A 121,896-nucleotide genomic window follows, 5' to 3' on the forward strand; every position below is an offset into this window, starting at 1 on the left:
CTGGGAGAAGAGGAGAGACATGGTCTGTTGACTGACTTTGAGCAGGCAAAGATGTTTTTCCCCTTCAACTCTTTCTACCTGAGGTCCCCCTTTTATATGATAATTTTTGGTCTGTCCCAGTAGGACAGAACAATCACATGTTATTTGGTCATAGGTGTGTTACACAGCCCATGTTCTCTTTCACTTGCATCTCAAGAGCTTAATATGTTACTAGAGCTTAATGAGGGTCTCAGGTACTTTTGCTCAAAATTTATAGCTGACAAAAGAGGTAGAATAAACACTTTGATCCTCTTCCTCCATGTACTGAGGCAGCAGTAGGGCCATCTGACCTTTATCAGTGTGTCTTTGTGTGCATCTTTATCTCCTCAACAAACCAGATTTATGACAAGGCTAGTTTTCCCAACCACCCTCATCAATTCTTCACTATCTTAAAGCAACACTGCTGTTCTGGTAGTTTGCCACACAGAAGGACAGCACAAGTGCCCTGCTCTCATGGGGCAGAGAAACTCATACTGTTGCATAATTGGGGTTTCATCAAATTTGACCCAAGAACAAAAAAGGCAATGAAGGGAGTGGGAGAAAGAAGGGGAAGGGTAAGTGCATTGTCAAAAGCAGTTTGCTGTGAGTAGGATGGAGCACCTCAGTGAACAAGCATCTGAATGTGCAATCTTGATATGGCAGAGCTAAGAGGACTTCCAGAAACAGGCAATGTGACACAGAACAGGATCTCTGTATGATGTGCTCTATATAACATAAAGAAATAGGAGATGCTGCTCATAATGTTTCATGAGCATGTTGAAAAGCCAATGATGTAGAAAAGGGCTTGTAAATTATTTGAGAGATAAAAGGAAATGTCTGAGACTGAACAACTTCAAGAACTTCCTTTACATCCCTATAGGAAATCAAACAGCGATTTGATCAAAACATGTAATCCCTTCCTTATGGTGAGGAGGCATTGATGTTCTTCAGTTCTGTGGGAAAACCAGCAAGAATAAGTAGTTGGTAGTTTAAAAAGATGTATTTCTTTGATTTTGTTTTGCAGAGGTGATGACCTGCTGGAGAGAACTCCCAGTGGAAGTCATGGAAGATCTGGTCCAACTGTGAGCTGCCCAGGAAAGGAAAGGAGAGAGCTGCGGCAGCAGGGCAGGTAGGGGCAGTGACCACACTGACAAGGCATGAGGGTAACCAGCCCAGATCACTGTACAAGACTAAAATGATGAATCAAGTCTGAGGTCAAGCCTGGAAATCAAGACAGCAAGTCAGGGTCTGGGTCACTGGTAAACACTAGGCATGGTGGAGCTGCCATGTAGCTTAGGCAGAGACCAAGGATGAGAGTGTCACCTTGAAAGCATCTCTAGAGAAAAGAATGGTCCCACCAATGAGACTTCTTACAGTTCTGGTTCAAGGCTGGACAGCTGCACAGCCTGGGGCCCAAGCAGTCAAACCCCTGGGAAATGGAGGGGGCTATACTCAGCCCCTGATACATCTTTGGTTCTAGATGGCTTCATATCTAGACTGGGTACATATTTTATGCCAGTTGCTTTTGATCCTGAAAGCATAAAGTTTTACAATCAATGCTATGTTGAAAAAAATGAACTGGATGATGTAATAATTCTGAAATTAAGGTTTACAGTTGTATGCATGATACAGTCATAGAAATTAGACTAATTTAAGATGTGGAAAGTAAGTGTAACACTGTGGGAGTTGATCAGAAAATATTCAGTGAAGAGGAACCCTTGTATCTTGTCAGTTTTTTCTTGTTCACCTCTGTAAATGGGTAGTACAATAATTACAGCCACAGTCTCCTTCTGATCCTTAGTTGCCCTGAAGTGTTTTAATGATGTAGTTTTAGAATTTGCAACATTAGACTTTTCTGCTTAGAGCTTTTCTGGTTCTACAGTCTGTAGTTCATTGCCATTTCTTGTTTCATGTTATTCCTTCCCACTCTGTTTTCAGTAGCTTTGCTCTCATGAGCTGGAGCACCTGAGTCACTTGATCTCAGCTCCCAGTATTCTGGCCTGAAATGCTGGCAAGTCTCCCTTCTGCCTGTCCTGCAGTGAAGGTCACTGCCCCCCAAGCCTCTCCCCCTGTGTGAATGAGCACTCAGCCCCCCAGAGTGTGTCTCCCAGGCTGCTTTCAGGTGACATTTATTCAGCCTGCTGGCCATGCTCCAGGCCATTGGGTCCTTGCTCTGGACACATTCACGTGCGCCATGTGACACAGTCTCTGAGCCAGGGCTTGGGCTAGTCCAACCTCCCTTAAATTGTATAAACAGGCCTTGGACAGAGAGGCAAAAATGGCTATACTTGAACTCCAGGAAATTTATGCTGTGACCTTTTCTAATAAAAAACCACAAGGTGAGCACTTCAGCTGCTCTTTTTTCATGGAGAGGTGGAAGGTCTCTTGTAAAGGCAGACACTGAATTATTAACCACTTACATGGGGTTCTAGTCACCATACCTCTTACCTTCTTGATAATAAGGACTGTAATTCCTTGGTAATTATTTTATAATTATTAATAATTAATTAATAATTAATCTTCATTAATTATTAAAGAAGGCATTTCCTTGTTTCATTCAAAGTATTCTAGAAACTAACAGGTGTTTTGCAATGTATATTTATTCAGTGCAATTTTTTAAAAACTGATGCAGTGTAATTCCACCTCTAAATAGGAAGGTAGAGTACTGGCAATAAAAATTTGTTTATCTGTAAGGCATGCAGCCAGTGCTGTGGCTCCTAAAATGTTTCTTCTCTCCAGTAATGGTAGGGTGGGTAAAAACCACCCTCTCCTGTCCTTGATCTCTACAATGTCACCATTGTGAAGTGGATGAGTTCCAAAATACGCAGAACTGTTAAACCTAATTGTTGTACAGTTTCAAATGCAATGGCTGCATAAATATCTGGCTCTTCTCCCAGACATTGATTCTGAACTCAAATAAACCTGTTCTAGAACCAAAGAGCAAGGGATTTTCAAGTTCACTGAGATAATCTGAGGTTTTTCTTGCAATGTTTTTTACATACTGAGATTATAGGCTTTGCTTAAAATTTTGGCAGTCCAGAGGTGGTCTCAGCATCAACCATTTGGTTGCTGCCACTCAGAAATTTGTAGTTGTTTTCTTGCAAAGTACTCTGGAGGTCATTCACCTGCTTGTGCAGCATACTGTAAACCCTGGTGAATATTTTTAGCAAACGAAGTAATTTATGAGAAGTTCTAATCAAAAGATGCAACAATAAATTTTTTCCAGACTTATCCATGATGTAGCAGTACAGTAGGACAGAAAATGTTTGAATGATATGACTTTTGAGACTATAACATCTCATCCAAGTACTTTCTCTTCCTTACAATCTCTTCTGTACTTAGCCTTGTTGGTGCTCTCTGGTAATACACTGGCTTTTGCATATATTTCAAAATTGGAGAACTCTGGGAATAAAATATTAGTCCAGAATAGTGCCAAATACAAAAAAATCGAACAAAAATTGGTTGATATATTTTTATTGATGTCCATAACAAATTACTATACATTATAGTGATGAAAATAGAATTTGTGTAGTCTGTATGGCTTTCTAATAGTCTTGTGGAAAATCAGGACTACTCAAGGATTGCAGTCTTTAGTTAGAGGATTAATTTTTTTAATATAAAGATGGCTCTGCAAGATGCCTTCATTACAAAAGGTGCTGATCAGTGAACAAATGGATTGTTTGTTATTTTAGTTACCAGTTGGGTTGTTAATGAAGACTAACTGGACACCATTTTTCATTTCTTCTCATGTCCAGGATGGATGTGTCAAGAAAATACATGGGATGCTCCTGAGAGCTAAATTTGAATGTAATATTTGCATAACAGGCAAAAATGTCTTACAGTGCAAAGTTGTATTTACTCTGTATCACCAGCACAGTATTGAAACAAGACTCTGAAAAGTGAAGATGAATTAATACATACAAAGTAATTTTCATTTACAGGGTTATTTATTTTGCACTTTTCCCATTATTATAATTCTTTACTTTGCAGTAATATTTTTGATGTACTAGAATTAGTGACATGTTAATTACTGCTGTCCATTTTGATGGATATTAATGCTTTAAGGTTCAAACTCTAACTTAGTTTAGCCAGTAACAGCTCTTTCCAGCTAAACTAAGCTAACAAGACTGCCATGTAGATTTGATAGCAGATAGTATATACCAGTGAACTCAGGGAAAGCATCACTTAGAGTCAGTCTGTCAGTTGTCTGTCTATGTTGTGATTAATCTACAAAACATCCAATGTATCAAGAAGCTGTAAAAGCACTGGGACTGATTTAGTTTTTGAATTAGAGTAGTGAAATATTAAAGCTATATTGGAAGTCCTCATTGCTACTGCAAGGCCACTTGACCAGAGTCAGCAGCCAGCAAGCCTTTGTTACATGCAGAGGACTTAGTGCCATGTTAGCTACTGAAATGAGAGCTGTTTGCATAAATGCAAAACTTCTGTCCTTATGTAGTTCTGACCACTCAAAGCATCACCCACAAAGCCACTTATGACAGTTATGTAAAGTAGTTGAAGATCTGTTTGTTGCTCATCTTATAAAGAACCAAGGCAATGTCTACTTTTGCCCCTGCTGGACTCTGTTAGGGAAGATAATTTACAGCTAAGACTTTGTGAGACTCTTCCACAGAACAGCAAACGATGCTAAAATCAGATGCAACATATGTTTTCCAAAATGTTGAAGATAATTAAAACTCACACTGATTTCTTAGTATATGGAAAATCTTCCAGAATACATACAGCCATATATGTTTCAGCATCTCCTATATTACTCTACTTGTTGGCAGGGGATTGACATAGTAGTGAGGATGTTGCCTCAGCGTTGTCACTAATACTCTGGACAATTGGTAAAAAGTGAAAAATTAGGGCATAAGTGGGTTGATGTGCAGTAATATTTGTATGGGGAGGCCCTTTTAGCTCCTCCCTTTTGTTTCCATTTCACTCTATGATAGTGGAGTGCTCTCTCATCTACTCTGTGAAGTCTTCTTGTGATATATCTGCATTGAATGGTGGAGCAACTCCCTGAACTTCTTTTGGACTGTGTTCTGAATAACTCCTGTATCTGGTACCCAAAAGGAAGGATACAGGCAAATTACTATTAATTAACCAGTTAGTGAACAATGAAAATAGACAATACAGCCTAAATTACTATTCTGAAGTAATTTTTAAAACAGAGGTTTCTGGAGCTCTTCCTCAGGGCTGGAGCATTAGAGAAAAATCTCACTGTAGAAGAGTCTTCAATAAAAAGCATTTCCTAGTTAAACTCATGTTGGCTTGCAGGTCTCAGGAAAGAGATGACATTGGGGCAGCAGAGGGATGGGTGATGAACCTCTCTGGTGACCAGTGACAGCACACAAGGAAATGGAATGAAGTGTGGTCAGGGGAGGTTTAGGTTGGATAACAGGAAAGTGTTCTTCACTAGAGGCTCACCACAGGTGGTTGTCCACTGGAATGCACAGCTCCCCAGGGCAGCGGTGATGGCACCAAGCCTGTCAGGGTCCAAGAAGTCATATGGCTAAGTTTGAGCTAATCACTTCTCCCTGAGAAGCAGGGAGTTGGATTTCATTACCTTTATGCATCCCTTCCAGTTTTAGAATAGCATAAAATATCTTGATATTCTATGAGTCTATAGGCTTAAAGGATATGTTTTTGCCTTACCAAGTTCCCAAGTAGATTCAGTAACTGTTTTCTTAAATATATTGTCATCTTATATTTTGGAATTAAACTATTTTCCTAATTATTATGTACATGAGAAATACATCATCATAGCTTGTTAATATGACAAGAAGCATTGTGTTTGTAGTGATATTTTTGTTGAGGTGACTAAGATTAATAAATTTGATTTAAATCTGGGCATCATAATTCACTGCTAAAAAGTATTCTGATAGTGAAGAGAAGCTGTAATGACAATTTTGAACTAGCATTTTCTGAATAGAGAAATTGACAGTTAACACATGAAGTGCTAACCAAATCTAGTTTGTAATTTCCTGGGAGTAAACCAGCTGTAATGTAATGTAACAGGACTAACATAACTGGAGTGACTGCATTTAACTATTATCAGAATTGATTTTAGAAATGAGATGAGAGTCCTGTGACCTCTCTTCTTAATTAAAAAAAAGAAAAATATTGCAATTTTTTCTTAAATGTCACAGAACCATGACAAGAGTTTACTCTGAGCACCATCTGTATATGTTCATTCTTCCAGCCTTACAATCTTACTTCAGATTGCACTTCACTGTCTTTCTTTCCTGTGTAGTGAGCAGAAAGATGCCTGTACTTCTCAATTCCTCCATCTCACTTTGGGGTAGAATGAATTACATTTGAGGTGTCTATCCCTTGTCACTGACACTAGAAGTCATCCCAAGGACTGTCTCAGAATGGATAATGCTAGCTAAAATCAATCCTACCTGTACTTACAGCAGTGTATGTGGGAGGGGAATTGATGGTCACTGATTATAATAAAACAATATGCTTCTGGAGTATTATATCTGATATTTCTGTATTTTATATGCATAATCTTAGGGACATACCTCCAATTATATCTAGTTTAGACCCATGTAAATCAGTTCTAACTGGTTTACTCCAGGTCAAACTTTGTGTCTACAGTTGTATTTCTCAGACAAGAAGTAAATACAACTGCATATTTCAAATGGGATTTCAGCTGTTTGTCCTCAAAACAGGAAGGAAGATGGTCACAATTTGAGTAACTCATAAAAGTAAAGTGATCTTTTTACCTATGACATATTTTAAATTAGTAAGATATTAACAAACATCACTAATATCAGAATCAGAATTATTTCAATATAAATGTGACAGGCTGTAAAACAAGATTTACCTTTTGGCTTTGCTCTCAAAAGCAGTAGGTTACCTTCAAAGCCAGTTTTGATTTTTCTCAGGTTCTCTTGAGGCTATGGTAATAATTCACTTTTCTCTTTGTGATACTATTATTTATCAGGAAACTGAAAAGAATTTAAAATGCCATCAGTAATGGAAAGGGTTGATTGTATGAGTGATAAAGGATAAAAACTGAAAATCACTCCTGTCTTTCATGGATTACGGTGAAAGGTTGAGTCCCTCTGGAAAGAAGTAGGAGCAGGAATCAGACTCTTCAGGTGGTGGAAGATGAGTATTTGGTGTTTTGAAATGCATGTGTATACAGAGCCAGAAGTGCACACAATTACTAGGGGTCATTTGTGTGAGTGGCAGGGAAGCTGTAGAGGAAGGGCTCTGAGATTGGTGATAAAGCAGGAGTCCTCCCACAGCATGGCTATCACAGAGGAGCGTTCAGTCAACCTTAAAGTAAAGTTTTCATAAATGTTTGTTGAAATCTTCTATACTGTCTGCAAATACTGCAGTAATTTGAAATTGATATAGATGAGAAGATTCATAGCAGCAGTTTGCCAGGCTCTAATTTTCTTCAAAGGAATATGAATAAGGCAGAAAAGATAGCAGAGGTCTGATTTTTCAAAAATACTGATAACTGGCATGTTGAGTCTGATTTTTCAAAAAACTGGCATGTTGAAATGATGTGTCAGGGACAAATCTGTGATCTGGTTGAAAGGGCGTGCAAAACTATGGCTCTGAAGAAAGCATTAAATAATGGGCTCAGGTCCTGTGCAGTGTTCAGTGGTGTAAATACTTCTGTACTGAAAGCAGAAAAGACAACAGGTGCAAATGCTGTTGGTTGCAACAGTTTATTGTGCTTGTAGCCAACATAACCCAAATCCATAGAAGACCTAGTGCTGGAACAAGCTGAAGCACACATTGTCCCAGTAGATTGTTTTCCTTCCTGTTTGAGCTCATTTAATCTTAGATCACTAACATTGTTGGTGTCCCAACCCCAAACTTTATGGTGCAATTTACATTATTAACATATCTGAAATATCATGCCTTTCTCCCTTGAGGATAAAACAAGTTCCTGAAATAGTAATATGTGGGGTTGGCTAAACAGAAGAGTTGCTAGAAACTCTGTTCATGAAAGGGCATGCTAGAGAAGCCCAGCACAGATTCTCCACAACAGTTTTTACACCTCTCTCTAAACAGAGCTGTGGACACTTGCCTGATTCATTAAGATGAGTAGCCTGTTGTTATTTTGGGCTTGGATTTATCTAAAATATTAAAGGACAGACCTAACAATTTGTCTTTATTCTCTTCCCTCCTCCCCCACCCTGGCCATTATACCCAGGATTGTGTTTTGACCCACCTGCCCCTGACCTTTCTATTCCACTGCCTACGCCCCTCCCAACATCCTGTAGCCAGGACAATCCATGGCAAAAGATGAACTTGTCCTAACATTTTCTTGTTTTAAAGTAAATTTGTTCTTTTTTCCTTATGAAGCATTTTGGTATGAAAGGATACCATATGGCTCTAGGTTAACAAATCCTTTATAGAAATACCACTTCCTTTCCTGCTTAAATGAGTAAAGGTTCCCTATCAACATTCACAAAGGATTTCCCTATATCCTGAGCAATGTATAAAAGCTAAAGTAGTTTTGGCCACCTTCCAGGCATTACGAGAAATACAATACTCGGTAGCTTCTAAATAGAAAGAAGTAAAATTAGCATCCCACTTCCTTCTCATATATTGGGAGATTTTCCTTATGCACTGATTATTGGCTAAAGGTTACTGTTCTCCTCTCTATCTAGTAAAATTTCCTTCTGCTGCAGCCACCCACCCTAACTAAAGGGCATGAGACTTTTTTATTTTTGAGATCAAATAGATGTAATGCTTTTTCTTGTTTTGGCAAATCACTTTCATTTTGGTTCTAAGTTTTCTGCAATGACCTAGCTTTGCCTAATGAATTAGGAAAAAGTTGCAACATTTGTTTTTAAACTCAAAATTCAAAATGGTTTTGCTGCTGAAAGTGCCTACTGAACATCCCTCCATCATTTTAAATGATTGTGAAGCGCTTGTGTTGCATTGCCTGTTGAAAGGTTAATTTGCAAATTTGAATACTGATAATGTATTTCCATGGTATTAGGACAATTCTGCCCTCAAGAGATAGCTTAGTATAACAATGATAGATTTCAATTTCCAGTGTAATACCATGTTGATTTTTACTACCCTTAGCATTTCCTTGTTGTTTGGGGGGATTTTTAAATTACATCTTGACCAGTTTGCAAATCTAGTGTTTGTAGGTGAACAGTTTTATGAATATACTTTAACACTGTAATAAATCTTTAGACGGTATTATTACCTAACCTTATACAGAATGTTCTTGTAATTGAAAAGACCTTTTAAATGCAAGCATTTTCTTCTTGGCTCTCAGCTGAGAATTGTATTTAATTTGAAAATGATAGCCTATGGAAGTTGCTATTTTCAAGTATATGGAGGATGCTATTTTTTTAGTATATGGAATATATAATGTTTTTTTTCCATCTGAATTGCTGACATATCCATTACTGTATATCAAATGTTTTTAATTCCAACAGGTCTGTAATAGATATCTGAATATCTGTGTGATGTATGCTTCCAAAGCCTCATGAAGATCTGTCTAGTGGGCAAACTCAAGCTGGCATTTCCAAAGCTACTTTGCAAGTCAGAGAACAGCATGCATCTCGAATATTTTATGAAGTGATTATTTTGAATTGATAATTTAAAGAAATAACACGAAGAGCCACAGAGAACTCATTACTGCTGATATGTTTAGGGATGTAGGATTAAATCTGATCAGACTGGTTTGGGCTGTAAAGCAAGAGACTCCCTGATAGAAACACTGGGTCTGGCCTGGGGGAAGGAAAACAACTGTTCTTCTCTAATGGAAGACATAACCTGGAAAGCAAGCTTCTGGGCCTGTGTTTTTCTGGAAGACTAAAAACTAGCATGGTTAGCATTGTGTGAGTGAGGCTGTGTGGATGAGGAAGATTATACCAGGCTGAATTTCTGAGCTTAATGAAACTGATGAAAACGTTACTGCATGCTTTAACAAGGACAGGATTCACTAGAATATTAAAAATAATTAACTATGCAAAATGTAATTAACAACAAATTCTAATTAGCTACCTGTGGAAATTGTGCCTTTACTGTCACAGTTTTTCTTTCTTTTTTTTCCCACTTCTCTGTATTCTGAATTGCTTTTCCAACACCACCTCTGCAACTGTGCTGTGTCAGCTGTGCAATATACTGTGATTCAAACAACAGTGTTCTCACAAAGAAAAATTGTCACAGGAGAAGAACTTGTTAAAATTTTGATTGTAAGCAATATTTGTCATTTTGAACTGGAATAATAAAAGACAGGGAGGGGTTAACCTAATTCTGTTTAATAGAGAAACAACACAGTTTCCACACTAGAACTTACATGACTGTCTAGTAAAGGTAGGAGTGAAACCACCTTGGAAGTAATAATGCAAAGGATAAAGGTTGGAAGGGAGATCCATTAGCGAAATGGAAGAGATGTAGCAGGGCTGTTACTGCTGAAAATGAGAAAGGAACAGAAAGCCATGCACACAGATGGAAGATCTTGTTTCATTGTTCTGAGGAGTGTGAGGAAAGACAGGATACTGATTGCAAGAGGCTTGGGTTTCTGAACATGGAAGCTGCTTCTTTGTTTGGTTATTCTTCTCATTATGTAAATAATATTTATTCAGTAATGAAAATGGTTAGTAGAAAGTGCTGTTGTGATTGTTTAGAAGTATTGGCGAATATGGGAAAGGAGGAGAATCCTCTTGTGTCCTTACTGTTCTGTTTTCCCCCTGCAGAAAGCACTGGTGTGGCATAATAATATGTATTGACCAACTTGAACTGATGGCATTCTTTGCAAATAACACAGTAAAGAAATAATGGGCCTTACCATGAGCTTCTAATTGTATAAAACTGAAATTTTGGCCAACTGCTCAGTTCAGAGTGTACTGAAATAATAAAGGCTAATTTCTCACTTTCTTTGGGAAAGCCTCCATCCGTCAGAAGTAAGCCAGGGAATTCTTTGAGACTTGTTTTAAGCCTGAAGTGGACTGGATTTTGTGTTTTGTGTATAATAATACACAAAGGCTTCCAAACTCAGTGGGACAGCTCGACACAAATGGCTCTTGACAAAAAAAATTACAAACAAAACAGGAATTGTCTCGCAGTGAGCAGCTAGGCACTGCTCTTACAGAGATGGTTTTGTGTCCCATTCACATGCATAACACTTCTTGATATTCACTAATGAGAGACAAAAACGCCCCACATTCCATTGCTGTTATCACTAGAATGGAATCCCTAGAGCGTACACATTTTAAATAATTATTAATTAGTAAAGATCTCATGCTGACACTGAGAAGACCTGCAGGTAGGACTAGATGCTATTTTTATGTAAACATATATTTGCTTATTTTTGTCCCTCTTCATGAAAAAAAAGTAAAAATTGCTCTCACCATTTGTTCATTGGCTCTTATGGTTTTGCATTTAGTTATTTGAGAATGCAATTGCCTCAATTTTTGAGACCGATCTTATAAAATACTTATGAACTCATTTTCACAACTGAAATAGAAAGAAATATGGCACTGCTCAGATTTTCCAAAGATACTTCTCTTTCTTCTGCCTGTTCTGCTTCAGATTCTTGTGATAGATTTGCTTTATCCAATTAACATCCCTCCCCACCTCCTTAGGCTGGCCTGACAGTGTTACAAATTGGAGGTGAATGTATTAACTGCATGGAGGTGAGGGTTCCATTCATGCTACCAGCCCCACCTTCTTCAGCCTTCCGTGGTTTTCAGAGTTCCCATGTGCACCACCAGCCATTTTTCCTCTACATCCTGCACCTCTACAGCACCTTGCCTCCTGCAGAAGGCAGTGTGGTTCCTCTACCACATTTACAAAAAAAAGAGGTCTCCTGCCCACAGCCTAACATTTCTAAAGTACTCTGTATTGTTTGTAGGTGTTCTAAGAGGTAGACAAGAAAATGTGACCCCTTGGTTTTAGCGTGCCTTTCATTTGGATGTCTTTAATTTTTGCTTTAATCTATAATAGGAACAAATTGATCTAGAATGTGCCTAGAAGTGGATACAAGTAAATGAGTGACTGTATCTGAGCATGGAAACTAGATTTTTCCATGTCCAACAATTTCTCTGGAGGAAGTAATAAAGATGGGGACAGATTTTGACAGACTTGTAGTGAATGCAGAGAGCTGCACCTAGCTCACTAGCTCTCTGCCATGCAGCTCCTGAGGATGTTGGTGGCTCTAAGGCAATGCTGTTATAGAATCACAGAATGGTTTGGGCTGATTTTAAAGGTCATCTCATTCTAAACCCCTTGCCATGGGCAGGGACACCTTCCACTGGACCAGGTTGCTCAGAGCCCCATCCAACCTGGCCTTGAACACTTCCAGGGATGGGGCATCCACAGCTTCTCTGGGCAAGCTGTGCTAGTGCCTCAATACCCTCACAGGGAAGAATTTCTTCCTACTGTCTAACTGGGGTGTGCATTTGACAATCCATCAGATCCATTTAATTAATATCTCAGGTGTAAAGCAGGTTGCTTGAGCAAGCTGCAGCACTAAGAATGATGCCTGGAGAACTGATTTGCAGGATCATATAACCCTGCTTTAAGATGGAAATATGCATCAGGAGAGTGAAACACAAAGCTTAGAGTGCTAACATTTCAACAGTTTGTTTTGAACTTGCTTTCTGAAGTCTGTCAGACCTTCATTACGTTGGCCAGTCTAAAGTGATACAGCTCGCCTTTGTTATGTAAATAACATCAGAATAACAGCTATTGGTGGACTTAATACTGCAAATGCTCTGTATAAAGAGACTTCAAATTTTCTGATTATTTGAAGTCTCAGGTTCCTGAGACTTCAAATTTTCTGATTATTTGAAAAATAAAATTGTTTTTAATAATGTTATCAAATAAATTATTCATGTAGTTGTACCAGACATACTTACCCTCTGGAAAATGTGGCGGGTGCATATTTTTATAATTGAGAATGCCATTTGATATTGCCCCATGCTATTATAGTGCATTTCAAATGGAAAAAAAATGTTCATCAGAAGTGAAATCTAAATCTGGATATACAAAATAACACATAAATTCTTCATAAGTATCTCTGGCTTTGAATTTCCATGGTTACTGCACCCAAATATAATTTTTGTTGAAGTGAGTGTGTACCTGCTAATTGGACCAGTGATTCAAATCTAACAAGTTGGCTCATTGAGCACTTTTCAAATTCTTCACATCAGGAGTTCCAACAAAGGCTACTGCCATTTTTTATTTAATAAAAGAAAACTTCTGGACATCAATGTAGACTGTCTAAAGATGATAATCTTGAAAAGCCAAACCAGAACTAGCAGTGAATGTTGCATTTACAAATTATGTTATTTACATATCACTTGCAAATCGTTTAAACAAGCAGTAGGCACAACTGGTGGGCACTGTGGTTTCAAGCAAGTTTTCATAATTCCTTTTAGATTGGGCTCCATACATAAAATGTAGAACTATTAAATATCCTGACTTGGAAGGGACCCACATGCATCATTGAGTCCAACTCCTGGCCCTGCATAGGACACTCCCAAGAGTCACACCATGTGCCTGAGAATGTTGTCCAAATACTTCTTGAACTCTGTCAGGCTGGTGCTGTGACCACTTTCCTGGGAAGCCTGTTTGGTTGCCCAACCACCCTCTGGGTGAAAATCACTTTCTTAGTAGCCAACATAAACCTCCCCTGGCAACTTCATGCTGTTTCCTTGGGTCTTGTCACTAGCCAACACAACGAACTGTGTCTGCCCCTCCTCTTTCCTTCATGAGGAAGTCTCCCCTCAGTCTCCTCTTCTCCTGGCTAAAGAGACAAAGTGATCTCAGGTCCTACTCATACAACTTCCCTTCAAGGTCCTTCACCATCATTGTGTCTCTTAAAGAATAATTCAAAAATGTTGCCATCCTGGCTGGGTGACCTATATTAAACTCCCATGACGACATCCACTTTATTTGTCTGTCCCTTAATCCTTATGTTTCAAAGCAGTTTTTATCCCTATCTGGATTATGTTAATATGACTACTTTCCTACATTTTCAGTCTGCCAGGTAAGACAAGAGTAAAGTATTTCCCATCCTCGTGCACTAACATGTAGGCATTTGGGAAGGTTTTTCAAAGGAAACTACTTTTGGTTTTGAAAGCTTATATTTTAAAAGTTCAATCAGTAACATGAGGAAATGGAGTATTTCTATATTTTAATATAAATTTTGAGGCATTTCAGAAGTTTTGTAGAGTATTTTACTTCAAATGCCTACTCTATCTTGATTCAAGAGGTGTCTGTGATAAACGACAGACTAACCAGTTAGGTGATGGTTGCATTTTTTACTTTGAAAATAAAGCCCAGAGAATAAAATTCCCTGTTTTATTACAATGCTTCTTACATAATAACAACAACTAAATGTTGTGTACCTTTGCCTAAAAATGCCAGCAAATGGTCTCAGTTCTGTTAGCATTTCATTGACATTCAGTCAGTGGCTTCATGTTGGCCAAACCCAGTAACAGTCCCATCTGCCAAGTCTTGCTCTACATTCCTAATTCCTTAGCTGCCAGGGAACAGGAGTCTAAGTATTGTGAGAAACTTGACTTCTGGTTTATTTGAATTTCAAACTACTAATATACATCCCCAACAAACTTATGCTGAAGGATGATTATTTGCCTCAGAGCAGTTTCTCCCTTGAGCAATCAGTCATATTTGCCTCTAGACTCCTGTTATTGCCTGCCATTAGCAAGTTCACACTTTATTCCCCAGCATCCTTATTCCTTCATGTGTAGTGGCATCACTTTACTGTTCCCAGCCTTTGTTCCTTCCCTTACAGACGATGCAGAGGATGCAGAGTTACTGATATTTTCTTTGCAGTGGTCTTTACTTACACAACCAGCAATGGGCAGAAACTGATGTACAGGAAGGTCCAGCTGAATATGAGTTTCTTTACCGTGTGGATGACCTTGCACTGGAACAGATTGTGCAGAGGGGTTGTGGAGTCCATTTCATTGGAGATATTCAGGAAGCATCAGGACAATCAGTGTCACAGTATTATTAGGGTTGGCAAAGACTTTGGAGGTCATCCAGTCCAACACCTCTGCCAAGGCAGGGTCACCTAGAGCAGGTTACTCAGGAACACAGCAAGGTGGGCTCTGGATGTCTCCAGAGACAGACACACCGTGCTGCACCACCTGCTCCAGGATGACCCTGCCTCAGTAGGGAGGCTGGACCAGATGCCCCAGCGTGGTCTCTTCCAACCTTTCCCACTCTGAGATTCTGTTTGCCTCCGAGCTACTCCTTACTAACCTTTCTCGTCTGAAACACTTAAAAAGCTACTTTATTTAAGAAGTCAACAGTACAGTTTGCAGATGGCCCTTCAATGACTTAAACAACCCTTTTTGGTTTTTTTGTTTTTTTTTTTTGGTTTTTTTTTTTTTAATCTCTGCATCCCGGCTGTAAGGATGCTCTCATCCCGTTACTACCGGCGCGGCTCCGCCCGCCTGGCCGTGGCGCTGCCCGCCCCGCTGCGGGACAGGATGTCCCGCCTCCCGCCGCTCTCCCGATTGGCAGGGAGCTCCGCTGGCGTACGGGGGGCCGAACTCTCCCCGTCTCCAGTAGCGGCGGAGCGAGGGAGGGATCGGCCAGCGGCTCCGCCGGCGGAGGGGTGGGGGGTGGGCGGGCGAGGGAAGGAGGGGCGAGGATTACCCGGGGCCGAGCGGGCGGCGGTGCAGCGGGAGCCGGATCCGCCGCTGCCGCCGTCGCTGCCGCGGCTGCTCGGTGAGTGTGGGAGCCCCGGCAGCCCCGCCGGGCTCGGGGGCGGCGGGAGGCAGCGGCGGCGGCGGCGGCGGGGGAGCGCGGCCTCCGCTCCGCATCCCGGGAGCGCCGCGGGAGGGGCAGGCGGGGCAGGGCCGGCCCCCGCGGCGACCCCTGCCCGGGCGGGGCTCTGCCTCCGCTTCCCGAGCCCCCGGCCCGGCGCCGGGCTGCCCCGGCGGGTGGGAGCCGTCAGGGCGGTGACAGCGGGGCGGGAGCGCGGGGGTGGGATGCTCGGCAGAGGGGGAGCCCCCGGCCGCGGGGAGGAGGGGGTGCGGGTGACCCTGATAATCGCTTTATGTTGGCCTGCGGCTTGCGTAATCTGCGATCAATTATTTATTTCATGCACCACTTACGGGGCTGAGGGGCAGCGTTAAGGCCTTCGGTGTGGCTCAGCGCAGCAGAAGGGAGGCTTCCTTCCCACGGGTGTGACAGGGAGGGGATGTGCAGGCTTTTTTCTGGGTTCAGGTAGTATTCCTAATGCGCGTTCCTCTCCCCGTGCAAATTCAGGGGATGTGAACGAGCGAGGTCCTTCTTCATGATACATTTTTAAAGATCGAGTGGAAGCAGTCCTAGTCTGAACAAAAATAACCTTGTGTGGTTTACTTCATGTGCTAGATTGTCCTTTTTTTTATTTTTTTCTTTCTCTCCGCTCATTCTGTAGCAGGTTGGGCTGCTCAGCCAGCCTGGAGAGAAGGCTGAAGAAGGAAACATGTCTTCTGATTCTTTTTGTCTGTCTGCTCAAGCAAGGTTTGACTCCAAATGGTTGAAGACAGACTTGCAGGTAAGGACTTTGGTCATATTGCATTGTGACCTTTCAGGTGCTGTTCAAGGATGCTTTTAGTCCAAAAAGCTGACAAGTAGAAGATTGCAGCTCTTGAGATAGTGTATAGGTTTTCCCAGGTATGCTGATTTATAAGTGGCTTTGAAGAAACACCAAGTTATTTTGATCTGCAAATAGATCTGCATTTTCAGTCCAGTCCCTTCTGCTTTGAAACAAGCTGGGCTACATATGTGTGTTATCTTTGCTGAGTGTCAAAGCTCCTGGCAGAGTATGTGGCATTTCTGCTAGAACTATAAATTCTTATTTAGGTTGTTGCTAAATGTCTTGCCTGCATATGAGCTGGCAGTTTTAATGCACAGGAGAACTGAAGCGAAAGGCAATGGAAATGTAATTTATATTTTGAAGAATTCAAATTAGATTTTGCTGCAGTTGTTTGCATTATGAATAAAAGGTTCCTTTAAATTTTGTCCTTTTTGAGTTTTTTGTCAAAGGTACAAGGTTGAAATGGAAGTGGTCTTCATTGAAATATACCAGTATTTGATGAAAGTTTTCTTTTGTCTTAGAAGATTTCTTCATTTAGCAAAGTTGTGTGATATGGGGAGGAGGAGGATATGAATATGTTTTCTTAAATCAGGTTTTGCAAATAAATGGAAAATATAGAGAAATAGAGTAGTTTGGGTCAGTTATGTTTGTTGTAGATGAAATGAATAACTAGATTAAGTCCTTGTGTCTTCACCTTCTTTTACCCAGATGTTGCGTATAGATCTCTTACTTTGAATAACCTTTCCAAGTTTCAACTCAAAACTGTGAAATTCTTTTTGGGGTGGGCCAGCCAGTGTTATTCTTTTGTTACTGTTAATGATAGTGCTCCTGAAAAAACTCTTAAAAATTCCATCTTCGTGACTTAATCCCAGATTACCTGCTGATAGTCTACATGCTTGAGTTGTTCTTATGGTTAGACAAGGATTTTCCCCATGCAGTTGTGATTTAAAAGCAGCCTTTCTCCAGTATTTTACATCAAACAAGATAAATTGGAATCAGAAGTGACAGATATAGCCTAAGAGATTCCATTATTTAGTAGGTCTTGAATGTAAATGCTATGCAATGACAGGGCTTGCTCTTGATTTGGTTAGATTAATTTTATTTTCATCTTTTGTTCCTACCAAAGTAAAAGTTTCAGTCTAAAGTCAGATGTTTCTCTAATGTAGTAAATAAAGATGCTATACAACATTTTGGAGGCAAGCATATTAAGAAATAGGGAAATATTTTTTTTGTTTTCAGAAGAGTGGCTTTTAGATTACATTATATTGTATATAGTGATTGTTGAATACAGGGAAATTTATCTGAAAAAGTGGCAACCTTTGTTTGTAACACCTGCTGACTATGCATTGCCTTTTCTTCTCTATTATATGAAATATAATAGAGGGGTGAAAAATGTGACTGTTCATGTGATATATCAGATTTTTCCTTTTTTGTAGTGCCTTTTTTTCTACATCACTTTTTTTTTACTAATTATTCAAACTTTTGATAGGAGGGTTTCAGTTGTCATGGATTATTTTCAGTTGTGTGTATAAATGCAATGATATTATTTGTGATTCATTAGACTGTAGCTTAGTTGATGTGTTACAAGACTTCCTTTTAATAATAAAAATCTGCATTTGTAGCATATTTCTATGAATAAATGCTCTTACTTACACAAGTTCTTTATGTGTAATAACAAGTTAAACTCTTAATTGTCAGAGTACTCCTTTTTTTTTTTTTTCCTTCCAATCAAGCTATAGTCAGAATAATGAGAATAATGAAATAAGAGAACAGTAATGATTTGTCATGTGCTGGATGCAAACATCACTTCTCTGGAATCTGAAGACAAGCCAGGCCTCCTGGGTATAATATAATTTTCTTATTAGGTTACCTGTTTTTGGTATTACACAGGTCCTCATCACAGAACTCTTAATTGGATGCGTGTGTTCAGTATTTAAAAAAATTGAGCATGTGAATCTTGAGTAGCATCTTTTAATGTATTAAATGGCAGATGCCTTCTGTAAAGGACAGGGGTTTTGGGCTCTGGAGAATTTTTCTACTACATGAATGATTATTTTAGCTGCTTGTTGGCTAGCATGACCTAGCTGCGTGTGGTTATTTTTTTTAATGGGTATAAATCCTGAGTCTTAATCCTTTGAGTTCTATGTGTACTGAATATGTAGATTTCTTAATGTGCTTGTTTTTACTGGCTCAGCTGTAGAAGAGCCCTATTGGTGCTCAAGAGACTGTCAGCAGGAATTGAAAAGGTGAACACAGTACTATGAGAGGTTTGAAGAAGACATGCTAAATTTATGTGAAAGGATTAAAATGACTACAGATTGTTTGGAATTGGACCCTGGAACTCTTCACTTTGTAGCTACATTTTTAACTTCTCAGTGTACAGCAGTCCAAGAATGAGTAGGTGACAGTCCTTGTAGAAACAGAATTATTCTGGGGAATTACATTAGGAGGCATACAGAGACTGATTAATTTTTAAAATAAATTCTGCTGCTAAAAAATTTGGGGTGTATTGCTAGGATTGGAAGTAAAATGGTTTCATTTGGTGGCCTAGTATCTCCAAAGTACTTTTTTCTTTTTTTACTTTTTTCCTTTGTCACTGTTGCTAGAGAGTTTGTTTTTTAGACTTGATAACTGGAAGTTATTGATGATTAGGCCAATGAAATCTCTCTTAAAATTATTGCATTCTTTTTTGCATTTGCTCAAGAAGATGTTGCATGAATAGTGTAATACACAATATTCTAGTACTATTTGCATTAATAAGTACTATGTTGTGGCATTAATACAATAAGAAAAGAGTGACATGTGGATTGTAACATGGCTTGTGTTTAATCACCTGTGTGCGTCACTGTTGCAGCTGGTGCCCAGGCCAAATTTAAATGTTCTTACTCAGTTTTGGGATGTTACTGCTGTGAGATAGAGGCAGTGGGATGTAGCATGTTAATACTGCTCTTAAGTGAATATCAAAGGCACAAGTCCTTCTGTAGTAGCAGTGACCTTCTGGCCTGCACAATTACCTGACATGGTGTGAAATGTTAATGGAACTGCATCTTCACAATGTTTTTTGCTTACATTATTTTTTCTGAAACTGAACAATACTATTTTAGGAAGCCAAAGTGCTCCACAAAGATCCAAATGCAACCTGTAACTGCTCCATGTCTTTTTAAAAACTTTGTAATTATTTGCATGATCTATGGCTACTAGTGTAATTTTGAAGTGCTCGGAAACATTTCTTTTACTTAAAAAAATCTAAATTTCCTGGTGGAGCAAAATAGGATACTCTCTGTTATCTGTAAAAATAGACTGTTACAGCAGCTGAAATATCAGGGTAATACAGCTGAATATGAGAACATCAGTACACAATATGTAGTATGTTCTCCTATGACATATATCAGCAGGATGTGTATAACATCATCATTAATAAAATAGTCCTGTGAAGTTATGAAATAGGTGGATTTTAGTGCAGGCCACTTTTTCATGTATCATTCTTAATACAGTTGCTTGAATTTATAAGTTACTTATTTAGATTTGAATTAATGCATTGAAAAGGCCTACCTATTGATGACTATTACTAGTAGGAACCATTACATTTATAGCAAAACTTTGTGTGTCATGGGAGATTGTGTTTCAATGACTGTTCCTAAGGAAGACATCCTTTATTATAAAAAGGGAAGATTAAAATTGTTTACTTAAACCTCAGTAGGTACCCAGTTTGTGGAATCAAACTGTGCTTAAAATAATTCTGATTAAATAGATGTACTGTACAACTAAATTAGAATCTTATGCAGAGACCTTTAATTAGTGATGGATGAATAACTAAAAACTAGAATTGCTGTGAGCTAATGGGATGCATGTGTGTGTTCAAATGGAGTTTAATTAGGCTGCTTATTCTGGATCCTGTGGAGAACTGTTGTGCTTAATAGCAGGAGTTAGAGGGAAAAACTTTTATTTTCCTGTAGTGTGGAGAAAAACTTTAGGCAACAGTCAAGGTGTAGGAGCTGTCTGCAATAGGAAAATGAAGTATTTCCATCAGTTTTGATGGAGTTCATGCTTGGCAGACTATTTCTGTCATTATCTTTTGTCACAGAGATGAAAATAATTTTTTTGAAATTAAATAGCCACCTTTAAGAGTTGCATTAATTTGAAACCTTTTTACCCTTCCTTTGAAGTTATATTCATCATTTGTATTTTCTTGAAAATCCTACCTTCCAACATTCAGATCAGTGTCTTTACTTGTGAGAAGATTATGTAAAGAAATGATGTCTTGGCTATTAAAAGCAAGAAGTTGGTGAAAGTTGCTGTCTCTATTTTGTTGTTTCCTGTTAATCTTCTTTGCTTTGGTTTTCTGATCAAAAAAATGAAGGGCTTATTTGGAAGCTCTTACAGTAAACTGCAAATGAGGACTCCTTTGTAATTAAAGGAAGTGAACTTTGTGATACCAATTTTTAAAAGTTATTTTAAAACTGAAGTAGTGCTGTCTCTCCTAAATAAGTGATTTCCAGATGGAGGGAAAAACACTCCATGTGGTGTGATAGGTTAGAGAAATTAGATTTAATCCATAGGTTCAAATATTTGTGTTCAGACAGAGCTATTCTTCAGATGTATAAAAATAGGGAATTGCATAATTTTTCTTTCTGTGTGACTATTTACTGTTAATTTTTCCAGCAAGTGGAAGACCAGCAGCCTGCTATTATGGGGATGTTTCTAGTTTAACCCCAAATCTGTTACAATAATGTGGGGCTGCTGAACCTTTTGATTTTGCTCTCTGAGCTGTTGAGCACTGTGTTTAGGTGCAGTGATGTTGCACTGTGCTCTGCATAGGTGTGATAAGCAGCGGTGGTCTCAGGGCATGCCTCGTTCAGCACGGGAGGAAGGAAGCTAGGACAAAATACTAAGACAACAATGAAAAAGGAAACACAAATTGAATGGATTCAGAAAAGCAAAAACAGAAGAGAGACTTAGTAAAGGACTTCTTCTGTGATTTTCTTCAGTATTACTGGGCTGAAAGTGTTTTTCACTTAAGTATTTTTCTAGTGAGGAAAGTTTTTCATGTAGTTTTTAAATTACAGCCAGTGGCTAATGCAAAAATAAGTGAATAGAAGAACACATTCTCCACTACCCTTGACAATTCTGAGGTGCAGATTATTTAAGTAGCTTATATTTTAAATTCCATATTGATGTTCTGTGGTTATGAAGTCAGTTTCTTAAATTTCCAGCGCAATTATATAACCAGGAATCCTACCTAAGTCAATCCTTGTCCTTTTGGGTAATTTTATTTTCCTGGCTTCGTTTATCTTGAGTTCAAGTTAACTTTTATGAAGGCTTCTATGCTTTTTGCAGGGAAGTTTATGAAATCACCTTGATAACAAAATCTAATGTACTACATAGAGTTTGTCTAATTAAAATAGTTGGCTTCAAAGCAAAATCAGAGCTGCTGATTATTCTTAAAATAACTTACTGAAAGCAAAATTGTAGCAGTGCTTTGAGAATTCTCAGGAGCTTACCCAGTTATGGTTGCAAGATTTAATTTTCTTGAAATGGAAGGAAATGTTAATGCCAGGGTCTTATTGTCAAAAGTTGATAGGGGTGGACGGGAATTTCACTGCCAGCCCTGTTGGAGGCTGGCAGCAGCATATGTCAGCAACCAAACTAGATACCCCTTGGACTTAATCAGATGTTGTACCAGACAGAATAAATTACAGTTCTACTGCAGAGATAAGATTAACTAAAGATTAGAGTGGAGGCAGCCCAGTTTACAGTAGAAGTTCACTTTAAAGTCTCCTTAGGCCCTTGTGTTTTTAGTTTGGGATAAGTGGGCAGGGCTGAGCCTTAGGTCTGTGTGGGAAGTGTGGATTTGTTGAGATATATGGCTTTCAAGTGATCAAGACATGGTCTGGGGATGAGAAAGTGTGACAAATGATGGAAGAGGCATGGGGTTTCTGAAGGTGAGATGCGTAGGAGATGGGGATTGAGAAGAGGTCAGTAGATGTCATGGGAAAGGACAAGGGAGATTTTTAGCTTGGGGAATGAGGAGGAGGATTAAGAACATGGGCCAAAGTTGCAAGGCAGTGGATAGTAGTAATGGAGTATAGAGCTGCTCTTGTCCTGGTCTTTGGAAGGAAGTGTGTAATGGGGCAAGCAGGGCCTTGGGGAGATTTACAGAGGACACATCTCTGGTACTGTTGTCAGTTGCAGAAGTTCAGTGAAAACTTCATTATTCTTAATTTGTTAACTTACTGAGTTGAAATTCATCCCTTTAAACATTTGCAAATGAAATTGCTAAATTATTAGAGGGAAAGATATTCATATGAATCAAGCAATCTAGTGAGAGAGACTTTACAGAACACAAGTGGCTGCTCTTGTGTTTGGATGTCCAGTATGTCAGGAACAATGAAGACACCAAGTGTGTTTTTCTTGTCTTTCACTGTAGCACCAATTGCCTTGTGAAGATTCTTCAAATAATTTAGTGGAGGGAAGTACCTTTTTTCTTTTTTTTTTTTTTTTTTTTTTTTGTTCTGAACAGAGTTTTAGTTCTCTAGTTTGAACATTGAGATGTGTGATAGACTCATTATGAATGACTGAATATGAGAGGTATCGGTGGGAGCAAAGGAAGAAAGTCATAAAATACTGTAGGAAGAAAAAAATGCAGGGTTGGGAAGTTAAAGCAGACACTTTTCCACTACACAGAAGAGTGTTATCTTCAGCTGCAAGTTTCACAGGGTCACAAATGTTTGAGATTGGAAGGACCTTTGGAAGTCATCTGGTCCAACTCCCCTGTTGAAGAAGAGCCACCTAGAGTCCAGTGCCCAGGTCTGTGTTTGAATGTCTTCTGAATATCTTCAAAACTTGGGAATCTACAACCTCCCTGGGCACCTTGTGCCAGTGCTTGGTCTCTCTCTCACAAGGAAAATGTGTTTCCTGGTGGTCAGAGGGAAGCTCCTGCATTTCGGTTTACACCCATTCCTTTTGGTCCTGTCCCTGGGTACTACTGAGCAAAGCCTGGATCCATCTTTTTTACACCTTCCCTTCAGATTTCATACACACATATATATATATATATATATATATATATATAGATGAGCTTTCCTCCCAAACCCTTTCTCTCTGTCTTTCCTCATAAAAAGGGAGTTCCAGTCCCTTAATAATTTTCGTGGCTCTTTGCTGGGCTTTCTCCTTTTTGTCCATGTCTCTCACACTGAGCGTACACTGGACCTGTACTGATGCCTGAGGCTGTTCCTCCCCAGCTGTAGGACTTTGCACTTCTTCATGAGGTTTAGGATCATGAGGTCAATCCTCCAATTTCTCCAGCTTGTCAAGGGCCCTCTGGATGTCAGCACGACCCTCTTTTGTATCAACCACTCCGCCCCATTTCTCTTGGCTAAAAGAAATATTTCTCTTAAGGGAGCAGTAAATTTTCTATCGTGATTATGTAATTTTGAGATCATGAAAATAAACTTGCTTAAATAATTTATCACTTCAAAACTCAGACTTTTCTTTCACTTTTGGCTAATATATATAGCAAATACTAGATATCTGCTGAATGTTGAGTAGATTAATAGTAATTGTGTTACAGCTGAAATTAAGTTGCCGTGTTATGACAGATGAATTGGTTGTAAATACAATTTCTTAATTATCTGTTCAGTTGGTTGCTTTGATTATTGCTGTAAAGTCAGTCCAGTGTTTCTTTACTTTCATACTTGTCTCATTTTTTCCCTTCCCCCAACACAGATACTACTGACAAAATGTTAACTACAACCTAAGTAGTAGGCAAAATTGTTTATCTGAAGGCTGCTTATGGTATTTGGAAGGGAGGTGGAACTCTGTGACCCGTAGTCTTGGTGGTTCCTCTATCTTTTTGCAACATACCAAGAAAAAATTACTTTGATAAGACTTTGAACCAAACCCAAGGCCAAAAAAATTTTGTTTACTTTTACAGTTTTTAGTTGCATGAAAGAGTTGAGTGAACTTTGTGCTGTGTAAAAGAATTAGAAGTTGGAGAAAACAGTTCCTGATTCTGCTTTATATGAATGCTTTCAAAAGTAATAAGTAAGTTTTCTGAAATAGAACAGTTCTACATTATGAAGAATTTGGCATTCAAAGCCTGGAGACATTTAGATTCTATGGGCTGTGAGAATGATTTTCCATACCAAGGTGATCTGAGAATGTAAAGTAAAATGTGTGAAAAAGACAGTTTATTAGAAAAAGATCTTTAATTTCTGAAAACTATAATTTATTATGCAGCCCATAGGGAAGGTTGCCTCACTTACTATTTTTCAAGCTTGTATTTTACCATAGGTTAGCATTTTACAGGTGAAAGATAAAAAAAATAATGTATCACCACTATATGAAATAAAATCACTGAAACAACTGTTTTACTTTTTTTACACAGGAAAAAAACTACGAAAAGTAAATTCCCTAGGTGTCCCACTAAAGTATATGACCACATCTAAAGAAGGAAAAAGTGAAAACCATTTATTGTTGAAATATTCATAAATATAAAAAAAATCAGTTAATGGTGAATGATTTTTTTCATTGTTGAAATGCAACTTCAGGTTATTCCAATTTTAAAAAAATGAAGCCAAATGTAAAGCTCTTAGCAAAACACAAAGCAGGTCTTTGCAAAATCTCCTTGTTCTGTGTAACACTGAAGTACAGGGACTGTACCTTTCAGTAAAGCATGGTCAGGGTTTGATTCTGGTGCTGTACAACTGATAAGTCACAGATAAGGTGGATAATGTCTAGCTCACACTGCATGATTCTGCCCCTGATCAGGCAATAGTAAGTGACAGACAAGTACAATGTGTCAACTCATATTTTATGCTGAAAGAAGAATTATGGAGATCATTAATACGGAGTTGGAGTGGATTTCTGAATATGAAATTCTCAATATGAGGTCAAGAAATTACTATGGGCATTTAGTGTGTTACAGTGGTGTGAAGGCATGCAACTTGTCTTTTAATTCCTGTTAACTGGGATGAGCTGGGTCAGCAAATCTCTGCCCTGTTGGTGGATGTGTCTCTTAATATCTGTAATCCTTAATCATTGCAATGTAATGATTTTATTTTGAGCTGTTTCACAAGACAAGTGGACTTTTATGTAGTGGTAAATATTTTATGGCAGTTGTTGCAAGTCACATCTTTGTATTACCTCTCTGTTAAAACACTTTGGATTTGATTGCTAGTTACATAACACAAAGAAGCTTCTGAATGAACCTTCAACAAGTGCTGTATTTTCTTTTCTTATTTTAAAAGTGTTTTTTGGTGGTGTTATGGGGGTTTTTTTGTTTATTTTTTGTTTTTGTTTTTATTTTTTTTTTTAATGTGGTCCACTGCACCACTGTGGTATGGAGAAAATACTCTGTTTTTCAGTTTTGTGTCCTGCCCTCCTCCCTTATGCTTTATAGCTGTGAATTACAGCCTGGTTATTATGGAATTCACTTGGGATGCAGATACCTGTTCTGCAGCATTTTATAAAGCAAAAAACAACATCCATAGAAGAGAAGTTGTCCTGCTCATTAGGATTCTCCAAGGGAGATCCAAATTCCTAAATCATTAGGAGACTTGTGTTACAGCCAGTGCTTTTGTGAGTGGTTCCAGCTAGCAGAGTCTATGTTCTGTTGCCAGTATTTGTGCTCTTGAGCACAGAGTGTATTGGGAGCTGACCTGGGCTCAAGCAGCCCTTTGCTCTTGCTCTGGGTGTTGCTGGTTTTAGGCTGATCCATTCCATAATCTGGAATGGTGGGAGAGGAGGCATTGGAGCAGTTGGAAAGAGGAGGGAGGGTGGTGAGAGATGCTTTGCACAGCAGGACCAGATTGAACTGGCTGAATTCATTTACAAATCTGTGCCTTGATGTCATCATTCTGGTTAAGATGCCCAGCTCTTCAGCTGCTGGTTGGCGAGGGGACTGTGAGCTTCTGTGTCTTGGGATTTTATGCAGCTTGACTTTGTTTGAATAGCTTTTCCTGAAGAGAAAAAGGACTCCCCACACCCTCTCCCTGCCCCCCAGCTGGTGTCATCTTGAATGGCTGGATAGTTCTGGGGTGACCAAGTCCATGCCTTTAATGAAAACTTGTCACCAAAAAAAAGTTCATTTTTCTGGACTTGAACCTAAAATTTACCATTTTGCACTTTTAATTTGAAAATAGCATAGCTAGACAATCAGAGATTCTGAAGATTTTTTTTAAATCCTTGTCATACACACACACACACACACACACAAAATCTCATTTCCAATGAGATGGTACATGTGTTTTCTTTCTTCTGGGATGATGTATAAAATCAGATGTGTTTTAAGTGTTAGCTTGAGTTGCCTTGAGAGAAAAGTGTGTGTAACTGTATGTAATGTATTATTTTTAACAGCTTGCTTTTACACGAGATGGATTGTGTGGCTTGTGGAATGAAATGGTAAAAGATGGAGAGATTGTATATCCTGGAACAGAATTAATACAGAGTGGTGAACTACCTCCAAGAAAAGGTATGAATTTTAAACTTCTTTTAGTTTGTTCGTTTTTTTTCTTTCATTGTGGTGTTGAAAATGGACTTCAGCTTTCATACTGTCACAAGACTTTTGTTGATCATCACCTGTCTATATGATTTGCAGGTGTTAATGTTTTGAATTAAATACAATTGAAAGTGATTTCTAAAAAGTGTATGAAAAGGTAATGTCCAAGCCTCCAAATGAAGGCTTAAATCTGTTCTAGCCTTGTGAAATTTAACTTCATAACTAGGCATGTTACTATGAGAGAGGCTTGGCAGTGTCTTTTTGTTTGGTATGCTTGGTGTGTTTACAGCTGTAGCCTTTGTTTAAAGGAAGTGGACTGAGGAATGGGATAAAGCTGATACTGCTATTTCTAATTTTGTTTACAGTCTTCAGCAAGTAACTGAAAGGTCAGCTGAAAAACTGTCCACGATCCGCCTGAGAATGTAGTGTGTGGTGTGGGGGGGGGGTTTTGTTTTTTTTTAATTTTTTTTTTAAGTTTTCCAGTGTACTTGAGAGCAGTTATAACACTGCAAATATTGCAAGTGGCAGAGTAATACATCTGCTTAGAGAGATTACTTTGGTGGGGGTGGATTTTGTTTTGCAATGGGGAATGCTGGAATGGAGTGATTCTGCTCTTGCCTTTTTTTCATTTTCACCACATAAGTGGTGCTCTTTTAACTCCGTACTGAACAGAAAATTAAACTGGTCAAAAACTAAAATATTTGTTTCCTCATCTGGCTGAAATGGACTCACCAAGTGGTCAGATAAGTTTTGTCAGTAATTTGTGAAATTCGCAGATAAATGACGAGATGGGTAGAAATACTGCCTTTGGTAACAGTGAACTGTTTTTTTGGCGTCTGTTACTACTGTGGAATAGACATGATATTTCAAACCAATAAAGCTCAATTACTCATGTAGACAATTTTTTCATACCTATAGTATGCCTTCTTTAAAAATAGGAGGAATGGATGTGTTTTTGACTAGAGGAGGTAATTTTGACAGGAAGTAAGATGCAGTAAATAATTTATGAAAGAAGAATGAATTATACATTTACTTACCAAGAGTATAAGCTTTGTAGGTTATTAGTGGCTGCATGCTGTAGTAAAAATCAGGTTATGCTCCTAAGTGTTTCAGAGTTAGAAAACTTTTGTCTTCCCTATGCTGCTGGCCCTTTGGAGTATTATTGTTGCCACTGGGTGAAAATACAGCTGATCTTATCAAGAAGGCTACTACAAAGCTGCTCTGAAATGAGTGGAGGTAGAGTAATGGTTGGTTTGTTCTTTGGGTTGGCTACTTCCATGTGTAGTAACAAAAGGCATTGTAAACTTTTTGCAATAAAGGGAAATATTACCTCCTAAAGGAATTGTAGGAAATGGTTTCCTGTTCACTGACAGCTCATGATAGAGGTGTTGTGGTGGTTGTGGTAAAACAATTCAACACACTGTGCTTTCATGTTGAAGAAGGACAACAAACATCTGTAGTACTGAAGGGTACTATATATATATATATATATATATATATATATATGTTTTAATATATATATTAAAATATACATAATCTATATTTTATTAGATATATAAATTATATAATGTATATTTTTTTTCTTGCTTTGCAAAATTATCTTTTTGTGCTGGATACTTACACGTTGCTTTTTAGAGCTGTGCCTGTGCTAGTCCTTGACAGAAAACTGTTCTTCCAATATCTTTATAGCTAAGTAGCTGCAGAGAATTGAGATTTTCAGTTAATTATGGTGCTGTAGTGCTTTTAGTAATTCTGAGAAAGCTTATAGAAAGATGTCAAAGTATAATTGTTTTTAATTTTCAGGGTAATCCTTGAAACATCAGCTAGGAAAATGCAATCTGTCACTTCTGATGCAAAATATAGACAGCAGTATAAAATAAAAATCCAGAAGTGCTAAGTCAATCATCTATGACTTCATGTTTGTTCACTCTTAGGACACTTCTGAACAATTATGAGAATTTATTTTTTTAATGCCAGATGTAAGTGTGTACATGTCTCAGAAGGTTCAAAAAGTGTTGAAGACTGTAGAAAACATTTATTTAAAAATACAGAGTTTCTGACACTTCACTGTATAAATAAGGCTTTTATGTTACTCTGAAATGTCCAAGCTCTGATGAGGCTTTTGAAAGCTTTTTCATGTGCATAGTGGGGTGGTGGTAAAGGCAGACTGCCACTTGTTGTTTCCAGTACTGTATTGTGGTGGGCTGACCTTAGCCAGGTGCTCACCCTTCCAGCTCCTTGCCTGCTGCCCCTCCTCCATAGGAGGTGGAAATAAAATATAAAAGCTTGGGAGTTGAGATAAAGCCAGGGAGATCACTTACCTGTTACTGTTGTGGGAAAAATAGACTTGGGGAAAATTAATTTAGTTTATTTTAGTGCCAATTAAGATAGACTTGTATGGTGAGTAACAAAGGTAAAAACTAAAACATCGCCTTTCACTCGTCTTTGCTTCTGGAGGAGTTAAGTGTAAGTTTTACATAGCACAGATCATACCTGTTCCTTTCCACAGCTGGAGGGTATGTATGTCCTTCTACATATCTCTTGAAACACTGCAGTAGTTTGGAAATTTAAATAAATCTTTTTCAGGCTCTTAACTCTTAGGATTAATGTACGAACTGTGTTTCAGTGAAGTTAGTTGTCATAAAGGCTGTTGTGTTGGCCTACAGGGTTCTAAAATACAGCTATCTTGCTTACCAGGCTTGAGGGGAAAAAAGGGGCTATTTTAGGTCACTGTCAGTCAGGTTGTATGTTTGATCATGGAACCAGAAAAACTGAGGGTCAGTTTGCACCTCTGAACTTGCAGCTCAAGTTTAGTTTCATGAAGTGAAAATCTAAAGTATTTATGTCTGTTTAGTTGGTACTTACTTTTTTGCATAAATGATCTGCAAATATAATTCAAGACAAGAGGGAAAAGTCCACATAAGTAATGAGATTTATATAAAACCCAGTGGTTTCATATGAAAAGTAATATAGAGTAATGTCAATATTCAGAGTTTGCTGCTAAATTGACTAATCTGGAGATGAACAAGAGAGGTTGCTGTATGTAGTCCCTTTTATTCAGTCTTTTTTAAAAAGTTTTGATTTAAGCCCATCCACTACACACACACACACATATATATACATATATATACATATATATAAATATATTTCTTCACTAGTGCTATAGCTCTCTGTTGATGCTGACTGGACTGTTCAGAAGAGGCACTTCATTCTGTCAGTGGATATTAGCAGTGGCAGCAGACTGGAAGAACATGCTATTGATAGCAAAAAACATCCCTTTTCCCTCTAGGAAGAATATAAAAGTAGTGCATTTTTTTTCCCCCTCCTTTTAGCAAGAATGTTTGGTTAGGAATAAGGTCTTTGTTTTGAATTCATGGCACTTTAAGAAAAACATATTTGATAAATGTGTTCAGCAGAATGTGTTTGTATGTTTCCAAGTACCATCTGAGGACACAGCTGTGACAGTAGTGATGTCCAAATACAGGTGCACTTTCAGCATTGCATGTATTTCAAAGGCAATCAGGCTGCCCTCAGGAAATTTGGATTAGATTAATACCTTGTATACTGGAATCCAGCTTCTGAAAATAATAAAAAACATTAAATAATATTATTCTTACTAAATTTTCAAGTTAGAGAACTGTTACTGTAAAATTTTAAGACATACCAGTCTCTTTAAGACACACAGGTCTCTTCTGTTTAGCTATTTTAAGTTCCAGAACAAAAATACAAAATTGTCAGCTTCATACCTCTGTCCTGCCTTTTGTAAACACTGTGGGCTTCCTTTTCTGTTCCCCCTTTCCTGAAAGTTGGACTTTCTCTGCCTGGTGCCTCTAAATACACAAACCTCATGCAGTGTTGCACCTGCAAGCAGGTTAAATGAAGTCCAAATGCCACAAGCAATTCCAGAGAGGCTGGCAGAAACAAAATATTTATGACAAGAATAACAGCATGTGGGAATTGGTTATGGTGGCTGCTGTACAAACCACGTTATAAATCAAACTGTAGCAGTGTGTAGGGATGTGGGCTGGCTCCTGCTTTGAGTCTTCTTTTTTTTTGTGTAAGGGAGAACTTGTTAAAAGTGAGAAGTGGCACTTTTCTCTTCTGCTTCCCCTGACCCAGCTGTGGTCTGTACACAGTGACTCAAGAATTCAGTGCTCAGCTGTGGATTTTCATATTCTCTCTGCAGGGTAGGGAAGTCTGTAGTCACTCTGTTGGACAGTTTGACTTCAGAAGTGTAGAATGCTCTATTGTAAATTCAAACAATAATGTATTAAAAAATAGTATACAGGGAAGAAAAGAAACTTAAGATTCTGATCTCCTAACCCTAATTAGAAATAATCATCTAACCTAGAGAGCTGTATAAGTATGGTTTGCAAATGGTAAAGCATATCTTTCCCTCACAAATAACAAATACCAATTTTGTGTATGTAGGTGTATATATATAGGTGTGTGTCTAAAACATCAAGGATTTTTGACAGAAAATATATTGCAGCTGAAATATTTCCTGGATCTGGGACTACCAAATACTGGTTTAGGGTGGTTATAAAACACAGCCCTTTTCTAAAGCACACTGTGTGACTTTTTGCCCTGTCAACATCTGTAGGGGAACTGTTGCAGGCCTTCTCTTGCCATGGAGGGATTCCCAACTACATGAGTTCATTGGCATTTCAGAGCAGCACAAGACCATACTAGAACAGGTGGTGGAGGCCACTATGCAGTGTCAGGTTTTTTTCCCTCATTGATTATGAAATGTAAGTTCCATTTTTAGTGCTTCCTTTTTATGCTCTGTTTATACCAGATTAAGCCATGGCTGTGCAATATAGTGCAGGCATGGTGAGCTGCTGTGCTTTGGTTTGGGAGCTCATTTCTAGCTGAGAATGGTTACTTCAGTTGCTCAGTTCTGACTGCAGGCTGTACCTGCCTGCCTCAGTGTAGAGGTATAAGGGTGTGTACTAAAACATAATAAAGAAAAAAGGTCTTTCAGGGAGATGTTATGTTGCTTCCCCCACCACAATATTCACAAAATTAAGTTAAATCATACTGACACACTGCATTGTATTTTTGAATGCATTGTTTTGAAAAGTGTCTTGTTACTTTGGTCTGTTCTGGTTTTGCTCAAGATATTTCTCCTATTTCTCCTCCCTGCCCCTCTTTCTGAAAAATCTTTCATGAAGCATAACAGAACTTCCATAATTATGATGTCTGTGTTGCTGCTTTCAGTCTAGACTGATACCAGCTTTATCTGTTATGTGTGTGGCAAGTAGTTTTTTTGCAAGTTTAGTGAACTGTCTGTGTGGAACAATTTGACATGGTCTTTTAATGTGATTTTTAGCTCATTTCCTTCCCACTTTTTCTCTCATTGCTCCTCTTCCTGGTTCATACAGACAATTGAAAAAAAATCCTCCTGTGGATTTACCTGCCAGGGTTGTTTTTATTCCATACACAGCTTGAGTTCCCACCTGGACTGGGATCTTCTCTATTTGCAGTGAGGAGTTTGATTAAATGACTAAGTTTGTAGCCCTTGGTTGTCATCCTTTGCCAAGGATCTGTTGAAAAGCATAACAAGTTCTCCTACAGCTGCCTGTAAATTGTGTCTTGGCACAGCATCCTTCTACCCACTAACTAAAATTCCAGACCCTGCAAAGTGTATCTCTAGACGTGTGGGTGAGTGGAGAAACAGTGAGATTTATGGTGTTACTGTGGAAATATTCTGAGCCACTGGGGCTGAGCAGGGTCCTTGCTCTATAATGGGTTCTGTACTTTTCATGTTATTCTCCTGTGCCTCTGAAAAGAAACAGCTGGATTGAATCACATTTTGGACATTGTTATCAAACTGGTGACTCACAGACTGTTCCTCAGGGCTTGAGGGACACAGTTGGATTCTCTGTTTGCCACTTACAAGAAGTATATCCAAATTTCATTTTCCTGTTCTCAAGTGACTTTGCTATCTCTTCCTTGGCCCACAATCTCAGCTCCATCATTGATACTGCAATTATGCCTCCTTTCCTTTTCTCCTGCTCTTCAGTCTTCATCTTCCATCTCCTAAACACCTGTCAGTTACAGGTCAGGAAACAGTGCTTTAATTTCAAATTTGGGTAATTAAGGTGGCACAAAAAAACCTTTTTTTTGGGAGGTCTTATTGTCTCCAGTTAAAAAAAAAACTTAACAAAGAGGCAATCACAGATCCAGTTTCAGCCAGATTAAGCATTAATTTTCTGTTAGGCCAGATGGAAAGAATAGTTGAATGTTCTTGTACATTGTGATAGGTGCATTTTGTACATTCTGAGGTAATGAGAGCCTTTGATCTCACTCCATGAGTGTGAGGCAGGCTGCAGTCAGATGTTCCATGTCTGGCTACTGATGTAAACCTCTTGCTTATTATTTTCTTCTGATATATGCTGGTACAAATCTATTATTTTGGTGGGGTACGTGGGGTGAGAAAGGAAAAAAGACAAAATAGTAGTGATTATGTTGTGGCTGGGACATTTAGGGAGGGAGTCTCCGGACTAGGCTGGCAGATAGGAATGAAGGATTGATCAGTTCTAGGAGCCAGGCAAAAAAGGCTGGAACTAAACTCTTCACAGGCAAGTTTCAAATGCTGGACTTGAGAAATTTTGAGTGGTATGGTTTGAAAAGAAGGTCAGGGTGAGGAAAGTAACTGGCCATGTGTCCCTCAGTTGCAAGGCAATCTTATGCATTGAACTGACTGGAGGTATGGATATGGAAATCCCTAGTCCCAATATAAATAAAGAGAAACTTCCAGCTGTCTAGTTCTACTCTATTTAGAAAATTGAGACTTTCAGGCAGCCTTTGATTACAGAGATAAGTGACTAATGTCTGTGTTCTGACTTTGTGAAAGTAGTCTCAAAAGGATTGCGCATGATGTTTTGTTGCTTGGGCAGAAAATGGTGGTATTATTTTCAGTACTTGCCAGTAATTACTAAGATGCTAGATGTTTTACAGATGTTGACATACTGCTGCATAAAAGTAGTGTAAATGCCAATGTGTAGCTCTCCTTGATTTTGAAATATAGGCTATTGCTGTCTTTTTTTATTCTTGGAAACAGAATATAAAACCAAGTAAATGCTACAGCAATACAGATAGCTGGGAGCACAGTCTGACTTCAAGTGCCTTCTTTGCAGTACCGTGTATTGCAAATCCTTTTCAATTCTTACATGATGGTATCTATATTAAATGTTCATCATGCTGAGGAGGTTACAGAGGTGATTTCTGGATTGCAAGGTCACTGTCTTATGAAATGTAACATGAGACCCAGCACCTGTGACAGTTAACATGATAAAATAGAACTTCCCCCACTATGTTCTCTTAATGATAGACAACATTTCTGTAAGCTTGTGGGCTGGGGATTTCACCTTTATATTTCTAATCTAGACCTGAATTCCAACCTGACTTGAAGGTAGCTTAACTGGTCTTTTTTTTTCCCCCTCCCTTTTGTTTTCTTTAGATGATAGCACTGAATGCCAAACTGCATCAAAGAAAGAAGAGCAGAATGACAAAGAAAAGAAAGATGAAGAAGAGACTCCACTGCCCACTTACAGGGCCAAATCGATTGTTGAGAGTTGGGTGTGGGGTAAACAACCAGGTATCACAGCTGTTTTGGTCATTTTCACTGACATCATGTATTCTATATACATCAGGAAGCATTTGTATCAAATGTTCTTGCTGACATCTGCATCTCTTAGGTTACATGGTTTAACTGTGACTGAAATTAGACGTTTGCTGTAATTAATTTCAAGTTTAATTAGACTCTTGACTTGAAGAGTCAATTTGCCCCTTTCAGGCTGCTTGAAAGAATGATAGACCAACTTGAAATAAATGAAGTTACCCAGTGAAAAGTTCCAATGTCTTCAGAATATTTCTTTTCAGTTGCAGACATTATAAAGAAATTGCTTTGTTTCTGAAGCCTGAATTTTCTGCAGGCAGCAATGGTTTAATGGGTGATTTTTCTCTTTGGTTTCATGGTCTAGTAGATAGGTTTGTGTGAATCATGGGAGGAAGGTTGAAATGCTTAGTTCACTTAACTGTTTGTCCTGACCTTTGCTGACACTAATTGCACCTGTGGTGGCAGTGGAACAGCAGTTTGTGTATTCACATCTTCGTGCAGGGGTCTATAAAATCCTGCTTTTGCTACTGAAGCCATTTGAGGTTTGTGGCTGTTTGCTACTATAGAGGGGCAGTTCATTGTCTAAAATTGTCCATGTTTAAAAATAGCAGATGAGAAGAAGCCTCAGTTCAGTAGTTTATTTTACAGTTCCTGGTACATGATATTGCCTGATTCAGATGTTGGCATGTACAAACTTCAGAGACATCTGTTGTGTCACTTGTCCTTTCCCCTCACCCAGAAGCACTTGAAGATCCCTGGGAAAAGTATTATCCCTTCAGTGCCAGAATCTGCATCTGTGTAGCTGTGTTTGCTAGGGGACATGCTTGTTTCTGTTGAGCCACAGGTCAGCTGCCAGGCTGCTGTCCTCTGCTCTGTGCCAGCCTGCTTGCTCCCTTTCCTTGAGGACAGGAGGACAGATGGATTTTCTGTCACTCTGGTAGTAGGACAGAACCTTGCAGTATATCAGGAATGACAAGAATTGCCACTGCAGTGGAAGTAGGAGTGAGAATTCAATGTGTTGTAGAGATGTGAACTGAAGGTCACATTACTTATGTCTTATATTCTTATTTAATGTGTGTTGCTGAAAAGTAAAATAAAACAATTTTACAGAATAGTAAGCTAAATGTCAAAGATCTTAACAAATTTCTTCCAGCTGACCAAAGTGTTTGAGACAACATTTGGTCTTTAAGCTCACCCTCCAATTATTTTTTAAAAACTTGAAGAAGCAGTTTTTCAAAATAAAAAGGATGTTTGTGTGTTTGGAGTTTTCAGAAAGAAGTAGCTTTCTGTCTTGTAGTTACTTTTAATGCTTATATATAGTATGGCTTATTGCCACATGTATGGATTCTTGTTCTAGAAATAAGGTGTGAAGACTTTATAATTTGTCAGAAATAAATTTTTATTCCTTGGTCTCTGTTACCATTTGTGTTTGAATTTTGTATCACCTGGCTGTGACAAAAATCCTTAAATTGTTGGGAACACACTTGTGGTTTATTTGTACAATAAATGCATTTATTGTATAAATAAACCCCAAGTGGGGCTTTTGTTCATGATTGCAGGTTACCTTGTAAGTTTTTGTTTTGCATTTGTCAGAAATATAGCTAATAGCTGCCTTTTGAGCCATCCTAATTGTGACTTGGTAATTAATTTTGAAAAAGCTACAGCATCAGTTCCATTTTGATACTTCCTGTTAATGGTTCATAAAATGAGAACTGTTTTAAGCATTTCTTCTATTAGCCTTTGAAAAATGAACTTCTAAACATTTCCTTGTCAAATCCATGAGGGAACTTGTAAAAAGGAGAGTTATTTCTTAAATATATCATTGCTGATCAAGTAAGAACTAGAGACTTACTATGTCTTAATTTATAGTTTATATTGCTTTACAAGTAGGATATAATTCAGACATGGAGATTTGAAGTTATGTTACAAAAAGAACTGAAGAGGCATTTAAAGTCAGTGTTTCAGGTCAATACACTGAAGTATTTCTGCTGAGCTGAATGATTTACAGCCTTACATTATGAAAATAGTAACTAGATATTGGACACTGTATGTTTGAGAAGTGCTGTAATGCAATCTTATTTTGCCAAGTGTGGGGTATCTTGGTGTTGAACTTCAGCAGACTAATCTAGGTCAGTGGGCCTTGTGACACCTCTCCCCCATGAGGGCTGAGAGGTTGTGGGAGCACAGAGGAAAACCTGCTCATTAAATGTGCTGAGGAACAGTACTTCATGTGCCCCTCAACTCCATGTGTGTTTGTCATCCTGGCACAAGTTCAGAGAAGCACAATGCTTTCTCTAGGTCTCATTTAAGCTGAGATCGCTGTGCTGTCAGAACACGGCAAAGATATCACAGTGGTTTTCTTTTCTTCTTATTTTTTTGTAACAGCCCTACTATTCCAAGAACTGTAAGAATACATAAGATAATAATAAATACATGTGTAAGTCATTTTTTGACTTTTAAGGTTTTTTTTCCTCTCTTTTGCATCTTAGTGTTCTTCTATTTCATATGCAGCTCTTTTGTGATACCACTGTTAAACTATTCGTTTTTTAAATGAATGCTCCCTTAAAATATCTTCTGCCGGTTGTATTCATACCAGGTTGAGTACATTAATAAAGAAGTTCCTGTGATTCTTCCTAAAAACCCTTGTTTACTACTTTCTTCTTTTTTTTTCAGTTTTCTTTTCTGAAGATCTTTCAGGTTTTAACATCTTACACGATCTGAGGTCCAGGTGTTCAGCCCTAGGTATGGGGGGAAAAAAAGAGAGGAAGCTCTTTGAAGTGGTTGTTCAAAGCCTACAGAAAATAGAGCAGTATTTCATCTTCTTGGGCTTCTTTTTCTTAGTTATAATATGCTTAAGGTTGGCTATATTGAGCATACTTTTTTCAGTGTTGCACCTTATTTTTCTGATATTGTTATACAATATCCCCAAGATTGCACCAGGAAATGCTTTATGGGCACTACTGAAGAGGCAAGGTTAAAATTAACCATGTGACTTCAGTGAGCTTGTTGAGATACTTGTCATTACCAAGTGCATTGTATTCCTGCATTTGTGTTATGAGAGAAGGACATAGGCAGGACTTTCATCCTGTAAGGGGCTTTTAGTTACACAATGAGATCTAAATTTACACTGTGTACAGAAGTAATTAAAAAGTAGTCATGGCATTGAAAAAAACCCTTCTTTTAGCCTTCTTTATTGAGATACTTCTGGTTTTTATCAAATTTCTTTGTTCATACTTTCAAGTTTAGATTTACAAATGCTTTACAAATGATTTACAAATGTGTCAGTGTGTTTTTTACACACATACAGGAATTAAAATTCTTGCTGTTTTGTTCTGTGCATGAATATTAGAACATCAATTTAAACAAGTTTTGCTGTAAAACTTTGAAAATCATAGAATTGTAGAATATGCTGAGTTGGAAGGGACCCATGAGGATCATTGAGTCCAATTTTTGGCCCTTCCCAGGTCACCCCAATAAGTCACACCATGTGCCTGAGAGCATTGTCCAAACACTGGCACTCAGGCTGGTGCTGTGACCACTTCCCTGAGGAGCTGCAGTGCCCAACCACCCTCTGAGTGAAAAACTTTTTCCTGGTATCCAACCCAAACCTCCCCTGCCTCAGCTTTGTGCCATATCCTTGAGTCCTGTCACTGGTCACAAGAGTGAAGGACAGGTACCTGCCCCTTCACTTCCCCTCACAAAGATGTTGAAGATCACAATGAGGTCTCCCCTCATTCTCCTCCAGGCTGACCAAACCAAGTGTTCTCAGCTGCTTCTCGTAAGGCTTCTCCTCCAGCCACTTCACTGTCCTGCACCCAGCCACAAAATGAGATGCATTCTCAATGCACATGTGGCTGATCAATATCTCTCCTATTGAATACTAATTAGGTGAAGTTTTGATGTTGTTCATCTTTTGAACAGGGGAGCAGAAAGCTAAAAGCTAAATGACCTTTAGGCATTTTAGTCTTTGTTGGTATAAAATAACATTGAAAGCCTATTTTGGTTTTGTTTCTGAAGGAAATTATGTGTATGTGATGGCATTTTTGTCCTTCCCTCTAAGTTTTGAATTTGCTCATTCCAGAGGTTTGAAGGGTCCTTAGAAGCCTGTTAAGCCAAGCCAGCTGCATCCTTTATCTCCTCTTTGTCCAGTGGAAATAGTGTGTAGTAGAAAGGGAAAGAGAAGACAAAATATGAAATTCTCTAGGAAATTAGAGCACATTAGTTCTGCTGGTGACAGGAATGTGTACTCATTATAACAGTAGATTCATGCCAAATTCTGCTTGAAATGTGTTTCCAAGTCTCAAATCTCTCCACACTGTAACATCTATATTTGCTGTTACTAAAGTTTGTGAGTCAACCTGGAAACATTTCAGCCTGATATTGGCATTTCTAAGGTGCCTCATTTATCTGTCACAAGCATGTGGTCTTCCATAAAAGAGCTAATGAAATTAGTGTTAAAAAAACACCTAGCATGTTAAGTTATTTCTTTGTTCTGCTAAAACGGGAGCAAACTGCCTTTGGACATGCTACCTGTCTTAGGGCTAGTGTCAGAGATGGTTTAAGAAGCTGCTCTCTTCTGCTGTTTGTTTTGTTCAAATATCTGAATAGCACCACTTCTTAACTCTGTTCTGTCAGATAGGCTGAGTTGAACAATTCCTGTGTTTTTCCTTTGAATGCAGGGAACTTTGGGCAGGAGGAAGTAGCAAGTGAAAATGTGTAGTTGTGTTGTTTGCTGAAAGGAGGGAGAGATGTGATAAATTTTAACAGAAGAGGGTAAAACCCTTGCCTAGCTCTACTGCAGCCAGCAACATACCTGACTGTAGCTGCCAGTTAACAAGTATTCTGCTAATGGTGGTTTGAGAAATTAAACTGGTGTGGTATGACTCCAGCTCCTACAGTGCAGGTGCAGAATAGGTAAATAATGTGGCTGCCTTTCACAGAATAACTGACAAAGCATAGGATGGTTGGCATCAAGGGCTGGTGTAGTGACATAGGAACAGTTTTGTTTAAAGAGTTCCCTGTAACCTTCTCAGATGAAATTTGAATCGTTACTATTAATAAGCTATTCTCTCATTTGACTGTTCAGTTCATCAGTAACAAGTGTTGCTCACATTTGAAGGTTTATTGAAATGAGTTTCACTGCTTTGATTCCCAGATATGTTTAAATCTTTTGAAAGCTTAACTAATTTTTTTGTAAAGATAAATTTACTTATTGTGAAATAAGAGAAGATTTAAAGTGAAGAAGTGTATGGATATATCTCACTTAAAATAGTGTTGCTTTTAATAAAACAAGACAGTCCTTGGTTCAGTTTTTAGATGTCTGAGTTATAAGGATACTATTACCTGTTCCAGCCTTTACTACACTTTGTATATGAACTTTGTTTTGCCCTCTTGAAATACTAAAGAAAGTTTATATAAAGTATTTGTGAGCAGAATATTTTAATTTTGGTAGAAAGCCTTCCTAAAATTCTAGCCATTTTTAACTGTGAAGGCACATCCTTCTCCCCCAGCTTTCTTAACCTCCCCTAGGTCTGAGATCATTGAAACATGTTAAACCCTAAACCTTAACAAGGCAATTGTGCTGGCAAGAAATGTATCTTTCTTAGTTTATGTAACACCTGGATGCCATTGTGGCTGAGTGAAAGTGGTTAGAAAGGTTTGCAGTTGCAGACTTTCAGGGAAAGTTCCTTGTGAAGTAATTGCTGGAGGATTGGAGAGTAGGTGGCCTCTGCTTGTCCTAAGTGTTTCTTTCTAGTAGTCCCCATGATGGCTTTTTCATTAGTGTGTTGTTTTGAAACAAAGTGCTTTTTCATTTGAGTCTTCAACTCTCAGAAGCAATTTTAGAGACTTTCCACAATTAGGTAAGTTGCCAGGCAGGAGTGAAGGACAAATCATGTTGCTCTGTATTACTTGACAGACTGCTGAATCTAGCACCCAGTGCTTGTTTTCTGTAGCACCAAACATAGAGCCTTTTCCTCAAACAGAACTGTTAAAGTGCCTTCTTTTTTCTTCATTGACTATTTCTTTACTTTTCCTATGGATATGAGACCATAATTTGGGAATTAAATCTGCAGCATAAAATTATTTGTTGAAACAGTGTTACGCAAAGTCTCTTTGTGAAGAGGAGAGCATGGTCATTTTCTACTTTGGTGTTATAGCCTGGTGATATTTTAGAGGGTGATAGGTCTTCAGTGTTCAGGAAGGGAGGAAAAAAGTCCTGACTTATGTCTTCTTTGAATGGTTTGCCTAGAGGGATCATGAAAGTAGGATGTCAGTATTGACTATGTTCCGTTGTGGTACACTGTGAGATGGTTTTTTTTGTGTGTGTTTTTGCTCTGTGCTACTCAGTTGTTTGGGAAATTTTGTAGAGCTAAAATTAAGTGTGATGTGGCTTTTTATAAAATTTCTTGTTGATTTTGTCATATTTCTTGTTGTTTGAGTCAGGATGTATAATTGTTGCTGTCACTTTTATCTGAGAGGTCTAGACTGCAAGGTCTAAATTGCAAGGAATATTTTTTAATCTGTTCTTTCCTGTTGGAAAAAATAAGTCCCTCATAGTCAGGTGGAAAGATGTGAATTGCCTAGGGGAAGGAATCTAACACATTATGAAATGGTGAAAGGTGAGTAGCAATGTTGAAAACAGGCTGGGATGCTGGCTGACAGCAAACCCTAAGTGACTGTGGAATGTGATCCAGTGGCAGGAAGAGTTACTTGAATTCTTTCCTGGGTACACAAAGATGGGGGACAAAACCTTGCAATAGATTTTATAGCTGCAGTTGCAAAAGAAGTTTTATACCTCCTTAGATTAAAACATTTAACCATAGAGACTGCCATAAAAGTGTCTAAATTTCTATAGTTAGGAGGCACTTGTTCTAAAAACAATGTTGATTTTGCATGATTTTGGGGTTGGTTTTTTATAATTATTTTGAAATGTGTCCATCTTCTCACATTGTTACATATATGCAGACATATGGGGTTTTTTCCATACCCCTAGTTAGGTGTCATTTAAAACAAAGATACTTCTGTGTAGCTGCCAGGCAACAAATGTGGTTGGCTTAGGGACAAGTATAGTAATGCAGTGCAGAGCAGAGTGGGGTGGCTCAGTGACCAGACTGTTAATGAAGGGAAAGAAAAGAACTCCTTTAGGAATGCACATTGTTGGTGTTTGTCTTAGGAATTGAAGCTACAGAGTACATAAAAATACAGTTTCCAAATTTTTATTTTAGAGTGGTTTTTTGTTGTAGTTGTTTTTTACACTGTACTTGTTACCATCAGTTACTAGATTAATAGGACTTTGGGCTGTTGCATACTTGCTGTGGTGAAGAGAAAGAAGAATTAATATTCTAGCATTGGTATATAAGTGAGATCTTTTATTTGCTAATTGCAACTGAAAGCATCTTATGTTATTTATGATGTTGTTTCAGAAGCATAGCAGGTCTTGGCAATGATCCTAGAGCTTCTGAGAGGAGTTTTATAACTTCTGAGGAACTTTAGATAATATGTAAAATGAAAGCATATTCTTGTGGGGACTTGCAAGGGACTTGCCTACACTTAAGAGAGACTCTGAGGTTGGATGATAAGATGTTGTTGTCTAACTTGTTTTTTTGAAAAGCATAAAACATTTCCTGATGTTTTAATTTCAGACGTGAAATATGAAGCTTTAGATATGTCTAGTTTTGATGATAACCTGTGTTTGAACACCTGTTTTATTTATGTCATACCATGTGCATTAAATATAGAAATGGGGAGTTCCACTGGGTTCAGACATCTGGTCAATTTACAGTTTTCAGTTTGTCTTTATTTTTCTTGCTACTGTATATAACAAAGAGGATATTTCTCTCTGATTCTCAGACGTGAACGAACTGAAGGAATGCCTCCAGGTACTAGTAAAGGAACAGCAAACTCTGGCCACACAATCTGCAACAACAGCTCTCTCAGCTATGAGGCTAAAGCAGAGGCTGGTCATCCTGGAACGATATTTCATTGCTCTGAACAGAGCAGTTCTTCAGGAGAACATCAAAGTCAAGTGGAAAAGCGGTAGTGTTCCTCTGCCTGCTGTGGATAAGAAAAGGTAATAACACATGCATGAACAAGTTAATCCATTAGAAAAGCCATAGAAAGGTTATCAACCTGTCTGTGAGGGCTTAATGTGATTTATTCCTTCTTGTGAAACATTAATGATAAAGAAACTTCATATTCCTTAAGATGGCTTTACCATACTAAGTGGTGTTCCCTGCCATCAGTCCTCCTTCTTGCCTGGTGCTTTCTTACAGTATCTCTGTTTGTACTAGTAGGTTTTTATTGTAATACATTGCTGTAGATATTAAACTTTGAGCTATAAGTATACATTTATTGAAGTATTGCTTTTGTTCTGCTCAGCTAGAAAGTATGGAGAAGCCTGTTTCAGAAATGGTGCCAATGGAAATTACATTGTTTGAATAACAATATATTTTTGTCAATAGTTGCTCAGTTAAATAGTTGCTCAGCTCACAATAAATTAAAAAATACAAATACCTAAAAGCAGAACATAGAATCTTAGCTTGGGTGCGAAATTATGTAATTGTGCATTTTATATGCAACTGTTTAATACAAATACCAAAAAAGCTGAACATAGCTCTCCTTAGTTTGAGTGTAAAATGATGTAAATATACATTTTATATGCAACTGTTTCAAGAGAAGTAACTGAGTGAGGAATCATCTGATTACTTTCATGTCTGGATAGCTGTCTAGACCTAAAAATAGAAAAATCTATCAGATAAGGCATTAAATAAAGTTTCAGTAGCTGTCTGACACAACAAGCAATTTGTCTAGAGAAATTTTTGTTAGATTGAATCTCTAGATTCAGATATGAAAGGAGAATGTAAGTAGATATCACAACTAGTTATTATGGAATTGGAGTTCTGACAAGGATATCTTTGTATAGACTGTTCCCTTGAAATTTTTTTCAGCTCTGATTAAAAAGAGTACTGATATGTTTAAATTATCAGATTGATAAAAACGCAAGTATAATTTTTTGAAAAAGTCCTAAGCTGTTCACTTTTGTTTTAATCTCACAACAAAACAATCTAGACTTGGTGGTTCAGTGTTGGAAGTGGTGGGGAATCTCCTGTTGCTGACTACAAAGGGGAGCTTATTTAAATTAGTTTGATTGTCTGCATGAGAAGTTAGCAGAAGTGAATGTGAGTCCAGTGAATATTACCAAAAGTTGAAGCTATTTCTCTTCCTTACACACACAAGTACAGAAACTGCAAAGAGATTTTTGGCATTGAGACTTGAATAGAAAGATAAGTAATGACAAAATGGGTGAAATTTATTATCAAGAATTAAAGATGAATTTAAAAAAATCTGCAAACTTAGTTTATGCAGTCCAAACTAACCAAAAATATAGACTTCCTAAATAAATAATTAGTACATGAAGTATCTTAAGTTTGTGTATTTTGAGTAAAGCATCATAATTTCACTTTGAGTAACTATGGGTATTTTTTTGGTGGTAGTCCATTATGCTGGTCTGGTTTAAATTTTTCTCTCTCAAGCTTTTTGATTTGGACATTGAATTATTTCTTTGAAGTAGTTGAAGTTGAATTTTGGTTGCTGACATTTTGATGTTGTTCACCTTGTTTCTCAAGGCACAGCTATGATTCTTTACAAGTAAAAATTGTGTAATTGTATATGCATGCATATGGCTAAATTATAAAATAATCAAATATATGTTATAAAGAATAATAATAACATAAATATATATCTATTATTGTAATACAGATTTATTGAAGCTATTAATATATAATTTTATTTAGCTCAAGACCTGTAGGCAAAGGTGTGGAAGGACTTGCACGTGTCGGATCCCGAGCAGCACTTTCATTTGCATTTGCTTTTCTTCGTAGAGCCTGGAGATCAGGTAGGTCTACTCTTGAGCATTTTGCATATATATTTCATTTGAAGCCATGTGACTCATTAAAGTGTGTGTATCTGTGTTAAATATTGGCATAGCACTATAAATTTGTAAATGATGGATTTGCATAATTGCACTCATGTGATTCTGTGCCCAACAATGTTGTTACTGATCAAAACCATCCAAGCCAGCATCAATGTTGGGTTTTTCTCAGGTATTTTATGCTGAGGAAGGTAAGTTGGGCTTTCATGAAAAGAATGGATTTTTAATGCTAGACTTCAGAAAAGTTAGATTTATTCTTCAGACAAGGTCAAGCCACTATTATTACATGATAGCAGCAGCTTAGACAAAGCTTTGGATGTGAAGCTTGTGTTTAGTTGGTGATCCTGTCAGCTATTGTCAAATTGCAGAGGTTGGCAGAATTGTCACCTGTGCCACTAAACCTGCCTCAGGCTGCACCATTTGGTCAGATGTCAGGTGTGGGCTTACTCCAGCCAGCCCTAGTTCTCCTCTTTTCTCAGTGGCTGCATAGTGAAATCAGCTGGTTTGGGTTTTCACCTTTCTGAATTTTATTTTATTTTGGTGAAGATTTCTTCAGAGTCTTGCAGTCAAATGTTCATGTGAAAATTGAGAACTTTGTCCATAGCAAGTAACTTGTGTTGAAAAAAAGCTCCACAAAATGTTGTGTACAACCATTTCTCTAACCTCTGTGAAGGTGGGGATGTAACTGCTCTTGCTGTGTTCCTTAGGTGAAGATGCAGACTTGTGCAGTGAATTGTTACAGGAATCACTTGATGCACTGCGAGCTCTACCAGAGGCATCCCTTTTTGATGAAGGGACTGTGTCTTCTGTGTGGCTGGAAGTGGTAGAAAGAGCTACTAAATTCCTAAGGTCTGTTGTGACTGGGTAAGTTTCTCTTTTTGAGCTGTTAAGTGGCAAGCTTGCATCTCTCAGAAGCTGGGGATATAAACATAGTGATTTATAGAAAATTTGAGAGATTTCCTTCCTTTTACAATGTAGTTATACAAGCAAGCAAAAAATTAATGAACTATTGAAATGATGCTATTTAAATGTGATTTAATGATTTTAGCTGCTTAAGAAAAATCTGAATTGGAATATTCTGAATCACTGCATGAAATTTAGCAAAAAAATTGTGTTTTACTAATGTAAATATATCTGCAGAAGAATGCTTTGGTAATGCTATGTATATGCACTCTTACCTGTGCCCTTCAAGTATAGTAAAATAATACAGATTTTTGTGCATGAGGGAAAACGCACTCATGTTGGACTTGGAACAGTCCTCTGCTTTTCCCTGTTATTTAAGTAGGCTTCAAATTACTATCTTTTTACAGTAGTTACTAGAAGTTACTAGTAGTTACTAGAAATGTCTTTTGAATACTGGAACTATGTCCTTAAGGTGCATATCATAAAACATATTTGAATTTCACCTGTGAAAAATGTTTTTCATGTTCTTAGCATGTTTAATAGAACTGTAGATAGATAGTGAAGCTTGGGGTGCTTTTAAAGCCTAGCTGTCCCTTTAAAATTTGATCTAGTTTGGAATGTGTGGGCTTTTCTTCTCAGCTGTTTTCATCACCCCTTTGATATTTTTCTGTAAGTTTAGTGGTTCTTGGGGTGCTGTAGATGAATTTGGTAAGCAATTGTGTATTATTTCCTCTTAGTTAATGTATATTGTTTGACTTTTAAATAGAGATGTGCATGGAGCTCCCAGTACCAAGGGGCCAGGAAACATTCCTTTGCAAGACCAGCACTTGGCACTTGCCATATTGCTTGAACTGGCAGTGCAGAGGGGTACACTAAGGTGAGAAGCATGAGCACTCTGATTTTCGGCTGTCACTGTTGGAATGGGCTGACAGGCTTCAGTTTTCATGAATTTGGGTTTAATGTAATAATTGTTGTTCATATGCACCTTTTCACTAAAGCAGTGGTGACTGAGACCTCATACTATCTAGACTACAAAATCCATTTTTTGTATTTTCATGAACTGTTTAAAACAGAAAGCCCTGGCATCTAATTTTGCTAAACTTCAAAATGTAGAGATTGAATTGTATGGATAACCTAACCCAATGGTTTTAGGAATGCTTATTAATAGAAATTGTTGATTTTTTTCTTTCAGCCAAATGTTGTCTGCAGTTATGTTGCTGCTTCAACTGTGGGATAACGGAACGAGGGAAACGGATAATGAGCGATCTGCACAGGGAACAAGTGCACCCCTTCTACCTTTGCTACAAAGATTTCAGAGCATAATATGTAATAAAGACATGCCCAATACTGAGGAAGAGATTCAGGTACTTAGTCTTGGTTTATTTAAAAAGGGGCATTATGTTGGAATGAAATTTCATTTGCCTAGCTAAAATAATCATAAAATTATCCAAACAAAGTTGATGGTGGTGTTTTCCATGTAAGGTGTATATATACCATGGTCATTTGGTTTTCATGTGAACATTTGAGTTTCTTGAGGTAGGGGGAAGAATGTCACAGCATGATTAGAGGTGAGCATTGTGTTTTGTAGTTAGTGCTGATGTGATAATGAACTTAGATGTGGCTAAGTAACTTTTCTGCATATTTGGATTGTTTTTGTGTTTAAAATTAATTGAACTATGACTCTTTGTCATAGTTATTAACTGAGGTTGATAAAACAATCAATTTTATTATGCTTATAACTTTCTATTTATACCCAATCTGACTATTTTGTCGACATTCATGTTTCAGATTTTTCTCTAATGTGAAATGTGCGGAGTTAATTAATTTTCTCTTATACTTGTGCAGATAGTCATCTTATCTAAACTTTGTGTAGTCTCAGATATACCTTGAATGTTTTTCTGACTGCTTTTTTCTCTTTTCCAGCTCCTGACTTACCCTCTAAGTCCAAATGAAAGTTTTCTGAGGTATCTGACTTTGCCACAGGACAATGAGCTGGCCATTGATCTGAGACAAACAGCTGTGGTGATCATGGCCCATTTGGACCGCCTTGCCACCCCTTGTATGCCTCCACAGTGTAGCTCTCCTACATCTCATAAGGTAATTTTTGCAATATCAAATACAGTAAGATGTTTTCCCTAAAAGCATCACTCAATTTCAGAATGCAAGGAAAACATCTCCTAAGATTCTTCAAATTCCTTTCTGATTTTCACAACATAACCTTGAATTCTGAAATTTGTCTTACTTGGGTAACTTCTATTGCATCAGCCCTTTTTGAGTGAGCCTTGGAGTGCAATTTTATGGTTTGTGAACCAGTCTTTCTTACCACACTATGGCTAATTGTGCCATATTTTGAGCTGTTTTTGTGTTTCTCAGAATAAATCCTCAAGACCAGACTTTATAAATGTTGGGGGTCTGAATTACTAGAAAAATAAAAGAAAGAAAAAAGTAAATGCCAAACTTTCCAATCTGAAAAATCTCTGAATCTCTTACCATAGACACTTATTGCTCATTTAGTACCAGACTGAACTGAATATGATGCATGCAAGTCTTTAATTTTGATATCTTATAATTAGGTAGGTTTTATTGACTATTGGAAAGAAGGACAGTCTCAGATTTAAACACATTTGGTATTTAAAAAATAATTTGCTCTGTGGATTTTACTAAGCTGTTCGTTTCAAAATTCAGTACTTACAGAATTTCTTATTTCCTAGGGATCACTGCAAGAGGTCATTGCTTGGGGATTAATAGGTTGGAAGTACTATGCTAATGTGAGTGGTCCAATTCAGTGTGAAGGACTGGCCAACCTTGGTGTGGTACAGGTTGCTTGTGCAGAGAAACGTTTTCTGATATTATCTAGAAATGGAAGAGTTTATACACAAGCATATAACAGCGACACTCTGGTGAGATTTTTACGTGTTTTTAAAATTTATTCTGTATTACTTCATAAGTTTCCTCTTCTAAATATTTACAGTTTCTTAGGAGAGTAGATGGAGGCATGCTGATTTTTTGTGAGCTTTCTGTGGTGTTGTATTTGAACTTTCAGAAGCAGTGGGGTTTGTCTCTTGGGTCGATTTGAGGAAAAGCATATGGATTCTGTAATTTCAATCATGCTAGAGGTTATGAATACTATGATAATTGCTTTTATTGGTATTCTGGCCTTGGTAACTTCACAAATTGGAAGATATGAAATGGATTTTATTTAGTGATATAACTGTGTCCAAGCTGTGTAGTTTCTCAAAGAAAAATACACTGTAAATAGAAGCCTTTGTCACTAAGATAGCCTGTAATTTTAAGTTAAACACCGTTTTCATATGTACTGAAGACCTATAAGAATGGGAACAAATTACTTCAAAGCATTGCTTTTGTCATGTTTAACCATTTTTTTCTTCATGCCTTCACCTCATTAATTTGAGAGCAAAGTTTTGATTAAATTGGAAATAGGAAAACTGTACTTAGTAATCTGCAGAAAGCAGATTTTGTAAGCATATTGCTTTTGCTTGGTTTACAGGGACCACAGCTGGTGCAGAGTCTAGCTTCCAGAAATATTGTGAAGATAGCAGCACATTCAGATGGGCATCACTATCTGGCTTTGTCAGCAAATGGTGAAGTTTTCTCTTGGGGTTGTGGAGATGGTGGAAGACTAGGTCATGGGGATACAGTGTATGTATTAAAAATAATCATAACATTTATTTGCAAGTATTCTGAATTCTTAGTAAAAATTATTTTGTTGTGTATATAGGCAATGTTCAGCATTTAACATTTGGCTGTTACTGGACAAAAGTTACATTCTCCCTGCTTGTTTTCTCTGTCTGGAATATTCCTAGTTGTCTACTGATGCTGCTTTCTGAAATTCTTGTAGGTGGAGGTGTAGTAGTGAGCACTGTTATCAGGCCTTTTATCAATGGTTTTATGAATCCAGATCACATTTTCTCTGAAATGTTGACTCACATTCCAACACTCACATGTTGGAGCAGGGTCATTATTTTTTATGCAGTCGTGTTGTACATTATTCCATTTTTCTGAGACATTACTGTCCTGCTTTTGTGTAGAAGCAGTCTTCTGCAACAGTATTGTATAGGAGGTGTGCATCAATACATTTTAGATTTTATGTGTCTTCCCCCAGTGCAGAATTCCCTCTGAGGCAGGAGAGACTACACAAAGGTTACCAGTATCATGAAATTAATTGGTCAGATATAGTAATTAAAAGTAGTATTTTTAATGATAGACAAATATTTTTAAAAAACATTGCATGAACTTAATTGAAAACAGAAATTGCAGTGGTTTGTTTATTGTTGAAGAATTTGAACTTAATTTTGGCTTGTATTTTGTTACTTCAGACTAATAATAAGACGTGCAGGTAAAATTGCAGCAATTCTAACAAGTATGTCTAGCACCTTTTATCACCTACTCATCAAATCACCTTTTGTGAAATATGTCACCTTCTCTTTAAATAGCCCTCTGGAGGAACCTAAGATGATATCTGCTTTATCTGGGAAGCAAGCTGGAAAACACGTTGTTCATATTGCATGTGGAAGCACCTACAGTGCAGCCATTACTGCTGAGGGAGAGCTGTATACTTGGGGACGAGGAAACTATGGCAGGCTTGGTCATGGTGAGTTGGTTGATAGCTTCAGATAAGTTGTTGAAGAATTTAGTGCCTGTTGCAAATGATCTTTTATCCCACCAAAAGCTGATTTGTGAACATTATGTGGCTTCACGAGAATTGAAATAATTATGGGAGGGATTGTCTCAAACCCATTAAATGCCCTGAGTTATCTGGAAATAAGCAACTGCATGGAGAAGAAAAATCTGCAATGTTCTCTGTTCCTTTCCTCATGAAGCTAAGACTATTTCATGGGTTAAATCCTTGTTGGATGTCTCTCAGAAACCATACAGGAGCTTAGTCATGATACTCAAATCTGAAAACAAAACTAAACAACGCTACCCTGCACCCACACAATAAAAAAACATCCAAAAGCAAAGAAGCAAAAAAACCAAACAAAAGAACCTGTCAGGCCTTCTGGGTTTTGCTTCTCACAGAACCATTTTGTTTTGAAGGTTCCAGTGAAGATCAGACCATCCCAATGCTGGTCACGGGGCTGAAAGGACTCAAAGTTATTGATGTGTCGTGTGGGAGTGGAGATGCTCAGACTCTTGCAGTTACTGAAAATGGTTAGTAGCAAAACAAAACTTAAAATTTTAAGTGATTCCTTTTACTCTGAAGATATTTGTACTGAAGAGATGCTTATTTCTAGCAGCTTGAATTCTGTAAGAATTTGAAGCTGAAATTCCTTCTGGAGAATAAAATATGTACATTTATACATTTTGTATATAATGTTGCAGAGGTATTTCCATGCATAGATATGCAGTATGTTCCTTATGAATATGTAAATATATTGAGTTATGGTGTATGTATATTTAATGTAAATGTAATGGACCCACAAAATAATACATATATGTGCATGTGTCTAAATTTTATTTGTGACTATATAAGTACAAATATCTCATGTTGTCACAAGAGCCAGAATTCAGAGTAGGAGAGCTGTCTCTCTTAATCCTTTGGAAGTGTAAAAGAGAAGCAGCATGGAAGTTCATCTTTCCAACATCCCTGACCAAAAGTGCCTAGGGTTAGACAGATTCAAAACCTGCATTTCATTGTGAGGTCAAGCCCCAAAGTCATCTCTTAGAAAGCAGATAGTTCTTGGAGGTCAGTTGTTCCTTTGAAATACAGCTGGTTAATATGACCTGCATTATTTAAAAACTGAAATGTTTGCTCATACAGGAAATGGAAACCCAGATTTTATCAAATTTTTTCCTCTCTTTGATCTCTGCCTTGCATGCTTCCATTGCTTATCAGAGTACCTTAGGGACTCTGCTGATGCGGGTAGGGAACAAAAATGCATCAGAACATAAAAAAAAGACTTTCTGTTTGGGCATGCATGGGTTACCATTCTTGAACCATAATTTTATTTACTGCAGATGCAGAATGACTTGACTGTTTCTAAGTTTCCACATCAGGACTTAGATTTAGTAGTGTATTTCAAAAGAACATGATAAATGTGACGATTTCATTTCATTTTGAGAAATGTTTGAATGATATAAATTGAAAATTAAAATAGGTTTAACAGAAAATTTGGCCATTGGATGTAGAAAACATTTTGTAAGTTCTTATAAATAATTAAAGAAAGCCGTTTTTAACTTGCTTGATTTACAGTAAATCCTATGCTTCATTTATTTTTAAGAAGGACTTTCCATACACTGATAGATTTTCAATGAATGTTATATATTGCACTTTTTATGTTTAGTTTTGTCAGCATGACTATTTTTCAAATATTGTTCTTTATTATTGCCACAAACAATTAGAAATTAATTTGGAAATAGAGTTAAAATAGAGTTTAAAATAGAGTTTAAAATTTGTTGTTTAAAATTTGCTTGTTATAGAATCTCAGATTATGAAGAATTTATTTGTTAAAAGGGGCGACTTAATTGCATGAATAAAGCAGTTCAATTATATTTTGTTTTCTTTCTTCTGATTTAAAGGCCAGGTGTGGTCTTGGGGTGATGGAGACTATGGAAAACTGGGAAGAGGAGGCAGTGATGGTTGCAAAACTCCCAAGCTGATAGAAAAGCTTCAAGATCTGGACATTGTGAAAGTGCGCTGTGGGAGTCAGTTCTCTATTGCTTTAACCAAAGATGGCCAGGTCTACACCTGGGGGAAAGGTGACAATCAGAGGCTTGGGCATGGGACAGAAGAGCACGTTCGATATCCCAAACTGCTGGAAGGCTTGAAAGGTAATTATCAGAGTTGGAAATGCTCCAGAGCTCTTTCTGTGGTTGGAGATTTTTACCCGACACAAATGAACTCTGCTTTGAGTCATGGTACCATGTACTCTGTCATATTTTATGCTGGTAGCATTGAAAAAGGTAATAATGTGCATTTCCCATCACTTCTTTACACCTACAAGATTTTAGCAGGCTTAAAGGCACTATATTATGGCCACTTTAAATGCTGCATGTCTTGTGTTCTCCATATGCTTACTGCTTTTCTTTTATTAGGTTCACAAGAATGCTACTTTAAAGCAAGTATGTTTGCATTGTCATGCAAATAAATATATATAATATATGCTTAGATTAAGGCAGGTGAGTAAAATAAATGAGAATAACAGACAACAAAAAATGTCACAAAATATGTGTTTGACTTTTGACCAGTTTGCAATGGTGAGAAAATTACTTCCTTCATTTGGGAGAAGACCTGAGGTTTTGTCGGGGAAGATGAGGAAGAAACCTCTTTTATAGCTCTGTCTTTCCTTTAAATCGTTACGCATATATTTTGAATGATCTAAATGAGAATAATTTTACAGTCTCTCATCGTACATGGGGAGATCTTGAAATAACTCCCAAAAAAGTTTCTAAGTTGAAGGGACACAAAGAAGAATAATTTTTTTAAACTTGTAAAACTTCTGTACTTATCTGTCTCTTGGTTTATGCTTTGCTGTACTCTTCCAGTCCATTACTGAGGCAGAAATGAGCCTCATGACATCCAAGGCATGTTCCTAGTTAAGCATGGCTGTAATTAGTTTTCCTTACATCTGCTATTTTTCTGTCCATGATTGTTGTATCTAAGTTATATTTTCCACATCTAACTTTCTGATCAGGAAAGAAAGTGATAGACGTGGCAGCTGGATCTACCCATTGTTTAGCACTGACTGAAGACAGTGAAGTGCACAGCTGGGGAAGCAATGATCAGTGTCAGCATTTTGATACTTTGCGTATCACTAAACCAGAGCCCGCAGCTCTCCCGGGATTAGACACAAAGCACATAGTTGGAATTGCTTGTGGACCTGCTCAGGTTGGTTTTAATTTTGAATTCTTTGGTTTTACTTCCCACTGAGGCTACTGTTCTGTATTATAATCCTGGTCCTTCTTTCTGTGCTTGCGTGACTTTTTGTATTCTTCCTTATTCTGAGTAAATGAAGGCTTTGGAAAAAACAAATCTTGCACAGTTGTTCTGCCAAAAAGGGGTGATCAGCTTTCCCTCTGTTGGGTGTTCTGAGAAGCAGCAATTTTCCTGTTTTGTTTTGTGTGATACAGCAGTTGAGGAGATGTCAGCAGAAGGTTTCCTATGGCAGAAGCAGTGAGGTATCTGGACTGGGTTTGACAACGCATTGGAAAATGTGATAAGAGAGTTCTGGATCTGTATGGATTTATCTCTGTTTACAAGGATGCAAGTCAAGCATTCTCTTTGATAGTTGTGTTGGTATTATTTCCAAATCATCTATTACTGTTTGAAGGCAGATTTAGCTTTACACTCCTGTCTGTAGTCAGTGTCATATTTAGAAAAAAACAAACTGTGGAACTTTGTGTATTGTTTCCATTTATAGAGTTTTGCTTGGTCATCATGTTCAGAATGGTCAATAGGCTTGCGAGTACCTTTTGTGGTGGATGTTTGCCCCATGACATTTGAGCAGCTGGATCTGTTACTGAGACAAGTGACTGAGGGAATGGATGGATCCTCTGACTGGCCCCCTCCTCAGGAAAAGGAGTGTATGGCTGTGGCAACATTAAATCTTCTAAGGCTTCAGGTACCTTCAATTTCTTACACTTCAAGCAGTCATTGAGCTGAATGTTTTCACTAAGTTGCTTGGATGGAAACCATGACCTTTAAGTGCCTTAAAGCACTTCTATTGATTTTAAAAAGTGAAATAACTACACTATCATTTTATATTCTTTGAAACTTGGCATCGAGTGGTTGTTTTTTGATCTTCTTGACAGCTTCTGAGTTTCATTAAGAATGAACTATAAAAACAGTATCTAAATGGATTAAGCCTTGTACAGTCAGAGATTCTGAGCATTTTTAAGATTTCTAAATAACATATTTAAAAGTGAATTACCTCTTTAATTGGAGTCTGACAGTCACTGAAAATGTGCTGTTTTTTCTAGCATAATGTAGTGATGCAGAAACAGTTTAAGTTATTCTTTAGGTTTACTTCAGGTCTTTGGGGCTTATAGCTACCATTCATAATCTTGTATGTAAATTCAGGATATAGGCGAGCCAGCATTTCCCTTTAATTTTACAGATTTGCAGGTGTAAGTTTGTATCTTGGTCACTGAAGTTACTTGCTCCAGGAGCGACTTCCTGCCAACCCCAACAAGTTCGTATCATTTATTAATTAAAATTTACTTCTTTTTTTTTTTTTTTTTCCAGCTTCATGCTGCCATTAGTCATCAGGTGGATCCAGAATGCCTTGGCTTAGGTTTGGGCAGCATCCTGCTCAACAGCCTGAAGCAGACAGTGGTAACATTGGCCAGCAACGCTGGGGTTCTGAACACGGTGCAGTCGGCGGCGCAGGCGGTGCTGCAGAGCGGCTGGTCTGTGCTGCTGCCCACGGCCGAGGAGCGCGCCAGGGCGCTCTCAGCGCTCCTGCCCAGTGCAGGTCGGTCCTCACACTGAAGCCTCCTTGTTTGGGCCTTGTGTTTGGACTCCGTTCATGGCTTCTTCCATTCTTAGTTTCAGGAAATGAAATGAATGTCAGCCCGGGACGTAGATTTATGATTGACCTCTTGGTGGGCAGCTTGATGGCTGATGGAGGTTTAGAGTCTGCACTGAACGCTGCTATTACTGCAGAAATTCAGGTATGGTTCATCAGCTTTGCAGTTCAGGTTCTTCAGGGACTGGAGACTGGATTTGTTACTGGAGACTGGATTTATTCATCAGCTTTGCAGTTCAGTCTTCTTCAGGGACTGGAGACTGGATTTGTTACTTATATAAATACAAGAGTAAATGTGCCTTCAGTTGTGTACTGTGCAGCAGCTACTGGCATATGTCCACCCTGGCTTTGTGGAGTTCCCCTACACTTTTTTACCTTCACGACCTTCATCCCTCACTTTACCTTTCTTTTTATAATTGTTATAATTGTACAATTATATTAAAAGCAATTATAATTGTTTTTTAAAAAGTGTGCCCATGTGGTTGTTGCAGAATATACAATACGTGTCTTATCTGGTAGGAATTGTTTCATTTTTTCTGTAACTTGATCTTATTACCATGAATGCTTGTTAGCAAAATGTTTCATAATCATAGTGGAAGTTCGTGTGTTTTCTCTAACTTGATTTACTTTTTTAGGATATTGAAGCAAAAAAAGAAGCACAGAAAGAAAAAGAAATTGATGAACAAGAAGCAAATGCATCAACACTTCACAGGAGCAGAACTCCATTGGACAAAGACCTTATTAACACTGGAATCTATGAATCTGCAGGAAAACAAAGTTTACCATTAGTTCAGTTAATTCAGCAATTACTAAGGTAATTGTTTTGAATTTGTCTTTTACTTTTATACAGAATATGTATTTAGATGTTCTATAAACTAGTCAGGTAAACAATGGTTAATTTTGCTTAATAAATAAAGTCTCTTGCTAGCATTTTTAGCTCTTCAGAATTCAAAATATTAAACATTCTTGTAGCTTGTCTGTAGTTCTGCTCTGTTTGCTAAGGAATAATGTTCTATACTAAATTACCCAATTTTAGAAAGATTGACTTGGTTTTATGGACTTTGATACTTCTTCTCTGAAAGAAGTATCTGAAAGTTTTTGTACCAGATACAGGACAAATGTTTAAAAGATTGTCCTTATAAAGTGTGAGAATCACCACAAATCTGTTTAGAACTGAGTATTTTGTGCTATTTATTTAGAACTGCCTCAAGGAGACTGTCATTGGGGAAGAAACCTCCATTTTAAATTCTTGACTGAGAGTTTTGAGTGCATGACCAATTAAGGTGCTGAAAACAAAGCTGCTTTATATCAATCAGAGGAGCTAAAGGAGTACTTAACAGAGAGGATGTATAGCAGGAAATAATTATGAGTTTACTTTTTCACTTAATTGTGATGGCAACCATGTAAATTAATCAATACTGAGACTCTTTTGAGCTACATAGTGTCATGGCTTTCACTGCAGGCTCTCAGTAAAGATTGTCAAATTGTGTTTTGTAGTGAGTGATGACAAAAAGCACATACTTGAGCTATTTTACAAATCCTGTTAATCAAAATGTAGTCACAAAACCATTGACTTTTTGGGCACTACAGTGCAGAGGAGTGAAGGTTCTGCGCAGAAAATTTGCAGAGGCTTCTTAGATATTTATGTAAAATTGCAGCAAAAGCTTAACCCATGGACTGTCTTCACTCTGAGCTCCCCTTAAGTGACACTTTTGTACCGCTTAGGAACATCGCTTCTCAGACCATAGCCAAACTAAAAGATGTTGCTCGTCGCATTTCTTCCTGCATGGACCAAGAGCTTTATAGCAAGGAGAGATCTGCTTCTCTGGACCTGTTGCTCCGTTTTCAGCGTCTGCTTGTTAGCAAACTTTACCCAGCAGATTGTGTTGGCCAGGTCCCTAATACATACAGTAAGTTGTGGTTTTAAAATTAGAAGCAAATAACATCTGACCCTTCCCCAAGTATTTCTGTAATAGCTTTTACAGGATAGCAGTTTCTTATTTGAGTTTATCTTCTTGTCTCATTTATCAGCCTAGTTGCTGTCTGAACAGTGTTTGAAAGTAGTTTATTTATATTGTTTTCTGTAAGTGAATTTTTTTTTGTTAGATAATAGGATCTAGATAATAAACTTTTCATAAATTTTTAAAAATATGTGATTTCCTAAATTAGTGCTAATATCCAGTGGCATAATTTCAGAAGAGTTTGTTAGCTTTTGAAGTCTGTTTCTTAAATATGACTTTGTGATGGTTTTCTGTGCTCTTCCTTTATTTTTACACAGGTCCTGACCTCTTAGGTGTTGGTTCTTTACTGAAGAAATACACTGCTCTTCTGTGCACACACATTAGTGATATACTTCCTGTGGCAACCAGCATTGCTTGTACTAGTCATAGGCATTTTGCAGAAGTATCTTGTGTTGTGGATGGAGATTTAACAGGTAGGTGTTTACTTCCTCTTTTCTTCCCCTTCCACAGAATTTTAAGACCTTCTTTAAAGTTCTAAATGACTAAGAAGGAGTCAGTTTAATTTTTTTGGTTAATGGGAGAGAAGGAGGGAAAATTCAATGCGGAAGGCAAGAGCTTTGTACTCAACACTAGTCAAAGGCAGAATATATTAATGGTGATTTACTTCTGCATTGCAGTGAATGTAGAACTTGAACTAAGTGTGTCTTCTGTGTTTGTTTTTTGTTTTAGGCATTCTTCTTCCAGAATTGGTGGTTTCTATAGTGCTACTCCTCAGTAAAAATGCTGGATTAATGCAGGAAGCTGGTGCTATCCCTCTGTTGGCTGGCTTGCTGGAACATCTAGACAGATTTAACCACTTAGCCCCTGGAAAGGAAAGGGATGACAATGAGGATTTAGCATGGCCAGGAATAATGGGTATGAACTTAGCAGCATCTTGACTGCTTTCATAAAGTAGCTATATAAAAGTGGTGGCTGTTCATGAGCTACTCTCAGGAAAGGGAACCTACTTAACAGTACAAAGTTTTATTAACCAAATTATATGGCAGTCATTAGGCAGTATTCATTTCTGTCAGTACATTCTTAAGGAAGTTAAGAATGTAGAGGTAGCATTAAGCAGAGTACAGATACTGCTTTTTCAAGAAGTAGTTCACGTAATTTCACATTTTGAGTATGAAAAGTTGCAGTGAAAACCTGAGTAGTACATCTAGGCATTTTGCTACTAAATTGTCTGTAATACAAAGGATGAGTAATGTGAAAGCTGTGAAATAAAGAATTCTTATTTTCTCTGGGCACTTTGTATTATGAGCTGTGTCTGTGGTCAAAAGAGAAGCTTCTTTTATATTTAAAAAATCTGAATTTAAGCTGAAATGAAATACACAGCAAATTCCTTGCAGGCAAGTGAGTAATAAAACCAAAGTAATTTGGAGGAAGAAGCAATTAGAGCAGTGATTTACCAGCAAACTGATTGTTCTGCTCCACCTCCACACAAAACAGCCATATAGCTGTGCAATGCTAGGTGACATTAAAGATTAGTGCATTAGAACACAGTATTCAGACAGTTTAATTGCACAATACATAGACAGGAACATACTAATAGCCGCTTTTACTTTTGAGCTTATTAAAAAATAAGCAGCTTTTGAACAGATGTGAAGAATTGGATTAGGCAGCTATTTAAAGAATATTCAGGAAAACCACCTTACTTTCTGATTTTCTGTTGATAAATTCTCTTTTCTGTTTTATATGGATAGGTTCATTTTTTACTGGCCAGAGTTGCAGAAATAATGAGGAGGTGACACTTATACGTAAGGCTGATCTAGAGAACCACAACAAAGATGGAGGATTTTGGACAGTGATCGATGGCAAAGTGTATGATATAAAGGACTTCCAAACCCAGTCTTTAACTGGCAGTAGCATACTTGGTGAGAATTTTCATTTGACTTAAAGACACAAATTACTTTTGTTTCAAAACCAGGTGGAATTAACAAAATGTTTAGATACTGTATTGACTACCCCATTGTTTCATTAGCTCAGTTTGCTGGTGAGGACCCAGTTGTTGCTTTGGAAGCTGCTTTGCAGTTTGAGGACACACGGGAATCAATGCACGCCTTCTGTGTTGGCCAATATATAGAGGTAAAAATGTTACTAATAGGTAAATGCTTACTAAAGTCAAGCATTGATTTACTGTCAGATTTCCTGTTGGAGCTCAGTTCTAACTTACAGTTGCTATTTCTTTTGTGCAGCCTGACCAGGAAGTGATTACAACACCAGATCTCAGCACATTGTCATCGCCTCTGATAGACACAGAACGCAATTTGGGTCTTCTCCTTGGCCTGCACGCTTCCTACCTGGCAATGAGCACACCACTTTCTCCTCTGGAAATTGAATGTGCCAGTAAGCAGGATGTCATTTTGAGCTTTATTAAGTGATAAATACTTGTCAAAGCATGCGAGGAAAAGACAAAGGACAAATAAGTTAACTGAAAATTTAGCACTTCTCTAGTCTTGCTATCTTCTGTAGGAGTTCTGTATTCTTAATGAGTGTGGTAGCATTAGCTACCACACTCATCAAGATCTCAATAATTTAACAAGATTTAAATAGGGATTAGATAATTTTGAGCAGTTGAATTTAGAATTTCATAGTCTGCAACATAAAATAGAAAATGATGATACACAGTCTCCTATCTCACCAATTTGTTGTCAGTTAAGAGTCAATCATGTGGTACTGGATATTTTCTTTGGGTGTCTTGGTTTGGTGAATAGAAGGTATAATTCAGTATTAATAGCAGAAAAATTTCTAAGGCCCTATATCTCTAAATATATGATGGCTTCCCTGTTAGCTAATTGTTTCTTGGTTGCAGAAGTTTTTTTTTTTTCCTTTGAAAAAGCTTCAGCAGATGAGAAAATTGCTAAATGTTGTTGAAGCCTGTGAATACATTTTACTAGAGGAAATTGAGTCTTGATAGCTTATCTTTGATCAGAATATTCACTCATGTTTCCTTTATTTTAGAATGGTTGAAGTCATCGATCTTTTCTGGAGGCTTGCAAACTAGTCAGATTCATTACAGTTACAATGAGGAAAAAGATGAAGACCATTGCAGTTCACCTGGTAACACTACCCCAAATAAATCAAAACTATATACACATCGATTAACTTTGAATGACCATTCACAACCCTTTCTCCAAGCTATTGCAGATAATAATATTCAGGATCACACTGTGAAGGTAAGCCCTCAGTAGTTCTGTGCACAAATACTGTTTCTGAAGGGTGATAGTGATGAGGAAAATTCTCCAAAAGTTATAGCAAAACAATTGAAAAAGTTATTTCAGAATTACATTATGTGAAAGGGATGGTTGAGTACTACTAATGAATAAGATGTGTATATGTCACTTAATAGCATAACAGTATGTTATTTCTTCAGAATTTTTGAGTGGGAGAACTAAAAAATTTGAATATTCTTGCAAAAAAAAAATGGTAATGTGTTACTTCTCATGTCAAGTTGCAGTAACATTGAGAGATCCTGCTCACCTTCAGTTGAAATAAGGTGGAGTTTTTTTTTTTGTCAAGATGCAAGTGTATTTTATATTTCAGATTCACATATGCCTTTGTCTTAAAATCCCTTTGGGCATTGAGGTTCAGGTTTCACAAGAATTGTGACTATTATGAAAAACCTTGTGATTTACATTGATCACTATCTTTTGTAACACATTCAAATTTTCTAACCCTCTGAGTTCAGCTCCTTTATTACAAAAAACCCCAAATAAGTCTTTAGGTATAGTGATGATGATCAATCATGATTTATCAGAAGACAATTAAAAATTTTGTTAGGTGACCTGACTATCTCATGAAGAGATCAAAGCAGTAGAAGCTTTATTCCTTGAGTCATGTTTCTCCTGAGAAAGGATATAGGGTATTTATAGGATTGAGCTGTAGTTGCTGTGTGTTAAATTGCACATACTGCCTATTGTATCTCAGGAATGTTAGCTCAGATTGTGGAGTTTATTCAGTGTTACTTAAATGCTGCCTGTGGTGTTTTGAGTGCTTACATTGTATTCGAAAATGAAGTTAAACAGATTTAACTGTTGTGTGTTTTCTTAGGACTTCTTGTGTCAAATAGAGAGATACTGTAAACAGTGTCACTTAACAACACCAATCACATTCCCTCCTGAGCATCCTGTGGAAGAAGTAGGACGTCTGTTACTGTGCTGTCTTCTGAAGCATGAAGATTTGGGTAGGTAGGCCTGTGGTGTGATTGTTTTGGCCAGTTTAAACTCTGCTACTGATGGCTTTGGTAATGCATATTCAAACACTGTCTTTTCCCATTAAGGTCATGTAGCACTGTCTCTTGTTCATCCTGGTACCCTTGGAGTTGACCAGGTAAAGCACAAAACCTTACCAAAATCTGTAGTGGATGTGTGTCGTGTTGTCTACCAAGCAAAATGCTCACTGATTAAGGTAAGCCTCTTAGCTGCTGATGTTAAGATTAATTTTCATTTGAAGTGTTTTATTAAAAAGTTATATATTGTTCATTTTAATGTGCATTATGCAGTAATTTAATCTTTCAATGTCTTTTGTAGACACATCAGGAACAAGGGCGTTCTTACAAGGAAGTTTGTGCTCCTGTCATTGAGCGTTTGAGATTCTTATTCAATGAGCTGCGTCCTGCTGTTTGCAATGATCTCTCTATAATGTCCAAATTTAAACTTCTTAGTTCCTTGCCCCGATGGAGAAGGGTAGCTCAGAAAATCATTAGAGAAAAAAGGAAAAAAAGAGGTAAGGTAGAATTAGTGTTGTATTCTCTTTGAAACAATGGGTATCCATCTTATTTCAAGGTTTGTTGCTATATGAGACTCTTCTTAGATAAAGCATCAAAGCCATTTGCTTTCTGCTGCTTTTTCATGAAGTTTTCTAAACCAGAGGTTGCATGTCAGATCCTACAGCAAGAACTGGCAAACTAATGTGTCAAGTTTAGTTGAGATGTGTTTCTTCATGTTCCAGTGTATTAAAAATGATCCTTCAATGTCAGACCTTCTGCATTGGTTTTAGTAACATTCCACTGGAAGTGACATCTTTTTAGAAATCGAGTTTTATTAAAGTGTAGTCAAACAGTGATATAACTGGAAATTAATGTGGTGAACAGTCACCAAAGGGCTTTTCAATTTTGTCTATAAAGGTAAAAGCATACTGCAGGTAATACCAGAGTTCATTTGGTAATAGCTGGACATAGACTTCACCAAGAATGCATTTCAATTCTATTACAAACAGATCTTAAGAATTGTGTGTGCTTAGATTATCATACAAACGTAAAAATGCGACCCTGAAAACCTAAACCTAAAAATGCGACCTGAAAATCTAACTGTACTGTATGAAAAAAGAATACTTTTTTTTACAGTGCCAAAAAAATCTGAATCTGCTGATGTAGAAGAATCCAAAATAGGAAATGAAGAGAGTGATTTAGAAGAATCTTGTGTGGTACCTCACAGTCCTGTACCTATAGATAAAAAGCCCATACCAATCAAATCACCCAAGGTAGGATATTAGATTCTGAATCAACCCTGTCAATAAAAATAACAAGAGAGAAAAGAATGAGCTAAAGCATGATTCCTATAACTTGACATTTAATGTTCTGATAATGGTGTTTACTGTGTATAATTAAGTGTGACATGTTGTTTCAGTGAAGCCTGGAATGATTTTTAAAGATGAGGTTGTACTATGTATTTAGCATATGTGAATATACCTTCTTTAATTTTTAAATTACTGATAATCTTAGATAAAGCTTCATTTCAAAATAAAATGTTGTTATGAGTTACTTCCTCTTTTTTCAACATTTGAACATCTGAAATTTTATGTAGCAGTAGTAAAAATGATAATGATTAAAATAATACTAAGTTCTTTCCTGACTTTTAAGAAGTTTTCATTTTCCCCTCAGCTCCCCCCCGCCTCAGTATTTTAAATTTGGAAATTGTTTTGCATGAAATAACTTATATTTTCAGTAATTTAAAGTTGTTTAAAAAGTTTTGACATACTACCTTCTTGTTTTGCAGGATAAGTGGCAGCCAATTTTGAGTACAGTTACAGGTGTCCACAAATACAAATGGCTGAAGCAAAATGTTCAAGGCTTGTATCCACAGTCTGCCCTCCTTAACACCATTGTTGAATTTGCACTTAAAGAAGAGCCAGTGGATGTAGAAAAAATGAGAAAATGTTTATTAAAACAGGTGACATGAACAAAAATGTGCCACTTACATAATTCTGACAGTTATTAGCAATTTACATAAGTATGACAATTTGTTTTTTCCCTTTGACAGTTGGAAAGAGCAGAAGTTCGTCTGGAGGGAATAGACACTATTCTGAAATTGTCAGCTAAAAATTTTTTGCTCCCATCTGTGCAGTATGCCATGTTCTGTGGATGGCAGAGGCTTATCCCTGAAGGAGCCAATATAGGGTAAAACTTCTTGTTGCTTTTGCTTCTGTTAGCATTCAGAAACACAGAATCACAAGAGTGATTATATGTAGGTGCTTTTTATTGAAGAGCTCTGGGTGTCAGGGGTATTCAACCCAAATCTGACTCCAATATGCATTTGGGATGAACATGTTTTTATATTCTATCGTTATATAACTTTCACGTTAATTATTAAACTTATATTGTTCTATTGTATACATAGATTTCAGCCAAGCATGACTCCTCATGGCCCACCTTTAAATTTCTAACATAGTTTCTCATGATTATTCTTATGATTATACAATAATTATATTTCATTACTAAGCAATCATCACATCTAACAATTATATCATTTATCATACTGCTTATGCAGGTGCAGTGATCTGGAAAAACACAAAGCCTAACATTTTCAGAGTCTATCTTTAACATTTTCCGGGGCCCCACTATCACTTCCACAATTCTTTAATAAGAGAGCAATACTTATTTTTGTTGTTGGTTTTCTTTGAAGGGAGCCTCTCACCGACTGCCTGAAGGATGTTGATCTGATCCCGCCGTTTAACCGAATGCTGCTGGAAGTAACTTTTGGGAAGTTGTACGCCTGGGCTATTCAGAATGTTCGGAACATCCTGCTGGATGCTAATGCAAAGTTTAAAGAACTAGGTGAATCTCATCTCCTGTTTTCTGTGGAGAAAACTGCTTTACATTAATATTATTGCATTTTTTTTTAAGTTCCAAATAATTGGGCTGCTGAAATCAGTTCCCTTGATTTGTGTTGAGAATTACTTTCTGTTTGTTTCTGTGTGTTTTTCCAACCTTCCCACCGTGACCCTGTGTTAACTCACTTCTCAGTATTTGAGTATATTGCTGATTTCCCAGCAACAGGTGATTGATTACTCATTAGTAACATTTTAGCATTATAATACAAATTAGTCAGTTTCTTGGAACTTCTGCTTTTAAGTTCTCAAAGACAAGCAAGGAATAAAAAATAATTTAAACCATCAATCAAACAAATAAATCTATAACTTATTTTATTGTAGCTCCCAAATGTCAGCTGACTTTGTTGTTTATATTACGTTTAAACTAGGTCTGCAGCCTGTTCCTCTTCAAACAATTACTAATGAGAATCCAGCAGGACCAAGTCTTGGAACCATTCCCCAAGCACGTTTTCTGCTGGTCATGCTGAACATGTTGACCCTGCAGCATGGTGCAAACACCCTGAGCCTGCTCCTCAATTCTGGCATGCTGGCCTTGACACAAACCACACTGCGGCTGATAGGTACAGTTCTTCTTTCTTACTTGGAGAAAGCATTTGCTTTACAAATCCCCTGTGTTTTCTACCTGTTGGTATACACAAATTACAGAATCACTTTGCTGCTTGAAGATAGTGCTTAATACTATTTACCTTTACCCTGATACAAAAACCACATCTGCAAGCATGATTGAGAAGGAGGTTAATTTAATTGCAGTCTTTATTCAATCTTTTTTTTACTGTTTGCTTTGGCCAGCCTTTTCTAAAATTTCAGTTAATGTGGAACTGTTGCAACTAAATTAAAAATGGAAAATTTAAAATTAAAGTAGTAAAAACTGCCTACTTTCTACTCTCTATTTCATTTGTTCTACATATGAAAAATGTTGCCAGTCTGCATATTTAAGCTTGAAGCTTTCTTTGTTCTGTTATAGAAGTTCTCTGGTGTGTTTCACTATGATTCAAACTGCTGTGGTTTTTCTCTCCTAGTTTTCTTATATAATAGCAAACATTTGTTCCTGTAACTTGTATTTAACTGAAGTGTGCACCAAAAGTTTTTAAAAAAATTCTGTTTGTTGAACCATTGAGCCAATTGAGTCATCATTATTAATGTCTTTTACTTGTCACTTGTTTTTTCATTCAAAATTAAGTATTTCAATTTCTTTGCATTCAAAACCATTACACTTCAGTTTTCTAAAAGGTCATTTGACTTATCACCTGCTAGTCAGCTTTCCTGTTTGTTGCTGCTTTTATATTACAAGGTTTATGTGCCTGTAAGTTTTCCTGTGATATAGGTACATATATACATGTGTAGCTGGATAAAACCTCTTTTGTGTTTTTTCCTTGTTAGGACCCAGTTCTGATAATATTGAGGAGGATATGATTGCCTCTTCTCATGGGGCTTCAGCCACGGTCCTAGAGGAGTCAAGAAAGGAAACTACACCTGTTCAGCTCCCTGTTTCTGGACCAGAGCTGGCAGCCATGATGAAAATTGGTACCAGAGTGGTCAGAGGGGTAGACTGGAAATGGGGTGATCAGGTACAATTTCTTTCATACAGGTTTTGGGTGTGTTATTATCTACAGTCTCTGTTCAGCGGACTGTCTGTGAAGTTTCTGGTCCATCAAACTTAAGGGCATTTTACACTCCAAATGTTGAATTAAGGATATGGGAATTTAACAGAAAATAAACCTTGCATTTCAGCTGGTCCTCAGAGATCAGAGGAGCTGGTTGCAGCTGGGCTTGAATTCTGATTGTAGCCCAGTCTAGCATTGTAAGTCTGAGTTTGGAGGAGAACTTGCATGAGCACAGAAGCACAAATAGTGCAGCTTCCCAGTGCAGTTCTGTAGGTCTGATGGATTCAGTAAGGACTTGCATGATCCCAACTCACAAGTAGTATGGTTACTTGAAGCACCAGAAAAGCAGGCTCAGGATTGCTGGTGATAAATGCTCTAACTACAGAGTGTTAGTATGTGTTGTGACACAAAGCATAGCAAGTGATCTAATAGCACTATATATACATGTATACACACACACACACACACACACACACATATATCTGTATGTAAATTAATATTTCCAGATGTGCTCCAATGCTGTTGGAGATGCAAAGCTCACATAAAGGCTTCTCTTTGGGAAAAGAAGAGAGATGTAGTCTGTTAACAGATCTTGAGCAGGCAGGGTTTTCCCCCTCCAGCCCTTTCTTGCCCCTGAAGCCACTCTTTTCTATACTGTAAATTTTGGCCTGTCCCAATGGGATGGAACAATCGTGTTCTAGATGGGGTTTGGTGACTTTGGCCATATGTGCATTATTACACATCCCATGTTTCCCTTCATCTGCATACTAAGGGGTGCCTAAGTCAATAATAGGGCTCAATGAGGGTCTCAGTTACCTTCTGTCAGAATTTATAGTTGACAGAAGAGGTAGAATAAACACTTTGGTCCTCCTCCATGTACTGAGGCAGACTCTCTGACCTTCATCAGAGGGTCTTTGTGTGCGTCCTTATCTCCTGAAGGAACTGAATTTAAAACTATGCTATAATAGTATCCATTTCCAACTATATAGGACATAACTTCTACTTATGTAAGACATAGTAAAAGAGATCTAATCATGAGTGTCCAAATATGCAGCTTACTGGGGTGATCCTTTTGAAAATTGTGAAATGCTTTCTAACTTCATGCTTGATTTTTGAAACCCCATTGAATGTTTACTGCCTAATCATTAGGTTAGCAGCAAAAAAGAGCAATTGCATTATTATTTTATGAGCTTTTGGTATGAATTAATGTTGTTGATTGAATAAGTTGAACCTCTCTCTTCTGTCAGGATGGACCCACACCAGGTTTGGGTCGTGTGATTGGAGAACTGGGAGAAGATGGCTGGATTAGAGTGCAGTGGGATACTGGAAGTACAAATTCTTACAGAATGGGAAAGGAGGGAAAATACGATCTCAAACTAGCTGAGCCACCACCTGCAACGCAGCCCACAACAGAGGATTCAGACACTGAGGATGATTCTGGTAAAAAAAAATATATATATAAATGTGGAGACACAGTTTTATTGAATTTTAAAATTGGTATCTTGTAATATAAAACAGTTTTTTCACAGGAGCAAGTGTTTCATCAAAGAAGATTCATTTAATAGGTGTGCACTTCTGATCAGAATCTTCCTTAATGTAACTTTACTGTGAAAAAGGAAGATACGCAAGATGGTGTCCCATTGTTGGATATTCATGGGTCAGAGGAAATAATATTATTTGGTTGAAATAGTTACAGATACCTGGAGGTATCTATTTTAACATATGTTAATAACATTCTGAAGTGGGTTTTATATATGGTCTAATTATACATTTAGTCAGTGTTTCCCTATTCTTGGCAATATTTTGGAATTCCTTTCAGCTGGGTACTGCTAGAAAAAAACTTGAAAATATATGTGCAAAACACCTGGTTTATATTTTGCACTACTTAGTTGGCAGTAATGAATCTTCATGTCAGATCATCTCAGAGAAACTATTTATGACAAATCATTCACAAAATGTTTGTTTGAGAACCTTTGTGAAATAAAGTAACTCAGTATTAATGTATTCCTTTGCCTTTTGTGTCCCCCTTCAGAAGGAGAGCAAGTTGAAAGGAATCTCCACCCTACTTCCATGATGCTGACAAGTACTGTGAACCTGTTGCAGACACTGTGTCTCTCTGCTGGTGTCCATGCTGAAGTCATGCAGAGTGATGCTACTCGGACTTTGTGTGGGCTACTCCGCATGCTTGTGGAGAGTGGAACAATAGATAAATCAGGTATATACAGCAGCAATCTCACTGAACTCTGTGCTTGTCTTGTGCTTTGTTGTCTTGTAAGTTTGTACATCTTTTCTTACTAATCCTTTTTTAAGGATTAGTAAGAAAAGATTTAATCCTTTTAAGGCCAATGGCTGGAAAATGCATTTTCAGAGCTTTTAAAATCTTAATTTTTAAAGGTAATGTAGGTGATCCTGTGCATTCTTAGAATATAAACAGTAAAAGCAGAAGAAATGCATGAGATGTGAATTGTTGACTTAGACAATTTATTAGCAATCTTTTTGTGTTTGGCAACAACAGTATGACTGGGTGTGTTATACTCCTTTTTGTAGCTTTTGTGTAATTTCAGAAGTAATGCTGTTAACTACTTTGAAATGAGGAAATAGTGTAATGATGAGAATTATTATAAAGGTTTATTTTATAAAATTAATTACAGGCTCTCAAATTGAAATTAACAGTTCACATAAGGACAGTGAAACAGCTTGGTGTTCTGATTTGTGCAAAAAAGACCAGTGTAGCATATAGAGAACTACATAGCTGGTGAAAAAAGTCAACTGTTACATGTATATATCTTTTTGTTTTTAGCTTCCTTGCCAAATAAATTAGTTTATAAAGAACAGCATAGGAGTTGGTGCACGTTGGGATTCATTCGAAGCATAGCACTCATGCCTCAGATGTGCAGCACTCTGAGTACCTCTCAGTGGATAACTTTGCTAATGAAAATTGTTGAGGGGCATGAATCTTTCACTGCTGCTTCACTACAGAGACAGGTAATGTGTGCATTTCCAAATTACTTCAATAGCCAATAAAATTAGTAGACTTTAGTTTTCTTAAAAAGAAAGGTATATTTTACAAAACAGCTGTGACGTGTCCATAAATTAGATTTTAGTTACTTGGGAAAAAGATAACATTTTCTTAATATTTAGGAATTACTGTTTTAAATTTACATCTCTTGAATTTTGAGCCTTCAGGATACTATGGACTCCCTTGTTTTATTGAAAGAAAGGTCAAAATAGTGTTCCAGAACTGTGCTTCAGAAACTCCCATATAATATTTCCTACAAGTTGAATAAATGAAAGAATAACAAGTATATGGTTAGGAAAAAGTTACATTTCCTTTAAAGTTACCAAATTATGTATTGTCTACTGCCCCTATTTCCATTGGAAACTGTTAATATTATTTAAATTACAGTCTCTCTTAAGAAGCTACATCTTTGCATCTTATTTTGGTATTGTATTTCCCTTGGCATCTTTCCCCTTTTCTCATTTCTTCTTTTATTTTTTATCTCTTTTTTCCTCTTCTGCTGTTCCTTAGCATCTTGTTAATGCCTTTTACATGAGACTGAAAAGAAAAATTTTTATGGAATAACTGCCAAATTTTAAGGCTTGGGGATCAAATGATCATCTTATTCTTTTCCTCGATAAGCTAATCAACATTTATTGATCATAATAAGGCCATGTTCATAAAGGCCTGTTCATTTTTGTGTGATCTTGCAGTAAATTCTTACCAGTATTTTTAATATGCTGAGATTTCTGTTATCATCCTGGACTTAGTGCAGTAGAGTCATCTGTGCTGTCCAGGAAATACTCAAGAGAAATGACCATTCCTCATGTACTTCATGTACCAAGTCAAGAACAACGAAAAGATGAGACCTTGAAGTTCTATAAAGACATGTTATTGGCAGAAGTTTGCAAGAGGAGAGTTATCTTTGCTGTTAGTCACTTGTATTGGTCTTCTGGGTGGAAGATGAGGAAGCTCAAAACCTCAAGTGCTCCGACTCAAAATATGCAACCACCTCTGGTCTTTGATACTGCAGTGCTGCACCTGCCCCTGTTCCTTGTCAACCTTGCACTGAGTGTCTGGATTCAGAGATGCCAGCCTGTTCCTTCTGTACTGTGTTGGAGGCCCTGGTTTCACAGTGCCTACTTCTGACTGTCACTGTGGCTGCTCTTGCCTGCCTTCCACCATTCAGCTTTTTATCTCATGAATTTTCACTATTATAGCTTCTTTGCAGAACACTTGGAAACTTTCTTTCTGAAGTACATCTTAGTACTAATTTCTGAATTTGCAGTCTGAACAAACTTTCCCATTCTGTATTCCTATTTTTCCTATTTGTTTTTTTCTCAGTGTGCGTGTCTCCTGTCCTAAGAGGTTGGTTCACTAATATAATGTGCCAGTAAAATTGTTACTGGCTCTGAATTGTATCCACTCATTTTAAAATATCCCTTAGCAAACTCAATATCAGTAACTCTGTAATTTTCACAGCACAAAAGAAATGAACATTATAAAAAGAACTAGAAAGGAAAGCAAACTTTAAAAACTTCATTCTTCTGTACCTAATATGTTTGAGAGTTTCTTTAGTATTTGGTGATGTTGACTAGAATAACACTAATTTTGTTCTCTTTTTAGATCCTTGCTGTACATTTATTGAAAGCAGTACTTCCATCCTGGGATAAAAATGAAAGGTCAAGAGACATGAAATTTCTTGTGGAAAAACTGTTTGGATTTTTAGGGAGCCTGCTTAGTACTTGTTCTTCGGATATCCCACTACTCAGAGGTAGAGGATTTTTCCCTTGGTGGCTTGTTTTTCTGTATGGGAAATGTGTGCATTAAACTCATGACTGTTCTGCCACTGATTTGTCTTTCCAGAATCTACTCTGAGGAGGAGAAAGGCCAGGCCCCAAGCATCTCTAACTGCCACTCATAGTAGTACTTTAGCAGAAGAGATAGTGGCACTGCTGAGGACGCTGCATTCGCTCAGCCAGTGGAATGGACTCATAAACAAGTACATCAACTCTCAGCTAACCTCCATCACCCACATCTTTGCAGGAAAACAGTCAGAAGGGGTAGTTTCCACGTTTTAAAATAAGCTCATTTTTATAGCAATATTTATTTTGAAATTATAAATACTAAATCTTTGTAAACAATATTAAGCTTAATATTGAAACCATTTTTCTATTTTTATATATATTTGTGTTGTAATTTTTAAGTTGAAATATGTGTGATTAACTTTGTATTTTAAAGCAGATAGAAGGGTGTGTTTTCTCCCTACAGTTAAATTTTATTGTTCTTTGTTAGGCTGTGTTGGATGACTACTTCCCTGACACTGAGAATCCAGAGGTGGGAGCTCTGATGGCAGTCTTGGCTGTGATTGGTGGCATAGACAGTCGCTTGAGACTGGGTGGACAAGTAGTTCATGATGAATTTGGAGAAGGCACGGTGACACGCATCACCCCGAAAGGGAAGATCACTGTGCAGTTCTACGACATGCGGACGTGCAGAGTGTGCCCTCTGAATCAACTGAAACCAGTGAGTTTGTTTTATTAAGGCTTCAACACTGGGAAGGTGTAGAAACTCTGATATGGACCAAAGAAAACATTAGTTCTTCATTGGCTAAGTACACTGACATTTAACACACACAATGCTCTGAATGCATGTCTAAGATGGTCCTCATGCAAACCTCTGTAGGACCTTTAAATCCCATCCTGGGATTCCCATTTGCTGGGGAGGTGAAAGGAAGAGGGGTTTAAGCTGGAGTTGTTTGATTTGAGGTCAAGTCCCAAGTTATTGTAAAGTGTTTTATAGCTCTTAGATGAGAGGAGCTTTCTATTTAACCTGATTTGCTAAGTAATCTTAGAAAGTCTTGGGTATTTGCAATTGAATCTTGATTTGGTTGATATGACTTTAGTGAAAGCACAGTGTGCTTGGCTTGCTTCAAGTCTGGAGTTCTTTCTTGCTCTGACTCTGTTCTGCTTTCTCACCAAGAAGGCCTGCAATTGTGTGGTGGAAGTACAGGCTTAGGAGCTGTGTAGGGAATAGAAATCCTCTCTAGTTTTTCCTGGTCAAGAGCAGTAACACAAATGCAACTTTTCCTCTCCCACAGTTAATAACCGTTGAAACTTTTTAGTGACTGTGAGATTTTAGGAAAATGCCTACCTGTTTTTTTTTAGTTTTTTTTTCTTGTTTTTTGATTCTTCTCCCACTGTCTAGCTTCCAGTTGTGGCTTTTAATGTGAACAACTTGCCTTTCACTGAACCTATGCTATCCATTTGGGCTCAGCTAGTGAATTTGGCTGGAAGTAAAATAGAAAAACAAAGAATGAAGTCTCCCAATCAAGGTCTTTCAGGTACAGTTGGGGGCTTTTTGCTGTTTTTTTTCTTCGGAAGTAGATGAATATGCTCTGAGAAAAATACTAGTATCAGCAAACATAGATAAGGAAAAGGGTGTCCTGGAACCTTACCTGTTTTGTTATTCAGCACTGGATAACAGGCACTTAAGAGACAAATTTAGCTGGATGGTGAATTGCTCTGCAGTATAAGTGAAATATCTTTGATGGGAAAATATAAATAAGGTTTGGGGCTGATCTTACTCTACTGAGTTGTTGAAAATACCAGATCCAAGTAACATCTCTAGCTGCACTTACTGTGTTATAAATCAGCTGTATGATTGTCCAGGTTGTGAAAAGTAGGAAGGCAGTATTTTTAACAGCATGAGTCATACAATGTGTGCAGGCTTTTGATCCATTTGCTGTTTAAACTGACTCATGTGAGCACTACACAGTGAGGTAAGATGTAAACTGATGTTTGGGCTGAGGTTGTATGAATCATAATCTTCCCTAATACAAGAGATTTCTAGCACTTATGGCTGCTTAATGTTTCTGCTAGGTCAAGTTGATCTGGATCTGCTGCGGTGCCAGCAGTTAAAGCTGTACATACTAAAAGCTGGACGAGCTCTGCTTTCTCACCAGGATACACTCAGGCAGATCTTATCTCAGCCAGCTGTTCAGGAATCTGCATCAAATCCTGCAGGTATTCTGGAGTGCTACCTGACTGTGCTGGTCTTTGTTCAGATGGTAGATAGAGTATGTGACCATAACCCTTGCTAGTGGCAATTGGACAGTAGAAATTCAGTTTTCTCTGTAAAGATTAAAAATTAAAATTCTTGCGTGTTTCAAGCTTCTATGTTAAAAAGATTTTGACTTTTTAACTTAAGTTTTGAAAACCAAGAATATCATCAAGTGTTTGAAGCTCTAAGTAATGGAGTTAGCTAAATTTGTAGGTCTTCTGTAGTTGGTAAGCTTTGTAAGTAATTTAAAAAATACTTAATACTTTTTGCAGTGGTTTTATTTTTCTGCTTCAAAAGTTAAAATTGGCTATTGATTTTACTTCAGATGTCTTGCAGCTTCCAGTGAAACAAGTACAGAAATATAATTTCTTAATCATAATATTAAAGGAGTTGAAACAGCTGTAGTTCTAATAATTTGAATTATTTCTTCTACCTGCACTCTGCATATAAAAATAAATACAATAACTGTCAGCTTTTGAGATAGTTATCAATGCCTTTGGAGTATGTAATAATTCATTGGGTATTTTGGAAGCATGCAATATCTTAAAATATAACAATATATTTGTCTTATATGGATATTTTTGTAGGATTTTTTTGTCAATTGCCAGACTTTAAGTCAACTGAATCTACAGGTTTTTTTTAGGAATGGAGCAGCGTTTCACTCTTACCATCATTTTTAAAGGGGAAAAAAAAAGTAACACTTTTTTTTAACCTGAACAACATATGTTGAGGACTATTAACTGTTTTGTTATATATAAATGTTATATATAAATTTATATATATAAGTGTTATATATAAATGTTATATATAAATTTATATATATATATAAATATATATAAATGTTACATATTTTGTTATATATAAATATAAATAAACATATATATATAAATATATATAAACAGAACAAAGTTTTCTGAAAATTGTCCTTACAGGTGAAATGTAGTAGTTCTCTTAAAAAAAAATTAAGCTAATCAAGCTAATTAAGCTTCTCTTGTCATCATTGCTTAATGACAAGAGAACATTTTCATGTGGTAGTCACCGTAAAGATTTAGGAAACATGAATGTTTATGCCAACAGCAATACAAAATTAAATATGAAAGGTGCAGAATTGTGAGCTAGTTGGTTCGATAAAATTATCCTATTTTGAAGGGACAAAGATACCTAAAGGGATCTCTTCCTAAGAGGTACATTATAGGGAAAATAACTCCTATAATTAATGCATTATATTTTGAAGGAAATCCAGGGGTCACTAAAGTTCTTGGTTATCTGTATCAAGTAGTTTATCATGGAAGTATCTCTGGCTAATAGTCTTATTACAAAAAAAGGTGTCAAAAGACACAAGGTGTAAATTCACTGTCCACTGAGTAGTTTCTGTTAGACCTGTCTTAGGTGTATTTTAATAAATATATTGTTTATCTATAAATTTTGTACTTGCTTTTTTTGTCCAGAGATTGTGGTACAAATGGCTTAATCTTAAATGCATTGTATCTTTAGAGAAGAAATATGTGAGAAATAAGAATAAACCCTAAAATAAGTCTTCTGATTGACCATGTTGCATGGTTTTGGTTAAAATAATGTTTTTCTTTAAGAGGATGGAGCAGCTGCCTCTCCAGACATAGGAGATATGTCTCCTGAAGGACCTCAGCCTCCCATGATCCTTTTGCAGCAGCTTTTGTCAGCTGCTACACAGCCATCACCTGTGAAAGCCATATTTGACAAACAGGAGCTTGAGGTAGAGTCTGTGTTTTCTGCTAAGTAACCTGAGAAATAACTCTGTGTAATCTGCATTCCAGTTGAAGCTTATTAAACTATAGGTTTAAAAAAGAAGTGACTCTGAACCCTTTTGGGCAAATAATGTTTAAAGCATGCATGTTCACACACACAAACATACTAAATATTCTTGTTTTGCTTGGACTGATTGATTTGTTCTCCTCTAGGCTGCTGCTTTGGCAGTGTGCCAGTATCTGGCTGTAGAGTCTACACATCCTTCAACTCCACTGTTTGAAGACTGCAGCTCTAGTGAAGCTACAACACCCATCACAGTGCAACATATCCGACCCACAAAAGTGAAGAAACGCAAGCAGTCTCCAATTCCACCCCTCCCCATTGTAGTTCAACTTATGGAAATGGGCTTTCCTAGGAAAAACATAGAATTTGCACTAAAATCTCTGTCGGGAACATCTGGAAGTGCTTCTGGATTACCAGGTATTTTGTTTAGTAGAACAAATAATATTAGAAGGAGAAGAAGAGTTGTAAGCAGATTAAAACAGTACTTATGAGGGAGAAGTTACCTTCTTTTTGGATACAATCTTAACAATGTCAGTGAATCCCTTGGAGACAAGCTGAGTTTGTTTTCTGTGTTAGGAGTGGAAGCCCTAGTGGGCTGGTTGTTGGATCACCCTGATGTTCAAATCACGGATCTTTCTGATGCTGATACTATCTCTGATGAATATTCAGATGAGGAAATAGCAGAAGAAGTGGAAGAAGCCGAAGCTGCTTGTCCTGTTGTGAGTATTAACTTAGTAAACCTAAGTTATGCTAGCTAGCTGCAAATTTTGTAATTCTTCCCTTTTTGGGAAAATGGTGAGAGTACAAGGACAACCTGCTGCCCCAAGCTTTCAGAGCAGTATCAAGGATCATGCTTGCCCTGTGTTTCTAATACACGACGTAAAACAATGGAGGATAATCCATAAACAGTTTCTGAGTTAGCACAGGGAGGAGTAGAACGTAGGTAGATGTTTCACCATGCAGGTGGTAGTTCCAAGTAGTTCCTGATAGATGGTCTTAGTTTCTATAAAAATAGTTGATGTTATAGTGTATTATTGGTGAAGGAGTTCTCCCTTCTCCTTTCCCTTGGTCTGAAAAACAAACATATGTTACCTACAAGGAGGGACTAAAGAACCAGTGAATAAATGGCAAAAATAGTCTATTAAATAACTTAGCCTTTTCCTCATAAAAACTTTTTCTACTTACTGATGATAAAATTACCATTACAGTGCCTATTGAGTGTGATAGCTTTAATGTGAATTTGTGTTAGTCTTCTGTTGACTTTCAAGAACTCTTTCAAAAAAGGACTTGTCAATAAAATTAAATGGATTTCATATTTCTGTTTATCCTTGAAGGACTTATGTTGAGTTTTCATTCACATGTGGGATTTTGTAATTTAAATTAATGCATTATATTTTGAAGGAAATTAACTTGACAGCTTTTGCTATCTTTATCAGGATTGCAGTGAAAAACTGCTATATATTGCCTTTTATGAAAAAAACCCATTTAATCCTCAAAACAGAACAAAGTTTTCTGAAAATTGTCCTTACAGGTGAAATGTAGTAGTTCTCTTAAAAAAAAAAAAAAAGCTAATCAAATCTGGAAAAGAATATTTTTTAATAAATGCAATTTAATTTTTAAGCTTATTTTTCTAAAGGAGTATTTTAAATCTCACTGTTCTATCTAAAAAAAGTTAGTAAACTTCAGGTTAGAGATTACCATTTACCACTTTTTTTTGTTTTCTTCTCCCAACAAATGTCCTAAGAAGTGGAATGTGAATGTGTATCTTCAAGGCTCATTAGAGTAGTGACAAATCCTCTCTGTTCTAATTTTCCTTGGCAATCAGGTTGCATAAAAGCAATTTGCAGCTTCCTTCAAACATTTTGAAAATTTGCATCTATGTTCCTTGATAAGTAATTTTGGAAAGTAAATTTTAATTTAAAATCAAGTAGATTGTAAATGTTATCCTTACAGTGAGTTGAACCTGTTGAAGTTTTTTCCCATTTTGGCATGGAGCTGGGATATTGTATGGGCTTATTTTTGTTGGGTTATCTTCAGTCTTTGCCAACAATTTTATTTATCTGAATTGAAAACAAATGGTGTAATTGTTTCATATTTATTTTGGACTTTTTTCCAGTCAAGTGGTGCTGTTGTAACAGAGAGCCAGACCTATAAGAAACGAGCTGATTTCTTAAGCAATGATGACTATGCTGTCTATGTTAGGGAGAATATTCAGGTAAGTATGATGATCAAAAGCAACATAGAAACTACTTTCCTCTTGGTACTAAAGCCTTTACAGATTGATTGCATTCTGTTGTCCTTTTTCCCTAGGTGGGGATGATGGTTAGGTGCTGCAGAACCTATGAGGAAGTTTGTGAAGGAGATGTAGGCAAAGTTATTAAATTGGATCGAGATGGATTGCATGACCTGAACGTGCAGTGTGATTGGCAACAAAAGGGTGGTACTTACTGGGTCAGATATATCCACGTTGAGCTTTTAGGTGAGTTCACTTCTGACTGCTTTCTAACTGAAAAAGTGAGTGGTAGACTAAGGCAGATGTAGTTTTGGAGGGGGAAACCCCACTCACTATGCATTTATTCTTGCATCTGCTAGGATTCCCGCCCCAGAGTTCTGCCTCCCATATCAAGATAGGTGACAAAGTGCGTGTGAAAAGCTCTGTCACCACACCCAAATACAAGTGGGGATCAGTCACTCACCGAAGTGTGGGCATCGTCAAAGGTAATGTGTATTCAATGTGTATTCAGCATGGGGCAGGGGGAGGTAAGAAGCTCAAGACCATGCAGGCTTTCTTCTGGAAACACTTAAAAATCCCACTGTTTTGTGGAGTATTGTATGATGATAGAGAATATAGAATGCATTTGAAGTCTGTGGTGAATTCATAGACATGTGCTCTGTGGTAGCCCATTTTGTTAGCCTGTCCATCTGCTTTTGAGCCACTTCATTTGCTCACAGTAAAAGTCTTTAAGCATCTGTGCAGCTTCTGGTTATAGTTCTCATTTACACTTTGGATGAATCACAAATGATTTTCCTTTAAGAAGTAATTGTAGCTTGAGAGCTTCATAAGGAAGCAAGGAGAAAGTGGGATGCACTTGTGTCAGGCTGTGAGGGATGTAATTGAAGTCATCTGTGGAACACAGGTTCTTTGAGGAGGTACAGATTTTGGTCATACTGTATCTGTGCTTAGAAGTGCGTGCTTGCTTGGGAACTTCTTTTAAAAAAAATTAAGACAAAATCAGAGTAGAAAAATTGAAATGGAAAACTGCTCTAAGGAGTTTTGGCTGAATTTTATAGAGATTGGCAACACCTTGTGTTTTCTCCATGTTTTTGTCACAGCCTTTAGTGCCAATGGGAAAGATGTTATTGTAGACTTTCCTCAGCAGTCACACTGGACTGGCTTGTTGTCAGAAATGGAATTGGTTCCCAGCATTCATCCTGGAGTCACGTAAGTGATGATTTACTTTTATCTTGGTGTATAGGGGTTGTCCTTTATCTTATTGTCTTGATTCTGTTATCTTGTCTCATTAACAAGTAACTTGTACCATATATATATAGACTTGTTCTTCTCTTGTCAAATCAGGTGTGATGGCTGTCAGATGTTTCCCATCAATGGGCCTAGATTCAAATGCAGAAACTGTGATGATTTTGACTTTTGTGAAACGTGTTTTAAAACCAGGAAGCATAACACCCGACATACCTTTGGCAGAATAAATGAACCAGGTAAGTTTTACAGTGTGTCTCTTAGATTAATTTAAAATGTGTTTAAGTTGTTTTGGAAAAAACAGTTTTAAATTTCAGCTCCTTAATATGATGAACTTAGTGTTCAGATTCACCCCCTGGACAATAAAACATTTATGGCATTGCTACAATTGCATGTGATGGACTACAACAAAACATTAACCCCTAAACCTTTTCTGTGGTGTTAAAAAGTTTAAAAAATGTCTATATGACAGTAACTCTACATGTCAAAATGGCATTTTTACTTACACCAAGAATAAAATGTGTAATTTTCTAATCCTCCTTCCTTTTGCTGTCAGCCTAGATGTAGATGAATAGAATCCTCATGGTGCCAGAGGCAGCTAGAAATACCTAAGACGTCTTCTTATGCCTCAGTTGCTCTTCAGCTATTTTGCCTGTTGGTGTGTGATGGCTGTTGCCTCATTTCCTCTGTGATGTGGAGGCTCCAGAGGAGAGTAGTGGGAAAGGGAAGCCTTTTGAAAGACTCATAATCAGACTTTTTTTCTCTAGGGCAAGAACAGGTACAGCCATTTTAGCTCCAAGAATTTGGGGCTTTGCTTTGTTATGCAAAACTTACCTGATGTTTTGTTTTACTTTTTTTGTTTTTACTTCTTTTCCATCCACCTTCCTAACAATTAATCTTATCCCTGGTATTTGCAGGGTGATGCTGACTTCTGGACTACATTTCTTTCTATTTACACATCACCAGTGTAATTGTTTTGGAAAATGAACAAACCTGATTCCTCCCTAGAGATTGTGAACAAGGTGTTGTGTGGGCAAGAAAGACATTAATTTAATAAGTCAGCTGATAGAGCTGTGCAACTAGAATGGTGTGAATCTGTAATCCTTCCCCTTGCCCTGTGCTGTAGGGCAGAGAAGTTAAAATATTCTTTTCATCAAAATTTCTAAATGCTACAAAATCAGTGAAGGGTAGTGGAACTAAGGTTTGCAGAGAGGAAATCCACATCTCACTAAACCACCTTCTTCTGGAACTTTGAATTTTTCAGTGTTCCAACTTTTCCATTTCTATTCTTGGGTAGGGGATTTTTGTTGAGGTTTAGTTGTGGTGTTTCATATGCTGTAGTGGTGTAAAAAACTGGTGTGCTGTGGCCTGTATTTTGAATTACATATCATCATAAGTTTTGATCTGATTTGTTTTAGAGGGAAAGACCTTTTCAAGTAGCTGTCTAGTCAAGAACTTGGAAAGTTAAAACTTCTTTAAAAAAAGGCGCTACACCCTTTAAGCACCAGTGTTGTGTACTACATAGCATCACCATGCTAATGTGATATGTGCCTGTGTCCTAAATGCAGCCTACATACCCAAAATGGGTACCCCTACATCTCCAAAATTTGTTACATTGCCTTTCACCCTGCTTATGGGTTTCAAAGGAGCGATTTTCTTTGAGAGGTGCATGCTAAATGTGTCACTTAACCCTGCAGGTCAGTCTCCCGTGTTCAGTGGGCGTTCTGGAAAGCAGCTGAAGAGACGGCACAGTAGCCAGCGGGGAATGTTACTGGATGATTGGTCAAGGATAGTCAAGAATTTGAATGTCTCATCCTCTGTGAATCAGGCTTCCCGTCTCATTGATGGTAGTGAGCAGTGCTGGCAGTCTTCTGGTTCACAAGGAAAGGTAACTTTTTAAAATCATTTATTCTGGTATACTTCATGCTTAAAAGGATCTCCCCAGTACCTTCCCTTCTCCAGACTGAGCAGCCCCAACTCTCTCAGCCTGTCTTTGTAGGAGAGGTGGTCCATCTCTGTGATTGCTTTTGTCACCCTCTTCTGATCCACTCTGTCAGGTCCATGAGGGGTTTTTGTGCTGAGGACCCCAGAGCTGGTTGCAGCACTCCAGGTGGGGTCTCACAGGAGCAGAGAGGGAGAATCCCCTCCCTTGACCTGCTGGTCACAGCTCTTGGGATGCAGCCCAGGATTCAGTTGGCTTTCTGTGAGTGCACACTGGTAACCCGTGTGCAGCTGTTCATCCACGAGAACCTCCAGCTGTCTTTCAGTGGGGCCACTCTCCAGCCTCATCCCCCAGAGTGTTGGTATAAGCAGGACTACCCCATCCCTGATGGAGAATGCCACACTTGCCCTGGTTAAATTTCATACAATTGGTGATACTCAACCTTCTACTCTATCAAGGCCTTTCTGCCTTGGAGGGAGTCAACAGCTTCTCCTATTTTAGTGTCATTGCCAAAGTTACTCAATGTACATTTGACTCCTGCAGCCAGATAATTTATTAAGGTGTTCCTTAGTTTATGGTTTATCAGTTTCATTGGCCTACAGCAGTGCTTTGTGACCAGCTTAGGCACCAGGATGTGCAGCTGAGCATCTCTCCATTGTGTTTTGATGCTCTGTTGAGGGCCATGCTGAGAGTATGCCCAAGTACCCTTACTCCAGGTTTTCTACAGACTGTAACCTAGTAGTTACATTATGTCCCAGTACCACACAGTCCAGTGGTACTGTGCTTTCTGTGTTCTCAGTGGTGTTGGTCTTGGCTGAAATAAATTGTTTGCTACAACTGTTTCTCTTGTAATTGGACATAGGACAAGCAAGAAGTTCACAAGGTCATTTCCCTTTGGCCGGTTGCCATATATTGCAGCTGTTGTGTACCATTCAGAGATGTTTTCCATTCTTTCTTCAGAAACATCACATATATATTCTTGTTAATCATATGGTGGTCATGACAATACTATCTAAAAATGAAATTCTGTGTTTCCACTAGCACTGGATTCGCTTGGAGATTTTTCCAGATGTTCTTGTTCACAGACTAAAGATGATAGTGGACCCTGCAGACAGCAGCTACATGCCCTCCTTAGTTGTAGTTTCAGGTATGTGTATGTTCTCTAAGAAGTCAAAATTTTTTTTTGTTTTTTTTTGCACCCAACAGCACGTATTTATCTGGTTTTTGTTGACATAGTTATCTGTTACACAGATGCCTGTATGTGAAACAAACACCATATCCTAAAATGTTTTTCATTCTGTGTTTTCTAGGGGGTAATTCCTTAAATAACCTTATAGAGCTAAAGACAATCAATATAAATCCTACAGACACCACAGTGCCTCTACTCAGTGATTGTACTGAAGTAAGTGAAGCTTGTGTGAGAATTACTCTTGTGTGCAGCAGAAAAATATTGTGCTGCAAGAGATGAATGAAAAGTATTGTTGTGATCATTAAAGCCTGGTATTTTATTTTTCCTCTTAACATAGCAGTATTTCTGGCAAGTTAGTCAGGTTAATTATTCTAAAAAGTTTACCATAATCGCAAAGTAACGCTATAATAGACTTAGATATTTCAGGCAGTTTATGTAAATTAATATACCTGAGAACCAGTAAAACATTCCAATAACCTTAAGTTTTGGGGATAATTTTGGATAGCAGTTCTGATCTTTTCTAGCAACAAGGAGAAATGCATAATGAATTCTATGAGATTGGCAGTGAAATTTCTCATATGAATGAGGCCATATGCTAATGATAAAGCATGAATTTAGAGCTGAAATGACAAGCATTTAAAGTGATAGATTCATTTTCCTCAAGTGACAAAATCAAGCAAGAGTTCTAATTCTTTCCTATGTTTTATGAAGTTACATAGAACCCAAAAGATGTCAACAGAGTATTTTTCTTCTTAGTACCACAGATATATTGAGATTGCAATCAAGCAGTGCAGAAGCTCTGGCATTGATTGCAAAATACATGGCCTCAGCATACTGGGACGTATACGTGCTGAGGATGAAGATTTGGCTGCAGTCCCTTTCCTGGCTTCTGATAATGAGGAAGAGGATGATGATAAAGCTAACACTGGGAGGTAGGTAACTGCAGTGGTGAAGGCAGGGGGAAATGGTAAACAACCTTAGTGTCTATATATTCCTATAACTCTGGAGATTATTGGAGGAAGAACACGTTAATCAGGTTGAATGGTAGTAAAGAGAAATCAGTATCTTAGTTTATTGGAGTTGTAAGGGGATCCTTTCTCAATAAATATGTTCTCTGAGATGATCACACATGTTACACTAAGGTGTAACATTTTGTATGACTCATTCCCTTTTGCTGTATACTTGGGGTTGGAAAATGAGCTAAAATCTTGATGTGCTTATATTTTATACTTGGTTTTCTTTTTTTTTTTTTTTCCCCAACTGTGGTAGTGCAGTTTGAGTCTTGAAACTGTTCCCAACTGTAAAAATCAGTAAATACAGTAACAAGATGCCTATGCTACACCATGCTGTTTGCTAAACTGATTGTTTTTTCTTTTCTCAATATGTTCAGTCTTGTTAGGAAGAAGGCAGCTGGTCTTGAATCAGCAGCTACAATAAGAACCAAAGTTTTTGTATGGGGACTGAATGACAAAGACCAATTGGGAGGGCTAAAAGGTTCCAAGGTAGGTTGTTTTCACATTTTAGTACAAGGGAGAAACAGTGAAAAATAAAATGTACAAGTTACACAACTTAAAATTAGATACAAAGATTAGGTTTTGGTAGCTTTTTAGTGTTAAGACATGTAGATGTCTGCTGGGTGGAAAATTAGAGAAAATTTGCATTTTGGTTGGTACTTTGAAATCTGGCTTGATTTTCAGCAGCCGCTCAGTCATTTGTTTTAGATGATAATGAACTAATTGTTTAAAAAATGTGTAACACTCGACATATTCTGTTCCTCTTGAGTTTGCATGGCTAAAATAAAACTTTTGGTGAACTTTATATATTACTTGTACTTGGCAATTGTACAATAGGAATTTTAGCACAGTGTGCAGCCATTTACATGTAGTTTTAATACAATACAAGATGAGATAGATCCCAAATGCTTATCAATTTGAAATGTCATTCATTCATCTGAAAATTATGTTCAGAGCATTTCTTCAGTTGATGTTGTGAAAAGTATAGTATATTGTATCCATGGAGTACCTTGAAGTTAACCTTTCCTGAATTCCTCAGTTTTCTCAAGAAAACTTTACTAAAAGTCCTTGTTTGTGTGACCTTTCATTTTTTATCAGGTTTTATATTTATCATAGTTTCTGTGTTAAATTTTTTTAATTGATTTTTGTCCTTTGCCTGGTGTAATATTAATTGGCATGGGTGAAGGATCTGAAAGTACCTGTTAGATTAATTGGTTTATCATTTAAGAGCTCTTCTTTTTAGAGTGTAAAATGTTGATGTGAATTGTAATGGTTTCTGTTTCCTGCCTGCTCTAGATAAAAGTCCCTTCCTTTTCTGAAACCCTGTCTGCCTTGAATGTTGTGCAAGTAGCTGGAGGATCCAAAAGCCTTTTTGCAGGTAACATAAGTTTAAAATAAATGTTATTATTTAAGGGCAGAAGCAGATTCTGAATTGTGAAACACTGATGGTGTTTCAAACTTTTTTCTTCGTTTTAGTGACTGTAGAGGGTAAAGTGTATGCCTGTGGAGAAGCCACAAATGGAAGGCTGGGTTTAGGAATATCCAGTGGAACTGTGCCTATTCCCCGCCAGATTACAGCTCTCAGCAACTATGTGGTAAAGAAGGTGGCTGTTCACTCAGGTACTGACTGCTGCTGTCCTTATAGACATAAATGTAACATATTAAGCCTGAAAATAGTTCCTTCACAGTTTTCTTGGGTGCTGTGATGCCCTAGCATATCAGATTTTTTTTTTTAATAAATACAGGTTATTGAATTCTGTCTGTTGTATACTATGCCAGATTAAATCTAATGGTTCTGTTATTAAATTCTGTGAATTTAGACCATACAAGTTTTCTTATATGCTGAGAGGTAACTTTGGTGTTTCCATTTGGTCGAAAGAAGGTGTTTTCATTTTTAGTATTTCTAGATGGTGGGTTTGTTTTTCTCATTATTTTTTCTTGCAGCTCTGAAAATAGTAAATTGAGTGATTATTGGTTTGGTGGTTTTTTGTTTTTAAATGTGCCAGGAGACCTACTGTCACAAAAAAATTTTATTTTAAATTAAATCACATAAAAGCTCCAAAGAAAATAAGTAATGTCTGTGGAGCTGAAATGCTCATACAGTTGCATTGTAGAAGAACAGCAATGTTAAATTGTTGCTAAGACCTGCTGCCTGCTCGAAAGCTCAAAAATGTAAATATATGTTTACAATTTCAGGTGGCCGGCATGCTATGGCATTGACTGTTGATGGAAAGGTGTTTTCGTGGGGTGAAGGAGATGATGGAAAGCTTGGTCACTTCAGTCGAATGTGAGGATACCAAATTTTGTCTGTATTTCAGTAGATGAGTTGTGTTGAATGTTACAGCACAGCTGACCACCACAATTGACAACAACAGTATTTTTAATACAGTAGGAATAAAAAAATGGTCTGTAAGAAAACTTTTTTTTCCACAGTATATTCCAATTTATATACTGTGGAGCATTTGTAGCAGGCTTCAGCATTTTAGAAAGGAGGCATTCAGTGAATATAATGATTGAAAAGGTGGATAAAATCTTGACTGGTATTTTCAAATTTCACTGATGAAATTCCAACTTTTGGACATGCAGATTTTGTTTACTTTTATAAGGTGTGGTTTTCAGAAGTGCCTTGAGGAGTGAAACCATAGCAATTTTACATTCCTGAGATGTAACAACTGTAACAGTTCATAACTTAAGCTGTCATTTTATAGCCCTTTCTTTAGACTTCAGTTCACAGACTTGTTAGCCAGAAATAAAATTCTTTGACTTTTTAGTTATAGTAGTTTAATCTTCCACAGGACAGCTTTAAGAAAAATTTGAATTTTTTAAGATTTTACTTTGTACGTACCCACAGAACAGTATTTTGAAAGAAAAAAACGTGAAAAAAACAAAGCCCATTGGTAAATACTTTTGTCATTCTGATATATTTTGAGGATCTGCCCATAATACATACAAAATTAAATCAAATGATTAATATGTTACAGGAAATAAATTTTTATAAGGCTGGGTCAGACCAATGAAAAGGGAAGTCCAGATGAGAGCAGTATTACTGTTTATTGCTCAAATGACTCATGTTTTATGTAATTTTACTGAAACTGAGATTTGGAACTCATGGGCTTTTCATAGTAGAAATATTTTCAGAGGCCATGCATAATTTTGTAGAATCTTATTAGTGGTTCTGGTATGCCAGTATTGGGAAATCTTGAGTTGAACCCTTTTTTAGAATTAAGAGAGCTCTGTAGCCACATGAAGAATAAATGTTAGCAGTACTCACATAGAAGTCTAACAGCAAATTCTAGTTTGATTTCTCTGTTGTGAAGAGCAAAGTTGGGATGGGAGGGTCATCTCCTAATCTTACTGTGTGTCCAGTACTAGTAACTCACTCAGCTTTGGGCAGTGACAGGAAATTGGTTTTCACTTTCTATTATGTGCTGTTTAATTGATTGATTTTGAATTTCTCACCTAAGTTTGGCAGCATATACAGAAAATATTCTTTAAATAAAATTTGAAGTACATTAAAACAGCATAAACTTTAGATTTATGCTGCTGCTAAAAAGTATATCTTGGAATCAGTGTTGCATATTACTTTATCTTGAGATTGCTGTTAGTTATTACAGGATGTGTATTGCAGGAGCTATTTTTGATTAACACAATGTGTTTGTCATTCTTTTTCTCCAGGAACTGTGATAAACCCAGGCTGATCGAAGCGTTGAAAACCAAACGCATCCGTGATATTGCCTGTGGCAGCTCCCACAGTGCTGCTATTACCTCCAGTGGGGAACTGTATACCTGGGGTCTTGGAGAGTATGGAAGACTAGGACATGGAGATAATACCACACAGCTGAAGCCTAAGATGGTAAAATCAATGTTTCTTGTTTCTGATGAAATGGAATTGTGTTTAATGAATTACAGCAGCATGGGCCTAAAGTAACAAAAAACATGAAGGAATTGTTTTGGATCTTAATTAGGTTTTGGTGTCCATACCTCTGGTGAAAGTAAAGCTATTTCAGAAAAATCAAAAAGATCCAGTCTCTTTCTTGGGAAGTGATGTAAAATGGCAACTGCTGCTTTCAGCATTCATGTCCTGCATCTACTTTGATGCATAGCTGGAAGCTGCCATGTAGTATTGGATTCTGGGCATGGCTGGGTAGTTCTTTGCTCAGGCTGGGCACAGTGACCAAGATGAGTCATAAGACCTTGGATATGTTTGTAAGGTTTTAAAACACAATTTCTTTGAAAACTTCTTTCTTACTCCTTCTGTTTTGTAGGTTAAAGTGCTCCTTGGCCACCGAGTCATTCAGGTTGCATGTGGAAGCAGAGATGCTCAGACTCTTGCTTTGACAGATGAAGGTAGGAGTATCTTGTTCCAGAAGCTTTCTAGCACATGGAAGTACTGTGATCATTGTTTGACCTGCAATTTGATGTTTGTTAGGTTTGGTGTTTTCTTGGGGTGATGGTGATTTTGGAAAACTGGGCCGAGGAGGAAGTGAAGGATGCAACATTCCTCAGAACATCGAAAGGCTGAACGGCCAAGGCGTTTGTCAGATCGAGTGTGGTGCACAGTTCTCGTTGGCACTGACCAAGTCAGGAGTGGTATGGACATGGTATGTTACATTTGCCAGGGAATGTTTACCAAGCAGTTGCTCTGTGCTGTACTTGATGTTTTTTTCACTCCATTTGTGCCTTACCTGTGTGCTTTATCTTTTACACTGGCAGCTCTTCCAGGCGAGCTGCATCCATTCAATCACTCTGATGCTGTAGCATGCTTTCCTGTTTGCTCTACTCTGTTAGAATGCCTGACTCCTATTGAATTAGAGGCAGAAAGGGAAGATAATTTCTTCTCTTGGCCACCATAAGACAGGTAAAGGAATGTTAAGAGGGGAGAGGAAAAAAGAAAACTTGAGAGCCATAGCTTGGACTATGAAGCCTACAGCTAAAGCAGAGGCTTGAAAGAGTGAGGACACAGGAGAGTAAGGAAGTAAGCTGAAATTCAGAGCAGGTAGGAAGAACTTCCTTGGGAACACAGGAGCACAACAACAGCTTGTTGCTGCTCAGAAGGCCCCTGAGTTGTCAGTAACTATGCCTTGGAGCAAGAATTGGTATGAGATGATCACTGAGAGCTACTCAGATATGGTTTTATTTTTCTCCTCTTTGCCTACTTGTTTCTGCTTTGTCTTGAACACAAATCTCACTTCTTGAATTTTTAAACCTTTTTGTGAAATCTGAGAGCTTACTGCATGGCAGGTCAACTTTAGGGCATTAATCAGATCAAGGTCTTACCCCATCCTTGTGTAGTAAGACTGTGACCTATTTGATGTATATCAAAACTAAGTAGACTTAAACCAATCATTTTTGTTGTGTTGTCAGCAGTTGCTGAATAACATAAAGAGAAATCCTCCAAACTTTCATTTTTATAAGTTGCTACTATTGTTAAAAGGAAGAGAAGTTTTTAACAGAGGTGTTGTTTTCAGAGTGACCACTGGAAATTGGGTTTTTTTCTATGCTCTCCATCTAATTTTTTTTGTGGTGACAAAAGGAGCAAGAGGAAAGATAATTTGACAGTCTTTTTTTTATAGAACTCATTCTAAATTCTTGTTTGTTCCTTCCTTGCCCTAGTTTTTCTCAACACTGCTACATCTAGTCAGAAATCTACAGATATTTCATGACATTACAGGTCTACAAGGAGATTTTTGGGTTTTGTTTCAGGTGGGGATGGCTGAATTGCTTTTAAACTTTTATTCTTCTTGAATTTTTTAATGGTTTGAGGAAAAAAAATCATGACTTCTGGGTTGTGTCTATAGGTAGATAACAGTACTCTATATCATGTTTCTCTCCAGCATAATATAACCTTTCTTCAGAAAAATGGGTGGTAAGCAAAAGAACTGAGTGAGTGGTTACTAAAAACATAATGGAAGAAATATCAGGGATTTTCTCTTCTTTACTGATATTCTTGGTGGAAGCATTTTAAGGTGTTTACTTTTGTGTATGCTATTTTTTTTTTTTTTAGTGCCATTTGTGTATAACAATTTTGGATGAATTTAAATTATGGAGACCTCAGAATCTATATTGAGGCTTCCAACAGTGGGAAAAAACCCCTCAATTCTCAAAAAACATTTTAGTTTCCTGTGAGCAGTTTAGTTCCATGGGAGCAGACCTAAGTTAAAGGTTCTGTTGTTTTAAGGTTTATCCTCCGTAGTTAAATATGCCCAAGTCTTATCAAACCACGTGAATTTTGGAAGTGTTTATAATTGCAGTAGAGGAAATTAAATGTAATACCTGTTGCTTTGCATATAAAAAGAGTCATAATCATGCTCTTCTGTATTGAGCTGAGAAGCTACAATGTAATAGAACTGCAGTTATCCTCATTCTTATGCCTATGGAATTCAGTTTTGAAGCATTTGCTAGCTGAGGGGTGTGTGTGTGTGTGTGTGTGTTTCAGGCAGTGATAAATGAAGTGCATTCAGTTGGGAACCTGCATTGAAGAGGAGTGTGTAAACAGTCCAGTCATTCTGAGTGCTACATTTACTGTCTGTTGCAGGGGTAAGGGTGATTACTTCAGGCTAGGCCATGGCACAGACGTGCATGTGCGAAAGCCACAGGTCGTGGAAGGACTGAGGGGCAAAAAGATTGTGCACGTGGCTGTGGGAGCACTCCACTGTCTGGCAGTGACTGACACTGGACAGGTATGTTGTGTGTCACCCTCCTTTCCCCCATGCAGAAAGGAAGAAACTCTTTAGGAAGGGAACTATAACAGTACTGGTGCTGATTAAATGAAATAAAAATTCCTAATTTTATTTCTTTGCTTTTAAAAGTCTGGCATAAATATAAGCGCAATTGTCATTTAAAAAGTATTGGTATGTAAAATATTAGTATTGGAGTTAAAATATTTTTGTCATAGTGGCTTTTGTAGTGTTTTCCTTGTATCAGTTTTCTTCTTACTCTGGAAATGCAGCAGCAGTCATAGTATTCTGGACAGATTTTTCAGCTTTATCATAATACTGTTTCAGATATCCAATGCAATTACTAGGCAATTAATTCTTCTAACTTACTGTGAACACTGTGTCATTTAGGAATCAACTGATCAATTATAATTTGGTGATAATTTATGAATTATCTGATAACGTGCTGCTTTGATTGTTTTTTTTTTTTTTACTGTATGATAATGCCTGCATTATCTAATGGAGGGGGGAAATGTCACAGTAGATTGTCTAAAATGTCCTAGATTACTAGCACAAATCACAAATATTCTTTTTAGGAATTTTTAAGGAAGCACTAAGTTGAGATAAGCAGTGAAGCCAAGTAATACATGGACATTTTTCCTGGCAGGTTTATGCTTGGGGTGACAATGACCATGGGCAACAAGGCAATGGAACTACCACAGTCAATAGAAAACCCACTCTTGTCCAGGGCTTGGAAGGCCAGAAAATCACTCGGGTTGCCTGTGGGTCTTCCCACAGTGTAGCATGGACAACAGTGGATGTAGCTACACCATCTGTTCATGAGCCAGTGCTTTTCCAGACAGCGAGGGACCCTTTAGGTGCTTCTTATCTTGGTTGGTATTTGTTTCCTTACATTGTTTTTCCTTTACTGCCATTGGTGTGTTTGTTTTGTGTGTGGTTTAGTGGATGATAGAAGAGTGCAAAAGAAAATGTTTAGAAAAAAATCACAAAACAACAAAACACACCTCTGGTAAAAAAAAAGCCCAGCCAAAACTCTTCATGGAAGTGGAACTTTTAAATTAAAATGCAACATGCTTTCTCAAACACCCTAAGGAATTTATCTTTATGGAGGTAATGATAGATGAATGTTACACTAGTGTTAATCTTGCACATTACCTCTTGTTGCTAAGGTGAGTTAAGAATTAGGGAATCAAAACAGCAGTGTTTTTTGTTGAATATAAAAGCATCACACATCTTGCTAATTAAGCTTTTTCATGACCAAAGCAATTTATACCTAATAAATATTCTTGTTATTTCAGAATGTTTGTGTAAGTAAAACTTGTTTAGGTGCTGATCACTCAAATATTTGTCTGTTACTGCCTTAATCCTCATAAGTGAGTAGCAAGATCAAATACTATTTTATGAAAGCCCTTGTTGGAAAGCCACAGTATTAACTTTAATATTGTAACTGTAGGCACTGCAGTTTAAGAATCTCCTGTAGTTATTTTCAGTTATCTCTTCTGGTTTAACAAAAAATTAGATAAACAGTGTCCTTTTATGTATTATACCATTAAAACTGCTTACCTTCTCTTTCCCCCTGCCTCTTTTTAGGTGTTCCTTCAGATGCAGATTCTTCTGCTGCCAGTAACAAAATCAGTGGGGCCAACAGTTCCAAGCCGAATCGCCCTTCCCTTGCTAAGATTCTCCTGTCACTTGATGGGAACGTTGCCAAACAGCAGGCATTGTCTCACATACTGATAGCATTACAGATCATGTATGCCAGGTAGGCATGGGAGCATTCTTTCTGTTGCTGAGCAAAGGATGATGTAGCTTACCATCTATTAGGGACTTTTGAATCAGGTATAAATTGTTTTAACTCCTCAGGATGGGCCTAAGCTTCATCTAAATTTTCTTTTGATGTTGATATTAGCTTTTTGTTATGTTTAAAGAAGTTTCTATTGCCTGGGGAAAAAAAATGTTCCTTCAGAAATGCTCAAGTAAATAATGTAGAAGCCATGTAAGAAAATCATGATGGATGATATGGAGGAAGCAGTAGAGGGCAAAGTGGAAATAACAATAAAACTTTGCAGTGCCATCATTGTTAGTAGAGAACAGAGTATTTGTGCTAAAATTTATGAGGAGAAACTCAAGTTAAACATTTAAGCATCAGGCCCAAGGCAGAATAACAATGAACTACCCTCTAGATTCTACAGCTTGGAAAACTTACCTTATTTTGTTAAGACAAGCTAATAATTTTTTTTAAGTTCAACGAGGAAGTATAATTAGATGTATATTAATCCATCCTAAATGATTTCAGGGATGCAGTTGTTGGAGCATTGATGCCTGCAAGTATGATTGCACCAGTAGAATGTCCCTCTTCATCACCAGCCCCCCCATCAGATGCCACTTCTGCAGGAAGCCCTGCAAATGGAGATGAGTGTGTGCTTGTGGGAGATATTGAGGAGAGGCTGAGCCCAAACCCGTGGCAGGACAGGAGAGGGGAGGTAAAGTGTCACATTATTTTTTTTTTCATTAGTTTTTAACTGTAAAGCTGACAAATATCTCAGTTAGTCTGATAGTAGCAGAGATTAAAAAATGCCTTCATATTCTAATCAGGACTAAGTTCTCTGCACATGTCAGATTGGAAAAAAACTAAAATTTTAATGCAAGATCAGTTTTGAACTTTCAGAAAGCATTGTGTCATTTAAATGCAATCATGATGATTTCTAGCAATATTTTAGAGATACTGAATTCATTTTGCAGGAGTGATATTAAAAAAATGTTAAGAATAGCAGAATATTTGACCATTATTTAATGAAATTTAGTTGTAAACTTAGATAACTGATGTAGACATGAAGCCCTGAATGAAACTCTACTACATTTCTAACAGAAGCAGAAAAAATAAAAGGCTTGCTGCTGAAGAGGTCTTTTGTGTTTATAAACTGTGAACTTGATATGTATTCTCAGGGCTTGCCTTCTGCTTTGTAGACCTTTCTGCAGGCACTGATGTTTTTTTGTATGTTTTTGTAGCAGCTGGCACTGAGGGGAGTGTTTGCTGTTTTATGCACCGTTAGGAAAAAAATAGAAGCTAAAAATACAGGCAGTGAATCTGTTGGTTTTGAACTTATGGCTGTTTTTAAATTGCTGCTGTCTTTGAGCGCTAGACCTTCTAGTAAACACTTAAACTCTTAAAGGTTTTACGGTGTCTTGTTGAAGATTTCATGAGTTATTATTTGTTCTGGCTAGGTTGTTCCTTCAGAAGATGCTGTGACACCGTCTGCTGTAACTCCCTCAGCTGCTGCTGCCTCTTCCCGTCCTTTCATTCCAGTCACAGATGATCCTGGAGCTGCCAGTATTATTGCAGAAACCATGACAAAAACCAAAGAAGTAATGTTGTCAATACTATTCTCAAAACTTAAGTCCTTACCATGCTTTTATCAAGCAGTTTTTCTGGTTTTTGCACTTTAAAAGTAACTCTGTAAATGACTGCAATTTTAAAAATCTATGTGTCGTAGTTTGAGAAGAAGTAAGTTTTCTGAGATGCTGTAGTCACACCAATGAGTGTTCAGATTTGAATATTAGCGCATAGTGTAGCCACTGAAAACATTAGATACGCCTCTGAGAACACAGAAGTTAAAAAGCAGAGCACTCCCAAGAGAAGTTCCCTTAAGTTTCCAGCAGAGAAGAGAGTTCAGATCTCTCCCCAGTCCCAGCTGCTGCTGGCTGAACCGGGGAGGGGGAAGAAGCCATGCGGCCGTGAGGTAGGGCCTTGAACAGAGATGAGAAGTAGGCCTAGCCTGAAGATAGAAGAGTGGAACAGTAGAAAAGCACCAAGAGGTATCGGGCAGCCCCTCCAGGAGAGAGAGAGAGAGAGAGAGAGAGTACAGCCTGTGCCTGAGACTGCTACCTTAAAACTCAATAGCATTGTGCCGGCAGCACAGCCGAAAGGGAAGAGAAGGGGGGAGTGCAGCAAGAAAGTGTCCAGCCACTTGTAAGAGTCTCCAGGCTGAGTTTTTAACCCCCTTTTAAACAATGAAAACTTTACAGAACATTAACCTTTCCTAAAAAAGAGATAGAGTAGAAGATGAAGAGAGAAATGTGCAAGTGTGAAAGTCTGAGCAAGTAAAAGATGTCAGAAAAATAGAGAAGAATCTTAAGTAAGAAGAGATGATGAAGTAGCTTTTGCTAGACTCTTCTTGTATAGCCATAGACAGAACCACGTTCCTTGTGACACAGAGACTGCATCCAGGGGGAAGCAATGGCTCAGAACCAAGAAAGTTCAGTGTTAGTACCCCTCAGCCCCAGAGAGTAAAATTTAGAGAAGACAAGTGTCCCAAAACTGAGACTGCACTCTTTTTAGAACGAGACAAAGCATCCTTAAAAGACGACCCTAGAAGCAGCTCTAGTCCATGTTCAGTAGTAAGAGCACTAGACATGAAAGGAAAAAGTCACGATAGCAGATGTTTTCCAGGCAGTGCCACGAGTGACATAGAAGCACATGAAGTTTCAACAGTGTTTCCAAGAGAAGCCTATAGCACAAGAAAGACTCCTCTCCTGTTAATAAACTGAGAATTGATTGTCTGGAGAGTGGTGCTAGACCGAGAGTTAGTGATTTAAAAGATAGATGTATTAGAAATTTAGTAAGAAGAAGAAATGTTTTTAGAAAGTTTTCATTTTCCCTGTGTGTTTCTTTATACTTGTAGTTTAGTTAATAAAGTTTTCTTTATTTCTAAGTGAGAGCCTGCTTTGCTTATTCCTAATCACATCTCACAGCAGAAACCAGAAAAAGTGTATTTTCATAAAAGCACTAGCATTCTGCCAGCATCAAACCATGACACTATGCAAAGACAGATGGATGTTTGCTGTTTGTTTTGTAGGATGTGGAAAGCCAGAGTAAGGTGTCTGGCCCAGAGCCACAGTACTTGGATGAGTTTACAAGTCTCCTGGTACCAGATGACACGCGAGTCATGGTTGACCTGCTGAAGCTTGCGGTGTCCAACCGGGCGGGTGAGAAGGGAAGAGATGTTCTCTCAGCTGTGCTGTCTGGCATGGGCACAGCTTACCCACAGGTCAGCTTTTGCTTCTGTTGCATTTTAACTGTGCCCTTTTTATACTAGCCTGCTGGAATATTTTCTTGAAATGGGAATGCAGTTTGGCATCCTGAGAAACTTGCTACACATGAAAATTTGAGCTGAGCTTAAATACATGTGAGCTTTAACTGTTTTAATGGAAATACTATGTGAATATATGCATGTGCTGCTGATGTCAGTAACAGACTAATTTCTCCATTTCTCATGCTGCAATTAGACATCAAGATAAAATCTATTTATGTATTGACCAAGTGTCAGTGGGTATTGGAATGAAGCTAAATTAACTGAGTTCTATTCACTCAATCTGTAGAATGTTATTTAAAAAACTTCCATGATGGGAGTTATTTTGCATCTGAGTTTATTTTTCAAATTGGTGCAGTCATTATTACTAGCTGAAAATGCTGTTAGTATATTGTATTGTTAATGATACAGTAAAGCTTCTGAACTGTTAACATGTACATTTCATGCATTGAAGCTTCTGATTTTTTACAAAGTCTCCATGGATGTGGGCTTTTTTTGACATAGCTGGCAGAATGTAACAAATCATAAATTATTTCTAGAATATGTGTGTACAGTGATGAACTGAAAGCTGTTTAATATTTCTGTTAGCTTTACCTTTCAACTAGTAATTTTCCTAATGAGTAACAATACTTTTTTTAAGATTTCTAGAACTGTTACTCCCCCTGCCCAGTTTGTGGTGATTAGCTATATATATTTATGTTGGGTTTGAGCTTTCCCAGTCAAATTATGTACACATTGTATGTTCACTTTACATTAATGCTGGCTTTCTTTATTATCAATAGTGAGTAACTGAACAGCTTTGGGTTTGTGTGGAGTTTTTGTGTTTTGAAGCCAGAATTTTTATTCAAAACTCTTTTAAGATTAGTACCTTTGGCATTTCCTCCCTAAACAGGGTTTTGCAATATTTCTTACTAGTTAAATATTTGTACCTTTCCATGCTGCTGTATGCCCTATAGCTTAGATTTAATAGTTTGCTTTTTCTGGATGGGAAAACAATTATTTGTGTTGTCATTTACTTACTGAAAACTGAAGTTTTTTGGCCTTTAGTTTTAGGAGTTTTTCTAGCTGTAACACTACCAAAAAGAGTATTTTTGAGTTAATATGATGGTTTTGAATCAGATTTCCAAAACCAAGTTATTTATTTTAAATTTGGGAAGAATGGTAATTTGCTTAGATTTCTTGGGTTAATCAAACTTACAGTTTATAAAATGTGTCTTTCTCTTTTCCTAGGTTGCTGATATGTTGTTGGAGCTTTGTGTCACAGAACTAGAAGATGTTGCAACTGATTCACAAAGTGGTCGCCTCTCTTCACAACCAGTTGTGGTAGAGAGCAGCCATCCATATACCGATGATACATCTTCTAGTGGCACAGTTAAAATACCAGGTACAGAATTCTTAGTCTTATGTTGCTAAGATTCAATTATTTTGAAGCCTGCCTGCATTAAGTAGTTCCTTAGCTTAAAAAAATCTGGTTTGAAATTTAAAACCATATTATGGCTTTTGTTATAACATCCTGTTGATATCCATGATCCTGTTGCTATAAAAAAAGTATTTCTTTAAGCTGATTTCTTACATGCTGCTGAAAATCTCAATTCTGTACAGTGTGTATTCCTGGGTTCACTGGTGTGATTCCAGTTGCATATCATTGCTGTTCTCTGTTTAGTTATGAAGCTGAGAAGGACTGAGTCTTTTTCAGGTTTAGTAATTGAAAACTCATCTCCTAGTCTTGAGCAAGGGAAATACTTCTTTGTTGTAATGCTGTCTTTTCATTTAGTGCTTCCTTCAGTAATTTACCTAGTATTTACCAAAAGTTATAGACAACAGAGAGTTATCTCCCTTAACTGTAAATAGGCATTTTTTGTCTTTTGCAACTTTAGTTTTGAATGTTCTGGTATGGTCTTTTGTCTGCTAGCCCCATTCACACATGATTTAACCTTGCAATGCAGAGAAATCACAAGCAAATAATGTCATTAAATCAAAAGAAGTTTTTTTATTAATGGGCACTATGGCTTCCAAACAACTGTTTGATTTCATGTGGGTTTGTGAACAACTGCATTTGTGTGTGCTGTTGATTGCTGTAGAAGAGTGTGAACTCTTTGTTCTGTTCAGGTGCTGAGGGGCTGAGGGTGGAGTTTGACCGGCAGTGTTCCACCGAGCGGCGCCATGATCCCCTCACCATAATGGACGGCGTCAACAGGATCGTGTCCGTCCGATCAGGTAGGGATGGAGAGAGAGGGCTTCCCAAAAGTGTCCTGTGGGATTCACTCCTGAATGCTGAATGAAATGTGCCCCTGCTTCTGACTGACTTCTTGTTAGGGATAGACCAAAGAAAGGAAACCTGTGGAAATTGATAGTGTCTTTTAAACTGAAAAGTTTTGCAGGATGTAGACACAAAGATTGATCTTGTGTCTTTGGATATGGAGAATCTCTGGGAAGTGCATGTTAGGTAGTCCAGTTCTTCCAAAGAGTGGATGGAGTGTAAAATTCAGTGTTCAGCACCCCTGCCACCATGTGTGAATTTCAATATAGTCAAAGTGTATTTTAACAAATTGGAAAAGGATATTTATTTTGCTAGCTTTCTCCTTTTTCAGGTAGTACTTTAAGAAATTTCATACAGTCAAAACAAATGCTCTTTTGCTGTCAAATGTCCAAAATAATAACTTGGTGCTCGCTCTTTCTGTTTCACGCTCTGGCCTTCGTATGTGACACTACATGAATTCTTCCCATCTTTAATCTTGATATCTCTGATTTAATTTTTAGGCACTATTAATTTCTAGTAGATTTTGGAGGAATATTTTCAATCTCATCAAATTGTGTGTTGAACCTGCCCATACACTACATTATGTGCAAGGGTCTCAGTAGCTACTGCCTGTGCAGTTATAATGTAGGCTTTTCATGTTGACCCATTTTTCCTCAAAGGTGTTTCATTACTGAGATATTTCTGGTTGGTTCCTGGTTGGAAGCTGTAAAGCTTTATTTAATGTACCAGTTATTATATTTTTTTGTAATATGAAAGATAATTTGAAAGTAGGACAGGGGATTTTAGTAAGCTCTTATAGTTGCCTCCTGCTTGTGGTACTCGGCTGTCTGCTTGCAGTGCTAACTGAACTTTTTAAGACTTGGTTTTGAACTTCTTAAGACTCAGTGTAACATCTTTACATTTATATTAATGTACTTTATGTAGCTTTTTTTATTTAATGCCTTTGTGTGTTGTTTATACTTTTTAACCAGTTGCTATTGATGAGTGGCTATGTATGGCTCAGTCAGTGTAGCTGAGTATGTTTGTCTTGCCTGCTGTAACAGGTCGTGAGTGGTCAGATTGGTCTAGTGAACTGCGAATTCCTGGGGATGAGTTGAAGTGGAAGTTCATCAGTGATGGGTCTGTGAATGGATGGGGATGGCGATTCACAGTTTATCCTATCATGCCAGCTGCAGGTAAGGTATCATACACAGCTTTTACAGGAGGCCAAGAGCAGATTTTACTACTATACTTTGTTTCCTTTTTACACTGCATTTACTGCATGGTATTTACATGCCAAAGTTCAATAGTTCATTTACATTTATGCTAACAAAACATTTTCATTCATATTTAGGAAGCATTTTCAACTGAGTCCTGAGAGGTGCATTTGTACGTAGAGAAGAGAGAAAAATATTTTATAGCCACTCTCGTTTGCCTCTTCATAAGTGAAGAGAGGATACCTCTGGGACACAAGTCATCTGAAATGCCCTTATTTTTTAAAATCCATCTGGTTTTAAAATTATGTAAATTAAGTCATGAAAGTGCATCTTTATTCCTGTCTCTTCAAAGGGAAGTAGAATAGATAACTCATGCAGATGAGCCCTCTAGAGTGCTGTGTTTGGTCAACTAAGACCTGCCTATGTTCTGTTCTTATTTCAGTCTGAGGACAAACCTTCCCCATCTTTTTTTTCTGTTATTCCTTTTTGTTTCTTGCAGGCCCTAAAGACCTTCTCTCAGATCGTTGCATTCTTTCATGTCCCTCAATGGATTTGGTTACGTGTTTGTTGGATTTCCGCCTAAATTTTGCTTCCAACAGGAGCATAGTTCCTCGCTTGGCAGCTTCCCTTGCAGCTTGTGCTCAACTGAGTGCCTTAGGTGAGTATAGTCTTAAAATTAGGTCTGTTTTTTTGAAGTTATGGTGATTTGTTTTAAATAATTATGTTCTTTGTGTGCTTATTTTCCCTTAGCTGCTGGCCACAGAATGTGGGCCTTGCAGAGACTGAGGAAGCTGCTCACCACAGAGTTTGGCCAGTCCATTAACATCAACCGGATCCTGGGGGACAACGAGGGAGAAACACGAGCTTTGGTGAGAAGGCAGTGGTGCTCTTCTCTTCACATTTTTCACATTAAGATTAAAGTGCTAGCCCTGATGTACAACATTTTTTGTGTTCATGGCAAAATAGGAAATGAGCAAATTAATAGTCTTCTTGCACAGGTCTGCAAGTGTGTAAAAAGTATTCCAGTTTAGAAAGCAAAAAATGGCTAATTCCAAGACCTAACAGCTGCACTTTCTGATTTGCCAAAAAAAGGGTAGAGGTAATTTTTTTTTTTTGAACAAGTGGATGGAAATGGTATTTCACACAGCTAGTTGTAGCTTGGGAAATTGTTTTTGTTTTGTCACAGTCATGTAAATAATGTACTTCCTGTAATACATGCACTATGACTAACTTTCTAGTTGTGTGGTGTCTCTAGAGTTTCACAGGGAGTGCTTTAGCTGCTTTGGTTAAAGGTCTTCCAGAAGCTTTGCAGCGACAGTTTGACTATGAAGACCCCATTGTGAGAGGTGGCAAACAATTGCTCCACAGCCCTTTCTTTAAGGTAATGCAGGACAATCAGTAAAGAACACATTAAAATAGTTGTGGGATTTTTTTGAGATGTGCTAAGGTCAGTTAGTCCTACATCAGTCATGTTTACTGACAAAATCAGAATCCTGCTTCTAAAAGGAGAATCAAATACACAAAACCAGATTCCTGCTTCTAAAAGGAGAATCAAATACACAAATGAGAAATAAAGAGTACTTAGCTAGGCAGAGAAACTCAGGAAAACATCTTGTAAGCACACTTTTTGGTAAGTGATTTTGAGTTTTCCTAATAGGAGTGTTGTATATTTCTATTTAGTTTAGTACTCTGAAGGTTTTTTTACATCCAGTTGGAAAAAATTAAAATATCTTAAAAATGAACAAGTTGAGGAATTCTAGAGAAGAGCAGGAAGAATAAAAGGTGAAAAAGCCTCCTTTGTAGTATAAAAGTGAAACTGAGAGAGTGTACCTATCTTAACAGAAAGACGATCTTAAAAGTTTATAGAAGGAGGAAGTAATATGTTGTTCACAATATTAATCTGCAACATTGGTTTTAAATTGAATCAAACTGAAAATCAATTGAAAATTCATTGAATTGTAGAAAGGAGACTTAGTTTAGAAATGGAAGGTAAATCTTAAGCACATGAGATTTGATATGGAAAAGGTAATTAATCTGGGAATGTTTTTCACAGGGAGGTTATGAAAATTTTTCACAGAGAGGTTATGAAAATTTTTGGATTGAAAGAGGAAATTAGATACCTAACCTATGAGATAGTGGGTCTACACTTGATGTTACCCCATCCATGAGGGTAATGAGGATGGCTCTTAGTGACTTTGGGACTATTAAAGTCTTTGAGACTGTCCAGCCCCTACTGGCCTATGAGCTGTTCATCTCTGTCAAACACTTACTGATTTTTATTGCATATTTTTGATACCTCTCTAAAACGTTTTTTTGATTGTCTGTAGGTGCTTGTGGCTCTTGCATGTGATCTGGAGTTGGACACACTCCCTTGCTGTGCAGAGACACACAAATGGGCCTGGTTCAGGAGATACTGCATGGCATCCAGGGTTGCTGTGGCCCTTGATAAAAGGACACCCTTACCTCGCCTGTTCCTTGATGAGGTACTGCAGGAATACTTCACATGGTTAATGGAACATGTGGAAATGTCTCATGTAAAAAGATATTATGAGTATGAGTTACTTTATGCCAACTGTGATAGGAGTAATTGTTAACATGAATAATGTTGTTTAATGCAAAATATTTCACAGGTGGCAAAGAAAATCCGAGAATTAATGGCAGATAATGAAAATATGGATGTTCTTCATGAGTGCCATGATGTCTTTAAGAGAGAACAGGATGAGCAGCTTGTCCAGTGGATGAATAGGTAATTTCTTTCAACTGTTACTGCTTTGGTCTTGTGATAAGTTGTTGTACAATGATCAACTGCTGTTTTTGTGACTTTTAAAAAGCTTGTTTAAGATTTTGTTTTGCATTTCCTGCAGACGACCTGATGATTGGACACTTTCAGCTGGAGGCAGTGGAACCATTTATGGTTGGGGTCATAATCACAGAGGACAGCTTGGTGGAATTGAAGGAGCAAAGGTCAAAGTCCCAACTCCATGTGAAGCTCTTGCCACCCTTAGGCCAGTGCAATTAATTGGTGGTGAACAGACTCTGTTTGCAGTGACTGCTGATGGGAAAGTAAGGATATAACAAATGATTGCTTCTTTGACTATCTTGAAATATTTCACCCTCACTCAGAATGGGTTTGACTAAATGAAAAATAGTGTGCACAGAGTGTGTACAGAATTCATTATTATTGATAGCAGTAACTTTGTTTTTTGTTTTTTTTCAAGAACCAGAACTGCACCAACTCCACCAGTATTTTCCAGGATTACAGTTACTATTGCATTAAATGGTTGAAACAAGAAACATATTTGAGTTCTCAATTCAAGTATGTGATCAGATTTTGTCAAACAAAGTTGGGTGCAAGCAGCATGCTCATGGAGTTCCCTAAGACAGGACTGATTATTTCTCTCTAATGGGGGAGAGGTGTAATGTGAGATTGTTCACAGTTGGCTAAATGTAAGTTAGATATTGCAGGATCTAATTTCCTGGTGCTGAAATCCTGGGTGAAAAGGAATCTCAGTGCAGAAGTTTAGTGTAAGTTGTAGGAGAAAAAAAATCAATGCATGAATTTGAAAAGCTTTTTCTTTTTATACAGATGGTGGCTGTTAAGGACATGATAGAGAATTTTAGCTATAGCTTTGTGTAACAGTTACCTTCATCTAGTGAGGTACTGTAATGATTCCTTGGGGTCAGTATCATCCTAGTTAATAATTCACAGAAGGGTAAAGAGCAGATTAGTGGCATTTCTTGATATCATTCTGTTGAAAGAAGTTATTTTCAGAGAGACAAAAAGAGTGAAAACCAGTAAATAAAACTGTATTTATGGAATGGAAAGAAGCAATTGTGTTTAGGTATGTATATACTACAGAAGAAAGAAAGAAAACTGGAATAGTGCTGCATGGAAGGAGAGCTACAGGCAATAGATGATTCTGCAATGCTATCAAGCAAAGCTATGGTCTCTAGATAGTTTTACAAAATAAACTTTAGTATTTCACACTAAATCCATTAAGTCAGTGGGAGTTCTTACTGACTTGAATATAGCCACATTTTCCCAAATTTTTTTGTGAAATATTAAAAAATATCTCCTTATTTTCCAAAAGAGAAAATGAGAAGCCTGTAAGAAACTGTTTTTTTTTAAGACTTTCCTTGAACTGCATTCTGACATCTATACATTAAGAATTCTTCTCTAATTTCTAGGGAATGTTCTGCATGAGGCAAACAAAACTAAATTTTATTCTTTACTTTAAAGCTCTATGCCACTGGATATGGAGCAGGTGGAAGGCTTGGAATTGGAGGAACAGAATCAGTTTCTACTCCAACTTTACTGGAATCCATTCAGCACGTGTTCATAAAGAAAGTTGCAGTGAACTCAGGAGGAAAGCACTGTTTGGCGTTGTCTTTTGAAGGAGAAGTTTATTCCTGGGGTGAAGCAGAGGATGGCAAACTTGGTCATGGAAACCGAAGGCAAGTAACACTTGAAAATTTACTTTAAAAAAGTGATTAACTTGAAAATTTGCTTGAAAAAAGTGATTAATGGATACTTACAGTTGCTGTATATTAATGATTTTTTCTAGTCAAAAATAAATCCTTAGGATATTAAACTGGAGCAAAGCAGGTACTCAGTGATTTTAGGTGTCCTCATTCTCATTTTAAGAGAGGACTCTCCATACACTGGTGAATGTGAATGGTCTATCCCAGAAGTTTTGTCCAGACAGATGTTTTCTTTTCAGCCCTTGTGATCGCCCTCGTGTGATTGAGTCTCTGAGAGGCATAGAAGTGGTTGACATTGCTGCTGGGGGAGCGCACAGCGCTTGCATTACAGCTGCAGGAGACCTTTTCACATGGGGAAAGGGACGCTATGGACGCCTTGGCCATGGAGATAGTGAGGACCAGCTAAAACCTAAACTGGTAAGAAACCTTTGGAGTACTCAACAGTCTCAGTCCAGTTAATATCTTCTGATTATAACTTTTTGCATTTCTGAGTACAAAGAATGAAAGGGCAGAACGGTGGCATGTGTTTGTAAGAAATGAACAAGCTGCTGTGATTGAAAGGATAAAATGAAAGAGGAGTTGCAAAACTTTGCTAGTGGTCACCAAACAGCTTACAAGGAATTAATTTTAGAAACTTAAAGAATTTAAATAAATATGTGAAGTTTCATGCTGCTTTCAATGATGGATTGAGCTACCTGGAATCTATTTCAAGTAGTGACAAGGATAGGAAGGAGGTGATGTGTGTGGGTCACCGACCTTTTACTTTGTGATTCCAGATCCCATACTTCTTCACTAGGTGGCATCATTTCAAAAGATGTCGACTAAATTCAGATTATGATGCAAGTGCCCAAAAATTGTAAACTGGTAAAAGATTACTTGAAAATAAGATTTTTTTTTTTTTCACATACTGTATTCAGTACAAGCCCAGAGTGCCTGAAACTATTTCAACAGAATACAGTGTTTGATAACCTTAGGTGTTTAATATTGCTCTCCCTGACATTGAGGTAAAAAAAAATTCAACTAGTTCACCAATTAAAAGACAATAAATCCTGTGTTTAAAATATGCAGTTAGTTTTCATTTTGCTGTTGGAAAAGAGCAAAGCTCTTAGAGTTGCCTTTATTTCCTTGTTCCTGTGCTGTTTCAGACTTGTAGTTCCAGTCATCACCTCTCTAAGCTGAGTTTGTCATCTTTTGTGAAACTAAATACCTGAGTATTTTAAGGCAAACAAAAATGGGTGATTTCATTGCAGGTGGAAGCTCTCCAGGGTTACCGTGTGATTGATATAGCCTGTGGCAGTGGAGATGCACAGACACTGTGCCTCACTGATGATGATACAGTCTGGTCCTGGGGTGATGGAGATTATGGAAAACTTGGGAGAGGAGGCAGTGATGGCTGTAAAGTACCAATGAAGGTATTTCTGTGTACTTTTTTCATCGCTTTAGAAACTATGATGTTGGTGGAGAATGCTGAAGACAGATTTGTCAATATGTGCAAACTTTCATCCATCCTGGAACACCAGGATTCTTTTGGTGGTTAAGAGTGAACTTTGTAGTCTATAGTAACAGGACTTTAAGCTTTGTGCTGACTGTTAAAGTTGCACTTGAACTGACTGCCAAGTTGCACTTGAAGGTTTTTCTTTGGAAAGTATTGCTGGTGTAAAAACTGCTAATTTAAATTTTGGTTCCAGTCAAAACATTAGGTTTTGCCTAGAAATCTTCATGTTTCCTTGTGTTAATAAATTTACAGTAGTCATAAGGTCAGTCCAGAAAGGAGTATCAATTCATTGAAAAATAATCTTTCTTTATATTGAGCCCTTTCAGTGAATACATGGTTGACTTAGAATTTCTTCACATGCTATGGATGAAATCCCCATAGCCATTAAATTTGAGTGCCAGCATTTGTTATGAAGGTAAATGTTGCTTGTGTTTGAGAAATGTGTCTGTCACTGTGTGTACTAATGCACAGTGGATTTTAGCTCCTAAATAGAGAATCACACTTAACTACTAGGATACAGATATCCCCATTCTGTTTCCAAATATTTCCAGCATGGTGTAACAAAGTAAGAATAGCTTGTTTATGTTTCATCAGTCAGTCCCATAGGACTGCTGGTAAAGCAGCATAAAGTCCTACACAGAATAAATAGGAAGGGTCTGCTGGAGATGGAAATATTTTTATTATGTCAGTAGAATCACACCCATGTCTTTCAAGCTAAGGATGATTGAATGCTAGTAGACAAAGCCTTATCATTTCTACTGTGGGCAATTGCAGAGTAACTGTGGGCAAAACATTCTAGAGCCAATTTTCAACAGTTTGTGAAATTTGAGCTTCTTTCAGTACTTACGCAGTAAATGATAGAAAGGTGACAGGAGTGGAATTCTTCTAAATCATCTACATAAACATTTTTATTTTTAAATACACATATAGACATACAGTAGCTTGTTATATTTTACTTAAGACAGTTGAGTCTACAGTCTCCTTAATAAACTCATTGAATTTTCATTTGATATTATTTTTCTAGATTGATTCCCTTACAGGTCTTGGAGTGGTTAAAGTAGAGTGTGGATCACAATTTTCTGTGGCCCTTACCAAATCTGGAGCTGTGTATACATGGTGAGTGTTCTGTATTTGTTATTTTGACAGTGTTAGAAGTCACCTCATCTGTAACAGATATCGGTATTATACTTCCTTCACTGTTTTGATCTTCTCTTCCAAAAATTTTTTGAGTTCCTGAGTCTTGATTAGTAATAAATTCTCCCACTCTGGGAAACATTTTCTACTGCCATGGATGAAAAATCCAGGTTTTTTTTTCTTGGAAACGTAAGCACAGGGTTGTCAATCCAGACACTGACCACTGCAAGATGCAGAACTTCCAAGGAGGTCAGTAAGATAAGCATGAAGTGTCATGCACGGCAGAAAGTGTATTATCAAAACTGTGTCTAGCTTGTGGCTGTAGTTTGAGAATTTGATTTTAGAAATCATTGTTTAATCTTCCTTACACCATTCGAAATTTTGTAGTTTAAACTGCTAGACTGAAATGTTTAAAAAGACATAGCAAAATATCGTCCCAACTTCCCTCAGCTACCTTGTTTGTGTAACATTTAGGTATCTTTAAACTGTATGAAGTTCCAGTCTCTGAGATCAGTAAATACACTGTTTTTGCAGATAGATACTCCTATTCCTTGACTCCTTTAAGAGTTAAAAAAAAAGACCACCCTCTGGAAAAGTGATAAAAGGAACTACCCAGATTAAGTAGGAACATTGTATTGGAGCTTTAAGAATCTGTACTGAGTCAGCAGAATCGCATCCATACAAAGTAGAGATTATTCATGTTGAATGTTTGGAGAATATTTTGGTATTGGACTTAATAAGTACATCTGTGGGTCAAATGTGAGACATAGCCTGTCATTAGTTTTTTTTCACAGTTAAAACTCAGTTTTTAAATGTTTACTTCTCTGTGCAGGGGCAAGGGAGATTACCATCGCTTAGGCCATGGATCTGATGACCACGTTAGAAGACCACGCCAAGTGCAGGGACTGCAAGGAAAGAAAGTCATTGCAATTGCTACAGGGTCTTTGCACTGTGTTTGCTGCACTGAAGATGGTATAAAAATCCAATAATTTACTTAGTTCTTAGCACTAAATTTGAAAAAATTAAAACTTTATCTTTTAGTCAACTGTTGGTAGGTTGTCCTTGCTAAAAATACTGATTCTGTGTGCATGGACATATTTTTGTATTTGAAGATGCTCTGTATTTCTTGAGCAGGCAGCATGACATTAAAGTGATCGCATAAAACTAAATTAGTGAAAATTAAAGAATTCAAGTTGCATAAGCACTGATCAAAGAAAAATAGAGAGCTCTGAAGGTGATTACAGAATGGTCAAGCAGTAGCATTGAATGGACTTGGCCTTTTTTTTTGCAGGGTCCTGTGGGTTTGTTGAAGTGTTTAACTTACCAAATGAAGCACTGCACAAACAATATTGATTCTTGCATGGCAGATTTAGATTGTGAATTTTCTTTGTAGGAGATTCGCTGCTACAATTAACAACTCTGCACAATAACTGAGTGTTTTATAGGTGCTAGTGAAATATACAAGCTGAAAATGAATGTGAGTAATGAATATAGCTGTAGAAAATAAATGCCCAGGAATGAGGTTGTTACTTTTAAAGTTTCCCAATTATCTCGCAACAGCAAGCACCTATTTTAGTATCTTGTCTAGTAATGGAGCTTTTTATAGGATTTTTGTCTTTCACAAAATATTAAGCCTTTTAATTTTTTTTTTCATATTGGCTTTGCTTTTGCTATGAAACTGTCAAATACAGGCTGTTCCTGATGTTCTGTTCCAGAGTATGGTGGTCTACCATCTCCTCCTATTCTGGACCAGAACCTTTCTGTTACACAAACTATGAGGAAAGAAATGCATCTTATGTAGCTCCTCTGTAGAGACTGTGGACCTGACTGTGTCAATCAAGATTTATCTGCACTAGATAGTGGATTTCAGGATGGCCATCAGTCACAGAATGTTGTTTACAGCCCAAGGCCTTATCTGGTTAAATAATTGATAAAAGGTTGTATATTAGCCTCTGGATAATAAATTATTTTTATTGGTTTAGGGGAAGTGTATACATGGGGAGATAATGATGAAGGGCAGCTTGGAGATGGAACAACTAATGCCATCCAAAGACCACGCCTGGTTGCAGCACTTCAGGGTAAAAAGATCAATAGAGTAGCCTGTGGCTCAGCACATACTTTGGCTTGGTCAACCAGTAAACCTGCTAATGCTGGCAAGCTGCCTACACAGGTATTGTTTTTGGCTTATTGAATTTGGATTTTAAACATACTTAGTGTGCTTATTGCTGACCTTTCAGTAGATGTATTTCCTTTCCAAATCCTTGTATAAGCTCAGTGTGCTTTAGTTTGACTTCAAGTTTGAGCCAGTTACTTTGTTTTACTTGCAAAGGATTCCATTTTTCTGAGCTGAAAAAGCCTCTTCATTCAGTTTTTAATCTAAATGTGGAACAGTAACTCAGTTGGAAAATTGGCAGGAATTTAGTTCTGCCTTGCAGCTATGAAAATGTTATGCCTTCCAAGGGAGTTCTTCGTTGCTTGCTTTATATTGAGAAGACTTGTTTTTTGAATATTCTGTATTTCAGCTATGCCTGGAAGTACTGATGACAAGATGTAAAATGTATTTGTTTATGGATAAATTGTAAGATATGGAACAGCATTTGTATTCTAGCCATCATATAATACTTGGTTTAGACGGATACTGTTAGTATTCTTATATAAACAACTGAATCTCCATGTATGAAGTTTTGACAGTGTGAATAAGCAAATATCTGAATTTCTAATTCAAGTTAACCTACAAATCTAAAGATTGTTGTTCTGTTGAGTAAAATAAAGGGTATAATAATTATAATTAACATTTGGATATCATTGCCTCATCATAGGTTCCTATGGAGTACAATCATCTGCAGGAAATTCCCATCATTTCATTAAGAAACAGGCTTCTGCTCCTGCATCACATTTCAGAACTCTTCTGTCCTTGCATTCCAATGTTTGATCTTGAAGGAAGACTTGATGAAACTGGTCAAGGACCCTCAGTTGGGTTTGACACATTACGGGGAATACTGATATCACAGGGAAAGGTATTGTATCAAACTCTTTCTAAGGGAGAGATTTGTTACCATAACAGAGAAGTGCTGTTTAAGCTGTTTCTGAAGAAAAAAGAGCTGTATAGCTCAATTTATTCTGTAAGTTGTGTATCAGATATTTGCAATTTGATGATGCAAACTTCTTTCTTTGTGTTTATTCTTCGGTGTTTTCTCAGTTCATCATGGTGCTTTTGTGTGTTGATCTTGAAAATAACTTTACACAGTAAATCTTCAGTTGGAGTATAGCTGAATTCTTCTAGAGTATTAAGTGGGTGATATCCTGGAAAAAATGTAAGATAGTTGACAATGATCAATTCATACCTGTTTGTATTTCAGTTATCAAGTTCAGGTGGTATACTAGTTAAACCAAAGCTCTGTGCAGATACAAACTTGTTTTAGACTGAGCTAAAAGTGAAAATAGAATACCTAGGAGTTCAATTTCAAATGGTAGTGAAAGGGGGTTTTAGTAGTTAAGTCAAGTCAGTCATGAGAAAATGTAGATAACTGCTAAAATACTTCAAAGCCGCAACACTTATTCAGAACTTGAGACAGGATAAGCCATAAATCATGAGATTTGGGTCTGAATTTTCTCACTGTCACAGTAATTTATCTAACTGAAAAAAAAAAACATTATACAAACAGACAGAATCTGCTGGGAGATATCTTTGAAAAGAGAATTGATTAAGTTTTCCCCCACAGTGCTGTCCTGTGTCCTTAAATAAGACACATGGCTTCTAACTAGACTTAGTATCTGTTGTCTCAGGGTCTCTTTCTCTAAACTCCAGTAAAATTGTGTAGTAGAACAACAAAGCTGTGTACATACTTCACAGACCAAGGGAAGTCATCAAAACCTGAACTAGAAAGGAAATTCTTGCTGTTCTGTTCATGAGACTTCTATTTGTTAATGCTATTAATTCTAAGTCCTTTCATACATAATGTTATATGTAAGTGTGTGCAGGAGGCACATTGAACCTGATTTCAAGTCTGCAGAATAGCTTCAGATGTAAGATAAAATGGGATATCAGGCATAAATGCACCAGAAACATTCACGAGGCATCAGAGGTTGTGATGCCATATTCATATCTAGGCATTTAAATCAAGCTTACCTTCAGAGATTCTAAAGACTTTGAAATCTTCTTAATCTTGCTTGAAATTGACTACAAAATTATATCCAAATATTTAGTGTGGGAAGCTCAGATACTTGAATTTGCTTTTTTAAAAAAAATATTTGTTGTTTGTTTATTGCTTTCCATAGCAAGATGATCTCATATTTGGCTTTTTTGATTGCTATTCTCTATGTTAATTAGCCTCTATATACCTACATTTTTCTGGTATTAACTAATTTATACTTGTACTCAGCAATACATTGGTTGCTTAATAATTGTATCTGGGTGCAGTGCAACCTTTCAAGCCATGGTTTAAAGTGATACAGATGGGATTTCTTTACTTTTTTAGCATCCCTGCTGTTTTAGACGTGATACAGATTAGCACAAATAACATGATCATTGACTTGCATCTTGCACCTTCATATTCTGGTGCTTTTTTATTTCCTGTGTTGAACTATGTGTTATTCTGCAAAATAGGTGCAGCGCTCTTACTTGACTTCAGTTTTGCTATTTTCTGGTTCTTTATTTTTTAGGAGGCAGCTTTCAGAAAAGTTGTACAAGCTACTATGGTGAGGGACCGTCAGCATGGGCCAGTTGTGGAGCTCAACAGGATACAGGTATCTTCAGCTGAAGTTCTGATTCACTCTCTGTGTGTTTAGCCCACAGTGCTGCGTTGGCCAAAGCCCTTTCTTTGTTTCACCTGTTTGGTATCTGAATGCTAAAGAGTTGGATTTTTTATCAGAGAATCAAGCAATAAAGAAGTGACTGCAGTTTTAAGGCTGCTTATATTCTTTTCAGTATGTTTTTATCCATACTGCAGTTTTTGGGGAGAGGGTGACAACTTGTTGAAATGTTAAGTGAATGATTTAGACTCTTAAGGAGCAAAGTATGTCCTGCTTGATAAAGGACTTCATTTCAGAGCTCACTACATTACATAGTTTAGGAGAGTAGTGATTCTGATGCTTTTCTTATCTTTCCAAATGCTCAGCTGAATGAAGGGTAAAAAAAGAGAAAAAAAATGAAGGGTAAGAAAAAAAAAAAGGCAAGGAAAGAAAGCTCTTGAATATAATTAAACTTGTCCTTTGGTGGTCATCACATGTAGTCATATTGATTGCATAAGTCTTTGATACAAAAAGGCTTTTTTCTTTATCATTGATGTTAGAAAATGTAATGTTGTTCCTTAGGCCAGATATGCCTTTTTTCCATAGATACTTCTGTAACACAGAATAGTAAAACATTGTTTTCATTTAAATAGATTGCAGCCTGATCTTAGAGTCTGCATGCATTTCTTTCCTGTTGTGGTGGGTTTTTTTTCTTTCTTTTTCCCTTAATATGCAAAACCATTACCATTTGTGAGGTTAGAGTGGAGAAAATGTGAAAATTTAAACTTGTTATTTTCTGTTTGTGAACAGAAATACATCCTGTTTTGGCTGGACCCTGTTTCTACTGCTTTACAATTTTCTGTGGACATGTTAAATTTCTTGTGCTAATGTTCTGTGACTGTGTTGTTCTAGTTTATTAGAATCTTAGAATCACTAAGCTTTTACTTATTGAGTCCAACTGTATTATTTGGGAGCTTGAAGAGAGTAGCAGAGATTTTTGAAATTACTTTATAAGTTTGTGAATTCAGAAAATCCAATAAATATTGCTGGTATTTTAAGCAGGAAACTAGTGATGAGTAGGTTTTGGGATAGTTTCCTAGTGTCCTCCTTTGTTAATTGAGACGGGCTTTCCCTTGTATTTCAGTTTATTATTTAAATCTGTCTTGAACCCTAGGAAAGCATTGGTAGCTTCCCTTCTTCATAGCTTCTAGGTGAAATAAAATATTGCTGTACCTAACTCTGTCAGTGTAGTCAAGTGAAGACTAAAAAAGGTCATATTCATAATATGCCCTGATTACACTGTACCAAATATGGCTTACAATTTCTCGAGTCAGGTTTTGCTCAGAATGAAAATGTGGATTCTGAAACTGTTTGATCCTTTAATTGAAGGTTCAAGGCTGCTTTATGTAGTCTCAGAAAAGCTAAATGTCAGTGTTAACTCTTCCTTGCAGTTGTAAGTTAAAGTGCAGCTGGGCTTTAAGACCCCTTGGCTTTCAGAAGACTCTTCTTGCAGTTTATAGATTATGTGGTGCAGTCAATTCACTTCATCTTCCTTGGTGTAAAAAAAAACAGATGAGTTTTTAATTTAAACTTGTTTTCCAGGTATTGACTTGTCTTTTACAATACTTCCCCAGTGTCCCTTGCTGTTTAGTGGTTTCTTTGGAAGTAGCAGAACTGAGCATAACTGCAGTGTTACCCAAGCAAAGCAACACTCCCTTTATCCTGGGGTCCAGTGTTACAGGGACCAGATTCCTTCAGGGTAGATCACATTCACCTTACATCTTGGCCCTGGGTCTTTTCTGGGAGCCTTGTAATGATGGGACATGGTGGTTTTCTGTGGTTTTTCTGCTCAGGGTATGTGAGAAACAATGTGGTGGCTGTTCTGTAACTCAACTGTGTGCCACCCTGGTGTTTCTATAGCATAAAATGGAGTGTAGATATTTTATGCTTTGAGCTGTAGCATGAAGGCAAGCTTGGATGCACAGAACCAGTTTGGGATGCTGTTGGAGGACTGCAAAGGGCAGAAGAAACCAAATTTCATCCATACTACATTTTGGGAATAGTCATTAAGTAAAATGTTTCAAACCAGCACCTGAGCCCTGTTCTGGAAAGATGTAGTATAAATGGTCAAAAACTAAGCCAGAAGTGAACTAACAGTTAAATGACTAGACAGGCTTGCAGTGCTCAGGTTTACTTACTGACCCTCTTACTTGCAGATCAGATTTTCCTAGTGTTTAAGTTGTGGTGTAGTTCATGCAGTGTCAATTGGACAGTGTGTTTTGGCCTCTAAGAAGATACTTTCATAAACCTGTGTTAAAACACATCTTTGCACAGCAGTGGAAAGGAATTTCTTCCTTTTCAAAAGGATGCAGATGTCAGTTATTAAGGAGAATGTTGACTTTCATGAATGTAATATGGCAAAGAATCTCCTGGTTTAATGTTCATTACTCTGAAGGGAGGAATGTGATATGTATGGATATATGAAGTACCACTTTTAGTTTCTTCCTCCTTACAAGGACTTCTTATGCAATGTGGGTTATAGGAATCTCACTAACAGGATAAGTAGAAATGGTCTGATCTTAAAGTAGGCACAGCATATGAATGAATTAATGATTTGTTCTTTTTGAGTGTCATTTCAAATTAAATAACCTCCTTCCTTCCTGGTTATTGTCTCCTCCCTCATCAAATGTTCCTTTAAAGAACATTCATTTCATGACAGCCTTAATTTTCTTACACTGATCAGACTAAGTTTTATTTTTTATCTGCGTGTGTAGAATAGTCTTTTCTGTACTCTTCATGTTTTTATACTGTCATTTATTCTGTAGCATTTAAGTTTGAGCATAGAAAAATGGAACTCAATGTACATGTGAGAACTGTGTACTTTTAAAATTATTACAGTGATACCTCTTCTGCTGATTTTGTGACATCTTTGAATTTCATTTCCTTTCATAGATCTGTCTTAAAATATATTCCTCTTCTTTAGCTGATTCCAACTCAGAAACTGTAATCTTTTTGTAAACCTTTTTTGTTAGTGTCTGAATGCATGGCTTTGTGTACTAGATTTCTCCCAGCTTTTGGGAGAGAATTCTTCTGGGTTGAAGAGAGTCTCATAGGATGGCCAGTATTTTTCAAGCTGCTTAAGATTAATAAAAAGTTTCTCAATTTAAAACTTCTTGGGCATACAAATTTCACAGAAATCCATTGGATTTAAACCAGCTTGTGTTGATAAGAGAGCATCTTACACATGAGGAGGATCTGGGTGTATCAGCCTTTCACTAAAACCTGAAAGAAATCAGGTGGTTGTTTCATCCAGAGCCATCAGAAATACACAGCACGAGAACAACTGGATTTTGAGATGCACTGCAGCTTAATATAGTGGGATAAGTTTCAGCTGTTTCAGAATGAGTGGTCTCACAGATACTGGTGATCTGTGTGCATGTAAGAGTCCATTTGCAGTCAGAACAGGTTGAGAAGATAAATTGCAGAACACCAAGCGGTGAAAAAAAAAAAAAAGCCTTGTGTTTCTTCAGCTCTCTGTTCACTTTCCATTTCTTTCCTCTCTATACTTGTGAAATACTTTTTGTATTCTTACCCTCTCTGTGCATCTCTTGCAGCAAAATCCATGGGAATTTACTTTCGTGCCTGTCTTAGGCATCTCCATCAAATATTAAAATAAACTTTTTCTGTAAGAAAACATTATTTGTGTATCTAAATACAGATGTATTTTAGTAGTATTCACTCTCTTTTAGAGGCTCCTAGTAAGTATCATAGATGCATATTTAGCTGTTACTATTAATGAATATAAGAATAACACATTCAGTTTTCTGGCCAACAACCCACTCTCTAATCTGTCTCATGAGTGAAAAACTTACCAGATTTGTCAGTTGAATCTATGAGTAGAGATAGGATGAATTAACTAAATGGACTGAAATCAGAAAAACTTAATTAGCCAAGTAATGAGCTGTTTCTTTAGAAACGAGAGATGTCTTTATCATCAGACTTCATCTTTGCTATCCCTCTGTCTTTTTCCATTTCCATTTTCTTTTTCCTTTAAAGCTGAACAGATATAGCGCTGATTACTGACAGATGAACAAAGAATGCTTGGAAATTCAAGATAAGGTGTTGGTGGCTGGGGGAACTGAAAATTCCTTATTTATCTGCACAGTGATGCCAGCTGAAATATGTCTTACAGTGGCTTTTATAATGTGCTTACTCAATAGGTAAAACGTTCCAGGAGTAAAGGAGGACTGGCTGGACCTGATGGTACAAAGTCAGTGTTTGGACAGATGTGTGCTAAAATGAGCTCCTTTAGCCCTGATAGCCTTCTGCTTCCTCATCGTGTTTGGAAAGTCAAGTTTGTTGGTAAGAAAATTCTCAGCACTCCACCCCTTCCTAGTTTGGACTTAACTTTACAATTTTCTTGGGATTTACTCTTTTGGAGAACCTGATGGAAGGAAGAAAGAGATCCAGAAAAACAGTGTATGTGTGTGGGCAGAGGAAGGTGTTTAAAATGCTGGGAAGTAAAAAACCTTTCAAAATAATTTTATAAAACCCCTCAAGATTAATGGAAGCGTGTCTATAATTCTCTCCAGGTTCTTGGGCAGCTCTTCTGCTTACAACAAACATTCTGCAAAACATAAACCTAATTTTTCAGCTGTCTGAATTGGCAAATAATCCTGGCTAGCTATTTTTACTGGTAGGGTAGTTTTTACAATTCACCCATCACTCTGAGCTTTTTAATAAAAAGTATTTTAGATTGAAGAGCCATTCTATCTATTGTGTATGGGCTAAATAAAACATACCTACTTTAAAATGCTACTCATGAAAAAGCAATACTATTCCTTTTCTATTTCTGTTGTATTTTATTGTGATTAGCATATGGCACAAAATATTTTCTACACTCTGTTAAAACAGTATTTTTGGCATTGTGATATGTCATATAATCTAAATGATACATTTTGCAGTGAACTGGAAACATCCAAATACGGAGCCAGACTTCTGGGTTTTCATATGAAGGGATACAACAGTGTAGCTTTTAGTAAACTTTTGTTTACTCAATTATCCCCAGAGAGGAAATAGAGTTTGTTTCAGTTATTTTTGAAAGAATATTTAATTTTGAGTCTTTTTTCTTCTCCAAGGTGAATCTGTGGATGATTGTGGTGGAGGTTATAGTGAATCAATAGCAGAAATGTGTGAAGAACTTCAGAATGGGCTGACCCCTCTGTTAATTGTGACACCAAATGGAAGAGATGAATCTGGAGCAAACAGAGATTGTTTCCTGTTAAATCCTGCTGCCAAGTCACTCCTGCATATGAACATGTTTCGCTTTCTTGGTAATTTCTTAGCAACTTTGTGGCATTCTGTGTGCTTTATGTGTAGTCAGAATATTGGGAATCTAACAAAAGCAATGGACTGTGTTTAAACTTACAGGTGTACTTCTGGGCATTGCTATCCGGACTGGCAGCCCTCTGAGCCTCAACCTGGCTGAGCCAGTGTGGAAACAGCTTGCAGGAATGAACCTAACAATTGCTGATCTCAGTGAGGTGAGAAGGAAATTATATCCTGGGTAGGATATAACTTAGAGAAGACAAGCAGACTCTGTCATGAATTTCTCAAGTGATTGGTTTCTGTGGTTTTTATGTCCTTGTATTTTGACTGGCCTTTTATATTTTGAGCCAATATACAGGGGTGATTTGTACTGACTATTAAAACTGTAAATTAAGTTGTTCAAGAGTATTTAAATAATCTGTTTGAATTCTAGAGCATTCTCAAATCTTCCTATGGGTTTGACTAGACAATCTTTGAGTGTAATCTTTGTGGTTAAATTCATATTTCCCAGTAGACCTTTCTGTAGCTGTTACTGTCTGTTGTACCCAGATGCAATAACTGATTTGAAGTAAAATAAAGTGAGTTCAATCTTTTACTAGTTTGTGCTCACATACTGAATTTCACAAGCTTTCAGTTTCTGTTTACTGAGCTCAGTAAATGTGGAATCAGACTTAAGTCTTCATTACGAAGAAAATTTCCTTCTCAAATACTGTCACGTAGAAATGTACTTCTATAAAAGCATTGAGTCATTTACTTGTCATTGAGGGGATTCCTTTTGTACCAAATCCAGTGCTGGTAGGGATGATTATGCTTTTAAGCTTTAAATCCATTTTCTTATATGATACAGTTTCTTGGCAAATGCCCTCCAAAAAGATTGATATCTAGAATATGTGCACTCTCCCACATCCAACATAATGAAGCTTTTTGTAAAGTACTAGGCTATTTTATGGCTTTGAATTCAAGCTAAATGAATTGTGGTCATACATTGGTCAGAGCTTTTGGTAAGTGACACATGATGCACTGCTTTTGGTATGCAAGAGATGCTGTTATATGGTGCTAGTAAACTGGCTTTAACTCGGGTTTCTTACTTTCAAAGGTTGACAAAGATTTTATTCCTGGGCTTATGTACATTCGAGACAATGAAGCTACTTCAGAAGAATTTGAAGCTATGAGCCTCCCATTCACTGTGCCTAATGCAAGTGGTCAGGATATTCAGTTGAGTTCCAAGTATACCCATATTACACTGGATAACAGAGCGGAATATGTGAGGCTGGCAATAAACTACAGGTTTGTTGAATAAATCATTAAAATTACTGATATGAATATGCATTTTATTTTAAAAAATGTATATCAGCTTTTAAACAATGCTACTTTAGCCTGTTATATACAAGTAATTAATATTTTCATGTGATTACAGTGTTGATTTTTTGATTTCACCTATTTTATCCAAGGAGAAGACTCTTAAACCTAATTTTTTGGAAGCAAAATAAACAAGCAGGTGTGCCTCTAGATTTGTCCTGACTAAGCAGTTTTTGGCAGCCAATTTTAATGGTGGAGTAATGTCCCAGGTGTCTAATTCTTCCTGTGGGCTAAGTAATTGGCTTGATCAGTAAGCTCCTTGTGAGGAGAGCTTAGATCTAGTACTGCTGCATTCATACCTTTTCATATCATCAACTGCAGTCAAGGGCAGTATCAGCTGAATTCTTACTCCAAACTGGAATGTACAAACCAAAATGTTCATTCCTTGGGTAGGACACTGATGCACACCCCTGGGTGCCACAAGCTGAGCACCCCACAGAGATCAGTGGGGTGCTCAGTGTTTGAGAAGACTGGCCTTTGGTTGCTTATGTGGCCAGGTAGCTTATCTAGATGAGTGCATCTCAGAAACAATCATAAGCATCTTGTCTCTGAAGCAGAGAGACAAGATGCTTATTGCCTACTGAAATATGTAAATTTAGGTAATTCGGATAAGAAATTGGTTCAGGCTTGTTTTATTCAATCCACCATATTCCTCTTCTTTAGAGAGTGCTTGAGCAAGACTGTATCATCACAGTCTTGTATGCTTGCTTATTAGTTCATAGTTACAGTGTCTGCCAGCAATTACGAATTACAGCCTTAGTTGTTCCTTTTTTCCCACTGTAAGTGGTTATGAACCAATACTTAGACCAGTTTCTGACAGAAAAGAGAGAGGTTTCATTTGGAGCTGATATTCCTTTGAAGAAATGTCTTTGCTCTCTTGCCAGTTCTGGCTGTCCTCAGAGGACACAAGCATTTCTAAAGCATTTTACAGTTAAAAGACCTTTTGGAGAAACATTTAAAAGTTAAGTATCAAGTTTTTTAACTCTATGAAGCCCTTGAGAGGGAAAACTAGCAGCTGAATAGAATCCATGTTGAAAAGTGGATGCAAAAGACCAAACTTGTCCGGACATCTTTGTTTATTTTGATGATGACTAGCCTGAGGACAGCACTTGAAAGAGATGTCTCTGCTCTGGAGGGCTCTGTAAAACATCTCAGAAATTATTTGACAGGGGAAAAAAAATAAGCCAAACACAAATCATGTGTGGCATGAGAAGTAGCAAAATGTTACTTGTCTGTGCCTGTCTTGAAATAAAAAAACCTACTATCCCCTCAGACATCCTATTTTAGTTCAGACCCTTTTTTGTTTTTATACCATAACATCTGCCCAGTGCTTAGAATGTTTGAAGTTAGAGTTTCAAGATACAGCCACTCTTTTTCCAAGAGCATATTGTTTCCAAATGGGATATTGTTTTGTTTTTGCCAAGCATAGCACATGAATAATACTGGAAATAAAATATCTAAAACACTGGGAGATATCTCCTCCATATTGAGCTTGCTGTGCAATAGGAATTGGTGTAGTAAATCAAGTATCTTGTAAAAAATGTTAATGTTCTTTGGTACATAGCTGGACATTTGAGGAGAATGGTTTAAGTTGCTTTGATAACACAGTAAAGTAATTGCTATTAATAATTGCTAGAAATGACATTCACAGAAACTCTGAAAATGTTTCTTTACAGGCTTCATGAGTTTGATGAGCAAGTTGCAGCAGTTCGTGAGGGGATGGCCCGTGTTGTTCCAGTTCCTCTCCTTTCACTCTTTACAGGATATGAACTGGAAACTATGGTATCAATTTCTGCTTTGTTACTTCTGACAGATTAACTTGGAGTGAGATTATTCATTCATGTGCTTTACTAATATTAAACCCACATTACATGGTGTTTACAATGATTGCTGTGTGGTTGAAAATATCAGTTCAAGGGAAGACCAGAAAATGTTTAATTGCCCTCTTGGTGCTAGTAAAATTATCTTGACATAGCTAACCAGTGATGTAGTAATTCATTATAATTATTTCAGGAAGAAACAAACATGCAAAACCAAAAAAACCTCACATGCCAGTGATCTCATTCCAGTGATCTAGAAAGTAAAGTGGAGATACTTGTCCTAAATTCAGGAGTATGAAAAAAGTTCATTACTGTTGCCTGTTGGGAAGATGTATATTTAGTATTTTTGTACTAGGAGACTATGCATGGCATCTCAAAGATCTGAATGCTCAGTTTGTCAGTGTAAAAGCTGATTAAATATTTTAAAGGAAGGGAGGGAACAAATCAGCTGTAATTGATTTGATCGGACTTGTGTAGCCTATCACTGTATTTTATTTTTCAGGTATGTGGAAGCCCAGATATCCCACTTCATCTCCTGAAATCTGTAGCAACCTACAAAGGCATTGAACCAACAGCTTCCCTGATACAGTGGTTCTGGGAAGTGATGGAGTCCTTCTCCAACACGGAGCGATCGCTCTTCCTGCGTTTTGTGTGGGGCAGAACAAGGCTGCCCAGGACTATTGCAGACTTCAGGGGGAGGGACTTTGTTATTCAGGTAATTCAGGTATTGTTGTTGTGTGGGATGGGGAAGTTAAAAAGCTGGTAGTGGAGAAGTAGCAGCATGACATAACAAAGGCCTGATTTCATTAAACTGTTCTGCAGCTTTATATTGTAGATTCAACAGTGCAAGAGTTGAATAATGGCTGTGACAGTTATATAATGTATAGAACTATTTCTTCTCTCTTGACTTGGACAAGTGGATATTCCTTTAATTTCCCAGCCATTTGTTTCTGTGAATTTTGATAGTTTTCCACTGTCAGGCAGATGTTTTTCCTGGCATTTATTTAGCATTTCATTCAGTTCAGTTAATAATTTCAGCTAAATTAAGACCACACAATCTTCAAATCATTTTTGATACTGTCTGAAGTAATAGGGTCTTTTTTAGATTGCTCCCAACCCCATATTCATAATCAAAGCAGCTTATAAATGTCTGGTTTTATTTATTGATTTAGTGGAGGGAAAATGGATTTGGCCTCTTCATGGTTCTTTTAAGAAACTTCAGCATCAGAATCAAAAAATACCACAAGGTGCTAAAAAAAAAATTGCAGTTATTATTTCGGTACTTATTTGTGTTTTGGACAGTGAACAAAAATCAAAAATACAGTGCTTTTTTTTCTTCTTTTTTTTTTTATTAACAGGTATTGGATAAATACAATCCTCCAGACCACTTCCTTCCTGAGTCATACACGTGCTTCTTTCTCCTGAAGCTGCCCAGGTATTCCTGTAAGCAGGTCCTGGAGGAGAAGCTGAAGTATGCCATCCACTTCTGCAAGTCCATAGACACGGATGACTACGCCCGCATTGCGCTGACGGGGGAGCCGGCGGCCGACGACAGCAGTGACGACTCTGATAATGAAGATGCAGATTCTTTTGCTTCAGATTCTACACAGGACTACTTAACAGGCCATTGAAAAGTAATATAAGGAATAGTTGTTAAAAGCACTGAGGCAAAATGCCAAAATGACAATGAAGCCAAGGACAGTTTAGGTTTCAGAGTAGAGACTGTATAGTCAGAGGGATGGTAATCTTCTGAGCGTGGGGAAAGTGTGTTTGCTACTCACAGTAGGACTTAAGGATTACAGCTTAATCCATCAGCTTAAAATAAATGGCACAGTATATGGGCATTTAACATTTATTTTAAGAGCTGAAAATGGCCCCCCATAATGCTGCACTACATTTAGAACCTTTGTGTTTACTGAAGTGTTGTAAATGTTTATATAAATATGGTAGTGCAGCATCCAAAAGGCAGTGAAACCTTTAAATTGTGGGTGCAATAGGTTTTTTCATATTAAGTGTTGTGTTCTGTGCATCTTCTTGATTGTATATTGGAAATACTGTGTAACAACGGAATAGTATTATAAATATTTCAATTAACTTTACTAGAAGTTTGTTAAAAGTTTTTGAACATTGAATAAACATTATTCCTTGAAATTCTTCTATAGATAATTAAAAATGGCCAATAGTTTCACCTCCACCCCTGGTTTGTATATTTTAGCTTATGCATTATTTATCTCAAATTTGATACCTTTCTGTGAACAGCATCATAATTCTTATCATGGAAAGTGTACTGTATATAATTGGTGCCATGTAAATGCAAAAGTTATAATTTCCCTCTAAATAAAAGTTCTGCCACATTAAGAACCAGGATGAGTTTTTTTTGTGGTAATGGGATGAACATTGAAACAGCTCTGCTAAGAAATGTTTCTGCAATGCACAGCCTTTGACCACGCTGCTACTATAATCCACCTATAGTAGGTGCATTGCCAGAGAGATTTTGTGAGCTACAGTAAACTTGAGCAAGTCCAGATAAGATGATAATTGTAGTGATTAGGTTCACCTTGTTTATGCAGTTGTTCCCAAGGACGCTGTTGTCAGTAATGGTGAATTTATTCTTGGACACTTGGGGAAGAAAATTGAGGAAGTGTAAGGGAGAGGTGTCATGAAGTACCTGAACACGAGGAGAAGAATCTGATGATACTCATGTAACATCGGATCACTGAGAAATTTTAGTTACCTTTCAAGGCCTGGTCATGACACCTTGGAACAGGACACATAGATCATGACCCATTCCTGCCCACACAGTTTATGCACTAGTTTTTCAAAATAAAATAAGATTAATGTGCCAAAGCACTAATATGTTACTTTAAAATCTGTTAGTAGGTGATGTCATACCATTGCTTCTGTAATTATTAGGATAGGTATATGTGAGTATTCAACATTTTACAATTTAACATTTTACAATTATGAGTGGATTCATTATTTTTTAGTGAGTGCATTTGACTTCTGTTCCAACTAGATTAAATATTACCTGTGATCATGAACTAAGTTTTCATGAGACAGACTTGATATTTCAGTATAGTGGTGAAACTACTGGTAGTCAGATGTCAGTGGTTTAAAATATGTTACCTTTAGAGTCCTCTGTTTAGTGCTAAAGATCCCTTGCAATAAATGCCCTTTCCTGATCTTCTGTCTCATCAGAGGTTCCAGAACTCAGGCCTGTGCTTGGTCCTCCAAATTTTCTCTGTCTGCTGCTGAAAAATGCTCTCTAAGATGCAAAACTCAAAAATCTTAAATCTCTTTTGTCTTAGCTGCTGAATTTAATTTCTTCTGAGGGTAAGGAGTGAAGAAGTAGTACAGAAGTGCTCATGTGGTTGTCTGCTGCCCCTCATCAGGCTAAAACCAGAGCCCTGTAGGCATCCAGCCCAATCAAAGAGATTCTGTAGTCGGCTTTTCAGGAGAGGGGATGAATGAGTCATGCCCAAATCTCAGTACAAGATCTTTGACCAAGTTCAATTGCCATTCTTAAATTTCAAGCCCCGTTTCAGAAGCATATGGACTACTGTAACATGGAGTTTATAACTTGCTTGTAGGAAAGAAAAACAATGTCAGGGTTTTCTATCCAAGAAAAGCAAAAAGGAAGCATGCTTAAGGAAAGGAATCTGTATGCATTGTTGCATTAAATATTGTATTGTTGCATACTGTTGCATTGAACTGTAAAAGAAGTTTCTTAGGTCTTCTTTTTTGCTTTCCCATCATAACAGAAGAGTGGCAGGCAACTTTTACACTGTGATGCTTGTGACCTGTGGCCTGACTTACAGTATTTCATAGATTATCAGGTTGGAAGGGGCCTCAAGAGTCATCTGTTCCAACCTTTATAGGCAAAAGCACAATTTAGACAAGACAGTTCAGCATTCTGTCCAGCTGAATCTTAAAAGTGTCCATGCTGGGGAAATCTGCCACCTCCCTGGTGAGATTATGCTGTGAAATTTTTTTCTCTTCTAATAATAATCTCCTCAAGAATAATTTGTACCATTACCCCTTTTCCATGTCACTCCTTGTAAAAAAGGAGTCTCTATCTTTGTAAGCACCCTTTATGTACTGAAAC

The 121,896-nt window shown here is 37.4% G+C and overlaps 1 protein-coding gene across 3 annotated transcripts; it reads left to right on the forward strand.

The window, feature by feature from the left end:
* The first annotated feature begins 15,617 nt into the window (after positions 1-15,617).
* Positions 15,618-120,152, forward strand: HERC2 (HECT and RLD domain containing E3 ubiquitin protein ligase 2). Of its 3 annotated transcripts, none has more exons than XM_071418248.1 (93): positions 15,618-15,726; positions 16,424-16,543; positions 26,942-27,056; positions 34,549-34,686; positions 42,559-42,778; positions 44,502-44,602; positions 45,346-45,502; positions 46,308-46,418; positions 46,734-46,905; positions 47,465-47,638; positions 48,253-48,441; positions 49,050-49,201; positions 49,996-50,153; positions 50,600-50,713; positions 52,082-52,333; positions 53,197-53,390; positions 53,923-54,123; positions 54,747-54,975; positions 55,050-55,174; positions 55,665-55,843; positions 56,755-56,939; positions 57,308-57,463; positions 57,720-57,905; positions 58,739-58,909; positions 59,017-59,120; positions 59,231-59,381; positions 59,997-60,211; positions 61,086-61,218; positions 61,315-61,442; positions 61,565-61,760; positions 62,380-62,516; positions 63,032-63,205; positions 63,296-63,432; positions 63,938-64,089; positions 64,514-64,705; positions 65,526-65,713; positions 66,997-67,189; positions 67,782-67,964; positions 68,550-68,734; positions 70,374-70,521; positions 70,614-70,810; positions 71,043-71,273; positions 71,955-72,090; positions 72,629-72,772; positions 74,399-74,541; positions 74,747-75,014; positions 75,174-75,316; positions 76,714-76,812; positions 76,908-77,076; positions 77,190-77,315; positions 77,931-78,039; positions 78,175-78,314; positions 79,773-79,963; positions 81,059-81,164; positions 81,328-81,419; positions 81,963-82,138; positions 82,597-82,708; positions 83,516-83,597; positions 83,696-83,839; positions 84,416-84,506; positions 85,895-86,072; positions 86,485-86,566; positions 86,649-86,820; positions 88,755-88,899; positions 89,543-89,768; positions 90,487-90,658; positions 91,193-91,379; positions 92,122-92,262; positions 93,753-93,944; positions 95,217-95,370; positions 96,096-96,203; positions 97,290-97,421; positions 97,942-98,100; positions 98,193-98,311; positions 98,698-98,823; positions 99,770-99,925; positions 100,073-100,188; positions 100,307-100,505; positions 101,683-101,897; positions 102,164-102,341; positions 103,175-103,336; positions 104,444-104,535; positions 105,386-105,525; positions 106,536-106,723; positions 107,373-107,570; positions 109,216-109,299; positions 113,505-113,646; positions 114,423-114,617; positions 114,715-114,827; positions 115,709-115,899; positions 117,648-117,753; positions 118,294-118,506; positions 119,150-120,152. In XM_071418248.1, the coding sequence occupies exons 2-93, from the start codon at positions 16,472-16,474 to the stop codon at positions 119,420-119,422; spliced, it is 14,520 nt and encodes a 4,839-aa protein (XP_071274349.1). In that variant the 5' UTR covers positions 15,618-15,726; positions 16,424-16,471; the 3' UTR covers positions 119,423-120,152. The 3 variants fall into 3 exon arrangements, with proteins under 3 accessions (XP_071274349.1, XP_071274351.1, XP_071274350.1); XM_071418250.1 differs by having other exon boundaries at positions 45,346-45,487; XM_071418249.1 differs by having other exon boundaries at positions 15,641-15,726; positions 16,427-16,543.
* Positions 120,153-121,896: the final 1,744 nt, after the last annotated feature.

This window comes from Agelaius tricolor, unplaced genomic scaffold (genome assembly GCF_023055355.1).
Source record: "Agelaius tricolor isolate 1412-34295 unplaced genomic scaffold, bAgeTri1.0.p SCAF_79, whole genome shotgun sequence".
Lineage (NCBI taxonomy): Eukaryota > Metazoa > Chordata > Aves > Passeriformes > Icteridae > Agelaius > Agelaius tricolor.

Bases quoted from the DNA above. Each gene is read 5' to 3' on its own strand.
- HERC2 (XM_071418248.1), top strand. From the start codon at position 16,472: ATGTCTTCTGATTCTTTTTGTCTGTCTGCTCAAGCAAGGTTTGACTCC. The intron at 54,124-54,746 runs GTACCTTCAATT...TTTTTTTTCCAG, and splicing joins TAAATCTTCTAAGGCTTCAG to CTTCATGCTGCCATTAGTCA. The intron at 57,906-58,738 runs GTATGAACTTAG...TTATATGGATAG, and splicing joins AGCATGGCCAGGAATAATGG to GTTCATTTTTTACTGGCCAG.